This window comes from Dermacentor variabilis, chromosome 6 (genome assembly GCF_050947875.1).
Source record: "Dermacentor variabilis isolate Ectoservices chromosome 6, ASM5094787v1, whole genome shotgun sequence".
Taxonomy (NCBI): Eukaryota; Metazoa; Arthropoda; class Arachnida; order Ixodida; family Ixodidae; genus Dermacentor; species Dermacentor variabilis.
The window spans coordinates 119,494,559-119,626,852 of NC_134573.1; the positions used below are offsets into that span (position 1 = coordinate 119,494,559).

Below are 132,294 nucleotides of genomic sequence, written 5' to 3' on the forward strand. Positions count from 1 at the left end.
GCACCGTGCCAGAGAGTATTGTGGCGTCGTGCAAACGAGAACTCACGTCATGCCGAAACTCGGATAAAAAAAAGACACCGGGTGCTTAGCATAGAAGAAACATTAGACATTGTTCGTGCTATCGAACATGACGCGAAAAGTCGGCGCTGGCACGCGACGTGGGTCTACTGTTGACTACGGTGTGTGGCATTTGGAATGCGAAGAAGTTGCCTCTATTGTTGAAGTGTCGCCTAGCAACAGTGATAAGGTAGACACGGAAAGCGACAGCACGGGCGATTCAGGCCCGAAAGTGGCACAAGCTGCGCATTACGTCTGCCTCATGAATGCAATCATCACGATGAGAACAGTACCCCGCATTGAAAAGGTGCCCTGTGACTTCTGCAACGCTACCGCGCCTATGCACGGAGAGTATGCAACGCCAACGAGGAATCTGCCATGCAAGTGTTTGCTGCGAAAAGGGGGCCGGCTGAAAAGCTGGCTCACAGCTTCAGCAAGTTTGAGGCTGCTGTTGTTGCTGCTAGGCCGCCGCGGCATCAAATGAAAATAACACGTTTGTCAAGAGATGTAAATAAATACTGCATGTTTTTTCCCCCTTTCATCGCACTCTCTCCGAGTTCCGTTTTTGACAGGAAAGTGGGCGACCTCAAGCTATGTCGGTTAAGCAGTACTACCGTTTAGTACACACTTTTTCCGAGCTACGGCCAACTACGGTTTAACGAGGTTTCACTGTACTTGGTCATAACGTGCTGTCGCGATTCGCCGTTCTTCAAAGCCTGCAAAATTTCCACCTTAGTTGCCAAGTTCTTGGCTTCATACTTCTGCCGCTTTTCCGGTGTTTCCATCACTGTAGTGCACGATGGTGGTGGCATGCGAAACACGGTGACAACGAAAAAATAGAACTCTGCAAGAAGAGATGATGCCAACGTGCCAAACAAGGCGCAGTGGAGCGAAGAAAGAAGACACCGATGTACGGTGACACTGCGATCGCCCCCCCCCCCCCCCTAATTAATGACGATGCCTCTCAGGTTTTGATTTCACTCCAGTGGTGCCAGCGCTGGTTTACAACACTTTCGTGTAGCGACAGCCGTCAGCATTCGTCGGAAGTAAGCGGAGCGGGGCCGAATTCTGGAGAATTAACAAAGGTTTGGTCCCATTGACTAACATGCACTTTGGCCGGGACCAATAGAGCCATCCGAATTATCCGAATTCCCAAGTTAACGGGTGTCGAATTAACGAGCTTTTACTGTATCTTCAAAATAAGACCCTCTCAACAATTACTAGCAGAACAAATTGTAACTGAAGGTACTGTGTTTATCAGATTCTAATATGCACAGAGTTCTTTTGTTCAAAGCAAGAGAATGCGCACCCAAGTCTAATGCACATTCAATTTTACAGCAGAAAACGATTGCAAAGCAATATCGGGCTGCAGAATTTATCCTTTAGAATGTAAATTTATTCACACCTAATGTCCACAGCTGTAACTGTCAGCTCTTTATCGTTGTCAATGGGCTGCAACATGCCGATCACCGTGTGGCCCAATGTGTTCAATGTCCCACATTCCTTAAAGAGTTCCACAACAATCACAAATAGGTTGGTGGCCCAGGCCTCGACTAGCCGCTTCACCAGTTCGTCCTGCAACACATGCAAGCTGTGCAGCACCACAATCACGTGACACAGCTTGGCTGCTGCTAGCTTAGCATGTAAAATAACATCTTTTGAATGCGATTTTGTAGAAAAAGATGCGTAGTTGACGCCAACCGATAAAAAAATTCATTCTATCAACATGGTCTCATGACACTGGCTGTTACCATCTCTTGCCAACACTGCAAATGTGGTTTCGTATCCCAGTGTAATGCAAAGGAAACTTTCGGATCCACTTTTTTGTCGGAAAAGAACACATTAAAATCAGGTAAATACAACATCCTGAACACTGGATGTGACTATGTCATTTCAATATGTCCAACAGCAATCCTGCTTATCTGTGCTGGTATAATAAAACTAAGTAGTGGCAGGGATGTCAAGAACTTCAAGAAAAAGACAGGCGAAATTGTAGGCTGCGTGCTGCATGTACAGAAATATTTCATACAGGTATTCACAGCAACAGTGTACGGCAAGTGGGCAGTTTATTTGCATCATGTTCAAAACAAGCTGCAGGGTTTCCATAGCCAAGCTTTACAAACTAGATCCATTGCAGCTTGTAGGCCTGTATAGAAGACCTTTAGTAGCAAGTGCCGCAAAAAAAGCAGGCAAGAAAGATGACAAAATGTTATATACATGAAAAAAATATAGCATACCGCTTCAGTTTATCATAAAAGCTCTTACAGGCCATGAAGAGACAACAACACACCTAAAATGCGGAAAGATCCAAAGAAAAATTGCTGCGGCTGCGATATTATCCGAGCTTGCGCATTACTAAGTGCAGCATATGGCCTAATTTCGGCACAGTCCGCAGCATGACGCCACACTTTCAGCGACTTCAACTGCACCCAGCTCAGTGACCAGGGAAGCCGCATCCAGTTAAACATGCTGGAGGAACGAACTTGATGTATATTTTATGTAGGTAATGACATTGCAGCATTACTGTAATTACTCGATTTAACAGGCCCTCGATTGTAATGCGCACCTTTTCCGTGACCAAAAAAAAATAATAATAAAACCTCGATTGTAGCGTGCACCCGTTTTGCATGACCAAGAAAAAAAAAAAAGAGTTCAATACCGTGCACCTCGTGCTTTCATATAGAAATACCATTTTCTCTCATTTGGAAAAGACAGATTTATTCCCAATACACTAAAGTTGTGATGAATAAAAATGGCATACCTTGCCACCATGATTTTCACTGTGCCGGTACAAGCCGCGTGGGGCAATAGGTATCACTCGGTCGCTATCAGACAACTTCTTATCGCTATCAACAAACCAAAGCATTTCATCCTCGGTGCCATCCATGGCATTCAAAATCCCACACTTCTTAAAGGCCTTGTTAACCATGGCAGACAGTATCGTGCACCATGCATTTTTCACCCATTCAGTAAAGTCCTGCAGCGAGGCACACTTCATTTTATTGGTGGGCGTGAATTCGTGGCAGCCACTGACAAGCCATTTGGCATAGAGCGCCTGAATTCTATCTTTCACTGGCTTGTTCAAACAGACATCGAGTGGCTGGAACTGCGATGTCATGCTGCCGGGTATCACGACAAGGTCGGTGTTGCATGCAGCCAGTTTGTCCTTGATGCACTGGTCAAGGTTGGCACCCGAACGCGTTGAGCACACGCATCCCATGCAGACCTAAACTGCCGCTGGGTCTCTTCCGCCAAACGTTATCAATCCAGTCAGTGACCAAGACCCTGGTCATCCAACCTTTTTCATTTGCGCACACAATCACGCCACTCGGAAACATGATTCCTTTCGGGAGAATTTTCCATCTGAAGATAAGATACAGGGGCAGCTTGTGCCCATCCGCAGTGCAACAAAGCACTGCGGTGACTCTAGCTTTTTTGTGGCCAGAAGACAAAATGCACACTTGCTTCGCCCCCTTCCTTTCAACGATTGTGGTGGCAGGCATGTCAAAGTATAGCGGTATCTGATCGGCATTTCCAATTTGTTCGAAGTGGTAGCCATTTCTATGGCGCAACTTCAAAACTTACGGCTGAAAACTGTGCAATTTCTCTTCGTATTCATCGGGCCATTTTTGGCATATCCCTGTCTGCCTTCGAAGAGAAAAGCCTTTTCTTTTCATAAAATTTCATAGCCAGCACCTGCTTGCTTTGAAGTCACTCCGCATTAGTCCTTTTTGTAGGGCTAACTGCATCGCCTGTAGTTTCAGCAGATCAGTTGTCACAGGCCGCTGTGCTGCTTGCTGTTCTTGCACGTATTCCGTGAGCAGCTCTTCTATTTCAGCGAAGCGGCCCTGCTTCTTTCCACTGAAACCCTTCCTTGTTGCTTTGCTGGCGAAAATATCCTTCTGTTTGCGCCAGTACCGCACACGTTTCGGGAACTCCGAACACGCGTAATGCGGCCCGATTTCTGTCTGGCTCAGCGCTCATAACTTTCCTTTTAAATGCGGCATCATGGTGGACTCGGCGTGTCTTCGCAGTCGGTGCTTCCATGCTGATTGAATAAATGCAGAAAACGGGAAGACAGGCGGCAGATTAGGTTAAACCAGTGCCCGGTTACATGTACAACATGGAGGCATATGGAGGCATGCACATGAATAATAATAATAATATTTGGGGTTTTACGTGCCAAAACCACTTTCTGATTATGAGGCACGCCGTAGTGGAGGACTCCGGAAATTTTGACCACCTGGGGTTCTTTAACATGCACCTAAATCTAAGCACACGGGTGTTTTCGCATTTTGCCCCCATCGAAATGCGGCCGCCGTGGCCGGGATTCGATCCCGCGACCTCGTGCTCAGCAGCCCAGCGCCATAGCCACTGAGCAGGCATGCACATGAAGGAAGCTATGGCAGCTAGGCTAGAAACGCGTACGAGGCAGCCATTTTTCGAATGCCGATGATGATATGGTAACATAGATTTAGGGTCGTACTCGATTCTAACGAATGCACATGCAATTTTAAGATTCGTATTATTGGAAAAAAGGTGCGCGTTAGATTCGAGTAAATGCGGTAGTACATCTTATAGAGGAAGAATGTTCTCCAAGTGTTCCGCCCTATCAAGTTCCAATTTTAAATGTCTGTTCCAAAACAAAGAAGCTGTACAAATGAGTGGCCTGTTAAGATACTCCAGTTTTCCTACACTTTCTCAGTTTCGATAACTGCTTGCCTCTTCAGTAGTATGTTCCACAACATCACTTCTTATAAATGTCACTAAATTTGTCAATTCCAGCAATGGTCCATTTATTTCACCACTGAAATGTTACACTGTGACTGCAAAAAAGGACGGGACTGGCATTGTTATCATTCTTTCTTGTGGTCACTATTTTGTTCACGCTGTTTCAATGTGAACAAATGCCAACTCACCCAGACTTCCGCTCAATCAGAAAATATTACTCAGCCGCATTAGAACATCCATAAAAAAACTATCAGCAGCGTAGAGGAACGTTATGCTATTTTAAACACCTTCAGCTCAGTTCTTAGCACTAGTGCACGCGTGATGACATGAATGAGAATGTTATGCATCAAGTGGTACTGCATGCTATGTTTCTATGAAGACTTTAAGCTTTTCATTCAATTTGATTAACCCCACAAAGCACCAACACCATTGCATACAACTTTATTTCTGGCCAAGGAGAGTATGTTTGTGCCAGAAGAAAATGTTGTTTTAAATGAATTAGTACAGTGAGTAATTAATTAGTAATTGGTTTGCTTAGCTAGTGACAGCTGAAACTTCACTCCAGCACGTCAAAGACACTACTGTGGGTTTTGCATAAAGTTTCCTGTGCTCAAATCGGCATTCTGTTACAAATTCAGTGCATCCAGGATGAGATGTTGGGCACTGTGGGTTTAAACGTTTCACTCATAACCAGGGGGAGCTAACACCTAGAACACAACCCGTTCGCACCTTCCCTTCATAATGGACACAATTAAAATTAAATTCTAGCGGTCTACGTGCTAAAACCATGATCTGATTATATGAGGCACACCGTAGTAGGGGACTCCGGGCTAATTTTGGCCACCTGAGCTCCTTCAACGTGCACCCGATACACACTACATGAGCGTTTTTGCATTTTGCCCCCCTTGAAATGCGGCCGCCATGGCCGGGATTTGACCTCATGCTTAGCAGCTTAACGTCAGAGCCACTAAGCAACCACAGCGGATGATGGACACAATTTTCGCCACTTCTTACAAAAACAAGTACCAGGCAACTCTTGTCCAACAATGTCAACAATTGCATTTGCAAGAAGCACTTTTAACTTACTGAAAGCGATGAGGAACTTTCCGTAACCCTTGCGCTGGTATGGTGGCATGGTAAGGATGCAGGCCACGTTGTTCCCATCCGGGGATTCTTTCTCCTTGGAGAAGTAGCCCACCAGATGTGCACCGTGCTTGTCAACCTCACACAGCACATAGAAGATGAACGGCTCCACATCAAAGTATAGCGTCTTGTGGTCCAGGAAAAGTTTGGCCAGGAGGCACAGGTTCTGGCAGTAGATCTGTGCCCCAAGAAACCAATGAACATAACCGGAGTTGAGAGCGTTAAAATAAGATAGTGCTGATATTTTTGACATGTCATTCTCTTGTGTTAAAGGAAAGTCCAAGGCTTCTAAACTCTACAAAGAACACTGGCCAGCATCAGTACACCCTAAATAATTTACTGTAATAGTATTTGTTTCTAAGGACCTGCTTTCAGAGTCAGTAACCTGAGCGTGACTACACAATGAGGTCATGATTCAATGGCTTGCTCCGCTCCAGCAATTGCTATGGCTACCACTTGCAAGCACAGCCAGAAGCATGCATAGCATTCTTGTTTATTTTCTTCTGTTCAATGTCATTGTATGTAGCTGTATTGGCACACAACATCAGCAAATTTCCCTCTGTGCCATGACACCATGACCATGTTGGTGATACCAAGTCCAGCATTCCAAGACAAACTTCAGTATCAAACAACTGTATGTTTCTCAACCTTCATATGTGCAAGTTTCATGTTTACTTGCAAGAAGAGAGTGGTATAGATTCAAAAACTGAAAGTCATGCGTCAGCACTCCTTCAGCACCACATAACATTGCTGCATTTTTTATTAGTCACCTTTGGCAGTGATCTTATGTTCCAAACCAAATGCAATGCTCCAATGTTGAAACAGGCACTTGCTAATGTGTTTTTGGTCTTACCTGCTGCCCGTGCTGTTAAGGCACTTGACTACAATGCAGCACGAAAAGAATGGTGAGGGGAGGTATGCACGGCTAGAACTTTCATCTGTCATGTTTTCCCTTAATCATTAGAACAATTTGATAATTTGGACTTGCCATCCAGTCCCGCTTATACCATGTGCCTTACTCTATGCGAGCAAGCACTTTATAATTTGGAGATATATGGCCGCGCACTGGTTATTTCAGACAACTACTGGAGTGAAGCAACGACAGAGTACTACATATACGCAACGTAAACAAATGGTAGCATACAAATAAAATGCAGCAGCACAGTACAAGCACTATAAGTATTTCAAAATGAGTGATAGGAACCAGCGTGAAGGTTTTACATCACAGAGGTCAGGCTTGATCAGCTCTACTTTACTCCAAGGAAGTTGGCCCTGAAGGCTGCAATGTAGTTCCCATCCATATTACATGGGGTGGTATATCTCAAGCTTGAAGGTAGGTAAGCACAGATAAGGTCAACAGTGTCGATTGCTGACAACACTGTCTTTAACCAGTGGAAGTAGTCATCATGCACCCAGTTACAGTCAACTTCTCTAACCCAGCACATTTTACTTTGGCAGAAATAGCTGAATGAATTCTAAAACCTTGCCATTTCATAGCAATTTTTTCACAATAGTCATATGCTTTTTGCATCACACAAGCATGAATACAGCTTTGGGAATCCAGGCTATGGAGCTGCACGGAAGACGTGAAGAGCTTGAAACTGTGTTTGCAGACTCTTCAAGCCTTTAAAACAAGGTACAAAGTGTCTTTAAGCAACGTCTCCAAAAGCTGGTTTTACCTACCACTTTCACACACACTGCATAAGGTACAACCAGCAGAATTATTCATGATGTACATGTAACTGTCCATAAAATACACAACTGCCAAAGTCCACAAACAAGAATTAGGGAGACTTGTCAAGCGGGCGAAGGGTTAGTGTGATCCTCTAACAAGACTTAGGAAGACTTGTCAAGTGGGCGAAAGGTTAGTGTGATTCTGTAAAGTAAGGGTTCCCAAACTAATTTTCGTGGAACCCAGGGGTTCCACGAACAGCTCTAATACTAATCCAATCCCATTCTTACTTCACACAATGAGACTTGTTGTTGTTCTTATATATATGATTCAATAACTTGCACACTTTCGCTCTCATTTTATAGCCGTTGAACTCATTAATGGCGACATTCATAGCGAGGCCATAAATATGAGCATATCGGTGGGCAAAATAAGCGGGCAGGGAAGGGAGGGTTCTGTGGCACGCTCGGAAGGCAGGAGGGGTTCTCCAGGGCCAGAGAGTTTGGGAACATCTGCCATAAAGCAAGCAAGCAGGCAAGCAAAAAAAGCAGCAAACTGGACACACCTATTCATTTGAATAACCTAATTACATTTATTGAATATTTGTCACTGTTTCTGAAACTTTTCTCAGTGCTGCCACTGCAAATAGTTATAGCTTAAGATTGTAAACATCCAAAATAATTCAACAGGTGAGAAAGGTTGATGTCATCATCAAACTGAGTGGTGCCACAACTGGTGCAGTAGAGAGCACACTAACAGTGAAGGCACTAAACATGGATGGCACTTAGGTATTCCAGGGTATCTACTAAGCTGACATTTCCAAATTCCCTGAGTGACACGGAACTCTATGTTATGTCAAGACGGGCTGACACCATGCTGCCCGATGCTGTCACTCTCTAGTAAGCATGTTAAACATTTAAAAAGAAAAGCGACTTATTCCAGTTTCAATAGGGAAGAGCAGTGTTTATTTTATTAAAAAAAAAAAGAAAACAGAAGGAAGGCATTAGTAAAATACATAGTACATAGTAGCACATAGTCCGATTTCCAGGATAGACTTTTCTCAGCCAAACAATATAGTAAAAATCCACACACTGTACAGCTAATATGGGGTAGCTGGTACCGTATTTACACGAGTGTAAGTCAACCTCTTTTTTAAAATCTGAAAATATGAAATGGGGGGGTCAACTTACAATCGAAACCAAAACACGGCACCGAAAAAAAAAAAGCGAGACCAACGGGATATCAGGGGAGCTACAATGTAGTTCCAATTTTATGTTTTCTCTACGGCCCCACCCGTAGCTTTTCACTTTTGGGGAAGTTTTGGAAGGGTTTTTCAACATTTTTGAGAGTTTTACAGTGCACGCAGCAGCCATGTGGGGGTGTCGATAGTTCATGGAAGTGCAGACACCGCTCGTGGCTCACGTGTTTCTGTTTCCCTGTAGCTCTTTAGTTTCTCATGCATTCGATTTGACTGCCTGCCACATGCTACTTCCATGCTTCCTCAGTCGTGATGAGTGCTCTGAGTCCACTAAACATTCGGCGCTAGTTCACAGCGGCGTTGAAGAGGGCTGCCAATCCTTTACACTGAAGAAACAAATAACTGTGCAACGGGCCACAAGTTTGGTGTTTCTTAATGGATGGTGCAAGAGTGGCGACGGCAGCGAAGCAAAAGTTTCACCTGTGACAGCTAGCAAAGGGGGTTCTGCAGTCCGAAGTCGGGCTGCTTTCTGGAGCTGAAGGCCAAGCTTGTGGCGTACGTCGCTGAAATGCATGATCGGTCCCTGCCAGTGAGGTGCGACATGGTCATGAGACAAGCCTGGATCTTCGCTTTTTAAAGACCTGCTCTGCCGTTAGTACGAGTGGCTCATGGCAGAAGACCGTGAACTTACGCCAACCGGACATGTCACAAGAGTCTCCCTGATGGCTCTGTGTGGTTGGGTGCTTTCGGCGTGGACTTATGTATGTATGCAAATGCACTTGTGTATGCAAATGCGGAATTTCGCTGGACAGCGATGTGCTTCGGGACCGTGACAGCAATGGCGATGGCAGCACTAGTGAGGAGTAGTAGTACAGTGACTATGCCAGCTACTAATACATTTTCATTATGGAATGCGCCTGCAGGTATGCTCTATATTTTTTTTCCCTTTCACATGCGATATGGGGGGGAGGGGGGGGGTTGACTTACATTAGAGTCGACTTACAATCATGTAAATAAGGTAGGTATATGCATACAGTGAGTTTATTTTCACAAATAGCATCTCACTAAAAGCAGGGGCCTTCATCCTGGGCAGTAAACATAAAAATAGGCTGCTGTTGATGATGAAAGGCAGGAGCAATTTTTGGGAAATTTTGAGTCGCATTTGTCCAATCGGGAGGAGTGGTAAAAATTCATACCTTTTTTTGGAAGGTAGATAGCAAAGCTAGCTAAGATGCTTGAATACACATCACTCAGGTAAATTTCATGAAACTGCACTGGTATTTAATGTGAAAAATGCCTGGAAAGGCTTCGATTACATACCTTGTGATCTCTGCCATCCACCTCCCACAGGGAGATGGTGCCTTTCCTGTATATCTCTTTGCCAGGTGGCTGTCTCCATATGCACTCACTCTGAAAAGGGCAACATTAAATGGGACTATCATCACAACAATGAGAACACAACAGGTTTGCTGAAATGCACATTTCAAGCATCACTGTCTCCTCCACACAGCAGTGTAAGGAGAGAAGAAAAACTGAGAGGAGTGTGCATACCGTGCAGCATGCGCATAAGATAGATAATTAAGCTGAACATGATCTGACATGCTGTCTCCCTTGTTTGAAAGCCTTGTCGACTTCCTATGATGAAGCCTGCTCCTGCAATTAATACATGCTACAGGCAAGTCTCACTAGCCCAGGCGTATCCTCCAATATATGCCAACGAAGAGCCTCACTTGCCCAGGGATTTTGTTTCGTCTAATAAGCGCCACCAACAAATGGCAGTCATTTTAGTATTTTTGGTTTGAATGCTGCCCTGCTAAGTGGCACAAACTTTCCAGAAAATGTATGATTATGGGTGCAGTTGGCATAAATGCAGCATAGGTCTGGTTCCCCTGGGTTTTAATAACGGTGGCGCGGAGGCAGCTGTGGTGACGACGGCCACCGTCTTCAATACCAGAAACATGGTATAGCACAAAAGTAGAACATCTGGAAAACTCTAGTGAGTCATGTTTAGCGCTTTAACATAGTACTGATAACTGTGAGGAACAGTTCGAGTCTTCGACAGCCTCCCTTATGTAGACGCTGCTCAGCGAAAATGCTATGCCACCTGTGCCTGTTTTTTTCTTTTCTCACAATGCCATGAATAAAGTATAAACCCTGTGTAAGCTATTTTGCATGTGATGACGACAAGCAACGCATTGCAGATCCCTGTCGCCGAAGTCTGTCGCTTGACGGTGAAATCCCATACGAGCGACAGCTGCAGGTGACAAGGAGTTGGCAGTGCGATACGCATGGTCATCTGCTTCAATTAGTAAAGACTTTGGGCTGCAATTTGCCCATGAGTTTGGACCCTACTGCTGACAGCTGTGCCCCGACATCTTTTGTGTCTATTTCCGAAACAGCCACATTTCAAGAATCGTGTGACTGAAGAACATCGCAGCAAAAAGAATTGTCCGTTGCACAACTAACCACACAAAGTCTTCTAATATTAGCACCCCCTGAGACACCGAACTGAAAATGCTTTGGTGACTTTCCAACAGTGCATACAACCAATGCCTAAATGGTAGAACCTATGGAAACAGTTATTTCGTCTTGAGATGCAGTGGCAATGAGCATGCAAAACAAACCGAGCAACACCTATCAAGGAGAAGATGTGTGCCACAACAACACATGGAGAAGCGGCGACGTAGGAAAGCATCTATCTGGCCTGCGGATGTATAACTGGCTATTTGCTCAAGGTGCTCTCACACGGTCCATGTGATGAATTCTAGACTTCCAGGACCAAGCAATTAAGCGGCAAGAACGAGCGATTTGGTCATGCAACGGCCTATTTTGTCGCGCCTTGCTGTCACACACAAAATCACTCACACAGAGTTTGCTCTTAATACATCACATCGAGGATGTGTTCCAAAAAGTGACAAGTCTCGCACAGACTTATTGTGGCCACGCCTATCTGCGACTTTAAAACAAAAAAATTACAGTAATAGACAGAATAAAATAACAAATTAACTGCTGATATTGATACTATAACAAAAGCTCTTCACAATAAATCAGTCATGAAATAATTTGAGAAATTTTGGACATTTCCCATTAAAAAATATTGCACAATAAAGGTTAGAATGCTTTTGTTTTTGGAAGGCTCTGAAGGACTGTGTGGTTCTTCATAATTTACTAGTTTAATTATGCAGCACACACTACAGTGAACACAGGCACACACTAAGTAAGGATAGATGTGAAGGGCTGAACTGCAATTTCAAATTTATCATTAAAAGACATGCTTAGGCAAAATGCAGGACTGTGTAGGGTCTGTGTAAATGCATAGTCCTGATAGAGAAATCAATATGGTTGCCAACATATTCTGCGATACTACGACTTCATGTGCTCATGCTAATTCTCTACCTTCAGATTTCTGTCAGATGCAAACACAAATGGCAGTACTAATATAGGGCATCCCAGCAATCACGCACCAAGTATTCAAGAGAAAGGCAGACTATTCAACTTGTATAAGACAAAGTTCATGTTTAGAGTTTTGTTGATAAACTGGTGGCAATTTCTCTAGTCCCTGATAGCCAATTAGTTAAATAAAAGTAGTTAGCTGACCTTTCATTGGTTGTTCTAATTATCAAGGTGTTGATTAGGGGGTAGTAGAGAGCCATAATAGATGTCAAAATCAGGTCTTTGACATGTTTCAATGTCACTGTCAATGTCAATGTCACTGTCAATGTTTGACAGTGAGACAAGAACACAAATACACAAGGACAAAATTTGTGTTCTTGAATCGCTGTCACTTGTTCTGCTCTTTCACACAAGAGGTGTTTTCAGCAAGGTACACTTGCGTGTCTACTTTTTCCAGCAAAGAAAGAAAGCCCGCAATATACGAAAAATACCATGCGACTGCGCGCACGGGATTGGCAGGGTCATCAAACAGACTCAGTGGAGAAGCAAGCTGCTCATGTGTTACTGAGCCAAGTGGCGATAGTAACAGTATGTATGTTCTTTCTGCAACACGCCAACAGCTCCCGTTGATTACAGTGTATCAACATGATGGAAACATTCTGCTCTATGATGCTGAGATAACAGCTTGCATCTACACGATGCAGGGCCTAGCAGCTGAAATGGTTACTATTTTTCTAACTACCTTAACCTAGACTTACACAGCACTGCTACAATTACCTGGTGGTAACGGTAAGATTTCTCGAGCCTCATGTACTTCAGACAGAACTCGCAAATCCAGAGCTTTGGCACTTTTCCATAGTCCTCGGGGAAGGGTGAGAAGTACCACGCATCAATTTCATATTTTCCAAATTGTATCCTATCTACATATTTAACTTTTGTGATCTGTTGGGAAAAAAAGGAACGAAAGTTAGCGTGATACTAGTTTAAAGACGAAGAAATACACTACGTCGTTGCACTTACCGCCTCGTGCTCTTTCTCAAGCGCGGCCGTCGTCGGATCCATTTCGGCGTATGTCTGAAAAGCAGCAGCAATATGAATACCAGCATCGCCTTACAAAGTGTAAATAAGCATTGACATTGTAAAAATCACCTTCTGAATGTGATTGATCTCATCATGTCTCCGCTTTTGGTTGCGTGTAATTTTTCGGTCTGACTGCTCTATGCAGTCTGTTTGCGCCATCGGGTTCTTCAGCTCCTCTTTTTGCGACGACGACAAGTTGAACCGGTCACGGTCAACCCATTCGTCCAGACGACGGTTATCTGCATCGACAAACACACGGCAAAAGCCACAAGATACGTAAATAGTGCCAGTTCACACCACGGGCCGAGGCAATACACTTTTCCGGCGTATTACGACTTGTCACTTACATCCCTCGTAGTGAACGTAGTACTCCCACTTTCCTACGTCGTGATCGCACGGGCGAACTTGAATAATCTCTGCAGGATCTGTACAACAACAAATAAGGCATCAATGTACAGCCTAAAACGAATTCTCAGAGGCGCAAGGACAGCTGACACAAACTTTTGCGACGTAAATATCAACTTACGCCAAGTGTCATCGGAACGACGGACCATGTAGTGATCTCCTATCTCAAGCGCTCCTTCCATGATAGGTTCTTTACTTTGTCGGTTACGGCTTCTTTCCGAACCTCCGAATGTCTTGCCTGAAATCGTGTTTTCAGCTTGAGCAGGCCCATCTTTCGCTTGAGTCAAAGAAGTGCGATTCTCCTCCGACATTACACGAAAAGTACAGATGCTTGGCTTGACTCGATGTGCTTGGCTTGCCTCGAGTAGCCTGCAAATAAATCTACAACACTAAACTTATAATCCACATACGAACTCTAATTCATAAATTGTTTATTTTGAACTGCATTTTATGGAAGTTTATGACGTCAAAAAAAAAAACACGTCAAAAAATACAATTTACATGCTGGCTGCCGTTGGCTAAATGACTGGCTCGTGGCTAAGGCAGGAGGAAGGCTCGATGAGTTGCGACGCGAAAATGCGGAAAATGAATGTGTCCTTGCAGTGCCTAGTCCTTGTGTTGAGTTCTGCGCCTGAAGTTTTTGTCCTGTGAACGGATGCCTTAAGTTGTGTGACAGCTGCCCGAATTTTTGTCCAAATGTCGCGATTTAAACCCGCGCTTCAGCCCGAGATTTTGCGGGCTCACCAGAAAGACGAGCAACATATCTTGTCGCTGCAAAAAGATGTGTCAGAAATTGCCCGTGCTGTGCTCGGAATGCGACCATGGATGCGGTGGCGTTTAGAGGTGGATGCATTAGCCAGCCTCATATACTACTGCGCAACGACGCTGAGTGGCTTCCAGACTTTGGGCGAGGAATACGTGCACATTCTGCAACTCGGCCGGTCCCTCAAGACGGTCCCCACCCTTGCTCAGAGGCTCACATTCGTAGTCTTGCAGTCATTCGGAAGTAACTTGATCCGCGGGACGTTAAAGCTCATCAAGAAAGAACAAAAAGTTGACGGTGAAGCGCTGAGCACGCTCGTTACGCGAGCTTTGCAAGTGCACACGATATTGTTCTATCTTCTCGGCGGATACTACAGTCCTGCCAAGAGGTTGTCAGGAATCAGATATGTGCTAATAAGAAACTGGCTTTCTACGCCAGATGTTGCGCGCTACTACAAAGTGTTAGGTTGGCTGTCGCTCATTGAGTTCGGGGTGTCACTTCAATCAGCTTTTAGGTCGCTCAAAACATCGGGAACCAGTGATAATATTCACTCTGAGTTATCGAAGTATAGCTGTTGCATGTGCGTCGACTCTGCGAAGAATGCTTCTGTGATACCTTGTGGCCACGTCTACTGCTGGTATTGCATCACCGGCTGGTTGAGAACTAACAAACAGTGCCCCTTGTGCAGAATGCCTTGTGAACCACAACAAACAGTGCTGCTTCAGAATGTATGGTGACTTTGTGTGCAGCACATGATGCGAACACATCTCTTCTGATTGAAACCACTTACTGAAAAGGAAAAGTCAAAACTTCTGTAGAGACTCGCAAGTCCTAAAAATGTTAACTTGGTACTGAAGCATTCGGACTGAAGATTTATCATGAGATTTTGATGCCGAGGTGACCTCGCAGTTCCTCTTTCATTTACGTGTTGGTGACGGCAGTTACTTGTTAAAAGCCAGCTAACCCGCACTATGTAGCTTATTTTGGAGATTTTCTGGCTGGCCAGCTTCAAGAAGTGCCGCATTGATGAAATGACAAAATTATGTGCAAGATTTTCTGACATATTTGTTGAATATTCTTAATCGTGGTGTCAGCCTAATGCACTGTAGGTCACATGAACAATAAGGCAAGAAAGTCTGGTTTGGCATAGCACCTGCCTTCCCAGCATACAAAATGAAGTTATTTTAAGCAGATGATATATATATATATATATATATATATATATATATATATATATATATATATATATATATATATCAAAACGATTATTTAAAAGAAAAAAAAATGCAGAAAGCGAGTGGGTGGAGCCCCTAGTCCAGGGCCCCACTGGCTTGAGCGGTCCGCCGTGCTTGGTCGAGGAGCGCTAGTTGCATCTCCTGATCCTCGCTGGCGAGCCAAGTCTCCCGCTGCTCCCTTCCGGAAAGTTTGCCGGCTATTTTTGGTGTATTAATTTTGGTTGGCCTGTTCTGGCAGTCCCACATAATGTGGGTGAGAGTTGGCCTGATATTGCTATTTCTGTGGCGTTAACCCAGTAGTACTGTCACTGCTGCTGTTAGTACGCACCAGGGCATACACAGTGCAGTTGGTCAATCAGTACATTGTTCTTCTGCTGGGAGCGATGTTGCAGGTTTGATTCCCAGTCATGGTGGGTACATTTTGATCGGGGTGGAATGCAGGAACGCTTATGTACTTAGGTATAGGTCTGAGTGGAAAAACCCAAGCTTGTAATAAACACTGTAACCAATCAATCCAAGGACATCAGAATTAACCCTGATGTATCTGCTACAGCCTACTTCCAAGCCACAGTGCTGCTTTGGGCTGTTAAACCGAGTGAATAAGTAATGCATGCATATTAAATGGTCGTTCAAAATGGTGATCCAAGGACCACTTGCAAATATCTAGCATTATTCGAACTTATAGAAGACTAAAATTTTCTCAAACACATTTACCCTGGACAGTGTTCACTGTAGCTACAGTACTTGGGTGTCAAAGCCAATGCAGCGATAGGTACCAGGCAAGACTATTTCTTTTTGTTTGTTTACATTGGGCAGAGGTGTTGTTCGTCTATATATATATTTTTTAGCCTCTAGCAACAAATGTGGCCAGCACTTTCTTTCTCAGGAGATGTAAAACCGCGAGTCTGTTGTGTGGTTCATTCACTGATTAGTTCACAATTTCCTGGTAGTACTAGTGTTAAAAATGTCCTGTAGGTTCATGTGCTATGCAGTTTTGATCAAACATACCATTTCTTTTTAGGATGGTGCTACTCTGACGGGCCACATTTCTTTAAATGCTTAGGCAATGCACACACTGCATGCATGTACCGGTCAAGCTACAATGAACTGACCACACTGAATGGCACCAGTAAGGAAGCTGTAACACGTGCACAACCACCACCCATATTACAAGTGTGCAATGCAAGGTGGCTCGTGTCATGATAGATCAGTAATTTCTTGGGCCACCATGGCTCTCTTAATTCTTTTCATGGTGGTTCTGTTTCTAATGAAAACGAGGTTGTAGATTTTAATACTTGCCTCAAGGCAGCCACATCTTGGTTGTGGTAGAATGGGAAAACATTCTTTTATGTAACTTTAGGTGCACATAGAAGAACCTCAGCCAATCAAAGTGAATCCATATCTTTACTATGTGGCTTGGGGTGGGGAGGGGGGTAACATATGTTTGGTGTGCAGCTCCTCCCTGGCTACTTCTGTGACTTTCAGCATTTTGTAACTCAGTGAAGCATTGAGATATTGAAGCCACTCAATAAATGCTTCTTTTACCGAACTAACAGCTGAACTGGGCAGGTTTTGGGCCATCTACGACTGTGCTAGTTCATAAAAGTGACAGAATGGAAAAGGTGTACTGTATATTTTTAGTACACAATCAAAGCTTGTGCTTGCACCATAGGTATTAGTGTTATACGCCTAGTGGGAGACTGGCATCTTGAATAGCAGCACTTTGTAGAAGCTCGAGATAGGGGGAATTCAACTTGCCACACCAAATCGGGGCTGGATGGCTGACTATGAATAAGATATGTTACCTATGATGAATTAGTGATTGTGACTATTTGTCTTCCACCAGTTGCACAGGTAAAGCCAGATGAAATAAAAAAGCAAGACAGCCATGCCGTCTTGATATATCTTGGGAACTTTGAAGAAGTTTGTGGGCTAATGTCCCCTGTAACACAGAAGTGTCTTGTGTCTTCGCTCTGTATGCTTTTGTAAAATATGTTGAATATTTTATATGTGATGTGGCTAGTAAACGAAGTTGTGAAGCCACAAGAAAATGGAAAGGTGGGCAAGTTGGAATGCATTCATGGCTGATACTTGGTAGCACATCAACACACTAGCGAAGAAGGAACAAGATGTCATGCACTGTCTTGTAAATTAATTTTTTATTGAATATTAAACTTAAATACTGCTAGAACCGGCATCAGCAAAATTGGCAAAACTATGATTGATTCAGGAATGCTTGCTAAAAATGGGGTGATAGTGGCAAACTTGCATAGCAAAAGAAGATTCACACAGCACACTGATTACAAGTAATCCTGTCATCAATGCGGTGATTTTTTTTTTTTTTGCTCAATATTCGTTACTCCCAGTTTTGCGTGTATGTGATGGCGATAGCTTTTTTTGCATGTCATAAGAAGACACATTGAAAGCTTCAAAAAAACTGTCGCAACTGTCTCTGTAAGAAAAGGATTTAAAAAAATATGACAAAATCTATGAGAGCTTTAAAGGGGCCCAGAAATGCGTCGCCGATCTGTTAACGCTTCTCTGAACATGTGAGCCAAATGATATGCAGCAGGAAATTACAATCTCGTGCCAAAAGCTGTGAAAAATCGCTTGCTCTCACTTCCGAAATGTTGTCATGCAGCTTCATCGCTGGATAGATGGATGTTATGAGCGTCCCCTTTGGAACGGGGCAGTGGGTTGCGCCATCAAGCTCTTGCTATTATACTGCCTAATGTCCTACCTAGATTAAAAAAGAAATAGAGGTAAAAACCAATATGAACTCCCACAATCAAATTTTCTGACCACCTATTGCAAACTTTGCTTCTGTACATCTCTGTTTTCTGTTGTTTCCCTACTTCCATCAAACTTCCAATCGCCTCTTACTGATCTCTATTGCCGGCATGTTTACTTTTCCCCTGCTCTCGCTGAACCCAAGGGCTTCAAGGAGGCCAGTGGTGCCTAAATCGACCGCTGGGTAGACGTCTTCACATTCTAATAAAACATGCTTCATCGTTTCCCTAGATTTACCGCAGCAAGCACATGCTTCTTCTTCCTTCTTATATGTCGCGTTTAGGTGTGTGTTCTAAGGTATCCCGATCTCACTTCGAAAAGTAAAGAGCTTCCCTTTGAGTTATCATAAATTGTTTCTTTCCCAATTTCGTTTTTTCCTCTTAAGTAGTTTCTCATGGCAGGTTTCTTTTTCATTGCCACCACCCATGAGCTCAATTCAACCCCTCTGACCTTCCGCTTGACGTTCCTTGTTGCTGTGTTGCCCACCCTACAAGCCGCATACTTGCTGGTAAGCTTCCTGGTTCTTTTCCTCCACTGTGAATCAACGTTTTTCCTGTACAGATACCTCAAAACCCTTCCAGTCCATTTACTTTCTTCCATATTTCTCAGCCGTTCTTCATACTCAATTTTACTGCGAGCTTCCCTCACTTCAAAACTAGTCCACCCCATATCACGCTGCACAGCTTCATTTGTAGTCTTCCCGTGAGCGCCCAATGCGAGGTGACCCACTGAACTTTGGTTCACATAGAGTCCTGATTGTACCCCTGATTTAAAGCAAACAGCTGCATTTCCAAAAGTAAGTCCTGGAACCATTACACCTTTCCAGATACCTCGGAGCACCTCGTACCTATTGTATCCCCATAGCGCTCTGTGCTTCATTATGGCTGCATTTCTCTTCCCCTTTACTGTTATGATTTTTTCCTGTGTTTCCATAAATCCATTGCCTTCGTTTATCCATATACCAAGGTATTTATATTCTGTTCCCCGAGTTATTTCTTGGCCCTGTATATCCACTGTCTGTTCACTGTTTTCATTGAATACCATAACACCTGATTTTCTAACACTAAATTTCAAACCTAAATTGTTGCCTTCCTGTCCACAGATATTAGCCAGACGTTGCAAATCACTTTGCTTGTTAGCTAGCAACACAATGTCGTCCGCATAAAATAAACCTGGGAGCTGCTGCTCTATTACTGTACCCGCCTGTTTGTATGAGAGATTAAACCTGATATTACTTCCTTCTAGCGCCCTCTCCATCCTCACCATGTACATCATTAACAGCAATGGGGATAAAGGGCCTCAGTCCCTTGTTGATATCTTCTTTCTCGTCGCTCCTAATCCCTTCCCATTCAACACAAGCAGTATTTTCTAGGTAAATCTCTCTCAAAAGCTGCAGGCAATTGTCACCTAAGCCTTCCCCTTCCAGAATATCCCACAAAATGTTGCGGTCTACGTTGTCATAGGCTCTTGTAATGTCTGAAAAGGCCACATATAACTGTCTGCTTTCTACTTTTGATTTTTCAATACACTGAGTAAGAACAAATAAGTTATCATCTTAACGCCTACCGATTCTGAAGCCATTCTGAAGTTCTCCCAAAATGCCATTATTCTCTGCCCATGCTTGAAGCTTTAACTTGATTGCCTGCATTGCTACCCTGTATATTACCGATGTAATGGTCAACGGTCTATACGAGTGAATTCTTTCTCCCCCTTACCTTTATTAATTAAATTCATTCTACTTTGTCACCAACTGTCTGTTATTCGTCTATCTTTTAAAGTTTTTTCCACTGTTTTCACCAGAGCTTCCTTACTTCTTGGTCATAGTTCATTAATCAGCCTAACGGCAACCTCGTCTAGCCCTGTGGCTGTGCGCTTAGGAATTTTCTCTTCGACTTTCTTCTAGTTGAAATTTGTCAGCACCAGCTCCTTTCCCATGTGGTTCTCTTTCATGCTCTTGTTTTCTTCGAATACAACCTCATCATTGCATTGGAAAGATTCGGCTGTTATTTTTCGTATGTAATATAAAGCCACTTCCCCTTCCAGTTTGTTTCCATCTTCCTCTAGGATATGTTGTTGTACTGTTGTTGACTTTCTGCCTAATAATCCTATGTAGTTCCAAAATATTCTAGGTGCGGCCTTCTTTTTCTCACGTATTTCTGACAACCAACGTTCACTTTCACCTTTTAATTTTGCTTGCACCAGTATTTGAAGCATAGACTTTTTCTCCCGGTATATTTCCCATTTACTGGTTACTTCATCTTGAGGAAACTGTGCGTTCTTTGCCTGCCTGTGCTCTCGAGATGCTTCCTGTTGTTCGGCGATCGCTTCTCTTACCTCCCTGTTCCACCAGCTTTTCGTTTCTTTCTTCCTTTCCAACGAACATGTTGTTTCTCTTACCGTATTTCTGTCGTTATTACACTTAGAGCTCACCATATTCCCACTCTTGGCCATTTGCCAAGTTCTTTCTCAACTCTAGTGACTATATTTGCTATTTGTTCAGCGTTCAAACTTGGACTGGTCATTTTTTCGCTCCTTGCTCTCTTTCCCAACTACATATCCCATTTCCAAAATGACGCATTTATGGTCACTGCCTATGCTGCTATACCCTTCCTCATTAATGACCATTTCTCTCAACTTATCATGAATTCCTTCTGTCATCAGACAGTAATCAATGGTTGATTGCCGGTTTCCCACTTCCCACATGATCTGCCCTTCACACTTAAGCCCTGTATTCACGATAACGAGGTTATGTTGCTAGCAACGGTCTAGCATTGACTTCCCCTTGCTATCGGTATAGCCATCTAAATCCTGTATGTGGGCATTCACGTCACCTAATAGGATAATTTCAGCATCATTCTCGAAATCCTTAATATCGCCACTTATGCATTCCACTAACTCTTTATTCCTCTCTGTGCAATTATTTCCAGTTCACAAATACGTAATGCTCAGCCAAGTTTTTGCCCACTCATTGTATATGATAACCAAAGATGCTCTTGACATTTTAAATTTACTCTTTTCCATTTGGCTCCCTGATGGATGAGCATTCCCACTCCCCCTCCCTTTCTTTCTGAGTTAGTTCTGTTGCAACCTTCCCAAACGTAATTCTCAATCACTGGCAGCTCTTTCGAGTCTCTAAGGTGCGTTTCTGTAACCACATACACCCCTGTTTGTTCTCTATTGAACTGCTTCTCAATCTCTGCCCACTTTTCCTTTCTTCTGCCACCCTGCATGTTTATGTAGCCTATTGCATGGTGAGCTCTCTTTCTTGCTTTCCTCCTTTCTCTGTTATTGACGGCGATGCCATTCTGAGGTTTCCCTAGGGGACCTTCTTCATTACTACCTACCCCGGCCTCCTGAGTGACCGTGGGCTCTAAAAAACCAACAGCGCGACCACCAAGTCGCCAGCCCACTTCTCGTGCCAGCCTGTAATTGAAGTGGATCCCGTCTCGTTTAAAACCACCACACCTTCTCACTTCCCTGCTGTTTACTTCGACAACCTCGAAGCCTTTCTCTCAGCTCATTTTTCGTATCGCCTCATTAGCAGCCACTACGGCTCTTCGTTCGTGACTGTCACGTACAGGCACCTCTGGCATCGTGCACACTATGACCTGCACCTGAGGGGATAGCTCACGCAAGTCGTCCACCCCTTTCGCCAAGCGCTGGGCTAGTCCTGTCCCTTTCCTATTTAGAATGTCGTTTAGCCCACCTGCTACTATGACAAGGGTGCACACGAACATTTTCCGTGAGCTTTTCTTTTGCTTGCTCCATGACAGAACCCAGTGTCTGCACAGGAAATGTTCCTACCGCCACTCTTTTATCGCCTATCACCCTCTCCAAAATTGCTTCTGAGCACCTAGCCAGGTTTGAGTCGCCGGCGATAATCACCATTTCACTCTCTCCCACCTATCCTTGCTTCCCTTTGTCCTTTTCCGCTTGTTTCGGACTCCACAAGGGGCATTCTCCCCTGTGCTCCTGCTTTTGCCGCGTGGCGGCCTCAAGGTAGGTGCCACTCTTTCCAGCTAACCCTTCACCACGTTGCACGCATTCCACGTACTTTGCTAGCACTCCCTCCTGTCATGTCGGGGGACTGCGTTACATTGTCACTATCATTCTCGTTCACAATGGCGGCCCCGTTCAGCTTTTCCTCAGCTGCTTCAAGTCTTTTTTTCAACGACCTTCCGTGCATCGTGCTCCCTCTTTAGCTCATTTTTGAGCTCTCCCACCTGTTTGACCAGCTCTTCCTGGAAAGCCTCCATTTTCTGCAGCATAGTATCGACATCACAGTGTGCGCCGGTTGACTCGATTTCCTCTCCATTCTCATCCGGCCCCTCATCTATATTGAGGGACCCCCCGCACCCTGCCCGCTTTTCCGGCTTTCTTGCCATGCATTGCACGGCTTCTTTCCTGATGCAAATACTATAGTACTATAATAATGCAGAGCACGTACCTTTCAGCAAAAACTGATGCGCACAGGGTCCAAATCCTCAAAATGTCGCAAAGCAACTCTCACCAATTCTTCAAAAGCAATCAATGGCGTGGAGACCTAAGGTATGACACGTTCTCGCAGGCGCTCAACCACGCGGCCACGCTGTGAACACACACAGTAAAACCACTAATAGCCATTAGTCTTGCCGCTTCCGAGCTACCATTTAAAGGCTACAAACAACGTCCCACTCGGCTGCACATGTTGAAGCACGTGGCGCGGAAGGACGCTCTAACCGTCATGCAAAACGAAATGTACACGAAACACACCCGCGCACACGAAATAAAATAGAGACAAAAAAGGATAAAACCACCCAATTACTATTTAAAGGCTAAGAAATCAGTAAATCAAAAACAGACGCAAGCTCAATGCATGCACAAAAACTTATGATTTCGTCGCCGCCATGGAGCCCCGAAAAGCACGTCCGTTCGCCGCAAAATCTGAAGCCGCATTTGTCGTCAATGCAGTAATTTTTTTCTCAATGTTCATCATTCCCAGTGTTGTGCGTACGTGATGGTGATAGCTTTTTTCGCATGTCGTAAGAAGACACATAGAAAGCTTCTATGACATTTTGTGGCGAACGTCCGTTCGCCACAAAATCTGAAGCCGCATTTGTCGTCAATGCAGTAATTTTTTTCTCAATATTCATCAATCCCAGTTTTTTGCGTACGTGATGGTGATAGCTTTTTTTGCATGTCGTAAGAAGACACATAGAAAACTTAAAAAAAAAACTGTCGCAGCAGTAGCTGTAAGAAAAGGATAAAAAATACATGACAAAATCTATGAGAGCTATAAAGGGGCCCGGAAATACGTCGCCGATCTGTTAGCGACGCTCCTCTGAACATGTGAGCCAAATGATAGGCAGCAGGGAATTACAATCTCATGCCAAAAGTTGTGAAAAATCGCTTGCGCTCGATTCCGCAATGTTTTCATGCAGCTTATCGCAAGCAGCTGGACCCGCGACATCTATAGGCCGAGTTCTTGCTCCGCACTAACTTTCTCAATAATACAATTATTGCTTTTTGAGTTCATTAAATGAAAACTATATTTGTCTGCGATCTCAAAAAGACAAAAAAAAATATTTCATCTTTGCACTACCGGTCTACATGACAGTCGCGCGGTTCCGCGACCGCTGCGCCTGGCGTCAGACAGGCTTCAGAGAGTAAAAAGTGTAGCGTAGGTACTGCGGCCGTCACGGGGTGGCGCCACGAGCAGGCTCGTATTCAACCATTGGGCGCTGCCAGCTGGGCATTTCACCCTTGCTCCCCCTTGTCGCCTTCCCTGTATAGCTTTCATCGCTCTTGTGCAAATGAGAGAGAAAGCCGCTGATCGGCCCTGACAACTACGTTGACTTCGCTTGTGCTTGAAGGGTGAAAAAGAAATTTCCAGCAGGATATTCATGAGGCGACCTAATAGTGCTGTCATACCATGACTAGTTAGAAAATTGTATCAGGGCCCCTTTAACCTGCCATGTCCACAATTTTCGAATGCACTAGTATGTCTCAGCGTCGGAGAAAGCACCACTGAGGTGCCAGAGACAATCAACGAAAGCCGAGAGGTCATAACATTTTCGAGGTGTGGCGAGGCGGTTGTGAAGGATGCAGTGGACGAGGAGTACTGCACCTCCAGCTCCACGTGATAGGGCATATGCTGTCCGAAACCCGTTAATTAGCTCCTTTTGGGACCACGAGATTTAGACGAATTATTTGAAATTTCGAATTGATAAACGGCGTCAAAATTAACGAATTCAGATGTACTTTATTCCTTGAAGTAGTCAGTCGCCGTCGGAAACTAATTCAATACTGTATTACAATGCATGACTATACGTATCGTCGTCGGTCAGTGGCCCACGGGCCTCAACAATGTTGCCAGCTCTGGCTGAAATTCTCAAAAGCGGCATCGCCACGGCACAGCTAAAGTTACCATGACCATTGCGGGATAGGTTGCTGCGGTTACCGCCGTCGCCTGGGGTAGCAGTAGCGCCGTCTCACAAATTTCTTGTGCTTCTTAGCTTTTAGTTACCGCTGTGCGCATGAGGGGGCGCCGATGGTAGTCAAATTAACCGAAACGGCATGCTATTGCATTCGAACTAAACGAGTTTTCTGTCCATAGCAATGGATGGTTACCCGCCACCGCTTTCCGTTGCGTTTGAATTAAGCGAAAAGCCGTATTAACCGAGCACTAATTAGCGGGAGTCGACAAACTCGCTTACAGGGTCATTTGTGCTACTTTCAATATGGGCGGGTAAGTGACCCTGTCCTCTGCAGAGTTACGCAATGGGGAACGGTACCTAAATATCCCCACTGCAGCAAATATACGCTTTCAAACGCATAATTCCTTTACCGCTTTCATGAAAGCAAAGCTTTCTCTGCCGTCCTCCCCGAGTATTTGCGCATCTTCTGGGTCGGTTCCTCGCTGACTAAAGTGGGCCGGTCCCGGAGACAGTGACATAGTAAACAGCCGATTCCGCGGAGACGATGTAATGCAATGAAGATGAAGTGGGCCGTTATCCGATACAAATAAATTATAGGGAATGTGGTGGGGGGTTGGGAACACGTGAGAGGAGCAGTGTGGCGAGAGGTGGAGGGTGAGGGGAGGTTGCGCGCTGAAGCCGCAACTCATCGGGATTTTAGCGGATTTCAACGAAGTTTAAGCCGTCATTAACACTCATTATAGGTGGTTTCTGCTGTAATGCTGTTGCAAACATTAACGAGATGAGTGAAAGCAAGAGCTAGCAGGCAGCTGCTCCTGGAAGGGGCGCTATGCCAACTTGCCTGCAAAAGAAAGGGGAAGAAAAGACATAATCAGGGGAAGGAGCGAGAAAAAAAACAATGGTGCTGCCGAGCAGCGCTCGGCGTATCCACAGAGAGGCGTAAGAGCAGGCATGCCTCTGACTAAAATATATATTCTCTCTCTTTCCCCGCGAAGCTTGCCTTTAGATCACACAGAGATGTGTCAATAAATTTAGAGAAAGTAAAAACAAAAATAATCAAAAGAAGGTACCTGAGGAGTCACTTCCAACGAACATATAGTGTTCTGATTGTGCGCAGCAGTCGTGCAGTCATTACTTTTATCATTTATTTGCGTTAAAGAGAGTTATAGACCTTAAAAAAAATGAAATGATCCAGCGCGTTCCAACCTAAAACACAAGGAGGACACAGTAATGTTTGGAGTCGGGCATGAAATAGATGGTAGCTGGCCCATGCCGTCGTCCAACTTATCCACGCTGAGGGCGTTGTTGAAGGGAGAGACTTGTTCTCATCGAGAACGAGGAATATGAACATGTTTGAAAGAGGAATGCACTTTGAGTAGCCGCCAACGGCTCGTTAAATACATTCTGTCCTCCCTAGATCCCTAGGTGAGGGTTGAACGGCCGTTCAACCTGTTACCAATTTGGAGCGTTCAAAGCCATCGTAGCCAAACCGCCCTTGAGGGGGGGGGGGTGTTACACACACATTCCGCACAGGTTTCACTGACCACGCCGAGGTGAGTGGGTTCTCGGAGACACGGTGCTTTTCCCCGAGCAGGCGCCTCTTCATCCCAGGGCAGTGTTGACTCTCCAGTCAATGACCGTAATGTCATTATTGTCCATGACTGTCCATGACTTCTAAGCTGCGTGAGACGGCAGCGAAAAATATCTTCCAGGAGCTCCCCGGATTTCCACCGCTTATAACAACCCGTGGCGGCCACGGTGAATCCGCGAACAATACTTGGCCCGCCGACCGCGTTTAGTCATAGCGGCGGCGCTCGCTTGGGGGCGAGGCGTATTGTTGTTTTCCCAGAACGAGTCATCGCAGCGGGCCGGGCGCGTTCCACGGTCTGGTTCTCCGAAAATCGCCACTCCCACCGCTGCGGCTGGCTGGGAATATCTTGTGGGTCGGTACCCTTGCAGGCCGTTCGTAAGAACACAAATAACTTAGTGCTGATAGAAGTGCATTTGCATTTTACAATAGGAGTTAGGTGGAGAAGCAAGTCCCAAAACTCTAGTGGGTTAAGGGCAACTTCGGCGTATTTTTAATCATATTACTTTTAATCAAGGCTGTACCATGTATTGAACTGTTATTTTGCTGTCGACAGGCTGTCCGGTTGCGCACGCACTCAGGGCTACCGATCCGGCTATCAGGGAACACGCATCGACGCGTGTTGGCTGCCTGGTTCACCGATTCTTGCATCAAGATACCAAAGGACCAACATCGGCTTCGTTCCCTGTCGCCCTACGTCGCTCCCATCGCCTTGGTCACCTGATCTCGGCAGCCCAATCAAGTCTGACTACCGTCTACAAAAGGACTGCTCTCGCTGACTCCCATCGCAGTCGGCGGCAAGGCTGTACCATGTATTGAACTGTTATTTTGCTGTCGACAGGTGAGTTCAAACGACCACCTACCCACGTTCGTTTTTCTATTTTGCTCTCTGCCGCCGACTGCACCACAATGCCTGATTGTACCGCTTGTGCTGAGCCATTGCCGCGAGACGATAAGTTTCTGACGTGCTCTGTTTGTAATGAAGCTTTCCACCTGGGTAAAAACTGCTCGACGGTCACTGAATCAACCTTTTCGAAAATGTCGGCAGCAAAACGGGGATCTTGGGTATGCCTTGCATGCAAGACGCAAGCCGTCAAGCAACCTGCAATGGGCAATAAATCGGATGGAGTACTAGAACAGCAACTTTTGACTGTAAACGATAAACTGGACCGGCTGACGACTACAGTCGAAATGTTGGCTAGTCGAGTGGAAGAACTACTGACCTTCAAAGCTATCGGAGAAAAAACTGCAGAAACTGTTCTGCTGATACAGGGGTCGCTCGATTCCCTTGCTGTTAAATATGAATCGGTGTCATCCACTGTAACTGCGAACCAGATAGCAGTCGGCGAGCTTGGCACGCCAGTAGATACACTCTCCTCTAAGATTGTTGCCCAGGCTGAGCTGCTTGAGAAGGTTGGCTCTGAACTTAGCGAATTAGAGCAATACAGCCGGCGCTGCAATTTTGAGATTCATGGCCTGCAATATAACCCCAACGAGGATTTGCCGTCCTTCTTGTCAGGACTGGCGGCGAAGCTAAACATTTCTGATTTCAAACTGACCGATGTTTCTGCCGTTCACCGACTTCCCGCACGCAGCAATGCCATTCCTGTAGTCCTTGTGCAAATGCACACTGTTTCAGCCAAACAGCAATGGCTCTCTGCACGAGGAATTCTGCGTGAACTTGCTCAAGATAGTACCTTTCCGCGGCTTTACTTCAACGATAATCTTTCGCGTGCCCAACGGGAGCTGTATCGGCTGGCAAGGCAGAAGGGCAAAGAAACAAAATTTAAATTCGTTTGGACCAAAAACGGCAGGATACTGGCTAAGAGGGATGAAGATGCACCTATTCTGTATATCAATAAGGCATCTGATCTCAAGAGTATTGCATGAACATGAACAAAGTTGCCTTCAAGACATGTACTAATCTAAACGAGGTTCTTAGTTTCTTTCCAAATCCTAATTGTTGCGCCTTCCGTGCTGTTCACGTCAACATTCGCAGTATTAGAAAACATTGGGACCATTTTCAGGCCTTAATTACTCCTTTGAACTCCTATTTCGATGTGATCGTGCTTACCGAGATTAACATTCCGTCCGACTGCATCAATCAGTATCAGATTATTGGATACCAAGTTTTTTCATACACTCGGCCAATTAAAAGGGGAGGAGGCGTGGCAGTTTTCATCCGGGACACATGGGCGACAACTGAGCTGACTTTCTCGTTTTCCCAAGCTGAAATTGTGGCAGTGCGTCTTTGCGCACCTTCCTTACCACTAATTCTGCTTGCGGTTTATCGCCCACCGTGTTGCAACGGTCGTATATTCCTGGATGAACTTGATGTTGCCCTGGCCTCGATGTCGTCAATGGACCATGTTTGCCTAATTGGGGATGTCAACATAGATACGCTACGCCCTTCAGCAACGACAGTTGGCAATTATTTGGACGTCATTTCCAAATGGGGCTTGCAAAACACGATCTGTGAACCTACACGCGAAGAATTCCTTGCTGGTCATCTTGTCACATCTTGCATAGATCATATAAATATACGTGCACATAACTTAAGTGTCAAATCTGCCGTTATTACAACGAAACTCGCTGATCATTACATGGTCTGCTGCTCTCTAACAGATGACACTACCAACTTGGTCGCTCCAGACGAAATCAAACAAATCTCAATTGTTGACCCCTTGGCTTTCGAAAAATTTGTAATAAATCACGACTGGCATAACTTTTTGATGACTGTTCCTCCAGGCGACGCCTATCACAACTTTGTAACACTGTTCACCGATTTCCGGCTTGCAGCTACACGGGTCTGCAAAATAAAACAACGTAAATTGGACCAAAAATGGATGTCGACAGAAATACTCGCGGCAATACAGGCAAAAGACTTGTTATGGGTTCAAACAAAGAGAAGTCCTAATTGTACTGTTTTGCGACTTCGGTTGAAAGAGCTTCGAAATAAGGTCAATGCTATGATACGTCTTGCAAAACGTAATAACTTACGAGCGAAATTCACGGACGCTCGTTGTGACCGCAGGAAAACATGGTCCCTAATTAACAATCTTAGAGGTGGTGATATAAACGCTAATCGTCATGTTGATCTGATGTCTCGTTTTTCTTCAAATGGTACTGCCACCGCTAATGATTTTAACTCATTTTTTTCAAAGGTGTCTGGTGTAGCGAGACCTCATCCAGATATTTGCACATTGCAGACTAGTATTTCAGAATCCGCCCTTCTTCCCATGTTTTCGGAACATGACCTCAAATCAATCCTTTTCAGTCTAAAACCAAATAAGTCTCCAGGAATTGATGGCATTTCAATATTAGAGCTGCGCAGAACTTTCGAAGCAATAAAAGATGTGCTACTACTCATTTTAAACAATATTATTACCACTGGTATCATTCCCGATAATCTGAAAAATGCGCTGGTCATTCCTCTTTTTAAAACTGGCGCACGTAACAATATCGAAAACTACCGGCCTATTTCAATCCTTTCATGCATTGGGCAGATATTGGAAAAACATCTGCTCACGACAATGAGCAGCTTTTTAAGCAATCATGGCGTGTTATCTCCTAGCCAGTATGGTTTTGTGAAGAATCGGGGTACGCAGTTGCTGCTTGAAGATTTTTCCGATACACTAAACTCTGCGTTTGAACACAATCAGATTGCTTGTGCATTGTTTCTGGACGTCCGCAAAGCGTTTGACAGCGTCTGCCATAGTATACTGCTAACCAAACTTTCTTTGCTAGGCTTTCGGGGTGCGTTTTTGCGGCTTCTGAAAAACTTCTTATCTCATAGGCACCAACTTGTGTCTATTGAAAATTTCGTAGCAACCTGACCAAAATTAAAGCTGGCGTCCCCCAAGGTTCAATTTTAAGTCCGTTATTATTTAATTTATATTTTAACGATTTGTCTAATGTTGTGAACGTCAAATTATATCAGTATGCTGATGACACTGTCCTTGTTTCACACGCTCGAAGTTACACTGACGCCATCTCTTCTTTACAAATGGCAACAACAAAAGTGATGGACTGGTTTCAGAATAATGTAGTCCATATCAATGCGTCCAAAACTCAACTAATCTGTTTCCACAACCCTGTCAAGAAAGTTACCCTATCGTCCCCATTATATTTGCACACATCACATTGCAATCACTGTTCGTGTGCCCCAGTGCAATACGCTTGTTCAATTAAATACCTTGGCGTGTTTTTTGACAGTGATTTATCCTGGAACTCTCATTTCGCATATATTTGTCAAAAACTTCGCGCAGTGTCTTGTGTTTTGTATAATATAAAATTTTACATGCCATTGTCTGTCCGAAAGCTTGTAGCACATGCCTTATGCTACAGTGTGATCCGGTACGGGATATCTACATATGGTCATGGCGCTCAACATTTGGTAAACCGGGTCAACTCCGTCCTTCGTGGCATTCTGAAGCATGTTGCTTATGATGTCTCCCCCAAATCTGATGTGTTCAAAACTTTGTCCTTACCTGATTTCAATTCTTTGCTGCTAGAAACTGTTGTCTTAAAGCATTTTTGGATAAGTCAGTATAAAATTCCTTATGTGCCTGTTCGTTCCCTGAGACCAAAGAATCCTTACGTTACACCCCGCTGTAAGACGAGATATGGTCGAAGACTCCGTAACTATTATGTCCCAGCAATGTTTAATTTACTCCCTCAAAGCATACAAGATGTGAAAACGAAATATGGTCTTAGAAAGGCTCTTAGACACTTTAATGCGTGATGGGAAGCCTGTCATTTGTGTTTTTTTTCTCACTGTTGTCTAATGTGTTTCTGATGGCTCTGTCGCTGTCTGCCAGGCACTGCCGTTCAAGCCCACTGTGGCTTTGGCAGGCCCGATTTCTTCCACTGTAATGATTCTCAAGTCATCAATAAAGTATTATTATTATGTTATCATTTTCAAAGACGGGCTTGGACAAGCGGCTGTGACAGTGATGTCACATACCATGCAAGAGTGACGGACTGTAACTGACGATGTGTGTGCTGTGCTATGTGCTCTCTCTCTCCCCATCTTTCATCCTCCCATCCCGCTCCCATGTGCAGGGTAGCAAACCGGTTGAGCTATACTGGTTAACCTCCCTGTCTTTCCTGCCCCACTTTTTCCTTCCTTCCTTCCTTTTCATATGGTATTGACGGCCCTGTCACCTGTAGGGTGGTTCAGTTTGCTTAGAACTTCATCAATAATTTTAAATAACCTATAGACGAGATACCGAAACCAAAACGGGTTGCTGCTTTGTGTGACGTCACGAGGAGTAAATTACGTCTGGTCCTACACTACCATAATGTAAACACACAGAACGCGTATTAAACACGCAGTAGACGTGGCGCTAACACCAAAGAAGCGAAGCTGATGATGTCTGCTGACGGCACAGGGAGCTTTTACAAAGCTTCCGAACTAGACAGCACCCGCCGTGGTTGCTCAGTAGCTATGGTGTTGGGCTGCTGAGCACGAGGTCGCGGGATCGAATCCCGGCCACGGCGGCCGTATTTCGATGGCGGCGAAATGCGAAAACGCCCGTGTGCTTAGATTTAGGTGCACGTTAAAGAACCCCAGGTGGTCAAAATTTCCGGAGTCCTCCACTACGGCGTGCTTCATAATCAGAAAGTGGTTTTGGCACGTAAAACCCCAAATATTAACTAGACAGCGGCGATTTAAAGGGAAGCTGAAGAGTCTGTCGAATTCAATAAGAAGCTCATCTACGGATGCGGGAACCTTATAAACCATGTAGGTAAAATTTGGTTTTTTTTTCAATTAGGAGCGACGTAATCGTCGGTTAAAATTGCGCTGTAGCTCCGCCCCCCGTCGAATGCCGCGCGCTGCTGCTGACGCTGACGATGCGAGCGGAGACCGGAAACCGCGGTGTTGTGACGTCAACTCTAGTGTTTTGCACTTCGCAGCCTGCGCGACCGTGCCTGACCGTGCTTGTTTCTGCGCGCGTACCATCGTAATCTGCTTCGATCGACCCTGCATTCCTTTGTTGGTGCGTCTGCGTGTATGTAGAGTGGTAGTATACGGCCAGCCCTGCAATTCGGCCTGCGCAGTTGCTGCATATGGCCACAGAATGAGAGAGGACTACTTGCCACTAGCATGCTTTCTAAACGCAGCGCGAAAAGATCGGAGCAACGAAAACAAAGACGGCACGAGTGCGGACTGACTGATGATAACTGGTGTTGGAAGGCCTTATGAATACACGAAGTCGCCCAAACCTGGATTTTGATTTACTGCGAGCTCCTTCGTGTTAGCACGCTGAACGGAAGGTGCATGTTTATCTGCCGTCCTTGACGCAGGTTTCGTCGCAAAGCGCTGCGAATTTTCTATTTGCACGTGTGTTGTAAAAAAGCCTGCATGCAGCTACCATAACGCAGTGCAAATGTAGAGTTTGCATGTGCTGGAAAGCCGGCGCGCGCCAGGACGCTACGCTCGCCCCTTCTCTCGCGCACAGCGAGAAACCGACCGTCTCACGTAGCCGACGGAATTCGCCGCCTTTACGACTTCGGTTACGAGTAGTGTGCGGATGGCGCACAGATGAAGGTCACTACACGTACTGCATGAACCGGGAAGCTTTTCACGCGTTTAAACCGTCTTTGTAGATTGCCGACAGCTTTGGACAGCGCACAAATGCCGACGATCGCATCCCCGCTTACGTTCCACGAGGAGGCATGCAGGAACACAACACTGCAGTTGTTTGACCGGAAACGAGCTCACTAGGTCGGCGAAAGATCGGCGAGATCACTAGTTGGCTTTGCAAAAAACATACTCACCAAAGAGCATTTCCAACACGAGGAGATCCCAAGACTTCACTTTCGTTCGCGTCGAAAGCACTGCTCGCACCAGCATCGTTTGCTTCTTCGAGACGCCGGCTCTTCGCAATCGGCTCGTACATGTAGGGAGTAACGCCGAACTCCTCAGAAAAACGCAGTCTCTCTAAATTTTCCATTACCTCTTAATTTTCTATTACAGCACCGAACTACCTGGCACCGCGCTTCATGTGTAGCGGCAGCGGCCGGTCGCTAGAGTAGACGTCACGAGGCGCCCGACCAATCACAGGCGGAAACGAGACGCGCGAGCTGGGCGTGTCCGCTGCTGCACTTTTCATTGAAATAACATATATTTGCGCTTCCTTTCGCTCAATTTCGATACGATATTCAAATTCGGAGGGTTGAAAACCATTATGTACTCATGTTCACTCATTTTTTCTGGAAAACCTTTCAGCTTCCCTTTAATGTCACAGAAGCTGAATCTCCTGAACAAGCTTACAACTTATTTTCTAGTCTGATAACAAATTGTATAAAACACCGCTCTTAGAAGCAAGTTAACGCTCTCCTGGGCCGACAAGGTTCGAGGGGGACGTGAGGGTACAAGAGGTGACGACCCGCCTCGCGATTCGCACCACGCACACGAGCTCGAGGAGTTGCGACGAGTTAACGAGCAGTTGAGGAAAGAAAACGCGCAGGTTAGACAAGAAATGTGCAGGCTAGCTGCGGAGATGGCGGAGATTAGGAAACTCGCGCTTTCACCCTCCTCGCCGCAACCCCCTTTGGCCCCGGTCGCCATGGATACATCCGAGACATCCCACGCGGCGCGCGCGCCCAAGCGTCGAGCGGTAGAGAACAGAGAGGAAGCCGAGACTACAAAATTGCTCTCAGAAATCAAGAATGCTTTCGCCAGCATGCAGGCTAGCTTAGCAAAGGTCCAGGAAGCTATATCGCACCCAAAAATGGGCTTAGGTGCACTCAGTGAACGGATAAGCAAATTAGAGGAGGTCGATGCCAGGAGAGAACCCAGCCCCGCTCCTTCGCAAGTCGCAGCACGACGTCATGTACTAGCACCACCGACGGAGGGCGCGATTCTCAGGGCCGTTCAAGCCTCCTCTCAGCCTAGCCATGGATAGTGCGGACGAGAACTTTAGTATTTGGCAATGGAACTGCGGAGGGTTTCCCAACAAGAAGCCGCTTCTGCAGCAATATTTAAGAACTCTCGCGGTTAAGCCCCAAATCATCGCTATTCAGGAAGTTCCAACTAGTACTCCTATCAAACTCGCAGGTTATCTGGTAGTATCCTCACATTCAGGAGGTAGGGGAGTTGCTACCCTTGTCAGCAAAAGGTACAATTGCCTCTCTCGCGACCTCGGCCCAGTTGGTGATGGCATCGAGTACGTCATGACTGAAATCCTCATGAACCCACCCAGAAAGGGCCTCAGAAGAAACAGCCTTTATATCCTCAACGTATACTGCAGCCCCAGCTACCGCAGGGCGAGGGCGAACTCTCTCCTCAAGAGGGCCGTCAGCCTGGCCGGTGGGCACCCCCTTGTCATCGTCGGGGATTTCAACGCTCCACATAGGGTGTGGGGGTACACCCATGACACGCCCAAGGGACGCGAACTGTGGCAGACTGCGATGGAACTTGACTTGACCCTTATCACCGATAAGGACTTCCCCACTAGGAGAGGCAACTCCGCATGCCGGGACACTACCCCAGACCTCTCTTTTGTCAAGAACGTAGGGGAGGTCAAGTGAGTCAACACGGCTCTCGACCTCGGAAGTGACCACTACGTCATCGAAGTCTCCCTCCCGATAGCCCGCTATAAGACGAGGAAATTCAAGCTGATCGACTGGGACGTTTTCCGCAAGATCAGAGCCGAGCGCGCGCCGATGGCGGAGACAGATTTTGAAGGTTGGTGCAAAGGGATCAGGGATGACGCCGCGGCGGCAACCAAGGAGGTCGTCACTGAGCTCGACGTTGACAAGATGGATAGCAGATTGGCGCACCTGCTGGAAGCCAAGCAAGCCCTCCTCACGAGATGGAAGGGGCAGAAGCATAACAGGCGGCTCCGCAAGAAGGTTTCGGAAGTTAACAGGCAGATCGAACATCACTGCAAGAACCTGTGTAAGCAACAATGGGATGAGTTCTGCGAATCCGTCGAGGGTCAGCTCAGATCAGGCAAGAGCTGGGGTCTGCTCAAACACCTTCTCGATGAGGGCAGCACCAGATCCAGCCAGAGACGATCCCTCGCGCGAGCTATCCACCTCGCTACGGACTCTACCCCGGACGTGTCGATTGTCGACAGGCTCATAGACAAGTACCTGCCGGTCGCGGATAGCTCTGCCCCTACCCAGTTCCCGGACTACGCGGGGTGTGCGGTGCCGGAGTTGGACCAGGACTTTACCGCGGCCGAGATCCGAGATGTCCTCTTCTCACTCAACGTCAAATCTGCCCCTGGTCCAGATGGCGTCACTAACAGGATGCTGAGGAATCTCGATGATGAGTCGATCGACTTCCTCACTGAAAGAATTAATGAAGTCTGGCGCAGTGGACAGGTCCCCACACAGTGGAAGGCGGCCTGCACGGTACTCATCCCCAAACCCGGTAAAGCACCAGGAATAGAGAATCTAAGACCAATTTCCCTGACGTCCTGCGTTGGTAAGGTTGCAGAGCATGCCCTGCTCAACCGGCTCAAGGTGCACATCGGGGTCGATTGAGGGTTCTCCCTCTAACCCTAACGAGGGCGCACACGAGGCCGCGCGAGGACTCACTGACCGCGCCGCCTCAGCAGTCCCTCAGCCCCGCGGGGAACCCTTGCTTACGTTTAATGAGATCACTACGCACTACTATCTGTCAAGACGGGTCTTCCCCCTCCCGCACCCCGCCTTATGTAGGGCGCGGGCGGTTACCCTTCGACTTTTATAAGCCCGTGCGTACCCTAACCTCGCGGTTTTTCATGCCATATACCCCGAAAGATATCCCAGTGCGGACTGCCCTGCCTGTGGACTAAGGGCAACATTGGACCATGTGTTGTGGGAGTGTGAAGCCATCGGCTCCTCCTTCAGCGAGGATAGGTGGGCTGCGCTCTTGGGCAGCCCCGAACTCAACGACCAAACCCTGGCCGTCCAGAGTGCCCGCGATCGGGCCGTCAAGCTCGGCTTGGCGGTCCCTACGTGGGACTAGCCGGGTGGCGCGGGATCTCCCCTGCGTCTTCTCTGGACCAAAATAAAGTTACTTCATTCATTCAATGACTCTTTGGTTTAGTGAGCAAAGAAATCAGTCGATCACAAATGGGTTGTTGCGGTCAATTTCTAAAGAAAGACATAATGCACAAAAAAGTAAAATCTCAACCATTCAACAGAGTGCTACTAATTCGAATACACTTGGGGCACTTTTGAAACGTGCAAAGCGGGACTAGCTTCAAAAGCGCATATTACTCAATGGAGGTAACACTAAACGAAACTGGGAGCTTAATAAAGAGTTTTTGAGCAAAAACATTTCCCACGCGTGATTAACTAAATTGCCAATTGCATGGAACACTGAACTAAATGATATTGCTAACGATTTTAATGATCATTTTACTTACAGCGAAAGCACTCAATGCCCTTTGTGGTGAAAAACGACGACGATGGCAACTACACATGCGGCACGATGCGGGAAATAAGAGAGCACGAGGCTTGGTGGCAGAAAGAAAAAGAAAGAGGAAAACACGAGCGAACGGGCTGCTTGTTATTATTAATGATTTTTATGCACCTAATTTAACCACCCGGTTCATCGCCAATTCCCCACTGTGGGTGTGTGCTACGGCCACTCAGGACAACAACAACAGCTGTGGACTGGAGGGCCGATCAACCGAGGGCCGAGCGAGGTTCGTGCAAGGAGTCCCGAGAGGGCTACCCGGTTGTACCGCTGTGCAGCTTCGGACGGCTTGCGAGCCACCGAACTGAGGTCCTGCCTGTGTCTCGCGCGTGGCCGGGTCATGAGATCTTACAATTTCTGTGCACTCGGGAGTCTGGTGCTCCCGCAGTCCCGGCGTCAGAGTCATGAGCCACCAACCAAGCTGCTGTCGCCGCGTCCCTGCCACTGCCTACCCAAGCCGCCTCCGATGCATCCGGCGTGTCATCGAAAGTTCCCACCACACGTGAGCGACCACTACTCGGGGGGGGGGAGGAGCATGTGCCGTGACGCCCGGACTTTCGTTATTGGGTGAGTAAGTGAACGCTGTAGTATGCCGCGTCGTAAGACTTTATACGCCAGAAGAAAATCTGTGCCAGAGGATCTTACTTGTTTATGTGTAAGAGAATAGTGGGAATAATATGTCCGCCTATGTAACCCGTCCCTTTGCCGCCTTCGAGTCGTTTCTCACCGCACCACACGTCAACAAACGTGACGGTCCACGTGATTACATTGTCTGGTGTATGCCACAGGGCTAAACTCTCGTAACAGCTTTGAGAGTATCACTCTGCTCTCGCGTGCGGTGGTTGAGGTTGGATTGCGAAAAATAATAGGTCTCGGTAAAGAGTTGGGACTGACAAGCAGGGCACTCCAGCAGAAGATGGACGAGGAGCATAGCAGAGGAAGAGAACACCATTCACAAGAGCCTGAGGCTGCCAAAGAGGACCATGCACGAGAATTAGAGCGGCAAGCTGGAGAACACCAGTTGCTGGAACAACGGCTGCGCGTGCATGAATGGCAACAGACAAGTCAAGCAGTCACAGCCGACTCAAATGATCGGGAAGTTAATAATCAAGGTTTCTGAAGCCCGCGCAAATTAATTCCAGCGTTCAATGAAACTCTGGATGAGCACGACGCATACATTCAAACGTGTGAGCGAGTGGCCAGAGACCAAGGGTGGCCTAGAGACAAGTGGACCCTGTCTCTTACTTTGTGACTGACGGGGGAGGCTCTGTCGTCAGGCGCATGTCCATTGAAGACGCGACTGATTTTGCTAAGCTTAAGGCAACATTGCTCGAGAGGTTTCGATTTACGGAAGAGGGCTAACGAACCAAGTTTCGATAGGCTAAGCCAGACCAATGCCTCCTTTAGGCATTGGCCAGACAATGGCGAAACAGGTCGCCACTTTTCAGGCAGGTTGCTTGGGTATTTTGATCACAGGCAAGAGTTGGCCAAAACTAAAAAGACGTATCACGTCTTGAGGAACAAGGTTGTCTTGGAACAATTCTTGCGATGTGACCAGAACCTTGCCATCTTTCTGAAGGAGCCAGGTTGCAAAGGTCTGGACAGGCTGACAGAAACAGCGGATCACTATCTCGAAGCGCAAGGCCTGACAAATCTGGCTAGACGTCGAGAAGAAAATCTGTATGTGAAAAGTGAGACGTAAGCTTATGGGCCATCAAAGGGTCAAGAGAAGCCCCATTACTTCATATGCAACAAGCGAGTACACAAGCCGTCAGCCTGCTGGTCTAGGACTAGCGGATCTAACGCTGCGACCGGTTGGATAGGGAAGAAGCATGGGAATGGATCGGAAGGCTTTACCAAAAACCCCAAGGACCGCAACGAGGCTTTGTGTTCTCTTTCTGAACCCGGTCAACCAACCGAAGAAGGTAGGCGACAAGAGCAGCGCACACATGATGCAAACACTGAAAGCAGCAGTTCTGAAAAGGTTGGGTCAAGTGCGGAAAGCACCATTGGACCAAAACTACGAACAGAAGGAATGCCGACACCAAAAGGACGTCTAGAAGGACAACCTGTAACTGTGTTTAGAGATACCGGTAGCGACACTGTCGTAGTAAAGCGGGCTCTTGTGCCAGCCAACAAGTTTACTGGGGAGACGCGCATTCTCTATTTATTAGATAGTTGCGCAGAATACCTTCCTGAAGGTGAAGTCCAACTTGACGGTCCATTCTTTAGAAGCACTGTACGTGCCATATGCACGGGGCGCCCATTGTATGATGTTGTTCTGGGTTCTGGTGCTCTGGTTCTGGTGTTCTGGTTAACGGTGCTTGCCCCTCTCTCGAGTTACCTGGACACATAGATGCGATGATGGAACCTACCGCGATATATTGCAGAGAAAGTACTGAGGGTGGGCCGCATCACCAGGAGAAAATCTACCAGTTCTAGATACTACTATAGTTGCTGCGTCACATTCTCTCACAAAAAGGCTGCCAGTAACCCTTGTGAACCCGCTAGACATCACTCCCGATGCATTAGCAAAGTTGCAGAAGGATGATCGAAATCTCAGTGGTTGCTTCGCGGATGTGGGCAAGACCACATTCATTTGGGCTAGATGGTGCATACTTGAATCAGGAAGGAACAGCGCCAACTAAGACGATCAAGAGAGGGAGAACGCCACTGGGCAAGACCAAAACCACGCGATCTGCCACTGCCACATTTATACTACTGAATGATATCTTCTTCCGGCGTTATAAATCTGCGACAAAAAGGGAAATCGAGCAGCTTGTTGTTCGAAGAGATATTCGGTGTTCCGTCCTGAAGATAGCGCATGAAGGGATCCTCTCTGGTCATAGAGGGACAAAGAGAACGGCCGACAGGGTCTCTGAAGAATTCTACCGGCATGGCGTCCAAGCAGATGTTACCCGGTTCATGAAATCATGAGACATTTGTCAGAGGACTGTCCAAAACACCAAGTAGGACGTGTACCTCTTGGAAACATGCCAATAATCAATACGCCTTTCCAGCGAGTCGCTATTAATGCTACCAGACCACATCCTCTAATTTCCCCATTTGTCGCGCTGCCTCTATTCTTTTTACTTGCACACAGCTTCTAGTGCAGAAGTTGATTCTGTCATATCATCACTTACAGCAGCAGGGGCGGGTTTATATTCCCTTCACCTTTCAAGAATAAAATTATTTAACGATAGAGTTTCACCTGTTCTTGCTAACATCATCAATAAAATGTTTAAGACTAGTACGTTTCCAACGTCCCTAAAAACGGGAGGATAACTTCCGCTTTCAAGAAAGGCGACCGCGAATGTATAAATAACTACTGCCCAATCTGCATTCTTTCATTTTTTAGCAAAGTAATTGAAAAGCTTCTGTACCAATGCCTAATGTCATACTTATAAATGTTCGACTTACTCTCGCCCCTTAAGTTTGGCTTCCGTCCAGGGTTGTCAACTGAACTGGCACTCATTGATTTCACGGACCAAATTAAACTTCTATTGATGGTGGAATCCTATTTGGACCAGTTTTTGTTGACCTTACTAAGCTTTTGACACTGTTAATCACACCATTATCTTTCATAAGCTCAAGACTTACGGAGTTACTGGTCCAGCTTTGAATCTTATAAAAAATTACCTAAATACAGGTTGCATGTTCTCGTTGTCGATAATAGCGTTTCCAGTGCCAAGATTACTAACTAAGGGGTACCTCAGAGATCTATTCTAGGCCCTCTGCTTTTTCTATTATTTGTCAATGACTTGCGACTAGCACTTCGCCACACTTACTGCTTACTATATGCTGATGATACAACTATATACTCATCTCACAAAAATATCACGGTATTGCAAGAAAAGCTCAATGCTGATTTAAATAATTTCAGTGTTTGGTGCAAGAATAACTATCTGCGTATTAACCCATCAAAAACTACATTTGTAATATTTCATGCACAATTAATAAAAGTGGCTCCCGTGGCGCTCACGATAGGACAAGAATACCGACTACTAACAGCACCAAGTATTTAGGCGTTATACTTTAGACGAGCATTTAAGATATAATCTGCACGCTCCTTCACGAATACAGAAAGATTCTTTGGACATTCATGTAATCAGTAAACACCGTAACTATTTTCAGAGACACATTATTCCTTCACTATATTACTCCTACATTTATAGCCATCGCTGTTATGTATATCGTTTTTGGGTAACACTTATTACTGTCAAATAGACGCCGTTCAGCGCCTTTAAAAACAAGCACTCTAGCTAATATCTTTTGATAATGTTTTACGCACCCTAAATCCTTGTACGGAACCTGAATATTCCGTCACCAACAGTATTGTTGAAACAAACGCTATCATTAATCTTAACGTTATGCTTAACAGCAAGCTTAACGTTATGACAACTTAACCTCGGCTTTTCCAAATTATTTCCTCAAAAATACTAGCATTACCAGGTTTTCTGCAAGCGATAATTTACTACTTCCTCATGTTTGAGCAAACTACGGAAAATTATATGCTGCGTTCCCTGGGACATCGTTTTGCCATTCAATACCATACGAAATAAATCATCATTCTATACCTCCACAAGAAGTATCTATTAGGAATGTTATACAAAGAATTGCACTAAGTATTTACTCTGACATTCATGTTTTCTTTATATTACCTGTTTCTTCCGTATAAATGTGTAAATCGTGTAAAATGTATGTGTTTCTGTTGTTCCTGGAATCATCAATCTAGCTTTCACTTTTTGCAGCACCGCTTTATTCAATGAGTTTGTTCTTCAGTTTTTGAATTTGTTATTTTAAATAATTTCATGCTCTGCACTATTCTTCAGTTGCATATGTTCTCCAGCTTAAATTAATTGTTCTATATGTATAGTATTAGGTGGTCCCCATGACAGTTTCACGACTAAGGAACCACCGATTATAATAACATCTCTAATGCTGTTATCATGCACGCAAGAAAATGCGAATGAACTTGAACTTGAATGCCCACGCAGGAGAACTGCCCATAGCATTTTCTTCTATCATATTAATGCGCAATCTGTGAACAGCATTTGAACTTAGACTTCTTTAACAAATGACCCATTTTCTTGTTCAAGTAAGAGAAGGTTCCACAAGAATACAAGAACGTGAAGCCATCAACAGCGGCATGAATATAAACAGCGCTCAACTTTTCACAATTCTGCACCTGGTTATCGTATTACCTGTCCCACTTTTTTTTTCACAAGCTGTTCTTCACTGTTCTATGGTCATACACAGTACAATTTCGATGTTCTTATTTTGTAAGATTTGGTCAGTATATTTTTTCTTCATCGGATTTGAACAAAATGTGTATTTATAAGGAGCCTTTGTTTATAATTTCCACTGAGCTTAACCAGATGCATCATGATCCGAAATTCATTTTCCTTAATTCTTCGTTGCTTTTTCGAAACGTGCAAACAGTTAACCTTAATTCCTATTTTAAATTCCGGGAAGACTATGTCTACTGGATTATTGATTGCTTCCATGTGTACATCGTTTTCTGTTTTGGTAACCCTTACTCTTTGCAAGATCTGGCAGCAGTGACCCTACCCGCTCCATCACGATCACGACTGCTAAGCACCCCCTTCCTGCCTTTAGCGCTTCGGCTTCTCTTGAACTATTATATCTACCAGCTTCAGCCCAATGAGGGTGGGGGCCAGTAAGCTAAGCGCAAAAAAAGGCTGCCAAGGGCTGCTACCCTGTTGACAAGCACTTTTGTTGAAATGTTACAAAATCCTTTGTTCCAAAAATGTTGGCCTATGCACATGTTTTCTAACACATAAGTTACTGCTTTGTTGTGTTCGGTTATTATCCTTTTTTGCTGCTTTCTTTTAGAATGGAAATTCACGAGTACTATTTGTTTCTTCTAACAGCAGCAAGTTTATCCTTGCAAGGCGTTTGGGGTCAAGAACAACTTTCACCAGGAAAGAGTGCAAGACGAGTGATTAAAAAAAATAAAGTTTCTTCTGTGATCTAAACAACTTGAGAACTCAAATATTGCACCTGTTTGTATATATGCTATGCATTGTATTCATATCACAAAGTGCAAGATGTTTTATCTTTTCAGCAATGTCAGTGTGCTGGCAAGACCATTTTCTCAGTGGTGACCTACTGCTTCGGCTATGAGCTGCATTCATGACATTTGCATTAACGATTGTGTACTATCGAGGACAAAAGTACCCTGGAAGTGCGATCATCGACCAAATTTCATCTCTGCATTCAAGACCGCAGGAAACAGTGGGTCACGTTCGCACATTCCAAACGTAGATGATAGCGCGGCTGATCCCAGCAGATAGCACACCAACAAAATTCCGTCGACGCTCGCGCGTCCTGGGCAATTTTGTCCCCGATAGCACATTCTTCAAACAATGAATATGCGCTGTAAGACGAAATACAAGAAGCAGCTGTACTTTAATGGTTATTGTACACATTTAGCATACAGCGTCTTCTTTTTTCTAGATACGGAATCACTCGTATTTTGTATTACGGTCTCTTTAGGGCTGTCCGTTCTATCGAAATGATCATTCTTCATTTACAGAAAAGCGTTCGGTCACACATTACCAGCAGATTTGCCGTAAAACTAGAAAAAAATATTTTTCCAGTGTGTATGTAGGTGACAATGCATTCTCCGCGGGGAACAGAGCATGTTTGAGGTATGGCTTCAGACAGTCCGCATGCCATTAAATGTAGGTGAAACACAATCTTACGAGTGCATATTCACGCATCCCATTTCCGTTTCTATATATTATAAGCAAGAACCCATTCCACAGGTGGCACCTCTAAAACATTTGAGAATCACATGTGATAGAAAACTCAACTGGAGTCCACACATAGAAAGTGTAGCGTGTAAGGCACAACGTGCTTTAGATATTCTGTGCAGGATGAGTAACCGACAATATGGACTATGTAGGGATTCCTTGCAAATGAATATTGAAATGTGCATGCGCCCAATATCCGAATTCGGGTCTGTATTGTTCTCAGGCGGCCCTGCTTATAAAACAAAGCCTGTGGTTGTTTTGGAGCGTGAAGCCCTGCGCCTGTATTTGGGACTCCCCAGGTTTGTTGTGGCTATTAATGTTATCAAGAAGTGCGCCCACCAACGTTGCCCTGCAGATTTCGCATCTTAACAATTGAAACATTTCCGAAATTTTACAGCTTGCCGCTGAGACGATCTGAACATACCTTTCTTTAATTATTCAAATTCCTTCTTTCTTACTCATTGGCCTTGTTTTCACACCCCACAGATTGTATTGTACGAAAACAATTAGATTGTCTGAATTCCATCAGCTGAATCAAATCAGAATATTAGGATAGAATTCGATAACATTTTACACTTAAACCGTAAGTTTCCGTAAGTCGCGTTTTTAATAACCTGTTGCAAGATTACCTTGCACACATACAAACAAATAACATAATAGCTACAGACACTTCAGTGAACAACGAAAAGGCGGGTGTAGGCATTTTCTCGCTTGCGCTTGGCTGGTCATTCTCCTGGAGACTGCCAGATTTCACTCACGTTTTTGAAGCTGAGGTTTTAGCGATGACTTTAGCGCTTCGGAAACTCCCTTCGTGTGCAATAAGTGCGGTTAATATAACAGATTCCCTTTCTGCCTGTACTTCACTTACAGCTTCACCCAATTTGCCAACACTAAAGATGTTTCTAACATTAGTTCCTTCACAGTTGAATTTTCTAAAGGCATTAAGGGTAGCAGGTCACTGTGAATTGCATTTAAATAAAATGGCAGACTGAGTGCGAGCATCCTTGAGTGGACCAATAATGCCGGTTCTTCCAGTAGTGGCGCAATTAAGAGCAATTAGGTATCGAAAATATTTTATTCATAGAGATGTCATTTATTCAATAACATGAACAGAATTTCAACACCTAAGGTTTCCGCGGAATGTCCAGTGGTGTCTATTAAGATAACGAGAAGCAGTGACCACGAGATTACGCAGCCCTGACATTATGTTTACACAGGACTGGTCTAACGCTGTCGCCTCTGTGTCCGTACTGCCAAAAAACAGAGTGTATGTGAATATTTTAGAGCGCAGCTCTTTGGCGTCCGTTCCTGGGTTTCGCGTCGTCGTCGGCGTTGTCGTCGACCTCGTAACCAGCTCCGCCCCCCTTTCATCCCCCCAGCGCTAGCAGCGACCGACTGGTACCGCTGGATGCCGCTGACGCCGCTAGAGAGTCAAGATAACGTGACTGCATAGAACACCGTCGCCGCCATGCAGAAAGAGGAGGAAAGGGTCCCCCCCCCCCTGTTCTTGTGTGGCGGATAGGGTGCTCTTCAGTTGCCGACGCGCCGGTTATTTCACGTAGGCCCCGGCACGTCGACGAATACGTGACCACCTTCCCACGGCTAGACCTGGTTCTTAGCGCTGCGGAAGCGAGGGTATCATATTGTTTGTGTCGGCATCGGCGGCGTTGTCCCTGAAACCAACTCCGCAGCTGGGGTTGACTCACTATCGGCGTCAGCGGCATCAGTCAGTCGCTGCTATCTCTTCCCTCCTCCCTTTATCGTGTTGTCCGCTTGCTGCGCGCGCTTCTGCCCCCATCGTTTGCCGCTGGGTGTACACGCCGCCCCCCTCCCCCCTCTTCCTGCGAGTCTCCGGTTGTCAAAGCGCCGGCTCGAACTTAATTCCTTTCTTCGCTCCTCCTCCAATGCAACCCCTGTGCGGTGGCAATCAGAGAGCCAGATCGGTGGCGGCGGATCTGTATATGTGCACCGCCCGAGCCGAAATTGCCGCTGCCGTTCGCCCTGTGCGGTGGCAATCAGAGAGCCAGATCGGTGGCGGCGGATCTGTATATGTGCACCGCCCGAGCCGAAATTGCCGCTGCCATTCGCCACTGCGAAATTATCTGCCAGTTCTTTCTGAGCCATGAGCGAGACGACCGATGGAAGTCCTCCGTCTGCTGCTGCTGCTGCTGCTGCTGCTAAACGAGCTGCCAGAGCAGAGGCCCAGCGCCGTCGCCGTCAGAATCCAGAGGTGCGTGCCGCCGAAGCAGAAGCTTACCTAGTGGAGTCTTTGTTAAAGGAATACGTGTGAAAAATAAAAAAAAAATTCTGTGATAGCGCATACATGTGTTGCTCCATTTCTTTGCCTCAATCTATCGAAAAGGTGAAACAGCTTATTTGCTGCGCTCAAATTTCGCATTAGGAAGTAACGTAATCGTCGGTAATTTTTTTTTCGTCATCTCGCTGATACAAATTCTTAATAAAAAGACATGTAGAAATTCCGCGTGTTAAATTATGGTTAATCTTATCATCAGAAATAATACCATCTTTCGGTGCGTCAATTATAGGCGCCAGCCACAGGGACCTGTTTCATGCAATTTCCGGTTACATGAAATCAACTAAACGAATAACTTTTTGAAAGTTATTTCAGAATTTGTTTCTTTTTTGTATGTTTGCTTTTTTTTCTTTTTTGTTTTAATCGAATACATAACACTTCAAAACACAAAATAAACGTTTCAGCAGACAATTCTTGGCCAATCCCCCAGTGTGGGTATCAGCCATAGTATGAGCCCATCATCATCACTTCACCTCCCCCTCCAAGGCAGCAAACCAGTAAGTCGACCTGCTCTTCCTTTCTCTAGTTCATGCTTATTACAGCGAGGCTGTATTTAGCTAGGCTTCCATTTTTTTCTGCGTGCGCAGAAGAGGTTCACGTAGACCAAGAAATCGATATAGCTGAGTACAGCACTCCGACGCGCCCGGCGTCAAGCGACGCTCGCCTGTGCGCCGACACCGTAAGCCTATAAACGCTGAAGGCGCGTTTGTAGTCCGACGTTATGTGCCCGCCTGTTTACTGTGACGTCAACATCGCCTAGCGACGCTATGAGCAGCTGCGTTCTCGGCGTGCTAAGCGTAGGACGTGTGCCCTTCGTGTCGCAGAAAATCTGGCGTCCACGTCCGGCGTCGCTTCGGGAAAAATAATACCGAACCTTAACCCGAACTACCCATACCTAACCACTTTTCTACCAACAAAGTTGCTCGTACCTTGTCTCTCAGTCTTTACAAAGTTATTCCTCGGAATCTTGAGAACAGCAGCCCACAAACAAATGTATTGAAGAAAAATACACCTACAGCGCCCACCTTTTATGTTATATCTTCCCAGACTGAAATAATAGAAGTGCGAAACAATAGCAAAAGATGGACTCCCGCAAGAGGCAGTGTTTCTATCAAAAATATTGCCTTCCTGCATAACGCTCACCGCCAGCGTTTCCCTGTAAACGTTACTATTACATAAGCTGCAGTTGCCGGGAAGTTTGAAAAGCAGTAGGGGACCTAAATGCTATGGTGTTCCCCTCTTAAATGTGAAGCTTAAGCGGCCTCCAAATTTTGTGATAGAAACCCAAACAGGTTCCGGGCTGTTGTGCGCATCGAAGAAGGGCAGCGTGCCCTTCAAGAGCGATGGCGTCAGCAGAAGCGGGAATGGGCGCGAAGGTGGTGGGAAGCCGCTAAGGCCGAGCGCGCGTCAGTCGACTGGCCTAAGGGACGCTAGGGGGCGCGATGTAGAGAAGTCGCCTTCACACGGAGCTCCGACGTAAATGTCCATATCTTGGGAAGTTTAAGCCCTAAAGTGAAAATTCAAGAACGAGAAGAACCGCGAACACCAGGCGGTCACGGAACTACCGCCGTCACCACGGTAGGAGCACTTCTCTACTCTCTGCAAGAGTTTGAATTTTCGAGGCGGCGACGCCGCCAGCTAAGCCTAACGCCTAGGGAACGCAACGGCGCAGCAACTCGCATAGCTGCTGCGCCGGCCCAAGCACGATGCAACCACGGGCAGCGGCTGCAGCGTCGGCGGAGACGCCGGCAGAAGAGAAAAACGCTGAGGGAACGCAACGGCATAGCAGCTCGCACAGTTGCTGCTCCGGCCCAAGCATGACGCAGCCACGGGTAGCGGTTGCAGCGTCGGCGGGGACGCCGGCAGAAGAGCGAAGAAACGGAGTCGCAACAGCTGCGGAAACTGCCGGAAGGGGCATCCAGCCAACGTCCTCGGATGGAAATCATGCAGAAAGAAGACCTCTCCACGCAGGTGAGGAGGAAGGAGAGAAAATGGACGTCGGCGCTTTCGCCGATAAAGAAGAAACCCAAGAGGGATGGTGCCGCTCTATAGGCGGCAGATACGTCCCGGAGGAGAAGGTGGAAGAAGTATTAGCAAGAAGAAGGGAACGAAAACCCCTAAACCTGAAGAAAAACAAGGCCATGGCAGAGAGGACGGTAGACAAGCTTCAAGTTCGCCTGCCATCGGGCACAGAGAAGATTGTCCTACGACCAGCAGGAGGAATCGACAGCCTAAAGAAGAAGCTGGGGGTTCTCGCCGGAAACGCCATCCTGGAGGCGGCCGGGCTACTCCCCATGGCAGAAGAGGACATTGTCTTCAACAAGAACAACCAAACAATCTTAATATCAACCCCGAACAAGGAAAGGGCAGAGGCTTTCGCCAAAATCAAGAACATCCGAGCCGGAAAAGAAGATATCGAAATGACTGCCCATCCGGCGATGCCCGAGGGGGGCAAAGGCGTCATCTACGGAATTAACCTAGAGCTGACGGAAGAACAAATACACAGGGCGTTGGACAACCCACGGAACCCAACGTATACGGCAGTAAGAAGACTAGGAAGAACATCCGAGTCGGTCATCATTAACTTCAAAGATCTGGAAGTACCGAGGGCCGTAAAATTTTTCAGTCAGTGGATTCCATGTCACCTATATAAGAAAAAGTACGACGTGTGCTACGCATGCGGCAAGATTGGACATAGGCAAGACGTCTGTCCAGATCCAACAACCACCCGCTGCAGGGGCTGCGGGCTAAGAAATCAGCCGGAGGATCACGCCTGCGAGCCGAAGTGCCTCCTCTGCGGGAAGAAGCATCAGTTAGGGGATCCGACATGCAGGGAACTCTACAGGAAGCCCCACTGGGTTAAACAACGCGACGCGGCCCGGGCCGAGGCCAAGGCCGAACAAGAAAAGGGAGGAGCGACCGCGGGCAGAATCAGGCCGACAACGAGGGTCACGCTACCGCCTGCGGCGAAAAAGCAACGATCCGAGTCCAGGGACAGAAGTGCATCCAGACCGCCACCCAGGGACGACCAGACCCACTGGCCAGGCCTCCAGAAACCAGGGGACAAGAGGACCCACTCTGGTATGCCTGTCAGCTTCGCAAGCGTGGTCTCCCAAGGTAGGACACCAGAATTAGAGGCACAGGCCAGTTTATTTAAGAAAGAAATAGAAAAGAGAGATGAGGAAAATCGCCAATTAAGAGAAATAATCAAAACCCTAACCGAAACAGTAAACCAACTCAAAGAGCAAGTTGGGCAGCTAACGAACCCAACAGTGCGAGCTACGCAGGCGGCGCCAACAAGGCCGCTTACCCCAGTCCAGAGAGTAGCCGTCCCCGAGACTCAGGACGAGGGTAGCATGGTGGTAGATACGGTAGGCACCGCAAAAAGGAAGGCAGAGGGGCACGAGACGCCTCCACCCGAGAGAAGAAAAAAGATGAACAGAAAGATTAACGAATATGAACTAGAGGCGCGCCTCAAGGAACACGAGGAAAGCATGCTAACCAAATTAAGCGTTATCATAGATAAGAAAATACAGGCTATATCAAATCATATGGACGCACTTCTGACCGTGCTAGGAGGCGAAAAACGAGCTCATCCTGATCCCGAGCCTCCCTCGAGCCCGGAAGCCCCGTTCTCTTCCTCATCATGGCCAGGACAGGAACTATAATTTGGCAGTGGAACTGCAGGGGTTTCAAAAAGAAAAAGGCGTTGCTGCAACAGCACATTCTAAATCAAGGAGAGCCTCCGCTTGCCGTGGCGTTACAAGAAACGGGCAAACCTCCAGTCAAAATTTCAGGGTACCGCACATTCGACAACGGAAGAGGGGAAAGATCTAGAGTAGCCACCCTAGTTAAGAATAACATAGCGGTAATTGAACACGATGCGAGTACGGACGAAGTGGAGGCCGTGCTCGTAGAAATCCTTACCGGCCAAAAGGATAGGGGAAGCATATTTGTCCTGAACGCATACAGCCCCCCTCGTCACAACAAGGCACAGTTCGAGGCCACATTTAAGAAAGCGCTCAGGGCAGCAAAATCGTGCCCCTTACTCGTATTAGGGGACTTTAATGCAAAGCATCACGAATGGGGCTACACCAAAATCGACAGGAAAGGTAGAATGCTGTGGGAAGCAATTCAGAACCCAGGACTCTCGCTACTAACGGCCCCGAACGAGCCTACCAGAACGGGTAACAGCATCTGCTGTGACACAACACCAGACCTAACACTAGGCCACAGGACGGGCAAAACATCTTGGAAGAACACGGGCAAAAACCTCGGCAGCGATCACTTTATAATCGAAATACAGATTGATAGGAAACTAGGGGTTCCCGTACATAAGCCAAAGCAGGCCACCGCAACTGACTGGGATAAATTCAGGGCTATCAGATCAACAGCAGACTTAGGCGTTATCGGAGACATAACAGAGTGGACCTCAACCGTCGTCTCACACGTAAAACAGGCCACCGAAACGGTAGAAGGAGATGAGCTCCCATTCAGATTAGACAACAAGCTTAGAAATATGTGGAATCGAAAAACAACCCTCGAGAATAAGCTAAAGCGCCAGAAATGGAACCGGAACCTAAGGAAGAAAATAGCCGAGCACAATGAAGAAATAGAGAGCTACGCCTTCAAAGTAGAAGAGAAAAGGTGGGATCAAAAATGCGACGAGCTAGAGAAGAATATGAGCCGTCCCAACACTTGGCAGATGCTGCGCCACCTCATAGACCCCACCAACACCAAAACCCACGCCAACATAGAACAAATCAAGGCGAGATACAAATTTGACGGAACTGATGAAGAGCTCATCGACCGACTTAAAGAAATCTATATAGGCCCCGCATGCCCGTCAGCGGATAAAGAATATCGGGGAACGGAGAATCCGCTATTGGACGAACCGATTCTAGTTGCAGAGGTCAGAGCCGCGCTCTTTGATTTAAAAAGGAACACAGCCCCTGGCCCAGACAAAATCACCTACGGTATGCTAAGGAACTTAGACGACGACTCTATAGTTCACCTGACAGCTTATCTGAACAAAGTGTGGGAATCAGGGGAAGTCCCTAAAGACTGGAAACACGCCAACATCATTTTAATCCACAAGAAGGGCAAAATTCCGGGTATTGAAAATCTCAGGCCAATTTCACTGACCTCGTGTCTAGGCAAATTAATGGAGAAGGTAATTCAGACGCGACTAACTCGATTCGCGGAAGAAAACAGCATCTGGCCTCACGAGATGGTAGGTTTCAGACCGCAGCTTAGCGCTCAAGATACCATGCTAAGGCTCCAACACGATATTATAGACAAACGAAAGACCAAAGATACGAGAGCAATATTGGGCATAGACTTAACCAAAGCGTTTGATAATGTCAGCCACTCGGCCATCCTCGACAGCCTGTCAGATCTTAACGTAGGGAAGAGGACCTTCGCCTACGTAAAATCTTTTCTCAAGGACAGAACAGCGACCCTGCACATGCAGAGCCTCAGCTCAGAAGAGATCAAATTAGGAAACAGGGGCACCCCGCAAGGAGCCATCCTATCCCCCTTCCTATTTAATTTAGTAATGAAAGACCTCCCGGGCAAGTTAGGAAGGATCGAAGGACTAAAGACGAGCGTCTACGCAGACGACGTCAACGTTTGGCTCAATGAGGGCAGCGATGCGTCTATCGAAGAAAGGCTCCAGCGGGCAGCCGACATCATAGACTTACATGCCAAAAGTAAAGGGCTGAGCTGCTCCCCGACGAAGTCGGAACTACTAATCATCAGGCCCAGGACGAGGACAAACAACGTATCTCCTCCCAAAATCTCGATAGACTTAGACGGGAAAGAAATTCCACAAGTAGATGAGATCCGAATTCTGGGCATGCTCATAAGCAAAACAGGAAACAATCACACGACTATAGCTAAGCTAGACACGCACGCGAACCAAGTGGTAAGCATCATTAGAAGAATCTCGGCCAGAGGCAGAGGGCTAAAGGAGAAGAACAAGCTAAGGCTCGTCCAGGCCTTCATCTTCAGTCGGATCTGTTACTCAACCCCATTCCTTAACATCAAAAAAGTAGAAAGAAACAAGTTAGACGTCATAATAAGGAAATGCACGAAACGGGCACTGGGACTACCAATCTCGACCTCAACTGAAGCACTAGAGGGAATGGGAGTGCATAACACATGGCAGGAGTTAGCGGAAGCGACGAGAACGGCACAACTCGAACGCCTGAGTCTAACCGAGACAGGACAGCAGATTCTAAACTGGGTAGGGCTACAAGCAAACAGAGGAACGAAATACCAGACGTTCCACATTGAGTCGAAAATTAGGAAAGCCCTCACGGTCGCACCGATACCTAAGAACATGCACCCACAACACGATCAGGAAAGACGCCAGCACAGAGCCAAACACTTGGCAACAAAGCTAAGCAGAATGCCACCCGAGACGGTTGCCTTCACAGACGCCGCCCTTGGCGGAGATGGAAGCTCCGTCTCAGTGGTAGTCGACGGGTCCGGCGCAGAACAGGGCGCGATATATACGAGCGGAGTAGACGCCATGGCAGCGGAGGAAGCAGCCATCGCCCTAGCGTGCGTTAGTACGGACGCGAGGGTGATCGTTAGCGACAGCAAATCGGCAGTAAGGAATTTCTGCAAAGGCAAAATATCAGACTACGCGTACAGCATACTATCGAAAGGTAACATAGACAGAGGGATCACCATAACCTGGGCCCCCGCTCACTCCAACATACCAGGAAACGAAGCCGCCAACGCCCTCGCCCGAGCGCTCATTATCCGGGGGGGATGGCAGCCTCAACCTAACTTTAAGGTCGAGACGCTCGCGACCTACCACGAGGTCACAGAGCACTACAGATTAGGACGTCGGAAATATCCACTCCCGGATAGGTCCCTCACGTCCGCAGAGGCAGTCACCTGGCGCCGCCTGCAAGCCAAAAACCACATGTCTCCCAGATGGAGATATCTCACGCAAACGGGAAACCCGGAGGACCAATTCTGCAGATTCTGCGATAAAATAGGAACCCTAAGACATATCCTATGGGAGTGCAGCTACTCCCCAGGATATAATTTATTCAAGGACGAAGAAGCATGGGAGACCGCGCTTCATAGCGAAGACCCGGCGGTACAGGCCAACATTGTCCGTCTGGCAGCCGAAGCGGCAAACCGCTTCGTCTACTAACACCTGCCCCTTAGGGTGACATCGGGCTCCCTGGACGCCTACGAGCGGTACCGGAGCTCCGGTGTCACCCATTACAGACAATAAAAGTTTTCTCACCTCACCTCAGTCGACTGGCCTGGATCGTCGGATAGCCATAGGGATAGCCGCCTTCTGCCCCGCGAGGAACAGCAGCGTGGCTGTGAAGATCACTTTTCCGAACAGAAACGGGAGTCATCATGGCGGCGGCAAAAGGAAACCACCGAAGACGAGCGGGCCATTAACGCCAAGCGTATGCGTGATGCCCGTCCGTACCCCAAATACCGCAAGAAGGATAGGGTCGCCATTTAATGCTGTACACATGTCAATGTACCAATTACGCGTCATCGGTCATGTATAGACGTTTGCTGACAAATTTTCCAGCATCGTCTTTCAGCCCATCGCTGAACGACAATGTATCACTATGTCACCTGTATGTTTCTTTATACAATCAATATTGTAATCACCATAATTAAATCAATACGTCATCGCTATACGCAGCTTTGTTGGTCATCCGCCTTCAGAGAGTGGCATGGCACTGAACTTCTTTTTTAATTCATAAGCATTTCTATGGTTACCCAACGAGAAAACTGTCAGTGCGTCCGTCCGTCCCACCTTCCCGTCGCTTTCAAGATAGCGCCAGCCAACTGTAGAAGACGACGAACGCACGAGCAGTGGCAGGAAGTTTTTGTGTGGGCCAACCTCAAATCTGGGTGTAGTCCAGGTTCAATGAGGAAGTAGGCCAAGTTAAATTTGGGGATAGACCAACTTAAAATTTGGAGGCGGTCCAGCTTAAATCTTGGGGTGGGCTAACCTGAAATTTGTGGATGGGCGAATTTAAATTTGAATGAGGGCCATCTTGAAATTTTGGTGTGGCCCGTTGTCCAACGGAACGCTGCTGAGCGCCCTTCGAGTTTTGAACACCTCGCGGGCAAGCGAGCGCGTTGACATGCTTGGCTCGTTTCGTTGGGCCTTACCCAGGCACAGTCCGAACGCAGGCGAAACAGGCGAGAGCTTACGTGGAAAAAGAACGCGCGCAATACAGACATGGGAGAGTGACAGCAAGGGTAGTATTGCGGCAATGCACTCTCCCGTCAGGCAAAGCCTAACGCGCTACTGCTTTGGACCGTTCTGCTCCGTCTAGGCGCGTTCCTGCCTGGCGTGCCGGCTCAATTTGTACGATCGCATTAAAGGGGTCGGATGCGGCAAAAACATCTGATAATTGTCTACTAAAGCCCAAGAATTCTTTGCCACCAGAAATGCCAAGGCTAGATGTGCGTAAGCTAGTAAATGCAAGTAAGCAACACTATAAGCAAAAAACTCAGTGCCCTTCTACTCTGTGAAGAAGGATGCCCAGCGAAGGTCTGTGCATGTGGACCCCTTAGTGGCGAACTGCAACTCCGTCACGGTTTGGCTCGGTGTTGCAATATCTTCGGGATCGGCCAACGTATGAGGAGTGCTTGCTTTACCTCCGCCACGCGTTTGCCCGGCATTGCACTATCTTTGGGTTAGGGCCAAGTCTTAAAAACTGTTGGACTTCGCGTGGACGCGATCCGCCAGATCCTAGCCATATACAACTTCGCTGTAAAAACATAGTCACAGCCGAGTCAAACAATGCTTATGCTTTAGTAGACGATTCTTAAAATTTCAGCTGTAGTTTTCTTTTTTTTTATACGCAACGCGCACTGATTCAGGCTGACCAGTAGGTCCTGCAGTAGGTCTATATCTGCTGTGCCGAGCATAGCAGTTCCCAGGCAGCACACCAGCATTGGACCAACCATGGCCCAATGCTGGCAAAAATTGGTGCCAATGTTGGCCCAATCTTGGCATCTTGGCAAAGTGCAACCCGATCCAAGGTCCAGCCAATGTTCAAGCCAACATTGGCCCTACATTTTGCCATTGTAGTATCCAATGTATTTCCAGCATAGAGCCAGTGCTCAGCCATTTTGTACCCAATGTCTTTCCAGCATAGCCGGTGCTCGGCCATGTTGTATCCAATGTTTTACCAGCATAGCCAGTGCTCAGCCATTTTGTACCCAATGTTTTTCCAGCATAGCCAGTGCTCAGCCATTTTGTACCCAATGTTTTTCCAGCATAGCCATTGCTCAGCCATTTTGTACCCAATGTTTTTCCAGCATAGCCGGTGCTCAGCCGTCTTGTATCCAATGTTTTTCCAGCATAGCCGGTGCTCAGCCATCTTGTATCCAATGTTTTACCAGCATAGCCAGTGTTTAGCCATTTTGTACCCAATGTTCTTCCAGCATAGCCGGTGCTCAGCCATTTTGTACCCAATGTTTTTCCAGCATAGCCGGTGCTCAGCCATTTTGTATCCAATGTTTTTCCAGCATAACCGGTGCTCAGCCATTTTGTATCCAATGTTTTTCCAGCATAGCCAGTGCTCAGCCATTTTGTTACTTGTGTGCGGGCTTACTGCCTATACTATTAGCTAAACGGCCATGCTATAGCATGCTTCCAAACGCAATTTTTTTCTGGACGTGACCAGTGCATGTAGTCTCAACACTTGTGCTGTGCTTGCGATTGTGTGTACCGCGAGTCTTCATTGCCCCGGAATATGGAGTGCCGTGCTAAGGTATGCCTAATAAGTGCCGCGTGCCCAATTGCCGGAGCAATTGCATGTACAAATCGGGGCAGAAAAATAATGTCTTCAAGTTTCTGCTATATGAAGCCCAGAGTGCCTGGATTAGGCCACTACCACGTGCAGACTTCATTGTATTAGCGCACTCAAGGGTAATATGTTCCGAACTTCTTTACATAGTTACTTTTGAAAAATATGGAAAGGTTAATTGCTCAATTACAGCAAGTGCCTTTACAGAAAGTGATGATTCCTCAGAGTTCGACGCCTGCGAGGATAGACATAAATATGAATTTGTGTTAAGGCACCTTTTGTGGTGTAGCACGAATATTTTATTGAAGAACTACTGCTGCAAGATGAATGACAAAATATTGGATGCCAATGTTAAGGCAAGGAAGAGAAAAGCTGAAACTCTGCGCAATAAGGCAGCTGTTTCCGTGGAAATAGCTGCACAAATGTTTTATATCCCATTTGTAAACTCATTTGAGTTGTTGTAAATTTGTGGACTGCGGTAATTAGTGCGTCGAAAGCGAAATTATTCGTTTGACCATAATCTAGATTGGAATAAATACATGTGTCCCCAATAAAATTGTTCATACGCAATTGTGAAGCTAATCGAGTGCTTTACATTCATCATTGCCGTGCCATAAAAACCATAAGTACAAAACACAGAAGGAGAGGTTTTTATCGATTCAATTTATTTGAAGTAATAGGTATGAAGTATGGGGTATAATAAATAATAATAATAATTCACAAGAAACGTACATTACACAGACGACAAAGCGCGACGCTATAAAAGCTCCTGGCATCAATACCTGCACAAGCTTTACATAGCTGCTTTGTATCTGTGCCTCTAAAATACTTTGTAAGGTGTCTGGTGCTCATTCCGCAGTTCAGACTGAAGAAAAAATGTGGAGTGGTCAATGGAAGCATACTGCTGCTAGGTGAACAAGCCGCGATCCCTTCATTCAACCCGCATCCCCAATTGCGCCGCTGGCCTCTTCTCCGTGACGTCACTCGCCGAGCACTCAGCCCTTCTAGTCTAGGAGGTGTCGGCTGGGGTCGGACGGGCCAGGGCTCCGAGGGCAAGGGTGGTCAGGGCAGCAGTGGACCCTAGGGCAGCAGTGGTCAAGCAATGATCCCTGTCCCGAGGGCAGGGATCATTGGACTCCTCTGCTGCAAACATTTCGGCGAAACGCCTCTTCCTGCCGCCACCCCTGTCCACATACCCCGGCAATCACTTCTTTAGGAAGCTCTGGGCCTCCACGACGTCGACGTGGCCCTTCTCACAGACAACATCTGCACACAAACATAAAGACCACAAATAGTACATACAGTGTGCTTGAGACGTTCAAAATCCTTCATCCTAAGTAACTTCACTGCAAATATCATGCACCATAAAGATCACCCAGAATAGAGCAGGGCAGACGTATTAAACGAAAACCTTCATTATGAACTCAAGAGACTTAGTGATAACTTGTTAAGTCTTTAGCGCACACTTCGTGCGAGAGAATGAGCAACTGCAGCGAACCTTATTGAATTGAGGTTCACAGCATGTTCAGCGCCAAAATGCAGGAGCTATGCAAAGTGAAGCTGCAGACCATGAAATGCTGCTAGCACCTTCCTCGCCATCAAAATTCTTGATCCATTTACAGGATATTCATCCCTGTTGCCTTTGTTGGCATTCATTCTTTTCCACCCTAACATAGCATTGATGTCATCAGTGATCATTATACCATGTTTTTACCAACCGAGACATATTCATCAACCGTCTCGCCCGCTGATGTATTACAACAGAGCGTACTAGTTTAGCAATCGATCGGCGTGCTTGTCAAGCAATTTGCCTACGCTGCCATTGGCACTAGCACCAGAGCACATCTTGGTTACATCTGCGATGGCCGTGGTGGATGCGCTATGTGGATTTCATAGTAAATAATGAAACCAGCTGACAGGGACGCCTAAATTCGTTCACTGTAGAGGTTCACAATTCAGATGAAATATAGGATTTTGGCCAGGATATAATCTTTTGCTATGCAAGTCATTCAATGGAAAGTTCAGCTGTATACACAAGACTTCAACAATGCAAGAAGATGGCCAAGGAAACCTTACCCGTGACTATGCGGCAAAGCTTCAAGTTAATGAAGGCTCGTTTGCCTTTTCTGCCATGAAGGCTGTAAAGCACTTGCACCGGATGTGCCATTACAGCCTTCATGGCATTCGATGCCACCTCGCGCAGAGACGTCCCTCCTATCTGTAGGAGGTGCTTGCGCTGGAAAAAAAAAGTCAGAAATGTGGAAATGAGCACTTATGCGGCAGTGTCTTCATGTTGAAAAAAGCCCACTACTGCTAGAATATAATTTTTAGCCGAGTGCAAAGCAAGACATTTTTGCTACAAGAGGGTTGCGAGGCAGTGCTCTTTAATTGTAAATGTGCTCCACAACACCTGTGTTACTGGAAGACAAACGCGAAGTGTATCAGATCTGTCTGTTCAGTACATTTCATGTTTGCATTTGATCATCCTTAGTACTGTAACCATGTTTCATAGTAACTACCTTGCCAAGCTTTCACCATCATTAAAATTACTGTAAGCGCACCAATTCTATTCGCATGCAAATTTGCAGTGCAAAATGAGGAGATGCAATATCAGTGTGCAGGAAAGACAAATACACACACATTTATGGCACAAAACAGCTACTGACATACCAACATATTTCCAGATATTCATATTTTTGTTAAATGGACTGACAATCTATTTTAGGGACTTAATTTCTTTAAACTGTAACGAAACGCTCACTCTCAGCAATGTTACTGTGGATATTTTGTAAAGAATATTTCTATTTGAGCAGCCTCTAAAAAAAAAGAGCCCCTCCTCTAGCAACACAACACCGAGAAGTGAGAGCAATCCAGATAGCCCACTTTGCAAATTATGAAAGCAGCCCATTTATTCCACTTTCACAGGAGTGAGCGCAACTGTGATCAACCATCTACATTTTGACCTTGTCAACCACTTTGGAAAACAAAAAGCTGGTACAGTAAGTTAGCGTTGTCAAACCTTACACCTGCCTCATGGCTGGCTGGCTCCCGTTGTCGTTATTTTGTTGATAGACTTGCCAAGCCAACTACCGCATTTACTCGCATAATGACTGCACTTTCTTGTCAAAAAAGGTGTAGCAAATTCAGGGGTGCAATCATTATGCGGGTTAAATTTCTCACGAAAATAATTTTGCTGCGGGATTACAACAGGTCAAAAAGCAGGCGGCTGCCGCTGTAACAGTGTGGGACACCAAAACAAATATGGCGGCCGGCGGAGCAAGCCGAACGCACCGAATGAGATTTTTGTTCTTTTTGCGAGTCTATTACGTGCATTGAAACAGTTTCTGCTCTATCAGTAATGAATAGCATCGTTAATATCTGCAAGTCTGCGACAATAACATAGCCATGTTTACTTTGAGGACACAGAAACAGATGGGTGCGCGTAGCCGTCAGTGATATAAAAACACATGGCAGGCATGCTGCGGAAACTTCTGCATTTGTCTTCACTATCCTAATACGGCATGTTTCCGTTAAGGGTAGGCGAATATCTTAGCTATATTACAAGCGTCGGCGTGTGAATAGGGTACACTTCTAATGTATTAGTGTAAACATGGCCACTATAGTTGCCGCTCGAGACTAGTTGCGGTTGCCTGCCCACGAGTAAACGAGAAGAATCGAAAGGCGCCTTTTTTGTTGTTGGTAAACCATAATGAAGTCTACAAATAATAAAGGCAAGGCAAGTTTGGTTGTAGCTTTTCTTTTCATGGAAGTGCGGAAAGTGATGAAAAGAATGGTATGGGGCATCTGCTTAAGGATGTTTGGTGTGTGCAGACCGCTTGGTATGTCTTCAAGAGTCGTTTGCAGAGCATTTGACAGCATTCGACAGATGGTAAGCACGATAATCATTAGCTAGACAAAACAATCTAATTTTGACGACAAAATTCATATGTGCGATCATTACGCGAGCGCGATCATTATGCGAGTAAATATGGTAACTCATCTAAAATAAAGGCAGCGCCACTTTTATACTCACGACTAACAAAGGCTTGTCTGCACATTCTAAATGAAAGCAATAACAGAAAAAGTGGACTGCACTTCAGTACTAATAAACATATTATGAACCATGTACACTAATGGAAAGTCACGGGAAAGTTCTCCGATTAATGGTAAATAAGGAACAGCGCACTGAAAACGAAGGGAGACATAAACACATCACGAACTCGAAAATTCAAGTGGAAAATTAATTGAACAAGTAGGTTAATACACACTTGAATTGGACATGTGCCTGCAAGGCAGTGAACAATTCGTGACGTGCATTAGGGGTTCGCTTACATGATACCAAACAATAATGAATTAACAAAAATCAAAACCAGCATGCTGCTCTGCTATCAACGATTTGCTTGGTCTAAAAAGGAACTTTTTTTTTCTTTTCACCAAAGGAAAAGGAAGAAGGTAGCCATTATGCCATACTTCCACCAGCTTTTGCAAAGGTTGAAAAAGGTGGGATCTTGGCATGGCCTAGATGTGGTCTTTTATAGCAAAAAAAAGTGGGTAGTGTCTGCGCAGTGTAAGAAAACATGTGGAAATAGGTGCAAATGCAAAAGATGTCTGCCCTGTTAGGCAAACTGATATGTTTATGCCCTGCACCATTGCAATCATGTACAGCATCCCCCTCAGATGTGGCCAAGTGTACGTGGGACAATTAGTGCAGTGTGTAAACGTCCCCATGAGGGAGCACCAAAATGGATTGAAAGGCCCTGTTTGCTCCTCGCACTTGGCAATGCATTGCCGTGACTATGGGTGCACTGCAGAATTCACCATGACCTAGATTCTTTTTCGCCACCCAGACCAATTGACATGTCAAATTTGTGAGGCTTATAGAATACAGAAAGCAAGACCAGAATGCATTAGCCAGCCTTCAATAGCACTCCAACAAAAAGCAATTTCCGCTGTAGACCACGCAAATTGTTGATAGCCAAGCAGCAAACTGGCTTTTTGTTAATTCAATATTGTTTAGTGTCACCTAATCTAACCACAAATGCATGTCATGAATTGTTCAGTGCCTTGCAGGTGAATATGCAGTTCAAGAGTATATTAACTCGTTCATTCAATAAATGTTCCAGTTGAAAGTGAAGTTGTGGTGTGTCTACGTTTCCTTTCATCTTCTGTTTTCAGTGCGCTGTTCCTCATTTATCATAAATTAATACTAACACGACCCGAGTTTTCCATCTTCTTCAGGGCTGGTATGAATATGTTCTTGCTGCATGAGGAGTCAAAGGTCATTTTCCACGACTTTTTGCAAAGGACGAAGAATATAAATACATGTTTAATGAGGAAAAGATGGCTCGTTTTACCCAGTAGGATAGGAAATATTTTCATAAGTGTGGCTTTCTCAATTCATGTTCTGAGCAGTTGTCTATCCCTTTCAGTAAAAGTGCGGGGCTCTAAAACCCCAGAATTATACAGGCAAACCCCAGAGCGCGCTAAATAATTTATTACAATAGATGTTCTACAGCCAGGTTTGGCTCAGCTTTCTCCCCCATCACATCATGGCACAGAAGGTAGCCACTTACGACATTGGAAGGTTTGACACTTGCTTTGACTTGCTTGTCGAAAGGATTAGGCGTTTCGGCTTCTACACAGAAGCCAGAACATCTAACCCCTTCGACAACATTATTCTGGTCAACGTTACATTTACTGCAGGTCTAACATGATCAGGAAGGAGCATGGTGAAAAGCAACAGATGGCAACCAAGGTGAAAAAATACTTAGAACAATGTTTTGACCCCTTTGTGGGAGCCTTGTTCACTATGGTTGGCATTTGTTTTCACCATGAATGTTCATATGCAATGGTTCGCGCTGTTCGCAAGTTGACTGACTTTCCCACCTAACCTTTGGCAATCAGGCATAGAAAATAAGCCCATAATAAATACTCATACATAATGTAGCATAGAAGCAGATAAAACAAGGTGCTGAAAAATACAAGTAGCGGAATAAAAAGTAACAGTGGCTGCAGTGTATGTGTGTTTACATCCCTAAAGTAATTGCTAGTGTTTTGGAAAATGCTTTGAATCACTGCATGAAACTACATAGTTGAGGAGTTTGTTTCATGGACTTGTAGCAGAAGAAAAAAATGTGATAGTGCTGGTTAGTATGCAAGCAATGGGGCAATTCAACAGCCTGTACAGTAGACTCTGCAAATGCTGCTTTGATCACATATTCAATTGTAATGCAATTTTCAAACTATTTTTTTTTCAGGAAACTGCACATTGAAATGATTTCAATACAGTTACCACCCCTCTTTTTCTGTACCGTGTCCCACTTGTTTGTACTGATATTTATCATTCACAATAGATCAACGAGTCCAACGAAAATAATTTATTCACAAGTGTTCTGCATTGCGTCCTTTTACAGAAAGCTGGCACAGTTTGCCCTTTGTGTCAGCAATGCTTTTTATCATCTCAACCACCTATTCTTTAGTCATAAATGTATCTCTACAGAGAGAGCAAGCCACTAAGGTAGCTTAGTGGCTATGGCGTTGGTGAGCTCACACATTTGATCCTGGCAGCCACTGGCACACTGCTATACTGGTGTACACTTACATTTAGATGGATGCTAATGAATGTAGGCGCAGTCCAGATATGCCATTAGAAGCTATACAGCAGGGAAAAAGAATTATTTCTATAAAATATTCAGTGTGTGCGACGCTTGATAGGTAGTTAACATAGAACCCACAGCATGGTTCATGAAACAGCACAGAACATCTACATGTTACATAGCCTTACAATTAAAAATAAATGGGCAGTACAAACCAAGGTGGCAGCCACAGTCTCGTCGCCTACCGCTGCCTCGGCTGCCTCTAGTTCCTCCAAGCTGTTGGCAGGCAGCCGAGGAAGACTTACAGGCACCGTACGCTGAGCAGGTTGAGGCATGGTACGGGTCCTGTCAAGAGACTCAATTTCATGTAGCCTCTCAGACATGACCCGTACCTCATGCCTCAGCTGCTGCAGCTCATGATGCAGCTCTCTGTTTTGCTGCCTCACCTCTAGCTGCACCCGCAACACCCGCAGCATCACCGCTGAAACACAAGAAGATTTATTTCATAGCAGAAGGAATGCATTTGTGGCGCATTTGATTCATTGTTCCAGAGCACTCTGGTAAATGTAAAAGTGCCAGGATTCGTACAGGTCTCGGCGACAAAAGATCACAGGTATTCAAAGACTTTCAAGGCCAAGCCAAAGCCTTTTCAGGTTGCAGAACAGCATCACATGTGCCACTTTTTATTATAACACTTCCAAAACACTTTAGGTAGCTTTACTGCACCATAAATACAAAAAGTTATATTCAGAATGTCCAGCCTTGATCACTCGCAAGTTCCTTACTTCTAGCTTCTAACGAGGCGTGGTAAAAGCACCGTACACATGGGATGGGAGCCAACACCAAGTGCCGGTGTCTTGCTCTTGCCCAGTGTGGGGTTTTCCAGTTCTATGCAAGTCATACGAAACGAAATGCCCGAGCACTCGCGGCGGTGTCAGCTTTTTATGCTATTGTTTTTAACGTGGGAAGTTTGCCAGGTCCACATTGATTCACCATAGAAAGCGAGTCGCATAATGGATTTTAGATTGTATCACTCATGAAATTCAAAGGCTTTTCAAGGGCCTTGAAAACACATTTCAATTTCAAAGGCTTCAAGGACCTGTGCAAATGCTAAACTGTAGGTGTGAATCTGTTTAAAGATGTCATAAAAATAGGTAGGACCAGTAGGAATAAGGCTTTGTTCTTGCTTTTCATGAGAACAGTGAAGTAGTTGCTATTTTCCACAAGTTACATTATTAAAGTGCTTTGAAACAACGAGTTCTATGTGCTTGACCTACATTCAAAAATTCCATTGTTATAAACTGAAGGTATGAAGGAAGAAAATTTAGATATAAAGTAGTAAAGCAACAGAGCAAAGCACTGAGACAGCTGGTGAACTAAAGCACAAGTAAACATACTAACAAGATGCATACACAAGACTAAGCGAGCAGCTGTATGCATCATAGTATGCCGAGTTAAACTGCTACGTGTTTAGATGCGCCAGGTTGTTTCTTTTTTATGCTAAAATTTCTTGCCTGTTGCATAAAGTAACGACATCTCAAAGGCCGTGAACCACATTTTATTGCATTCAAAAAATGCGTTTGAAGTTAAAATAAACTATTTCAGAAATACTTTGCCGTAAGAAGTACAATACATTCAGCAGAAGCATTCAAAGATCGCCCTGATCCCCTCCGCGGGGCTCCTGGTCCTTCAATGCCTTTGCACTGCGAAAGCTACGGCAGAGCGGGGCATACCTACAAACCTCCACGTATTAAATGTCACCATGATGGGCAGTTTAAATTTGAATTTGTGTGCTCACAAAGATACCACTACTTCCGATTTTGGCACCTACAATGCACCAAAACTCTGAGGCTGTTCCTAAACTTACAGTGGAGTACAGTGTCGCATACCTTTGCTCTCCTAGTCTACCAGATAGCTACATGCAGCTTTGAGACACAAAGCAACAAGCCACATTTTTTTCACACTTATTATGGCAATGGTACAATTTCTGACAAGTGAACGAAACATTGTATTTATGTTCACTCATAAAGAGCTCCGGCCATGATCGTGGCACACCTCAATGCAACTTCGGAAGCAGACGACCTGTTCGAGTAGGATATTTGCATTTAGGCAGGCATTTGTGCAATGTGCGGGCATTTGCGCCTTGAATATCTCGCTGCCTAGGCACTAAGGAGAAGTTTCTTTGCTTGTGTTGTATGCATCTGTCCCTGGGCGTGCCTGCATTGTCGAGTGGGGTCAAGTTTACGCCCGGATGCTGGCGCGGTGAAACAGGTGACGCAGTGGGTACCGATGCCCAATTTGAAGATCACTGTGCCGGACAACTCTCTTGTGCTTGCATTGCTCATGCTGAGTCAGTCGTGCTGGATGATATCTTCCTCGCGCCATACTTCAATATAACATCACCGATTTTCCCAGGGGTGAAGTAGGGGCCATGTAGTAGAGGCCGGGCCGCATATAATGTGGCCCGGCCTCATAAAATTTAGAAGGAACAGTGCCTAATCCTCACGGCATGACATCAAAGCGTCGCCTGTGGTGTTTCAGGCAATAGCGTCCATCCGCAGTTGCTAAGGTGCCGTGTGCTTATTTCACTCAAAGAGGATCATTCAAAAATGCTGCTGAAATGTCACGGAGAGCAGCATATGAAAAGCCTGCAAGAGCAAAGATAGTGCTCCAGGAGAGCATGCCTAGCCTCTACTACAGCCCCTACTGCTCCCCAAGAAAAATCAGTTTTGTTTTTGTTTTTTAGCATAGAGCACCGCAAGGCGCCAAAAAGGTATAATCCAGCATGACTGACTTGGCACCAACGCTGCATCCGCGAGAAAAGTGTCTGATGTACCTTTAGACACAGTGATCACCAAATAGGGCATCCGTTCCCACTGCATACCTGCTTTACAATGCTGGCAGCCAGTGTCGGAGCTTAACCTCAACTCCACTCCACAATGCCGGCACACCTAGGGACAAATGCGTACAAGGCGAGCATAGAAACTTCTCTGTAGTACCTAAGCAAAGTGACATATTCAAGGAGAAAAAGTCCCAAGATTTTCTCTCTTGCTCCTGCTCTTACTCGCAACTGCACAGAAACGTCAGGTGCCTCAGGAAGTGCCACACCCTGCTGTGGTTACTAGCGATTGTAAAGACACTACCCGGAAACCACTCAGAGCACCTCAGCGAGCCACAATGAGCTCAGCGAGCAGGCTTATCGCAGTGAGTGCGGTATCAATGTTCCATAGCAGATACAGCTACATGCAACTGTATTGCTTTTGCTCTGGCGCACGACAGGACTGGAATGTGCGCTTATGCTCAATTCTGGCCATGCTATGTGGTCTGGATCGGCTTTGCATTGCACCAACTTGTCCTACGGATATAGTAGCCACATCCAAATTCTGCATTTAGAGGCACTGTCAACAGTTTAATAAGTCTAAATTCATCTTACAGGAGCAGCCAGGAGTGAGAGTGAGCTAGCAAGTGAACATGTGGTCTCACCTTAAGTCGAGTGTGGTTCAAGGCTAGTCAAATGTTCTTGAAACGAATCGAAATTAGCGAGACCTGACGGATACAATACCAATAAACAGTGTGGCTAGACAATACTTGGGTTTCTTCTAGATGTAATCACATTTTATAAAAATTGTAAATGCAGATTTCATTTAAGCACACCACAGGCTTAGTGAAAAACGCCTTCTGCAGATAGCACACGCTACTGTACCTCAGCCAAATTTTGCACTTGTGTGCAGCACGTACAGCTCAGAAGTGGAGTGCGGAGTCATCTTTTTTTCAAACCTTCTTTTCAACAGAGGCCTTCTCCTCAACCTCTTGGGGCGGCTGGCAGCTGCCCCTTGACGTCAATGCGCACATTCCCAGACAGCGCTGCCATTGGCCCATAGCCAACACCAATTAAAAATATTGTTCATTTCTTCCTGGCTGTTACTGGGTATACTTATAGACACAGTTTACTAAACAGGCTCAAGTAAGTGAAAATCTGCACTTCCAGGAGAAACCAAATATTGTCTGCTGATGCTCAGCTGCACCCACCCACATAGAAATGAAATTTTGGCCACTGCTTATCACTGTTGTAGCAGTAGGGCCTAGCTAATTTCGATCAGTTTTGAACACTAAACTAGCCTCGAACCACACAATTCGAACACAGCCTTGAACCACACATACACAAGCCACACTTCGCATGGAATGGCAGTTAGCATCTACAGTGGACACACACCACTGCACACCTAGGCCGGGCTAACATTGCTTCCAGCCAGTCCTGGCTAGACACCTTGACAGATATCGCTTCGTAATGAACTTTTGCTAAAGCTTTTTAAATGCACAGTTTGGATCACTGCAGTACAGCAAGTCCGCGCCACATAGCATGGTCAGACTGGAGCGCAAGAGTGAATGTGCAATCCAATCCTGCCATGCATATAGCAAGTGAACTACACTTGCATGTGGTTGTGTCTGTTGCCTAGTGTACAAACTGTGAGAAAACTCTCCCTGCTAGCTACATGTAGCACCATGCAACTTTTTCTGTTCCCCATATGCAAACTGGTGCTCAGGAGTTTCGGGGACAGGACTACAATTCAAAAGGAAAGGACATTGCTGCTGGAGGGCTTAACTGAAGGACTTCCAAGAGGGCTTCCAGCAATAGGAAGAGAGGTGGAACCAACCTATTGTGTCTAATGGGGAGTACTTTGAAGGTTAGCGAAATTATTTCTTTAAAACATACGTCATCATTTTTGCTTAAGCATCAAAGTGCTGGAAAACATCTGCCTGTAGAAACTTTGCACCATACCTATGGCGCTTATTTAAGATAGCCATTGAACACATTGTGCTCTTCTTAAAATACGATGCAGGAGAGACATTTCTAATAACATCGCGATTTCAAAGCCCAAAGCATTCTGCTGCAGAAAGATATAGATAACATTTGGCCAATAATATCTGAATTGACCCCCTCCTTCGCTCCTCCCCCTCCCCTGATGGATCCACTTTCTGGGGGCAGCAACTTTTTATGGTAAATGTTTTAACAACAACATTTGTGTCATACCTTAAGGTGCGAAGAATGCATTGTCGGATAACAGCAACCTCGAAATTAATCAACTTTCATAGGCCATGTAGAGATGTAAGGAGAGTCACGCATCATCTCCTCAGGGCCTCCGTATGCAACTGGCTCCAAGGATGTGCCTGTGATGCTCTCATGAGCTGGTGCTGCTAGGGAAGAGGAGCAACAATTCACAATTAGTGCCAGAATAACAGAGCAACAAACTGCTATTTTTCATAACCATTATATAAACAAGAAGACCCCAGCCCATGATTCGCTGCAAGAAACCTTGTGGGCACACATTTCCTTCATTTCTATATTGCCTAAATATTGTACAATTACAGACATTCTGCTTAGTTCTGGCATAATGTGTGCATAGCGTAGCAGCCCTTGCATCCCTAGTGTAGTAATCATTGTAACCAGCTTGAAGTATACCAATAGAAGTGCTATTTCCATCCTTGAAAGTCTTGCGTAAGCATCGCAGTGACAGAGTGCAGACAGGAAACGCCATGCACACATAGGAAAGAGGGCATACACAGTGGTGCTTTCATGAAGTTCTTGAATTGATGTGTCCAAATTTTCCACGAAATGGAACATTGAGAACGCCAACTGCCCTAGATATAGCATTGCACACGATATGGTGCAATACCAAAAAAAGTTGCTCGATAACTTCCGAGTTTCGTATAGCGATCTGGTGGAGTTACAAAAACGGGACTCAAGATAGGCCATCATCAGCACAATGTTAAATAAAGCCGAAAAGGCATACAAAGAAGTTTGTTTTTGGGGACGCTGTTTTTAAATGCACTATTAAAATCACTTTTCAAACTTGCCTGTGACAAAGGATGAGGGCTTAGCATGCAATGGGCCATTTTATAGATTAGAGAGATTTTAAGAAGTTCCTACAAACTTCTTGCGAACATTTGAAGGTTGCCTTCCTGGAAGAGCTCTAGGCATTTGCAAGCACATAGCCCGTTTGATAGCTACATTTAAAGGGGCCCTGGAGAACCTTTTTCGAGATCTGAGAAACAAATTCTGCTGATGAGTGCAGCATTTTTCAAGGAATACAACTCAAGAATTTTTTTTAAAAAGGCCTCGTATAAGCAAAGGAATTAGGAGCATAATATATACGTTCCTTATTACCGCTCAATTCAATGGTTCTCTCCAGCAGGGGCAGTGCCAGTGACAATGACAGGTCTATCACACACCTTTACTTTTCCAAAGCAAATTTATGGTAACTTCTTAAAATGGGCCTCAGAGAAAACATTTTGAGTGATAAAGGAGTGGTGATGCATTAACAGTTGTCGGTTTTGACTTCCTAATAATCTGTAATGAATCTGGCAGGGTGTGAACACAAGTAATTCACCAAAAAATTTCCCAATGACCATTCGCTATGGGCTGGTGCCATATAATGTCAACTGGAAGCTGGCCACCACTTAAAAAAATGGAGAGCAGAAGCCTACTGGAAAGTTGACGGTACAAACTGCTTGTTAGCTCCATCTGCTACATTCAGAATGTTTGCTTGGTAAGATCAACAGGTGGTTCAGTGCTGCTTTAGAGCAATAAAATAGCAAAAGACTTTCAGTGTCATCTGCTTTTATATTTGTCGCTCAGATAAGCCAAAACAAATGCCGACATGTGCATATTGGTCTGCACAGCAACACAGCGACAAGCTTTGGAGCCACAGGCAAAATGAAGGTGCTACTACAGCAGACTTGCATTAAGTCAACTCCAGTGTATTAGATCCCAACCAAAGGCTGTGGCTGAAGCCCATACACTTCCATGGGACGAAGTTTTTTTGTTATTCATATCTTAAAATTCAACTTTGTCAGGGAATTCATACTTGGCTGGTCATCACACACGTGTTAGACCCTAATGGTGACTGCAGTTTTAAGAACCCTAATAAAAGACCAGAGTTGTTCAATTAAACACATTGCATAGGTATTTTATAAAAAGCTTACAGGGCGATGCAGGCAGGTCCAGTCGAGGTGAAGCTGCATCGTCGTCGTCATCACCATGGCAAGCATCATTGCCTGAAGATTTATGCATGTACATTTATTTTTGAGGCACTATACAGGGTGTGTCACATAACCTCAGCCAAACTTTGAAAATATGCGGAACTTTTAAATATGCCATCGCTAGGAGCTGCTCAGATTATTTTTAATAATATTTGGGGTTTTACGTGCCAAAACCACTTTCTGATTATGAGGCACGCCGTAGTGGAGGACTCCGGAAATTTTGACCACCTGGGGTTCTTTAACGTGCACCTAAATCTAAGCACACGGGTGTTTTCGCATTTCGCCCCCATCGAAATGTGGCCGCCGTGGCCGGGATTCGATCCCGCGACCTCGTGCCAGATTATTTTTGCATTCTGCTAAAACACATAGTCTTAATTAACTTTCCAATATTACAACTAAATGAAAAGTATCAAGGAGGAAATTGTAGAGCAACATCAGAAACTCCTGATACAGCTTTCTGTTGCTCAATACATGCTACATAAAAGTGTTTTTCCGAGAGTGAAACAAGCCCGCTAATACATGCAAAATTGGCACACGACTGGCTGCTCAAGGCACTTTGCGTGTATTCACAGGCTTCATTCATACTTGGAAAAACAATTTTGTGTAGCACGTATTGAGCAACAGGAAGCAGTATCGGGAATTTTTCATGTTCTACAATGTTGTCATTGGCACTTTTCATCTACTTTGAGATTATTAATTACGACTAATTATGTATTTAGAGAGAATGTCAAAAAATCTCAGTATCACCAAGTGACGGCAAAAAACATTAGCTTGGTTTGGTCCAGCTACATGGCATTTGCATATTTAATGTTTGGCTCAAGTTACGTGATACACTGTATACTAAATTAACAATTCAGAACTTTTCAAGGCAAAGGTAGTCGTGAAAGAAAAAGTGGGCTCCTTAAATAGGATGAAGCTAAAAGAAAAAGGGGGGGGGGACAGAAAATCCATACAGCTTCCTTGAAGAAAAAGAAAGTACTGCAGTAAAAGAAAGATCATTTTGGTTCATGTACCCAACAATACACCACCATTTTTCGGGACAATTATAGAGCTACCGAGGAGGCAAGCACATGGCAACACAAGGTTAAATGAATCTGGAAGTTGCTGTACTGTATCCTGCTAACATTTATTGCATGCACTTGACTTGCCAGCTCTGCCTGATGCCCCCCACATCTGCTAGCTTCCTGGTCAGCCCAGTCAGCAAAGCGACTGCTCTGTAACTGTAACCCTGATCTAAATTTGTCTTCCCCTCTCCCATAAGCACAAGCATTAAAAAAACAAGAAGAAAACAAGCAATTACCCGACTGCTCTGTGGTATCCACACCAGACAGAAACTCTGCCTTCTTAACCTCCTTGAGGCCTTGTCATAAGTGCCTTTGAACGAAGAACAAGTATTTCAATACAGATTATAACAGACACTAGAACAAGCAAGCTGCTAAGCTGTGCAGCCAACATTCTGCAACAGACAAATGTCATGAACAAGAAATTTCTGACCGCTGAAAATGCCCACAGCAAACTGCATAGACATTGTGCACAAGTTTGCACAGCTATGATGACATCAAAGTATCGGTGGTACAAATTAACATAACTCAAGAACTGAAGAAAGACACTAAAGGATTAGTTTGCCTTTTTTTTTATTCGTTGTAAGTTTTCAGTTACACAGTGCCCACATCCAATGTTATGACACATCAGACTGTCATGCCGCTGAGAATATCTTAATAAAGAAAGAGCCAGTTATTACAGGTCCCTTTCACAATGCAATAATGCAGATTGCATTTGCTATAACTTAGAACGGAAACATTCAAATGGCAAAGAGGTCCAAGCCTCTAGGTGCGCTGTTTATAAATTTAGATGTTAAACAAGCTATTGAAATTTCTAAGGTAGTTTTACACCTGAAAGCTATTGGTCAAAAAATGACAAGAGTGAGTGGACTGCACAAAAAGTGCGCTGTTAATATTCAAGCCACAGCTAACTATAAAGCTACAGGCACTGCAAGCTAGGCAGGAGAAAATTGTTCATAAGAAGACACCACAAAGGCTTGTTTAATTTTCTGGACATGCAACAATGGCGCTCGCTAACAATAATTACGACTATTTTATTTATTATATATTTATTATTTATATGACTTCATCATGCATAAACCTTACAAACAAATTTTAAGGTGGGCACGACAGAACTGTGTTCGTCCCAACCACCGTGGTCTTAAAGGGACACCGAAGAGAAAAATTATTTCTTCTGCATCAGTAAATTACTCATCAGCATACACAAAGAAAAGTAAGTACATGTCAGTTGAACTAGTATTCATAACGCCCAACATCCAAGTAGCAAAGCTAAGCAACGAGACATTGTTTTATTTGTTCTAATTGTCCAGATGTCAATTTGGTAAATGCCATCAGAACAGGCTGTTTCCAGCAAGGAACGCATTATGCGCTTATTATTTCTAGCAATGAACGCCCCCCCTCCCCCATAATATATGAAAAAGGTAATGTGCATGCATTTGCAGGGCCATGAAACTGTCTTGAGTAAGCAAGCTGTCAATTTTCTCCCTTCTGTTGCTTCCAAGCTCGGATATTTATTTATAACACAAATATTCTTTCCACAATGCACGAACAGCTCCCCGATATTATTAAATACCAATACAAAAGAAATCCACAACTCTGAGTGGTGGGCCTGCGACGAAGAGTTTACTGTTCTGCTGAGACTGTTGGATGGCACTGCAACCTTTTGAACATGGGTGCGCAGACACATGGTATGAACTGGGGAGGAAGCGTAAACTTGTGACACAGGCGCGGATGGTAATGTAAATGATAAAAAAGCACTGTGCGATATATTTTGCAACGACCAGCAAGAGACGGTAAAGTACAAACAGTATCGTTCTATATTATTTTAATTGCATGCTATGAACTTTCCTCAAATGAATCCCATATTGATGCAGCACATTCAAGCTTTGATCTAATTAATTAGTTATATAAGAGATGCTTCAATTAAGAACGATATGGAAAAACTGCGACGAACATATCCAAGCAAACGGTTTGTCATTTCCAATGTATGCTATGAGCACATCACAAGTTAAGTTAGGGGTGATATGTGCGCCAAGATGTTTATACGAAGATGTATGTCCCTGTAATAAGTTATTTAGAAGATAAACAGGCATTGTGTTAGTAGATCTAGACACACACAAATTTACACTTAGTAAGGTCTAATTCCAGTATGTCAAAAATTTAGAACTGTGTCACCTATTACAAGATCATTTAGCTCTTATATTTAATCTCACGTGTACAAAGTAATACCAAAAAATACTAAAGCAAGCAAAAGGCAGATTATGTTATCAATGTAGTCACTTACTGCACCTCGCCATGACAACAACGGGATATGTTCCCCAATCTTGTTGTGGCGCAACTTGGTTTTGTATCATGCTCTTTACTTCTGACCCCTTGACACATTGGGCCCAGAAGCAAAGGTCTTCATTTTGAGCCAGCCACGATGTTGGCACGACTGCCAAGTCGGGGAATTTCACCACCCTATATGGTTTCGGCATCCTGTATAGACAAAGCAGTTGAATAGGTGGCCAGAAGGTTGTACCGATTTCATTAACTCATAAAGCACTGTGCGAGTCAAAATACAGGCCAAGAATGCTGCTGCGTTAACACTCGGGCTAGAAATTTTCAGTAAGAATTCAATGAGATGAAGAATCGAGGGGACCAATCTTTTGTTACAACTATATGAAGCCAACAGACAATAAAGGAAAGAAATGAAAAGAAAGGAAGAAAGCATAAATGTAATTGTGAATTTTAATTTAAATGTAGAAATTATAAGGAAAAGGGAAATGAGCATGGACAAGAAGGCAACTGGGCAATGTTGCAAACAAACCCACCAACTCCCACATACACTGCTGTAACATTTGCGCTGTGGCAATTATCCTCCCATCCACGTATTTTGGTGTTTGCCCTTGTGTACAAAATCTGGCAATGGAGTTTTAACCAGCACCATTTCAGGTCATGGCAGCAGAAAAACATATGCTGTTTTAACCACAGGAACCATGTAGTAAAAAAAAACTTAGGAGCAGGCATCTGGTAATGCAGATGTGGTTTTGGCTGCCATCAGCTGCAAGTTGCCTTTTCATCAACATTAATTTCTCATTATATTTCTTCATCTAAATTAAAACAAGAGCAATTTGTCTGTTGGCTTCATTATGTTCTGCGAGGAAACAGACCATGTAGGTATCAGTCATGGGAGCAATATTTGTAAAATAGGTGCTTCGTAATCCCTCGCTGGAGAAATAGTGAATTGGCATCTCTATATATCAACCCATGAGTCCCTAGAGAAATCCCCTGTACTGCGGATCCCTTACCCCGAGCGAGTCCTCAAAGCAGACATAACACACTCCCAACTTCATATACATTAAAGTTGATAATAAGTACCATCACAGCAGCAGAAAATTACTGGGCAACGATAGAATGCAAACCAGGCTTGCCTCGGGCTAGAAGGTGGTGCGACACCTTATCCTGAACACAATAGGCAATTTGAATCGGAAGGCAGCTACACTAAAATGCTGTTCTCAGAACAAATTAAACCTCTTAACTGACCCATCTCTGCATTTCTTTTATGAAAGAAAGACAGAATGCACCATTGTCTGCATAAGCAGATCCCTCTATTGAACTGTGACTTATTCAAGATCTGAAATGCTTTGTTATGCAGGTTAACAAGCCATAGTATGACAGATAATCCTTGTCACTCTGCCAGGCAAGTGCAGCCAAGCTAGGTCTGCAACAGAATCCAATTTCTGAATTAGACTGTGGCAAAAAGTAAATTAAATCCAGAAGTCAGGCTCCAATTGCAGAACAATGGCCAGCACCTCATTTGAACACCCCAGACACTTGGTGCAGAAATCTATTGCGCTAATGAGCTTTTGGTGGTGAAAGCTTTTGTTTTGCAGGAAAGCGAAGTTGCCAGTTTTGCAAAGTGTTCATGGTGTATTATTCACATTCCGCGAACTGGTCTTTCAAATGGATTTCCACTGTATGTCCCATACTTGTAGTGAAATGTAACAGAGAATGCAATGAAAAGACATGTCGGGTTTGTAAAGGACGAAAATCGCCTGTGGGGAAGCGCGATTGTCCCGAAGAAGAAATTGGTGTGCAAGTTGCGTATAGAACCACTTCTACTGATGTAAGCCACCTTATAAACTTGGTGCGAACCGGGTTGACACTACTGCAAATTATCTCGCAATTTCTGCCTAAGGATGCTGGCAAGACATCAGCACCTTGTCTAGCGTGCCAGTGTTCGCATACAATTGCCACGAGTATAAGGAGCCATTCTACGCCTGGTCTCCGTGTAGAGTACGGGGCACGCTGAAATTTTGAGAATTCTTTTTTCCTATGCAGTGAATCTGTTTTAGAGGTTTTGCTAAAGGGTCCATTGGATTCCACAAACCGTCCGCTATTTTCAAGCGCCGTTTGATTAACATAATCGAACCACGGCATAAGGCCGGAGGTTTCTGTGCAAGCATGCGAAATCGGCCGTTTTATTAGGCACGTATCCTTTTGCACGACGTACATTCTCGTCTCCCATGAAGAATAAAGCTAGCGGAAGCTGGTGAACACCTTCGCTCTAAGTTGTGAACAACACGTGGCTGAAACATGTGTCTGAAGCGAAATGGTACATTCTGACCTCATTTTGTGGCACTAAACCATACCACTCGTACGGGACGGACAAGGATCACTAAAGAAGACTTTTAGATTATTTTTCAGCTGCATTATTGTTCGCATAGAATTCACGTGGCTTATTTTTTTTTACCAGCACCGCAGAAGCAGCGTCGGAATTTTTCGTGATACGACTCATTTATTTCCTGACCGGCATGGTTGCGTGTGGACTCTGCTGCCCTAAAAGATGCCAGAGACGACATGTGGCTGGGTGACACTCGCAGATCCCTGACAGACCTCATTCAAGGTCTGGTGCAACTATTTTGCGCAAGTTGTGCATGAATTATACGCTTAGTGTCTTTCTGCGCTTCAAAAGAGCGCTCTACTCAATGCCATTCCGGAGTATAGCACATGTGCGCATAATCAGAGCTCATCTCGATATCACATAGTACGCGACCGATCACCTGGCCACACGTGCGCTCGCTGCATATTGGGCACGTGCCGTTAACTACGCACATACTCGCACACGACGTTGACCCGTAGATGAGAATGAATATAAGGTACAATCCCGACAAGAAAAACCTTGTACGAAAAAAATAAAAATAAAAAGAAATGCGTACTCACGTGCACGTTGGGAACACGGAAGGCTACGGCAAGACTGTCGATGGCGATGGCGCGACGAAGAACGTATCCGGGACGATAGACGATAGAAGAGAGAAAAGCGAGGAACCGACGGTCTTTTATAACCCCGAAATTCCTTGGCTTCACTATGCGCCACCTCTCGAATTGCCAGTGCAAAAGTACATTATTACTTCATGAATTACGGCTCGTGATACGCAATGCAAACAAGCGCACCGGGAAGTGTGTTCGAGTCGCGCGGGTCGCACCAGAATCAGAGAATGACAAAAACAAAAAAAGTGTAATAATCATTGTTTTAATCCGATCCACAATCCAGCTTGCCGTGGCGGCTTCGCTGCGGTTCGTATGTGATGTCGGTGAATCGAACGCACCTAAGGTACGTTCGATTTACCTGCACCAGTTCGCAAAGTGCTGCACCTCGCCATTCGTATCAAAAGGTGCAGAAAAAGCGCAGAGCTGATTCGCGATTATTTTGCGCCCTCTCTACGCTCTCTATTGTCGGCGCCGGCTTCGTGCAGACCACAGCCTATTCTTACACCGTGGTGCAGACGCACACGTGGTGGTATACGAACTTAATTTAGCAGACGTACAGGTGCGAAGCAGCGGTGCAGCAGACGACATGGCCCATATGCGCAAGCGCCGTTAAAAGCCCGCATACGTGCATCTGCCGTGTCTACACCAGCGCGGGTGTATGAACGCCTCAGAAGCTGATCATACCAGAATTTCAGGATCTTTCAAACTTACGCACTCTGTACACATTAGTCGGACAGAACGCCTGCACCGCGTCTGCACCGCGTCTGCACCTTGTCATTCCTTACGAGTGTCGCGCTGTGCCTGCACCGCAGAAATGAAGCTCCGAACTTCTCGCGAATCGATGTGACCTGGTTCACAGTGGTGCGGGCGAATCAAACGGACCTTTAACACGAACGGACGAAGCTCCGTTCGATTCTATTTGGCTCATGTGCTAGCTGCTCGGCTGTTCCTTGTTGTGACTGACTGACTGCCCCACAGCGCTGCTGCTGTGCACGCCTTCGCCTCGCTGTCGTTTTGCGTTTTTTGGCACGGGTTGCAGCGTTGCGGCTTGGGCTTCTGACTCGTCTCTTTCGCACACCATGACTTCCAAGTGGAGAAAATGTAGAGTCGTAAGAAAGGAATACGACAATATATTGAATGATCTAGGACTCGCGCGGCTTGTTGCTGGGCCTTCATCGGTTTCCCTGTCCAACGACAGAGCTGCAAGCACCACCTTTACGGACAGTGTTCGCGTAGCGCCACTTTCGCCTCCGAAGCTGGGAAGCAGCAGGCAATCAGGAAGTTCAATTTCGACGGACGACGGGGGTGAGCCTCCACTTAAACTGTTGATCGAGCAGTCGGGAAGCGAAGCCTTAGTCAACAGCGTCTGCGGACAAGGTGCACCTTTTGTTGAAGAGTTCCGATCAGAAATTGTGGATATGTCTTCACGTGAGCACAGCGACTCTGATAGTAGCTCAAGTGACAAAGGTAGTCTCCAACGTAGCAAATCTTGGGATGAGTCTGATGACTTTGTTGCTTCAGACAGCTGCACGGGGCCAGATGAGAGAATAGCGCTCACTTGTAGCTCAGTGCTGTCTCGTGTATCTCCTGAACAAATGACAGCAACTGAAGAGTTTGCTGTCATTTCTTCCAAACATAATATGACTCATGCATACATTAACGATGTCCTCGATTTCTGCCGTCGAAGAGGCTTCTCTGACCTTTCAAAGGATGCTAGGACAGTTTTGAGAACTGAGCGCAAAGCTCAGGTGGGGCAAAATGGGTCTTTTGTGCACTTTGGCCTTGCAGCAGGAATTCGTCAAGTGTTGCCGCCGGGGCAAGTAGTTCCAAGTGAACTGAAGCTACAGGGAAACATCGATGGAGTCCCTCTTTACAGAAGTAGCCAGCTGCCTTTTGGCCCATTTTGTGCCGCATTACAAATGTGGAGGCATCACCACCATTTGTTGTAAGTGTGTATTGTGGTGCAGGGAAGCCACCATCTCTGCAGGATTATCTAGAGCCATTTGTGCGAGAGGTCTCGGAGCTTGCGTCTGAAGGGTTAAGCATAGGAGATGTTCGAGTACAGGTGAGCATTAAAGCCATGGTGTGCGATGCTCCAGCAAGGAGCTACGTGAAATGTATTGTTGGCCACACTGGCTATTATGCGTGTGAGCGATGCAACGAAAAAGGGCGGCACATTGAAAACAGGGTCACATTTCCCAAACTGCACGCACCAACACGAAAGAATGCATCATTTCGATCTCAAGAGAACAAGCGCCACCATTATGGTTTTTGACTATTCCTATCGCTTGATGTCGACATGATTGCATTTTTCCCATCTGAATACATGCACCTCGTTTGCCTGGGATTCATGCGACGACTTTTAAAAAATTGGGTATGCCAAGGCCACAGTAATAGATTGAGCAGACTGTATCGTTGCCAACTAAATGAACGCCTGCGAGAGGCATCCAAAGCATTTCCAACATATTTCCAGCGAAAGCCAAGGAGTACAGAAAAACTTGATCGCTGGAAATCAACAGAGTTTCGGACATTCCTCCTTTATGTGGGGCTTGTTGTCCTGAAGCCTCTTCTGCCTCCAACACACTACAAACATTTTCTAATGATTCATGTAGCTATCAGAATTTTAGCATCACCTCAGTACTACTGTGAATACAATGATTTCGCCAAAGATGTGCTGAGGTACTTTGTTCAAGAGTTTAGTGAGCTATACGGAAAAAAACAGCTTGTGTACAATGTGCACTCACAAATTCATCTTGCTGACCAGTGCCGGGACCATGGCCCATTGGATCAGTTTAGTGCATTCCCTTTTGAAAGCTATCTTGGACGAATGAAGAAGTTGCTGCGATCCTCCAACAAGCCACTTTCACAGCAAAGTAGGAGAATCTGCGAACTGAGGCACTCGTCCAAGAACCAAGTCGAGCAGAAACTGCAACATGTGAAGCCTGGAGACTGCTTCCTGATTGACAGTGCTCCTGTGGTTGTTCTGGAAATAATGGGCGACCACTTTGAGGGTGGGATTTTACCACATGCCAGGGACTTTTTCAAACTTCCACTCAAGTCGTCTCAGTTGAATATTTGGCGCTGCAACACCTTAAGTAATAGAAGTAAGGTCTGGCCTCTTGATGACCTCCGGAATACTGCTCAGTGCCTGAGGCTTAACTACAAGCAAGGACATGTTGTTGTTCCTCTTTTGCACTTTCACTGAAGCTGTCAGTGGTTGATTGACTTATATTAACCCAAACTGTCATAGTCAGTCATCTGACTGCCATATTGCTATGCCTCCAATGGCCACAATGTCTGTTCTGTATGAGGCCGACGGTTGGGCTAGTTGGAATTCAAAGACAAAGACATTTTCAAAGAAAAGTTATCCTTTTGTCTCTGCACCTCTTCTCATTTTTCTTACGTGCTGGACCGTGTCCTTGTTTGTTCTATTGTCATTGTCGCGAATCACCTATTCAAGCCATGTTCAAGCTATCTGCTTCAAGCATCTTGTCACTAATACAGACATTAGCACTATTGTCCACAGTGCTTGAATGGCATCCTTTGACCTGCACAGGTGGCATTTGGTGGTAACACTGGATTCGGGGTAGCTTACAACGGTGTATGGACTGCTGCACTGATGGTACTTCCCTAATCTTTCTCCTCACAGGCCTTTGTGTCTTCCGCAGCTGCAATTTCCTGAAGGCACTGCATTGCCACTGAGCAAAAGTAAAGATAACACATGGTAACTTTCATCAGCACACGCCAGGATGTGTTGTCTTGACTTTTGTTACATGGCACCTTCACACGCTACAGTCACCAAAGCCACAGTGGCCAGTAAAGTGAAAAAAGATAAAGGCAGCAGTGATCAGTGCAGTAGTGCAAGACCCAGTCCAATGACAGAGCTGCAAGCTCCCGCTTTGAGGACTGCACTTGCATACGAGCAGCAGACGATCAGAAAGTCCATCATATCAGTGCAGCAGCGTGTTCTCAGATGTAAGGTATCTAGAGCCAGGTGTTATCGGTAAATGTCGCCCAAGCAGGCTTAAGCATGCCATTCAAGCGTTTAAGCATGCTGATAACTGTAACCCGGACAAATTGCATTTCAAGCCACCAAGGTTCAGCCCCAGCTTTCATTTTTGCTTCTGATGTGTTTTCACCACATCAGGCTCATACTGCCATGTTTCTTGAGAAGTCACTGCTCTCACTTGGGCACATCACAACCTCCACGACTTGGGTTTTGATTCACCCAGCAGAGCATCTGAGCCATCCAGTTCTGCAACACAGAATCCAGCTGAGCCTGCACCTAACTTGCTGAAACTGTACTTGTGCTTTGGTACCTCCAGTTTCTACGTGTTGAAGAGCACTTCACCTGTGACAAGCTGCAGCATGGAACACTAAACGGCCCTTTTCAGGGCCACCCAAACTATATGACTGGTGGGGACGTGGCAGCTCCTACTCTGCACTCCATGACCCTCTAGAAAATTAGTGTGTATTTATGTATGTGTGTGTGCGAATAGAATATCATTTGGAATCTTGGGAAGTGCTTCTTGAAAAAATATATATAGAGAACAGCCTTTCTTTTCTAGAATAAACAGAAGGAAAGAGCAAGAGAATCAACAAACCATCTCTTTAGTAATCACAGAAAATACTGCTATGGAATGAAAGGAAATTAAAAATAACATAAGTAGGCAAGGTGAAGTGAACACGAAACCAAAGGTTTCCAGATTTGTGTTATCATGACAGTAACAGAGCGAAATGACAATGTAATGCCATTTGAGACTTCATCTGCGCAACTGTTGAGTGTCTTTTAAATGCTGTTGCAGTCAGGTTAAGCTTTCTAGTGCTAGGCACCCTATTCTTGCAATCTTATACTCTCAAAACTCTGGGATGAACTTTTGCAACCAGCATGTTTTGAGTACAGCCGCCTTCTTTTAGAAAACAAACCACCATAAAATTCAGGAAGTTGCAAGCAAAGTAAGTGACAGAACAGAAGCTAGACTTACAAATGTTAGCTTATCTTCACAATGCCCAGCATGTAATTTTTGATATGCAGAGTTTGGTACCTCAAAATGCCAATTTAAGTGTGGGAAGGCTTATGTGAAATTCACTGTAGTGTCTTTGACACACCGAACCTAAGGTTTCATTATGGGTAGCTCAGATGACCAATAATAATTACTAAGTTGTAAATAGGGTGTGTCTGCACTCACCTACACAAGATTCAAACATTATTCTAAATGCATTCTTTCTCGGTGAGCATAACTGATTGAATGCTTGCACATCTAGAGCGGTGTTTCTTAAGTATGTTTCCAAAAGCTCAATTTCAAGAGTTGTGCATGCTTTTCCTATCTGATACACACAATTAAAACTGGAGGTAGAGCCACATTCACAACAAATAAAGAATGCAGGTAAGTGGTCACCTGTGTGCCCATAGGCAGCAAAGAGTAATGTTCACGCATTCTATCATTAATGCGCTTACCAATCTGGAGGATGTGAACCATGCCATATGTCACAAATGAATTTTGTGGCATGTGAACTCTGTGGCATATTTTGACATGCAGACACCCTTGAATTGGTTACCAAATGGCTACAGAAGCCATCAAGCATGCTCTGTGCAGAAAACAGCACATTCACATTATGCCTCTTCTCTACTTTCTTATGCGAAAATGCACAAACATGAGATAATTTTCTGCTTAGTGTCTGCTCTGTCATGATCACCTTGTTACGTATATATTGCTTCCTATCTCACTTCTTTTACATTCACTGTGACACCACAGCAGTTGCACTACTGATGCTCATCAGCTTCCAGGCAACAAATTTCTTGCTGACAGCTCAATTCATTTGAGTGAATGCAGCACTCTTTCCAAGCATTAATAACAACATGCCTAGCACTACAAAAATGAACTGCAACAAGGCACAGCAACTGAGTTTACTAGAGCCTGCCTAGATTGCAACATGTGCAGTCCCCATCAGGCTTAGCCCAAGCAGTAGAGCAGGTTAGTGATTTTCAGCACCTCGCCTATCTAATCCTTACACCTTAACTGCAGCAGTTCTAGCTGCTTCCACACATGCAAAAAGATAGCACCAACACAGTATATACATCTGCATCTATGCATGCAGCATGCACATCATCACTGGAGCAGCCTTTTGGTGTGCTGCTAGCCTAATGGAAGCAAGACATTATTCCACACTCAATTTTACATTATCTTCAGCTGTGCCGTGGAAGCCGAGACACGGCACCATTACGGTATCCATGATTCCTTGTGACATGTTCTTATATTTGTCATGCACGTGTTGTTTTCGACATGATGCCAATTACGAATAGAGCTTATAAGTTTAACCACTGCCTCCCACCACATCAAAGGTACACTAAAAAGCAAAAATAAATCATCTTACACTCATAAACTATTCTTTCATACTTTTTTCATTCATTTGCCAGGAACAGATTGAGTTTTACTTCAGAATGTAAGAGCCAAATGTTTTTTTCTTCTTTATTTTAATGTCGTACTGGCACATCAATATGTATGAAAGACGTCAGTGTTCTCTCATATTCGGGATATGTTAAGAGAGGGGAAGTACGAAAAGGTTTCTAAGCTTATTCTTTGGCTCCTGTAGAATGAAGTCATTTTTACCAGTTAAACCAGCATACTCATTTAGATCTTGTCAAAATTCAAAACGTCGCATTGAGCTGGTGCCGGAACTTTACTGCAGCACCACCACTCATCTTTCACTTGTGTCTGACTTCTAAGCTGCCTCCTAACAGTGGCCGTTTTGCTATTGCTGTGCATAATTTACTAATACAGCATAAATTGGTAACCCTGTCTAGCACATCTTTAACGTGAAATGTAACATTGCTGTTACAGTTGTGCCTAACTTGAGGTGACCGCGCGGTTATGAAAACAGATACAAGAACCGTGAGAATTTTTGTTTGCGGAATGCCATGGGACATAATGACAATTTGGTTTGAGTGAAAGCACTAGCCACTCAGGCTTGCACTGTGTCATGCTAAACATACTCTGCTTCTCAGGTCGTGGTATATAATCTATGGTATACTATGTTAGCAGCAGTGCATTAAGACAGGCTTCCTTGTAGGAGCATGCAGAAACAATAAACAACATACAAATTTTGTGTACATGTGACTTTTTGAAGCTTAGCACCATTTTATATGCCCTATATAGAGAGACAGATTAGAGACATGTAAGTATTTGTTTAGTATTCAGGAAACAGCATGCAAACAAAGAAGACTGATAAAGAAGCAAGGGGAAGTGCTGCTTTGCAACTGAGGTTTTATAGATGCTTTGTGCAGTGAGATATACAACAAAAATAAAAGCATAACAGCCTACTAACTTGAAAATAAAAAGTGCAACTATCTATGCACTAAAGAACATCTTTATAATTCAGGGAAACGGAAGGATAACTGCTGTGTGTTCCATCCATTCTGGTGTTGTACATATGTGTAATATTCTGCATGGTCAAGCTGCGTATTGCTGTGATAGATGATTCTTTAAACAAGTATGTGGCTGCACTGTTGATAACTGACCACAATGTGGTTGTTTGTTGGCTTTTATGCTCCTGCAATATTACATCAACGCAACTTCGTGTTTCTCCTATATAACCGAGTCCATATAATAAATTTTGCCTCCAGCTCTTCAAATGGCTGGACCTGTTTCAAGCACCACTGCCCCTATTTTTAATGAAGCATTACTTGTTTATAGCAGCGTAAAATTTGTAAGCTCATATTTGATTGCGTGACAGGATTATGACTTGGAACTTGCACTGGGCATCCGCTTCATCCTGTAATATGGCATGTGCCTATGGGGCTGTGGTGTCTCCATGTTCATTTCTTCCCCATACATATGCTTCCTGCCAGTTCGAGCTTTCCTGGAAAATCATCTTCTGGAACATGCATTTGCTAAGAGGAAGTTTCTCATCATCAGTGTGTTACCTGGAGAAAGCCTCATTGCATCAATAACTCAAACACAAAAATAAGGGCCTAAGGACAGCTGGAAATGCTCATTTTTTAAACAATATAAACATCACATGCCACCCATATGAAATAATTGAAAACAGCATGTTGGTGTAGTTCTCAAAGATGTTCCAAAAGTGAAATCTCCTTGCGACAGTGCCATCAGCACACAGTTTCTAGGGAACACCTGCAAACTGGAGCACGTAAACAAGTTTCTTAAAAGCAAGAACATTCACTCCGGCATTACACTTTTATGAGGCTATACATAGGCAGGCTAAACTTAAATGCACATCACTGAAAGGCTCAGGGAAGAACATTGTACATGCAAACAAACTGACAACACACCCAAAGAAAGCTGACCATACATTGTGGGATGTGTACCTACATATCAAAGCACAGTGACGCAACTAGAATGCATTGAAATGATAAATGTAAACGCATGCTATTGGCCGCTCTACTGAAGAAAAAAGTATTGCATGTGCCGAAGAGAGAGACTGCACATGTGTATGAATAAAGGTGACATCTTCATTGTTTTGACAGAAAAAGAAATGGTATACAAAAATGAACAGATGTGAGTTCGGAACTCATTTCATCTGTCGCTGTATCTTCTAATTACATGTCTGCATTAATAAGTGCCACTAGCAGCATGCATTGCCATGAAGTGTTGTCAACTAACCATGCTTGTGCATTGCTACTCTCTGGTTCCAAAATAGTGCTATCAGTTCAAAACTATACATTTAAATGCTTTTGCTTGCTACCACAAAGTGTATGTTACTTGCAAGCACCTACTACAAGCACCTACGGCCCGACCTGACGTGCCGCCTGGGTTGTAGATGTTTTCTTTCTCTCTTGCGCCGTTCCCGCACTCTTGATCGCTTGTTGTAATTGCTCGTTTTCGTGTTCTCCACTCCTTTGAACTCACAGTTCTCAAGAACCACCCACTGCCGGAAGCAGGTATCTGCGTAGTGGTGACAAGTCAGCTGGACCAGGAGACGCTGAGTGATGTGGGTGTATCTCCGCCAGATCGCCCTGTTTGCGTGGCGTGTGCAGCTGGACATGTTTCTTGTTCCAGTCATCAGCATCCTCGCGGTATTGCATTTTCTGGGTGCTGCCGTGATGTATTCAACGGCAGTGGTCACAAGTGTTGTAGCGGGACTGACTCTATTCCTCATGACTACAATAATGCCACTGATAGTGACTTGTGCCACTCTGGCCGGCATCATAGGACCTGAAATTCTAGGACACCAGATGATCACAACGTCGCAGTTCGCCCAGAAAGCATTTGCTCTGACGACAAAGCTGCTCAACCTGAGTGCAGAGTTTGCTGATAACGGCCTTCAGTTCCTGGATTTCGCTGCAGAGGCCCTTCTGACAACATGGCACACAATTCGTCCGCCAACGACTGACAACGACAATGCGGCGGCGGAATAAAACTGAAATGTGATCTTCCTAGATGATACAATTCTTTTGTTGCTGTTTAGCGTAAGAACATGTTGCTGTTATTACGCAACGGCGATGCTCATACACGAATTGTCTGAATTACTACAAAAAAATTTCCGGTTTTACGTGCGAACACCAAGATCTGAGTACGAGGGATTCCGTAAGGGATGTGCATGATATTTTGTTTACAATCTGGGGTTGGTCAACGTGCGCCTAAATCTAAGTACCCGAGCGTTTTTGCATTTCGCTGCCATAGTAGAACCCACAACTCCGAGCTCAGCAGTGCACTGCGCAACAGTCGACCTCATTAGAGCAGTTACGCATACACAGACAGACTCAAAGTACACAACAGCAGTGAACGAAGAATCCTGCAAATACAACAATACGCAACTGTAGACGTATGACGGGCATGAGGAAAAGAATTTAACTTCAAGATGTGCGCAAGCCGTTGGATCACCGTTTGTACTAAGAGGGACAGCCGCTTTAAAGTACCCATCTCGATTTTATCTTTTTAGCTTGGTTGACATTTCGTGTATAGCTGTTTGCAGCAAAAAATATTAGTAATAACAAAGCGCAAATATCGCGTAGGCTTTCACATCTTCGCTGAAAAAACGCAGCGCTGAGTATTTCCTGTACGACTCCTTAACGACTCAGGAAGCAAAAGTAGACTACAAGTGTTCCAGACTCGTCTTGACCCAGCTTGGCTCGGCTAGCGCTAAATTAAGCACAAATATAGACGTATTCTGTGCAGCTTATAGTAAATGTCTTCAAGCCTTCTGCTATAAGATCTGATGGAGACGTGAAGGCTCTAGTACGTTTTTAAAGTCGATCTCCAAGCCTTAAAGTAAAATTCACGTGGAGTTTACCTCGAGCTTGCGACCATTCGTTCGACGACACCATGAGCGGAATGATTAGGCAGCACCCTCTCAATAATTTTCAAGTCCTCTCCACCGGTAACATGACATCACGTTAAGTGACCGTGCCGGCACTGCGCTTCGCTATTTTAAAGCATTGCACCCGTTTGCACTGCAGTTAGGGTACTGCCGCACATAGCTGCCAAATTTTCAAACTGTCTGATGCAGTAATTTGTTCATTTGTCTTTCGTGGTTGCCGCAAAAAATGAAATGGAGTAGTTTGTGCCTGCCTAATACTGTTCTTTATCTGCTTTATTTATAATTGGTTTCTTTATTACAGGATATTACTGACGGGGGGACAAGAGTGGAAGAGTAGGAGCGCGGGAAGTAAAGAAAAAAGAAAGGCAGAGAGAAAAAAAAAGGGGGGGGGCGAAGCCAGGGCGACGCCAAGACATAAAAAGAGAGAGAAAAAAAAAGAAAGAGGAAAAAATTTAAGAAAGACGGGGGCCTGGGAGTTCGTTCGGGATGCGGGAGGATAGGAAGCATATAAGGGTATCGTTGACGGCATGTTTTTGTGGCATTAGAAGAGACGATCAGGCGGTCAGTGCGTGACTAACACCAAAGAAAAAAAACATGAGTTGAAAGAGTGACATGTACCATAGCAGCAATACGTCGAGTAGTTTTGAAGTAGTTAAGATGGCGACGAGGAGTCTGCGGTGCAATGTATGGGGTGACTGAAAGGCAGCGGCATGGTCTTTCAAGGGGCAGCGCCCCAGTCGCTCAGCGTAGGTGTCGCTACGGCGGCATCCAGAAATTGCGATACCCTGGGTTGAGGCGCCGAAAAAGGCATATTGACTTCGGAATGTGTTGGTGAGGGGGTTTCAAAAACTATATAAAGAAAAAAGAAGGGAAAAGAGAGGGGGGACCGAAACCGGAATAACAAACGGGAGGGTGACGTGCGCAGAAGCGGGCGGGGGCAAGTGTACATAGGATAAGGGGTTCGTGCAGTTGATATAGTAGGCGTAAAAACCTGGAAGAGTATATTAAATCGAGTAGTAGGCAGGAAAATTTTTTTTCCAAATAGAAGAGTAGGTGAGGTTAAGAATTAAAGTTAGCTGGTAGCATAATGTATTTTGTGTTTTGGTTGATGATATTAGAATTTCAGATTTAAGTTACCGCTTTTAAAGATTCTAAGTGAAGCATTGTGTAGCTAGTTCAACCACTGTAATAAGAAACCATTATACGCCAGCAGTGAAGCGTTCGCAAGAGCATTTTTATTGCGTTGGAAGGAACTTGCATCCACATTTATTGCGTTTACTTTTTCTTCAGATTTGCTGCTTTCCGGGCTGCCGCCTTCTGCTGCGCACTGTCTTGTATTGTGTCATTTCTTACTTTGCAAAAATTGCTTAAAACTACATTGGTTGCAACACGAACTACCAAACGCAAGAGAGTTTGTGCAGAATGACGATTCTCGCATGTCTCAATGTCTGGTTCTTCCAGGAGAGAAATCGTCTGCGAAAACGCAACACCACGCTGATTACCACAGTAGAGAAAATCTTTCGCGTTGGCTCCATAAGACAATTTCTTTGCAACTAATTTCGTCATCAGTACCATATGCACTGTGCATGGCTTCTGAAACTTCAGCCTTCCTCTTGATAGGTTATCTATCATTGCTGTGTTTGCCGCTTCAATCTCACGGTTTTCAATAACCAGTGTGCTGAAGCAAATGGAACATGAAAGCTTCTTTAAAGCAGCATAAGCAGCGTATCCTGCAATGTAAACAATGGCATTCATATCGCTCTTCTAGCGCGTCCGTCTGAAGCTTTCCCAGCAAGACGTACTTAACGTGAAGTACCTCTAAGCAGTACCACGAGAGCTCAACCAGGCAATAGCACGTCAGTCGCAAAGCACTGTGCGTCTTTTTCGTAAGCGAGCCACTGCTGGCGCCAATTCGTGTCCAAGCGTCCAGCCAGTCGACAACTGCACACAGGAATGTTAACTGTGTGTCGTCAACAGACCTTACAGGATACTGCATGCTTTCCCTAAGCCTCTGGCCTTTGCAAGGGTTTCTTACATTGACTATCTGCCACCATGTGAGGATAACGTCAGTGAAAAAGAGCGGTCGACTCAGCTTGTGCAATCTTGAACGGGGAACCATGTGTTCTAAGTGCATTTGACACGAACTCATTCATGACACCCAGGACGAGCTTCACATTTTTCCGTTCCAGAGGGGTTGGATTCACGGCTTTTGCATTCAATCTGTAGTCAGCCTTCACAAGCCATGATTTATCTGCAGAATAAAGCTGCCGCACAGCTGCAAAAGAAGCAGCTTTCATACAAGGTGGTTTTTCTGGTTGATCCAATTGTTCCGGACGCACTTCAAGAGATGCGCAGGATATACAACGTAGAAAAGAGGACGAGCTTCGTCTGCTGGATGGGGATAGACAATGCTCACTTGAGCGCTTGCAGCAAATTAGGACATCTTGCGGTTCAGAGTACTGTTGTCTGTTACTACAGCGATAACGTTAAGGCCCATTTCCTCAACATTTAGGATTATGTTCTTCGCATGTTCATGCAAAATTTCTGCGCTCATTTTCCTCACAGGCAGCATGTGAATTATGTCCTTATTTGCAGAAAGGAGCGACTGTAACACGAACACATCAGCTGTTGTGGCGGGTTCCGGGGAATGAACCGATGATCCTACTATTGTGCCCCCTTTGTAGTCGAAGTATGGTTTTAGGTGGATCTCACCAATCATCAGGGTGACGGTCTTTTCATGGTCCTGCATTGACTTCACTCGTTCTCGCATGTAGGAAAGGTAGCCTGTTTGGTTTTGCACTAGAAGAGGGTCAGCTTTGTAATTTGAGCAAACACGCCGGAGTGTGGAAGGATGGGGCAAGATCATTCTTGATGCAGCTCTTGTGAAGTGATAGGTGTGAGGAGAAATTCATAATACATGTGAATACCAACAGTTCTGGACTATACACACGCTGCTTCGCAAGAGGTTCTATCTGCTCACCCAGAAATTTCAACAAAGCAGAGTGTTCTTCCGGCGTATCACTGTACTCAATGACGTCTGCAAGAAGTGAACCGACTAAGTGGAATACTTTAGTTTCCTTCGACTCTTTCGTCACTCCAGGTATACCATGGAAGTGTTTCTCGATCTCCTCTAGCAACAAGGACAGACTGGAGGTGTCACATACTTGAATTGGCACTGTGCTGCCCCAAGCAAGCGACTGAAGCTTCACTCCGTTCTGGAAAACGGAAAGTAATAGATCTGCGAGAACTAGCAAGGCGCATTTCACATTAGGTGAAGGATCGTTCTCAATGAGGAGAAACCTAACGCACTGTTCATCGACAGAAACAGTCCAAAATGTTGTGTTGCAAATTCCAGACAGCTTAGCTTTTAGTTTCTCGTATGATGAAACTTTCTTTTCTGTTCAAGTTCATTAGATACAGGGTATCTTTTCATAACCTCCTGTAGCGCAGCGTTTTCTCTTCTTGCTTTTTTGGTGTCTGGCGATTCACTGCGTGCTGGCACTGAGGAAAAGTATTTTGGACAGTTTGGGAACAGAGAAGGCACAACACCCTTCTTCAACTGCAACCTATCACGCTTCACCTCTATTGTTCCTGTCCAACTTGATGAGACAACGTCATGATGAAGTCATCTCCATGGAAGTGCAGTTCACGTACCTGCGTGAGAAAATGAAATGAGGCAAGGCCATTCGTCAAAACTGTATATTGCCTAAAACGCTAAGTAAAAAGCATCTTAAGAGTGTGGGCGTTTTCCACATTTGCCATGCAAACAGACAAGCATTGTGGCAGGCAGAAGAGGCGCAATTTGTACTAAGGATGATCATCAAGGTATACGAGCTAAAATGCGAGAATGAAGATCGTTTGGGCGTCCGTAAAGTTATTATTCGTGTACAGATGTACGCAGTCTAGTGCTCATCCGCGGAAATAAATGCCTGCTGTCCAATCCGTACATTATTTAAAATGCTCTCACTGCGTACGAAGGGTGCTCTCCATTCTTGTAGTCATAGCCCAAAACAATCGCAACAGCTCACGACAAAAAAAAAAAAAAAATCCGTGAAGCAAAGCTTCAGTGCCTTACCCTCGAATGCGCTGTAGGTGTGAAATCTTTCCGTGGAATGGCTCACAACCATGCTTTCTGCAGTGCTTCGTCTCTTGGAAAGCAGTAAACACGCACTTTTGGGCCATTGTCATAGTTTACACGGCACCGGGGAACACAGCACCGGCGCATATTTCACGAAGTTACACTCACCGCAGCAAGGCAGGCATTCAGCGATGAACTACGGGTGAGCTTCCCATTCCTACGGTACTATACAGTTTACACGTATGCACGCCACAAAAGAAACAGCCACACGGACAAGATACTGTAGACGTTGCAGAGGTTGTCTTTAAGTAAACACAAGTAAACACAATAAAACACTGGTCTACAAAGACAGGAACTTGTATTGCATTAGAACCATTGCAAGGTGAACAGGTGGCAACGACTGACTGACGCCGCTGATACTGCTTGCGATACAACTGAACTAGACGCCGGATGAGACGACCGGCTGCGCTCAAGTTCACTGCGCGCGCTTCACGCTAGATCGTGGCGAACGCGGCAACAGGGACGGCGTCGGCATTGGCGTTTTTGCTGTCTCTTGCGGGAATGGTCATGCCGCTCGAGCAGCCGGACACATGGTGTGACGTAGCGCGTGTGGAATGGAGAGGCCAGGAGGGGCCTGAAGAATATTGAGAGGGTGTTGGATTACGTCGGTATATTATCGTCATATCAAAGCGAATGCTTCTTGCTTCCGTCGTCTGCTGCATACAGGCCGTCGTCTGCTTGATTAGACAGTTTTAGTTACACGTACGTAGAGGCTTTGCGTACGTAGAGCTTCTACGGGTGAGCAGTGCGCATGCGTAGAACGTAGCGGGCACGCGCGCGTCTCACGGACGTACGTGAGATTCAATTCTTTGCGTGCGTTTGTTGCGCACGTAGACAGCTTCGCGCGAGAGTTCCACAAGATCACGAACAAACGATAGCGGGCCGCGCGCGCGCAGACGGCTCGCATCGAAACACGGCGACAGGATTGAATTGGCTTCCGCCGTGTTCACATTTCCCGATAGATGGAGCTACGGGGTCCCTCTTGGCGCGCGTCGCGTACGTGTAGCTAAAAGCGTTTCAGATGGCGTGCACGTAAGGTGCGTAGGGTTTTCACGTTTGCGTACGTGAAGCCTCTACGTACGTGTAACTAAAACTGTCTATTATCTAGAATGCGTGTACCCGGGAAACGCAATAAGTCATCGTACGTTGGCGCCAACGTGCTTGCTTTAACGCGACAGCGTTAAGGAGCTCGTGTCGCAGAAAAGCCGGTGTCGTCGGCGTCGGTGTCGGCGTCGGCGGCGTTGGCCGTGAGCGATAAATCCCAGCAGGCACTTCATGAATAAAAAACAACTTGCAAGATGGGCTGGGTGGGAATCGAACCAGGGTCTCCGGAGTGCGAGACGGAGACGCTACCACTCAGCCACGAGTTCTTTTTTTTTCTTTCTTTCATGGTATTTATTACAGTAGCAGCAACCCGATATTCACCAGTTGTGCATAGTCAGAGTATGGAGAGCACAATCATAGTCACTCAGAGAAAAGGCATCGTTCGTACTGTGGGTAGAAATGTGGCTTCACTTTAGAAGGGTGGTAAGGATAGGCACCTCACCAAAATGGGGTACCAGTCCGGCTGGGTATCAAGTCCATCATAAACCTGCTTTAGGTGTAGTGTCATTTGGATGAAATTCACCCTTGTAGGTACAACCGTTTCGGCGTTTCGGTCCATCATTCGCGTTTTCCACAAACTGTACATTCCGATGAGAAAAAACATATCGAAAGGTGCACTATTATCAGCGGTCGGCAGCAGGTATCGCACAGTATGAGCGTTGATGTCAAAGTCTTTTTTTAAGGTCCGTTGGAGGACATCCCAAAATAGTATGGCGTCGGTGCAGCTAATAAAACAGTGTTCAATCGTCTTCAGTAAACAGTGTTCAATCGGCATCTCGCCGGGTAAGGTGGGCCGCTCCTAGAGATCGTGCATTTGTAAAACAGGGGTGATCCCGGAGATGGCGTGATGCTGATCTCTGAGACAGCGTATTCCGCGGTCACTTGCATCATGTGGGTGGTGCGGTTGCAGCTTCCGTATCTTGCTGATTTGTCGAACCGGACCGGAATAACAATAACCACCGCGGTGGCACGGTGGCACGGTGGTTATTGACCCTTTTCACGCGGATCCCGTGGACGCTGTCATGTTTGATCACGCGCTTATGCGTTCATTGGCTGCCTCAGCTGTCTCCGTTGCCTTTGTGTTTACAACGGGTGTACATGACTCCTCTGCAAACATCTGCTTCGGCGGATATTGTAGACGTTGACAGGGTAGTAGACACGCGAAGCTTTGGATGCAGCTGCTAAGGACATGCAAACGCTTTTGGAGCTCAACACGTTTTGTTCAAACGGTGGGAGAAGCGTATACGGGGCTTGTAATAAAAGCAGGGATAAAAATGTATTCCATTCTATCCTAACATTCCGCTTATGAATTAAATCAGTATCAGGGTGTTAAGCTCTTTCTTCGTTATTTAGCAAATACTTTTAAGCGACGGCCTGCCATGTTTCTAACTCAGTAAAGCTCCCCGGGCGTTCATTTACCGATTGTTTGTTTTCTGCCTGATCGCTCGCGGGGGCGCTCAGTTGGGATAGGTTTGTTCTTGCTGGACACAAGGCTGGTAACGTCGATGTTCTGTACGCTGTAATAGCTTGTAGCAAATACGTATTATCGCTAGTCACTAGCTTACTGCGTGGTCCGTTACGAAAGGTTCAGCTTCGAATATTCGTGTGCTGTCGGTGTAGCCGCCGTTACCCATGCATGCTTCGGCGCACTGATACGAGTATGCACCCGTTGACTTATTCTTGATAGATTGGCGATAGAGTGGGTGTTTGCGTGTGAGTTGGGGTGAGTGTGTGTAGATAACGAGCGGGAAACTTACTATATGCCAAGAAGCGGAGCTACTCCCTTTGTCAACGTATAACTAGCGGTACTCACCAGTGAGGACATTCCGCGGATGAAGCCCTTTCCTTGGAGGTTAGCGCTGCAACGCTGGCGCATGCATAGACTTTTTCGTATCCTCGAGGAAAGCCGTGCTTCTCGAAGAGCCTGCAACACAACCAGTCCTTATGTACAGCAACGCTTCGCGAACTTGGAGGCACGGTTTCATGCTGAGCCTGAATATGCCACTCGCAATTTTTGCAGCTTACTGTGCATGCCTTCACTCCATGCACCGCTCCATATTTTGCACCGTGAGTGGAGAACAGTGCGTTAGCGAAAGCCAGGTTGCATTTCCGACGGCTGATCGCACAGAAGCAGTGCAGAAGAGGTAACAGTTTCGTAATCGTGCGCTTTCGCCGAAACAACGTCTGGCGCCTACTGGCGCCCTGCCGAAAGCGCCATCCCGCCCCACTGGAGCAGACTGCTTCGCGAAAAGGGTCAGTAGTGTATTGTGTTATTCTACTGAGTACGAGGTTGCAGGTTCGATTTCGGCCTCGGCAACAGCATTTCAACGAAGCCGGAATGCAGAAGCGCTCCTCTACCATACTCTAGGTGGTCAAAATTAATTCCGAGTTGGTCATTGCCGGAACATTCTTCCAGCATAATGAGCGCAGGTCTGTCAGATTTGGCAACCCATTGCCCACCATGTGCTTGCACGTCCGCATTTGACTGCACACCCACAAACTCTGGAGAAATAAAGATGAAAAAAGCCACCTCATGTCAGAGACCTTTGATTGGTAAATGTGGTGACAGGTTTGTAAGCAAGCTGTCACTTGTGCTACGCAGCAAAGAAAAGACCTTTCTGGATGTATTTAACATTAGTAGTATTTAACTGATGTATGTAACTGTAGTATACTCAATATCTTGAGTATACCGGTATTCTTTCATAGTTGGCGTTGTGGTTGAAGGTAATGGCTGGCGTACGGGTGTACGCGTGCGCGAGTTTTTCTGTTTATGGGTTGTTTGTAAGAAAAAAAAAACTTTTAGTCGCAAATAGGGCTCGTGTTACGTCTTTCTTCTTTTTACTTGTTGGTTTGTTCGCGCTCTAATAAAGGTGCAGTTGTACCGACACGCCTTGCCAGCTGCCGTTCTTTAATTCAGAGTCCCCAGCAACGGCGTGCTTCATCATAGATCGTCGTTTTGGCACTTGTAAAACCCCAGAACTTATTTTACGTAATCACTACGGCACAGAACTTGTACAGAAGTTGTAGTGTAGAAGTTGTAACGTAGAAATAGTGTAGCGTAGCCCTGTAGAACACTTTTATAAAGTTTAATTTAATGATTCGTGGAAGTTTCTCTGGGCATAGGTGCCACGATGTGATATTATACTTGATAGACTTATAGCGAGGTTACATTAACAAATACAGTAGTGCTTGTGTAGATTAGTGCAGATTCATCCGTGTGGTTCCTGTGGCTACCGGAATTGTGATAGAAAATTTCAAACAACTTTAGCTTTGTTAATTTTTAACGCTTAGCGCAAAGTCAAAGTGAATGCAATGCGCGGGGTTGCTTTGCGCAGGTGGTCTACGCGGGACAGAGCTACCCGGTTGGCGCCGTTAAGCTGAAGACAGCTGAGCAGCCAGATGCTCACGTCGGTATCACCGCTGGCTCAACGATGGCTGCCGTTCTCGCAGCGGTGGCCACAGGCGTGGGGTTTCTCTTGCACCACCGACGACGTCAACGAGTCGAAGGCACCTGGCAGACCAGCTACGTCGTTCGCTTCGGCCAGCGTCACAACAAGAGCGACTCTCTGGCTAACGCATCCAATCGTGAGGGAGCTTGAGTTCTTCCTATTCTATAGGCAAAACGAGGTTCTCAATTAACCCAGCTATCTTCATACATTCGAAAACTCAGAAGGCAACTTTCGACGAGAAAAAAACAAAAGACACCAGTGTTGTGGTGTAGTCAGACTCAAAAAAAATATCAAATTAGAACATGACAGGAGCCGGTGTCATATTTTGGCAGTTTGTCTGTTGGGAATCACAAAACCCGCACACTTGAACTAACACATAAAATGGATTTGCGTCGGCAACTACAACTTCCATACGCAACAGATCCTATTCGCCTGGCCAAACGAAGCCTTAACGCATCCAGAAAATGGCTTGCACCTTTGGACAGCGCTTCTCCCTTGTCAAAGCAATATATCAGGTACTGCGCGTGGTATATTGCAGAAGCTAAACATCTGCTATTATTATAAGAAGAGAAATCACGGCCTACTATAAAGGAAAGTAATATATCATTACTTGTTACTGGGTTAGTTGGTTCAAATTATTCTTGCGCAATAGGTCGCGAAACAATACGAAGTAAGAACAGCACAGGAAAGAGCGTCCTATTACACCACCACAGGCATGAATCATCTATAGACTAACAACAACTAATGGTGAGAGAAAAAAAGAAACGTTGTTTGCTAGTTCCTTTTAGTGATACGAATTTAACGGAGAGGCTGCGCAAAATAATACTGCTGGTGGAAATTTTCCACACCAGAATTGTGTTAACGCGAACATTTATTTAGGTAAAATCATGTTAACGCATGCACACAAAGAAAGGAATTCTTCCTGTAAAGTCTACTTCTAAATGTCGTTTCACTCACTGAGAAATGTTACTCATCCAACTGTTATTTTTATGCTTCAGTGCTGCTTATATACAACACGTTTACGGTTGATGTGACATTGAACAACGGCCTTTCTATATCTGCACCAAAAAAGGGAAGAAAGGGCGGGGAGTTTAAGTGGAAGAGAAACATTTGGTTTGCTACCCTTCACTTAAGTAAGGATAAGGGGAGACAAAAAGATGGAAAGAAAACTACGAAAACAAACGACATGTTCGAAAGAAAAAATGTCTCGCTTTTACGTCCCATCCAGTCGCAACGCTAAGTATCATCATGTTTTTCTGATGTTTTTTGTGCAGACCACTTTCGAGAAGGCAACGTTGACGCCCAACAAGCACTGATGGCCACCCCGTTTGACGTTGATGAAGAAACCAGAATGATGCTTCAAAGAAAAAACTTACTCATCGATCGAAGGTGGCTTCACTTGGGTCGTGTCATCGGGCAAGGTATCTAGTCGTGACTGTCTGAGTGACCTTTCTTGTTTCAAAAAACGTCAAGCCATTTCTGGAACCGTAGCTCTGCCATTCTGTGGAGGCAGCCGACTGAACTATCAGAAGAAAAGACTAGTGAAAGGTGAAAGTGTATTTTTCTATAGATAAATATAATGCTTTGTAGATGGAGAAATTATGAATTAAGGTGTTTTATATCATACAGGTGGGCCTATTCTTTCACCAGATGAACTTATCTTTGTCGGAAACTAGGTCGAAACGCCATCGAAGGGCCATACCATCTGGCGTTCTTCACAGTGACCTATCTTTTTGTAATTGGAAAGACAATTTAGACAGCATGCTTTGCTGGAACTCGGAGATGCGAATGAAATTTGCACAGTTCACTTTCCACTACATGCTCATAATCACAAATTGATTTCTATTACGTAATGAATGGGTACATGATATAATATGCAAGAGGAGATACCGAAATAAAGTGAAAAATATAATGGAATCACGTTGCCCCATTTAACCTTTTGTCATCGTAAATACCCTCCTCTCGCCTTGTTATGCACCCACAATCAACGATCCGCATAGGATCTCTGGATGATTTGTTATTGAGTAGTAGTCACTCGGAGCGCAAGCTAACGGCAATGGACTCATTACGTTCTCCACTGCATGAAACCAATTTTACGGCGACGTTCACAGAAACTTGTATACATTCTGCAACAGGTTTGCTATCAATGAAGTTAAATAATTTAGGTGGACCTGAATAATTGTAAACTAGGCCCATTTTACGAAATAACACAACAGCCGTTGCCACACACAGCTGTTTATAAAGTCAAGGTGGTCTGTTGTTGTCTGCTTGTGTGTTTTGTATTTATTGCAATAGTAGAAAATATGCCGACACTTCAGGCGAATTTTTGCCGTTGCTCTGACGCTACGTATAAAGTTCAAGTGCGATAAGAACGACTGTCCCGCGCACCATGTGCTGTTGGTGCGAGGGCAAGCGTGCGAGGGTACGTTGAGAAAGGATGGATCTCTAATGTTGGAGATCACGTGATCGAGCGCGCGTCTGATGAGGAGAGCGTACGTATGTTCCTACTGGCCGGTCGTGGCTGCGCATGGCTGTGCGCGCGGCTGAGCGCGTACGCGGCCCGCACGCCATATATCTGTAATCTGCGACACGCGCAAATGCCAAGGTCGAGACGAAATAGCTGGTGGCTTGACGCGCTCTGTCTCCCGCGCACCTAGTCTTGAGGGTCGTGTAACCTCATAATTTCGGAGACATGCTAAAGTGAGAGGCATCAACAGGCGGTAGCTCCTCGCTGCAGGCGCTCTTCCGCACGCCAGCGTTGTGACAACCAGTATTTGCGGTCATCGAGTGATATCTTTTCATGTTTGCCCGTGCCCGCGGGAATAACCACGCTCGTAATTTAGTTAAGCGAATGTTTACTTGTACTTACATGGCCGATAACACTACGAACATTACTTCATGTAATTGTCTACTACTTGGCTATCGCTATCAATGTTTTGCCTTTCTGGCGAAACTAGGGCATTTTTATTTTGTTGTATTATTACATTCGCCGCTTCTCACAAGGGCCCGCTGGAAGTTTATCGGGCATACCCCATATCGGATTTTGAAGCGCTGGTGCTTGCAGCATGTTCCCATTTAGCAACAATACTTCACGCTGCTTCTAAGCTTTATTAATGCAACATATGTTGGTAAGGAAAGCTTGCAACATCTACACTTCCGAATTAGGTCAAAAAAGTGCGTAGGGCTGGATACTTTTGTGTCAGAAAACAAATTTCATTGGGAGATTTTATTGAATGCCGGAAGATAACTTGTCATAAAAAGCGTATATTCATTTTCTTTCCACCAAAAGGTCATTTCGGTTGTGTCTACCTCGGGACAATCAAACAAGAAGACAAAGGTCAAGTTCAAGAGGTGGCAGTTAAAACTCTGCATAACCGTATGTATTCCTGCGGTTTCACTTTTCATTCTGAGCATTTTCTTTTTACATTCTGGCGGCGTTTCAAATAGACATAACTTTTAAAGCATATTTGAAGGGCAGTTGTTACACGCAGCAAACTAGTGATCGAAAATGGTGTATGATGTTTTGGTAAGTTGTGCGGCTAAGGAGCACATAGGTGAAATTTTATATTCCAGTTCTCTTCATAATTTATTTTTGCTATTGTATGGGTTTATATGTAAGCCACGGCGCACCAAGCTAGACTAAGAAATAAAACGAGCTATTCAGTTTTAGAGAAGTGCGGCATCAAAATATTTCCACTCGGAGGACACCCTGCCTTCCAAAAAATACAAATACTTTGACCCAATTAATGCGCCTTGTAACTTTAGCAGTAAGAACTGCCGACTGAGAAATACAACCGCTTTTTGCAATAGCTAATGCATGACATGCGTACATATACATACTTCAGATTTGCTCCTCCAAATTATATTTTCGCTCTGCTAACGTTCGAAAAGATTTAGTGAAACAGATTGTTCGAGTTTCTAAACTGGTGTTAAATTAAGACTATCATATCAGTTTCATCTTTTCGCTTGAGAATAAAAATAGAACTTTATTTCACCTCTTTATTTATTCTAAACTGCTTTAATTTGCAGGTCCTCGTGTGTTTCTCCCTTCGAAAAAAAAATAGTTTGTACTTTGCCTCTTGTGTTAACTGTAACTGTCATAACATTAAATAGGCTTTGCAAAACACATTCGACACCTTAAAGCAGCGTCAGTTTTTAAAACAATTAAAGTCCAATGATTAAGCAACGTCGGTCAGTTGCAGTGCTTACTGCGCTGATGGTGTGCTGAATTTAGAAAGCAAGAGCGTACGTGGGCCGTGATTTCTGCTCCTGCTTTGCAAAGTGCTGTTTGTGAAGGAAGTCCTACTTTTGTCATTCAACACAAAGTATAGTCGATTCCTTTCGACTGACGGGTATGCTCTCTGACGCGACGCTGCAGACTCTCGCGGTGGTGAAGTTGACAGCACGGCCTTCTTGGAGGAAGCACTCATCATGAAGGACTTTCACCACGTGAATGTGCTTCCGCTCATCGGGCTGAGCATCGACAAGGTGGACGGCCTCATGGTTATCACACCCTTCATGAAACACGGTGACCTGCTGTCCTACATACGAGACGACAGAAACGTGAGGGCTGCTTCATTGCTCGTCATTCATCTGGCGGTAGTGTCTGCACGCCAATAGAGAATGCTGACAACTGCTTTCGATGCATAGCGTTTCCTGTAAAGATCACTGCAGGGAACTCTGGCGCTGTGATCGATCAGAAACCATGCGAGTTGTCAACACGCATGCATTTGTTTCATATTTGCGTTTGTGGCTTCAGACGCTCTTGTAGTATTATTTATTATACTTTATTTTTCAAATATCCGAGCCATCCTAGTTTTCTGAGTACAGCAATGCGACATGACTCTGTGCGCACACATAATCATCGCGAACTGTTACAAATATAGCGGAATATCTTCTTTAAGATAATCCGTTTGCAAAGCCACGAAGTCGTTCGAAGCCAGAACGGCGAAGTTTAAGGAAATACATGTACTAATAATCGTTTCCATGCTGGCTGGACCGCCATGTTTCTAGCTCCCGTAGACACTTGCAGAAGAGTGACCTCTGGTGACTTTTGTCGAAGACTCTGTTTTGTGGGTTCAACGCTTCGGCGTTTAGCTCCATTCTCGTAGGTTATCATACTCCGAATGAAATTAAGTTCATGTTATTGATGGATGACGTTCTCATTGCCTAGGTAATTTAAATACCCGCCTACTCCACTGCAGATTACAAAAAAAGCATGAGGCAGAGTTATATAAGAGAGAAGAAGTTATTCCCACAAAAAGAGCTTTCTTTCACGAACCGCTCTTCGGGCCTCGAAGATTAAAATGCTTACAGGTGAAAGTTATGCCGTGTTCTATATGTAGTCGTACTGCTGGTGTAGTTTATATATATATATATATATATATATATATATATATATATATATATATATATATATATATATATATATTGCCGCTGTAATGTAGCTAACATAACAGATCAAGGGCAGGACAAATTAAAATTCCGTCCCTGCGCTGTTGCTCTATTTAGCTATAATGGGGAGGAGCCTGCTCAGATTGGCACTGGCTTGCCTGGGTGAAGTACATGTCCCAAGTAAAGAAAAATTAATTCTAGGGTTTCACGTGCCAAAACCACTTTCTGATTTTGAGGCACGCCGTAGTAGGGGACTCCGGAAATTAAGACCACTTGGGGTTCTTTGACGTGCACCTACATCTAAGTACATGGGTTTTTTCGCATTTTGCCCCATCGAAATGCTGCCTCCATGGCCGGGATTCGATCCCACGACCTCGTGCTTAGCAGCCATGCCACGTGTAAGAATGTGTTCGTTCGTTTCAAATAACACGGGACGCTCTTTACGACACTGTACGCACAGCTACTCACAGAAGTTTGCAGAACGTAGAGAAAGTTAAAAAAAGAAAGTAATTGTTCTTCAACCAGCCTTTGCAGCTTCGAATTGAAAATCACACTGTCTGAACGCCTGCCCATTGCTTGCTTTCCGCCTCCAAGAAGCTAACTTTTAGTATGACCGCCTTTTGAATGTTCCGGAAAATTCTGTCGCTTTCCATGAGTAAATTACAGTGTAGGTACCAAGGTATCATTATTAATACTAAAGGCTCTTCGCATAAAGGTTCAACAGAAAGAACTTGCGATGATAAGTTTAGGTCTCTCTCGCGTACGGTGCCGCGGTTGTATGTGGCTCTCGCTCATAAATCGCTGTTTCATGCGCACACTTATTAGCTAGCATTAGCAAAGCCCAGATTATAGGACCCTTAGGGAAACGCCTGTGTTTGCTGCGGCGCTGTGCCTATGAGTGATCTAGTATATGCACTCGCTGAATAATGGCTGCTGCTACCGAGGTATCAATCCACACTGCATCTTCTCCCAGCTTTATTGCTTTCTGCGTGAATATACAGTAGCCTACAAAAAGATAGGATATATTGCACTTTGGTTCTTCCAAGCTAAAACTACTCAAAAGATTGGTGAAGGCTTATGCCAGCCTCTCACAACAGTCTCTTGAACACTCACTGCTGCGTTATTAGCACCGCGTAGCGACTTGCATGTATAAGTACCAAGAACGTACCAGAGAACTGTACACATATATGATTAAACGAATATAGTCAAAACTACAGACTTGCTAGTGAGAGGAAGTTTAACGATGTGAATAACTGAAACGGTTAGCCATGCGCAAAGGTTCGGCATGCTACTGGGGGTTTATTATGTGATAAAAGATGCAAGTAACAGGCAGGGAAAAAATACACGCGCTCCAACGCGTACTCGGAAATGTAGGAAACAGTGAGAAATGAACAAAGTGGGCCATGGAATTGCATGGCATCATTAATAAACGAAATTTAATTCATCTCTGTCCCCCTGGCGGCAGCAGTGCACATACCCTGTTTGACAATATTGAAAAAATAGCAATTGATAGCTTAAAAGAGTTGGTGATAACTTTTTTGCACCGACAACCACAATAATAAATCTTATTATACATGGCACACACTAGGTTTCAGACAGGATTACGCGAACCCGTGAAAACACAATCTTTACCTTGCTATTGTTACGAGCGCACAACTTAGAGGCCCATATGGCACACAACAGCTTTCAGGCAGCAAGCTCCACAAGTCAGCCTATTAGCTAAGTATATAAAGATCGCTATGGTAAATAGAAAACACAAATTTATATGCACGTAGCAGTTTGAGGACCTTTCTTTTTGCGATGAAGTTCAACTAGTATTCACTCATCCTTTCTGAAATTCTTCTTTTTTCTGCTCGCGTACTTCTAGACACCTACAGCAAAACAACTGATAACATTTGGACTCCATGTGGCCGAAGGTATGAAGTACTTGGCTTGCACAAAGTTCGTTCACAGGGACCTCGCAGCTCGGAACTGCATGTGAGTAAGAACTCTAAACTGCGCCATGTGGTATAGCTTTATTGTAGCCATGGCGACGAGGGAGAAAAAAATATACTGGAGGCACTAGCCATAGTTATTTTTCTACCCTCCTCGTCTGTCGGCTTGGTTGTTCTTTGACTTATTGCTCAGTACGACTCCTGCGAAGAGTTCAGATTTCTCCGTGGCATTTTTGTTTTTGACGGAGAAAAACAGGCGTTTTCAGTAGCGCTTCCACTGCAGGCTGAGCGAAGACTTTATTGTCCGTGTTGCTGACTTCGGCCTCTCCCGCGATGTTTACGAGAAGGACTACTACAGCGGGGATAATAAAAAGACTAAGCTGCCCGTGAAGTGGATGGCACCAGAGAGCTTGGAGAAAGGAGTCTACACTCACAAGACCGACGTGGTAGGTGCCCGCCGTATACAAGTGCAGTGTACAATGAGTCGTTCGGTTTTGACCCGATCTTGCGTAAGCCATACTGAAAAAAGTTGCAGACATACCACGCGTTCTTTCTGTTGCAGTGGTCGTACGGAGTGCTTTTATGGGAGCTGATAACTCGCGGAGTGACACCTTATCCTGAAGTGGACAACTGGGACATCGTACGCTTCCTCAAACAAGGACGCCGGATGAAGCAACCAAGCTTCTGCCCCTATGAGCTGTAAACTCATTTACATGACTTTAATTGCAGTTTAACTATAGGAATGTTCATAGATAGTAAGCAACACGGATGACGTGTTGTCCCGCCTTTTTTGTGCTATGTACTTCTATACTGTCCGTCGATGATGCTGCTCAAACTACGGCGATTAGTACCTTAGTGGGCCAAATCTAAGTTATTTGCATGCATGTCGTTTCGAACAGGGCTCTTTCTTGAGTAGCATCCGTATACTTATATGTTGCCCGCAGTTGTTTCAATAATTTTCTTTTCAATATACCCAGGTACGACATTATGCTCAGGTGCTGGCAGGAGGACCCTAAAAAGAGACCTTCGTTTGCAAACCTCGTCACAGAGATCCAGAACCTTGTCACCCGCCTCGAGAAGAAGAAGAGAAATGAGCGACTCGGTTTGAACGTGATTTACATCAACTGCCCACGCCCCGAGCCTGCCGATGAGACCGGGTCATCGACAGAATTTAGCCCTGTTTAGACCATGCGTTCTGTTGACGGGGTTTCCTCCACCGCACGTCAATGTACGAAACAGCGTTTACGTTCAAAGCGGAAATTTTCAGCGCACTGGATTACAACACTGCAACAACGCGATTACGTCAGGAGGGCAGTGCATATTTGGGAAGGGGACTAAACAAGAGTTCAAAAGCGATAAGCTCCGCTCCCTGTATCTTGTCGTTCTACTTCCTGTGTCTACGCTGCTCTAGGCTATATATTCACCTAGAACGCATCCTTCACGAAGGGCGCTATCCATTATACGCAGGCTGAGGTAAAAATCCCTTTCACGACCAATACAAGGACATACTTCGTTTATCTGGTCGTCTGACCAAGCTTGTCTATTTCGTTCACTGCAATCTCTTCAACACCGTGCAACACATCAGATAACATATAACAGACACAACAGCGTTACACAAACGTTGTCTTATCATGATTGCTATCTCCGTTAGAATCTCGTATAAATGTTTCGCTTCTCTGTTCGTTTGACGGTACGTCGTCTAGCGCGGACTTCTCTGGACAGCATCAAGCCAGCTGTACTGAAAACCGTTTTCAGAAACGAAAATACTTGACCATCGCGGTGCGCCTCCTTGGTGGCGTGAAAAGCAAAGGAAGTATTAGTACAGTTTCTCCAGTCGACAGGTCTGTACAGCCATTTCGAGACTCGTTGTTCACGATCACGTGTGTGCGCAACGGATTCTCTTTATTTCGCCTTCCTTCTCTTTTTGGTCCCTCTAACCCTTTCACTCAGTACAGGGTAACAAACCAGACGTGCGTCTGGTGCACGTTTCCTTACTTCTTTGCGCTCCGCGAAATAACAAACAGCCAAAAACGATTTGCTCTTCCTTTCTCTAAACCATGTCCCCACCTCACGCGACCTGCAACTCATGAAGCATGTTGGAAGCATGTCGGCTACCAAGAAATTTCAGGCCACACGAGAAATAACAATTCACCGGCACTGTCTCGCGCCGTAATGCTTTGTAACGGTATCCCTGAAAACATCCTTAGCATTCACGAAGTTAGAGCCTTTCGAAGAGAACTCACAGCCTACTTTTCATCCAAAGACTTAATTTATAAGTCATGTATTTCTGTGCGCATGGCTCATTTCATCTTGTATTATACTTGTTTAACCCGGTTCTTGCGGTATGCATTCACACAAAACCTTTGTTTTTCTTCAATGTATAAACTTACAATATCGTTCATAACATCTACGTTAGAGTACTAATTATGGTCTAACACAAAATTGACTGCGTTCTACTCTCTTCCCCTCAAAAAATTTATAGCTTTTGCCATTATTGTCGGACACAATGCAAATTTATTACGCAAAACACTCACTTTGATACAAATTCTAGGGATAGATAGCTTTCTGTATACGACTGACACAAGCTTGTTATTTTCGGCGCATACCAATATCCATCCAGCCACGGACCTTTTTTTCACCTACTTAGATTGGAATTGGCGTGCACAGGAAGGTATTCCTTTATCTGATAATTTGCCTTAAAATATAGTCATTTATGGGAGCATCCTCATGACTCGTCCTCTTTACGATTGCTAGAAGAGTGCTTTGAGATCAATGCTCAGCGGTCTTGATACCCGTTCTTTTAAACAAGAAGTACTTGGACCACGGAATGATTCACAAGTGCAAATAACAGTTCTGAAAGCTGCACTGCGTTTCTTCGCGAACGGTGCATTTGTTTATCTATTCATGTAATTTTGGTCTGCACTTTTAACAATCAAATGTCAAAAATCTGGCCATAAAAGTTACGAACATTTTCATTGTCGCCAAGTAAATGAACCTCATGAAAATAAATGAATCAATCAATTGTTTCGTACGGTGCGAGGGCGTGCAAGCGATCACTTTGTTTTTTTGTGCTCTTTCAGTTGGTCCACCACAGACAAGAAGACAACCCCACCAATAGGAAGTCGCGCGGAACGACCCACGCGAAGAGTGATCAAGTATAATAAAAAAGGGTAACACCGAGGCCATGGCCATGAAAAACCACCCTAGCAACGACACAGTGCTGCAGCACATGCATGCCAGTTGGATTCCTGAAGGGGGCTGTCATGACAGGTGCAAGGTGGAACCATTCACCGCTGTAGTTTGTCACGCTTGCAGATCGAAAACTGCCCACTCCAGACGCCTCGTGAAATCCAGTATAAATTGAGCACTGGCATGATTTAAGGAACTAATATAAGTTTTTTCCAGGTCAACTTGGGCATTTGGAGCGAAGCTGACAAGGGCCTTCATAAAACAAAATGCACTACAGAATTTAGGTCTAGAATGACGATGCGCCAGAAAAACACCTTTCTTTTATTCAGTCTGTCACAGACAGCTGTACAGTTCATATCACACATTTTATTTGGCATTGGTTTCTACTATCACAGAATGACATTCGAACACACAACACTCGCATCAATAAAATGTGACATACATTAATCTCACGAGCTTAATAAGAAAAATCTGCTGAACTTCACAATGCTGTATATTTTTTTTTAAAATTCCAGAGAAATTAAGACAACACACAGTTTATATATTCTGTGTATTGTAGCATACACATTCGTGAAAACAGCACATATCATTTTCACTTATGGTAATCAACTTTCCCTTTTCTCATTATTCTTTTCTTTGTTTATCTTGTCGTTTTTGTAGGCTGCGTATTTCTTCAGCAGAGTGTTCACAGCTAGATTAAGGATGTTCTTTAACATTGACTCTTGACTGTGACCAGTTGCACAAATGTCAATGTCTTCACTGCCACAGAGCAAATACTTCATCACACTTAGAAGTGCTGCTCTCTGATTAGTCTCTGCAAGAAACATATTCTCATATTATTTGCGTGTAATATGTTCTAGCACAATCTTGGTGCACAACACCACATGAACGACACATGACTGGAAATTTCAAGCCGCCTCTGCTCATATTATCAATCAGCACATGCTCCCTGCGTTCAAGCTCCCTCTCAGCAATTGTGAATAAATCACAGCCGTCAATGCAAGGCTGGTGCTTCAAAGCAGCATAGGCACAGTATTTAGCGATGTACACCAATGTCGGCATGTCTTCCCGGAGATGTTTTAGGTCACAGCTTCTTAGCTTTATCTCATATTTGTCAATCAGCATTTCAGCACACGGCTCTTTGCAAGTGTCAGTGGATGCTGGCATATCTGACAAGATCAGTGTGTCCTGGAGGCGGCTGTCTGCCTCAGCTTCAAATACCTGTGTGATCGACACATTGTAATGGGACCCACACAGCTTCCCGTACTTTGCAAACCGAGCTTCGAGCTTCCAAACATTATCTTGACACCTTGATCAAGGCGTATGCGGAAAGCCGGAGAACTGAGTGGGTCTCCTTTGTCAACGAACCTGTATGCGTGCACCTACTTTTCAAGTCGTCGAGCCAGGTAACAAATGTGTCGAGGAACTGCAGCTGCTCACCATTGATTTCACGTAGTGGCTGTTGCCACAGATCTCTCACTCTGTGTCCCTTATGGGGAGTCGTGACGTTGACGGTGCTCCACCATCGCACAATTACGTCAATGGAATCTGCAGAACCATCTGCAAGCGTCAGATGCAGGGTTTCGCCGCTTATCCTCAAAGCAGATGAAACAACAGAGTTAAAAATTTGCAGAGCAAGTTTCACGTTCTGCGTCTCAATATTTGTTGGATTTAATGCTTTATAGGTTAGCCCGAAAGCCACTTTCACAGTATTCGTTCAGCCCCATGAAGCTTTCTGAGTGATGTGAATGAAGCACCCTTCATTTTCTTATTTTCTGTGGCTCCACAGGGAAAAGGTGGGTAATATAGACATTTGTCAGAATGTTTTGGGGTTATCCTATTGTTTCTAATACATTTCAGCAAATGCACAGATTCAACAATATAAAAGTGTGGCTGCTGCGGATTAGCTGGATGGGGGTAAACAATTTCGCGCTTCTCGGCCTCACTGAACATGGCCATTACTTTCCGGTTAATGGAATTATTGTCTGTGATGACTACAACGATATGAAGGTTCCCTTCTTCAAGTCTCCAAGACAATTTTTTTTAATTTCATGCAGTTCCTCCGCAGTAATGTTAGAGACTGGAAGGATGTGTGCAACATCTTTGAACGGTGACAGGAGAGACAGGAGAGCGCATAAATACATGCGCTGTCTTAGCAGGTTCAGAACAGTTCGCAGCAGCCTCTGCTATGCTGCCACCCTTGTATTCAAAGGTGTTACACAACACCAAAAGTTCCACAGAGTCGCGAACAGCATTATTCCTCTTCATGAGGAGATGACGCTGCTCTTTGAGGAACATAACAGCGCCCACCTTTTCTTCCTCCAGAAGGTCTCCACTTGAAATGTCATGAAGAAGTGAGATCACCAGTTTCAGTGCAGCTTTTCATTTGTCCACTTGTTGTGGTTATCCTTTAGTGCAGTGGTCCTCGACATTATCCAAGAGCTGAACAAGCACGCGGAAATCGTAGATATGATCCGGGATCTCAAAACACTTGTCAGATGTAAGACGAGCACCTCTCCAAAACACACGCACAGACATATCCGACGACACAGTCACTGACACAAAAATCTCGAGAGCATCTGTTGTCACTTTGATGTGAGCAAAGATCACGCAGCTGTCGCAAGGTACCACTGTGCAAAACCTTTTCTCTCCTATCCTGTGCAGGCGTGAAATGATGTCTTGGGGGCTGCTAACTTTGATTTCTCGTTCCTCGTTCTTGTGCGCTAAAGCTGACTGCTTTAAGACCCTTGAAGCTGTTGGTTCTCCACACGTGTTTTTTTACATCAGTATCTTCTCTCGACTGGCGAGAATCCGAAAAATATTGCGGCCAGTCGGGAAAGATCGTTGGAATGGCATCTGGCGTAAGCCGGGTGAGCTTCGTTTGAACCTCGATGGTCCGTCCGTCGCAGCCCATGTATTTTGAGGCTGTACGTAGGGGCTCGGGATTGAAATGCCGTTCACAAACCTGCCAAACAACCAGCGCCATCACATTATGAACACACCATGGCGCTTGCAAAGCTGTGACATACGCTAACAAGTCTAAGCGTGAGATCTGTGAAACGCACATTTTAGTGCATACACACACCATCGCAAACACACGTGAACCCACGTGGTTGACACACGTAGATAAATGGTCACTTGAAAACGTATTTATATAACAATGGAATATCGTAGTTGGCACTAACACGCTTTCATTGTACATTATTCATATAAATGATCACTGCACGAATTGAAAAGTGAGACAACACTTACCAGTGGATGTTTCAGTTTTCCAACGTCGGCATCGTCCCGTCGCACTGCCCGCTGCCATTCTTTCCTTCGTTCGCGATCAATTGGGAACCCAACAGCCTGACATTTGGCCCGTTGTCGTAGTTTCCTCTACAGTTTGGCAACAACATCGGCCCATGACATCGAACAGACCACACGTGTCCACAGAGGAATAAATACAAAAAGGCGAACCACGTGCAGGGACGTTCTCCTGCGGTGTCTCAACGGCGCCGGATATGCACGTCACGTGCGTCGCGTTGCACCTAGCGCCATCTGGTGCTCAAGGGCGACACCACGCGCAGCGGAACAGCTAGGGCAGAGTGGAGTGACGTCAGAGGATAGGTGCGGGCGAGTGCGGAGGCCTCCTCCTAGTCTAGGTGGTTCTGGGCTGGTGCCCGGCAGCTGTTGCTTATCCGTGGGTGTTCTCGTCGCCACTGTTACGATGGTTTACGGACGGAGCCAACGCGCATTCCGTAGTGAACGAGACAGTCGTACCAGCCGAAGAACGCCGAGTTTATTCACGCTCGGAAATATAAAGAAATCGTAAGGGGAGAAGGAAGGTGTTATAGAAAGAGTGCGCACATGCGCACTAGAGGAAATAGCTTGCTTGTCAAGTTCATGGGTTACCGCAGTGACGAAGCCGAACTGGAACAGGCGACGATAGGGCTGACAAAGGCAGAGATAGTGGGCGCGAGCAGAGATACCTCGTAATCGTGCACAGGTGTCACGTGTGCCACTGTCACGTTACCGGGAAGAACATGTGCAACAGGCCGAAAGGTGAGAACGGGAAGCCAAGTAGAATTATCGACAATGGTGACAAGGGAACTTGGGAGCGCCACGCCATGCTGTAGAATAACGTCGACAAGCGTAGAGACGATGTAGTCGCCATCAGGAACATGTGGTCGAACGTTAAGAGGTACAGTAGTAGGGGCTTGAGGCGGCAACCGAGTGAATTCGGCAGAATACAGGGACAGATGATGTGCATCACAGACAAAGTAGCTGTCACACGGAAGGTCCAGCCGCACGATACCTGTAGCGCAATCTATTAGGTCATAATGAGTTTAAAGAAAGTCCAGCCTCAAAATCTGGTCATGCGGACAGTGCTCTAAGCCAATAAGTAAGAGGGGGGTTTGATGGCCAGCAATTGTTACTCGTGCTGTACACATGCCGACAACCGGTGGCGTACTGCCGTCGGCAACGCGTATTGTGCGCGGTACGGCAGGCATGAGGACCTTTCTGAGTTTTTACGGCACTCATTACAAACATATGCGCACCGATGTCGACGCGAGACTTCACTGGGACTCCATCCACCTCAACGTCTTATATACATCAAAGGGTAGGCCAATGTGATCAGAGGATTTGCAGACCGCGTCGGTGATGCAGCGTCACCTCCGGGAGCTACACCGACTAGTTTTCGTGTGGCACGAACGCGGGGGAACAAGGACGGCGGGCCTGCAACGAACGACACCGACGACTTAGGGGCGACGGTGACCGGCCAGTTCGGAAGGTCGTAAGTACGTGGTCGATATTCGTAGATGAAAGACGCACAGAGAAACGGGCAGCATCTTGATCGGGACGGTCAGATGGGATGCTTCACCTAGGGGCGATGACCAACGACTGCGGCAATGACGAGCGATATTTCCAACACGCGAGCCATTAAACAAATCGGCCTATCACCCGGTGTTCTCCAGTCGGCCGGGTTACGACGGCGAGTTGGAACCGCTGAAAACGGGGAAGCAGTGGTTGGGCGGAGCCGGTCCTGACTGACAGCGGAATCACGAATGGGGCGGAGAGAAAGGAGGCCTAAATTCCTTGTCTGACAACCGCCTGTATAAGTGATACAGAACATTCGTTGTCTGGGCAATGCTGACGAGGAACGGCGGGAGACATGGCTTCGAGCTCGCGACGAATTAACCGCGTCAAATTTTCTTGTCCAGATAAAGGAGGTACACGTGGCTGTTCATCACTTGAAGACGCCGAAGCTGTATTTGATAGCCTGTTGAACTGCTGCGTAATGCGGAGTTTGAACTTGCGGCAGTCTTTGATGATCGCGTCCACCGAGTCACAGTTCTTGCAGATAAGCAGGTTGAATGCGTTATCTGCTATGCTCTTCAGTATGTAGCCAATGTTGTTGGCCTCGTTCATGTCTTTGTCAGCTTTATGACAGAGCGCGAGGACATCTTGAATATATCCCACGTAAGATCCTGTTGACGTTTGAGCACAGGTCGATAGCTCCTTCTTCGCTGCCAGCTGACGGCCAAAGGGCTTCCCAAAGAGGTCTAGAAGCTTCTGCCTGCAGACGTCCCAACTCGTTAGGTCGTTTTCCTGGGTCTCGTAGCATGCTAGCGCAGTGTCTCAGAGGTAGAATATCACACTCGCTAGCTTTAGCGTCGGGTCCCACCGATAATTTCCCTTACTAATCATACCAGGAAATTCAGTCTTCAATTCCGTGCCATCGATGCCGTTGAAGGTCGCTCGGTCTCGCGGCTGGGCCAACACGATGGAGGTAAGAATCTGCGGCACCAGAGCTGGGCGCTTGGTCATTGTGGCGCTTTGGCTGTGGGTCATCGTGTCAGGGTGCACGCGGCAACCGCTCCGGAGCTCCGTGTACGTATCCCGCACCTCCACCGAAATGTTGCGAGGCGGAGACAAGGCCGAATGTTGTTTATGCAAGGCGAATGCTGAAGCACCAGCTCCTATTGAAACCATTTCTCTTCCATCGAAATACGTCCGCTGTTTACGGGATTCGATCCCGCAACCTCGTGCTTAGCAGCCCAACTCCGCAGCCACTAAGCAACTACGGTGGTTGGCTCGTATATCTGTATAACAATTTCGTTTTCGCAACCGATGCATCGCCTTTAGGGTGAAACTGGGACTTTTTCGGATGTCAGAGCCGCCGTGCACTACTGAAGTCCCTTGGGACAGGCTCCAATGTTGCAACTAACATTGAGCGCGATAGCAGGTATGGTGTGAAGTGGTCGCTGTAATGTGGATAATTACGTTTATTCTGTGTGTAATAATTAAAGGTGAAGACAAAAGACAAAAAGAAAACTAATGTTCTGTCCACAAAACCACATCTTGGCTTCCGTGTGCGTCCCTGCTCGTTAAAACACAGTTGCCTTGACACGCCGATATTGAAGGAAGTTCAGCTCTACTGTGACGTCCCAGGAAAATGGGCGAACGTGATGGCCGGGTGCGGCTATATAAGTTATAGGAATTTGGATGCTCTTTATATTCCACTGCAGGTCCTAGATTTTCCCCGTTTGTGCAGTGTACAAACACGCGCATTAGATAATATGTCAGACTTACGGAATGATTTTTCTTACTATCCAATTATTCAACATTGATGCATCTTCCACAGGCTAGAAGAATAGCAAATGAATGTCTCTAAGTCGCTTCTTCGCTTCTTCGTCCTTTTCTTCTTTTCTTCAGAATGCCTATATATCGCCCATATACAGGCATTACAAAATAAAGGGGGGGGGGATTACATAGTTATGAGACACGAAGTATACGTCACATGCATGAATGAGCGTTAGAAATAAAGATAAGTGCACAATTAGCACAGTCGACACAATCATCATGTCAAAGAAAACGCAAGAAATATTCTATTCAGTGACGGGTAAAGAGAAGGGAATGTGAAACCTACCATCTAGGCACGCAGCCAAACAAAACTAGAGCAAAATGACAGTACCAGTAAGTTCTTTAAGATAAAACGCAATATACACTGATTATATGTCAAAATGGCATTGATTGGCATAGGCAGTAGGAGAAAAAAAATATTTAATGGAAATCAAGTAACTGTATAGCACCAGGCGAGAACAGATATACCTGGATCGAAACAGCGCGTGACCTTTAGCTTACACGTCTTGCGGGGCAAAAGATGCGAACACAAGCAAGGAAACGACTGAACATGAGAGAAAGTCACTCGTAACTAACTGTATCAAGAGGAGAGGTGAGCGATCGAAAGGGGAAAGTCAGAGCGCGTGGCCGCCGACGCCTTTTTTGCGCCACCTCTATGCACTCTTGACCCATAGTTGATTAACTGAGGTGTACGATAAAAGGCGAGAGCCTTCATAGCGCATTGTGACTGTATTTCGTCCCCCAGCGATCACCCAATGCTCTCCGGTGACGCGAAAAGCACCGGCCGCCATGCATGCGGTCCGAGTTTTGCGTTTCAATCGCGGGGATTGAGCATTTTTATAAGGAAGGTAATAGCGCGGTGTATATAACCTGTGCGCTAATAGTACGGGGAACGCCGTGTGGAGGGCTTCATAGGAGAAACGTGGACCACTTCGGTAGAGCGGAAACGGCGGTCACTTGTGGGAACAACAGGGGTCACACGATAATTAGCGGGAGAAGTCATTTCCAGGACAGTGTATGGGCCTCAAGAACGGGACTGAAACTTCTCACACAAGCCAGGAGTGTGAACTGGTGTCCATAGAAGCACCCCATGGCCGGGCTCATAGCAAACTACGCGATGAGATCCGTCACAAGGATCCTTGCGGTCCTGTTGACTGGCTTCGGTGTTGAAGCGGGCACGCTGGCGACAATGGTCAAGGCAGGAAACATGTTCTTCGTAGGAAGATGAAGATGGACTGACAGGGGCAGGAAAGAAAGAAACGTCGAGAAAGGAACTGGGCGAACGGCCATGAACAAGGTAGAATGGCGAGTAACCGGTTGTGCGTTGAACGGCGGTGTTATACAAGAAGGTGACGAATGACAAAAATGCTTGCCCATTTCTGTGATCTGGTTGAATATAGGCGGCTATCACGTCAGAGAGCGTACGATGAAACCGCTCAGTCAGGCCGTTGGTCTGAGGATGATAACCTGAAGTAGTCTTGTGAGTTGGGCCAGAGGCTCGAGGGGGCGGGGAGGCAGCGGAAGGAGCACTTCGCCTACCAGTTCTGAAAGAAATGTCTTTCCGCGGTCACTCAGAAGGACACGAGGGGCGCCGTGACGCAGGAACATGGCTTGAAGAATGAAGGTAGCAACTTCGGAAGCAGATGCAGAACTGACACAGGCTGTTTCGGCATAGCGCGTGAGGTGGTCCATGGCTGTAACTATCCATCGACTGCCGGCTGGAGTCATGGGAACCGGCCCATAGAGATCAATGCCAACAACCTCGAACGGTTCCGCAGGATACGAGACCGGTAGCAGCTGCCCGGCAGGAGCTGATTTTCGCCGCTTTCCACGCTCACAAATGGCACAGGAAGAGACGTATCTTGCCACAATGGTAGACTGGCCGGGCCAGTAGAAGCGACTTCTTATGCGGTCGTAAGTTTTCTGGATGCCAAGGTTGCCAGTAATGAAATCGTCATGAGACGCCTGAAGGACACGAGCACGAAGGCAAACGAGGCAGTACGGGCAACCAGCGTCGTCCGTCAAGATGATGGAAATGGCGATATAGCACGGAGTTTTGTAGCTTGAATTGTGTCAGCTGTTGACGGAGCCTAGTCTAAGGTGGGCGCGATGCTCCATGAAGGTGGTCTGTAATACGTCGACAATACGAATCGGCGAGTTGTTGAGCCGAAAATGATTCATGATCGTCCTAAGTAAAATGGTCAAGAGTGGCGAAGGACAAAATCGCCGTAGAAGAGACGACAGAGATTGCGTCACTGGATGTGGTTGCGGAGTCATTGATGAGTGCGGCTGTAGGAAGCGGGCAGCGAGAGAGAGAGTCTGCGTCTTGGTGCTTATTACGAGACTGGTAGATTATCTCAAATTCATGTTCTTGCAGACGAAGAACCAAGCAACCAAGACGTCCTGACAAGTTCTTGAGTGTGAAGAGCCAACATAAGGCGTGATGGTCCGTAACGATGGTAAAATGGCAGCCGGGGAGGTAAGGGCGAACCTTCTGGACGGACCAAACGACAGTTAAGTATTCCTGCTCGGTGATGGTATAGTTCTTCTCGGCAGGTGTGAGTACGCGGCTTGCATATGCAACAACTCTCTCACGCAAAGAGGTGTCTCGCTAGATTACAAAAGCACCAATTCCACGGCCGCTAACGTCCGTGTGCAAGATTGTGGGTGCAGCCTCCCCAAAATGACACAGGTCAGTTTCAGATGTTAGGGCACCCTTCAGCTGGTCAAAGGTAAATTCACATTCCAGTGAACACATGAAGGGGGCACCAAAATGAAGTCGCTTGTGTAAAGGAGCAGCTATAGAGGCGAAGTCGCGTACAAATAGGCGCAAATAGGAAGCTATGCCAAGGAAACAGCGTAGTTCTTTGGCCTTTTCTGGTCATGGAAAGCAAAGCACCGCCGAAATTTTGTCAGGATCAGGTGGAATACCATCCTTGCTCACAATGTGACCTAACACCTTGATCGTCCTGCTTGCAAAACGGCACTTTTTGCTGTTGAGGTGATGATCAGCCTTTGCGAGGCATGTGAGAACCTCGTCCACACGTTGCAGGTGCTGGCAAATTACGATGAGAAAATAACGATATCATCCAGATAGCACAAGCATGTTTTCCACTTCAGGCCGCGCAGAACAGTGTCAATCATGCGTTCAAAAGTTGCGGGAGCATTGCAGAGGCCGAAGGGCATGACGGTCAAGTCATAAAGTCCATCTGGGGTACTCAAACCCAGTTCCTTCTTTGTGGTCTTCGTGCATCGGAATTTGCTAGCAACATGAACGGAGATCTAGGCTGGAGAAGTACTAGTCACTTTGCAGAGAATCGAGGGCATCGTCAATGTGGAGCATAGCGCATACATCCTTGCGCGTAATCTTGTTGAGCGCTTGGTAATCGACATCAAAACGCACGGAGCCATCTTTCTTTCGGACCAAAACGATGGGAGACGACCAAGGGCTAGCAGAGGGGCGGATTTTATCACGTTGCAGCGTGTCGGCGATGTTTTCCTCAACAATCTTGCGCTCGGCTAGAGACACCCGATACGGCCGTCGACGTACGATGGATCTGCCGTCTGTCTGAATGCTATGCGTTGTGACGGAAGTCTGGCCCAATGTCGAAGAATGGGCGTCAAATGAAGTTTCATGTCTCTTTAACAAACTAAGTAACTGTTGCGTCTGCGAAGGGGTCAAGTCGGTGCTGATTACGACTGCAAGAACGGAGGTAGAGGGAGAATGTAGAGCATAAGTGATTTCAGGGGTAGCCGCCATCTGGGGAACGACACAGAGAGGCTCGGAATCAACAACGCAGGCCAAAGTGGCGCCTTTAAAAAGGAGGATTTTCTCGGGTGTTGTGTTCCTTGCGGCGAGAAGCGCAGACCTATTGTCAAATCTAACTAGGCCTGCCACAGTGGCAATCCCCGTGAAACAACTCGCAGAAGGTAATAGTAACCCATCTCCATGGTCGGTTACGTCAGACGTGATGGCCACAATTTGCTGACAGCCTGGAGTTAGCCCGGTATCTTCTGCAGCGAACAGACGAAGTGGCTTGTACTTTTCATCACCAAGCGAATAATCGGTATCGGTCATATGTACGATACGTTGCCCACAACATATAGCAGCAGAAGCAGAGGCAAGGAAATTCCATCCTAAAATGTGCTGGTGGGAACATGGCCACAGCACAGCAAACTGTATATGGTGGATAATGCCATCGATCATTACACGCACGCTACAAAACGCAGAAGGGCGGATAGAGTCCCCTTGAGCTGCAACCAGCAGGGGCCTATCGTAAGGAGTTATAACTTTCCTGAAACGCTTACACAAATCAACGTGCATAACAGATAAAGTCGCACCAGTGTCCACCAAAGCTTCAACTTGCACACCCTCAACGAACACAGATATCATATTACAAGGGCGCGCTTGAGGACTTGTAGTACTATCGGTAAATGCAGTTTTTCCTCCGAAAACTGAATTACTTAGTTTTCCGGGCGACAGTCGGAGGTGAACGCGGCAGGCCGCAACGGTGACGAGGAGCGGCGGAAGGGCGAAGGTGAGCGGCGTCTGGTGATGCGGTAACCATTCGGTGTCTCGGTTGTTGCGGGCGGAGATGTGGAACGGCGCGGAGGGGACGCGTAACGCCAACATTGAGGAGTGGCCCCACTAGAATACGCATCGCGTTCACTCATGTCGTACTCGCGAAGTTCGTCTTGTTGGCACTTGCGACAAAAACGTGACATGTGGCCGCGATAACTCAGTAATAGCATATAGAACGATATGGTCGCCAAGGCGGGTAGTAAGCACCTCTCGATACGCTGGGAGATAGTGCAGGCAGATGGGGCGATAGAGGCTCAAATGGTATTGAGGGGACATTGGCCGGAGGAGTGACACCAACCTGCGCGTATATGCGTAGAGACAACGTTGAACGGACGCCGGTTGGAGGCCCGGTAGCAACCTGGGCGTATGTTGGTAGGGGGCGAGGAGCAGGAGTGTCAAGATGCGCAGAGGAAGTCATGGACGCGAGCTCGTCCTCGATTACGTCGCACAACGCTGCACCAGAAGGCTGAGGGGGAAGGACCAAAGCAGATGAAAAGCCAAGTGATTGAAGTTCCTGCCGGATAATCGCCCGAATCATTACACGCAGGTCAGGGTCCGCCGAAGAAAGGTGTTCGCAGTACAGCTGCAAGCGCACGGACTCAAGCTCGTCGAGGTGCTGGCACGTCAAGACGATGTCAGTGATGGTAGCCGCGTTCCTCACGGCGAGCGTGTTGAAAGCCACAGACCCAATAGCTTTAAGAATATGCCATACCCTGTCCGACTCAGCCATAGCATCATTGACACGGCGAGAGAGTGCAAGCACATCCTCGATGTACGATGTGTCGTCACGGGAGTGTTTGCGAGCATTAAGAGTTTTCTTCGCAAGGGCGGAGCGAACTGCTGGCATTCCCAATACTTGTCTAAGCTGCATCTTGAAGCTGGTCTATTCGGAGAGATCAATCTCATGGTTGAAAAAACAGGTCTTCGCCGCAACCGTTAGACAGAACGAGGCATAGCGGAGCTTGAGTAGGTGATCGCACCGATTAGCAGAGCTTACGCGCTCGTAATCGTCTAGCCAGTCCTCAACATCTTCACCGCGAAGACCAGCGAACTCATGGGGATCACGCTGCTGGCCACTGATGCTCAAAGAAAGTGCGGCTTACGGTGTCGAGATGTTTACGGTAGAAGCGCCAGGCTGCTCGTCCTTCGACATGCTGGCGGACAGATGGCACAAGCGGCGACCTGAACGAAGCTCCAGGGAGTATGCCAGGCGTGCAGAGGACGGGTGATGAAGCAGCTCCTTCACCGCTTGTGACATCAGAGTAAGGGCCGACCTTTATTGAGCCGGAGAGACGCGGCGAAGCACCCTCGGCACAGTCCACTATGATAATGCGAGTACCCGTGCGATGAAGACGGGCACACACATGATGATGATAATTCACAGATGATTAAGTGCACAATACATGTCCATTATATATATATATATATATATATATATATATATATATATATATATATATATATATATATGTGTGTGTGTGTGTGTGTGCTTTAATAACAGCTGATGCAGCTGAGCTCCTCTATGGTGGCTAGAGGTAGACGGGGCGTCAACGCCCGTATGTTCGGGCAAAATCGCGCTCCTTCGATTCATGCCGCGACCACAATGGCCATGGTGGTGCTGCGGTCAGCATTCCCATGTCTCTCCAAACCTCTCGGCTAGAGTGTAATCTGTGCATGAGCACGTGTGATTGTTGTCTTCTCGGTTCGAGGTTGCGCGCACCTGATTTTCGCGGTGCTTTCCACGTGGTGAAAGATTGCTCGTTAGCATGTAGGCTTGAGTTTCGTGCCCTGTTCCAGCCAAATGGTTCCTCGCGTAAAGAAAGCGAAGCAAATGTACTCTTTCGATCCTCACATGCAGCACACCCGGTGACGTATCGTCAAGGAAGACGGGAAGCATGTCACTTTGTTTTCTGTGCCAAAGGATGCCGTGCGTTTTGAAACGTGGTGTTCGGACTGGGCGGACAAATTTCTCGACGAGAAATCAGCCCTCTGTGAGCTTCACTTTCACGAACAATAGATTGTGCTGCAGTTCGCACATGTGGTCAACGGCTAAACAGTCAAGATTCCCCGTGATCGACCCGTGCTTACACAAGTGACGCAGTGCCAACAATTTACCCAAATGCTCCATCGCACCTCTCTAAGATAGCAAACCTCACCACTGCTGTTGACAGATGAGGACTCTTACATCCGCCAGATCAGCTGGATGCACTGCTGACGTCATTGGAAAACATTTTCACCCACCGCTTCAATGTGAAGCAATTAAGAAGCGACAGCCTTATGGATCTGGTATCTTTTCTCCAGCTTACCAAGTTGGACCACGTTGGCGGCCCTGAGCACATAACAGCACTTACGAATAGAATCATAAAGTTCCACGTGTTCACAAGGCTCAACTTCTATGTCAAGTCTCAAAACGCGAAACGGGACGAAATGCGGGGGCGAATGAAGGTGCTAAAACTGTGTCGAGCGCTCTGGATTGTGCCTTGAGAATCTTGCTACTCGCCCTTTTTTTTATCAGTGACTTTTAGTTCCAGTTATATGTGGAATTTCTCGGTGGTTTGTGTTGAGAAGAAGCCATATTTCCTGAATGCCGTGTGCAATGAATGTCGCTTTGCCAACTGGATTTGGTTGCTGAGATTCGTGACTGTTTCTGCTGTGCTCCTTCATTATAGTCGGAGCAGGCTGTCGTGAGCCCCGACATAGCATGAGAATCCCGAGTTTCCTCTCTATCGAGTGCGGTTCGATAATCAATCGCTGTCAAGAGCTCAAACTGCATGCGGAACTTTATTCACTAAAGGCATTTAGGTCCTCACTTGCGCTTTTAACTTATCGCGCTGAAACACGCGCCGACAAGTTAAAAGCGCAAGTGAGCCCATAAAAGCCTATAGTGAATAAAGTTCTACATGCAGTTTCAGCTCCTAGACAGGCTTAGCTTTTATTATGAGTTTCAATCAGTGACACCTCGCCCTCGGTTAAAACGCGGTCGCTGCGCAGCTAAAATAAACTCTCCGACGCCGAAAATAATGCGGGAGTCCGTTGCATGTGGTTTCCGCCTATCCAAGAACATGAGGTGCCTTATACGTGTCATGCGGAATACGGTACGTGTTCATATTGTCTCGCCACGCCACAGGCCGATGGGCTCTCGGACAACGCTGCGTCAGAGCTGAGTGCCACATACCTCGGACCGTTATTCACTCGCCGACAGCCGTCATGCTGAAGATGACATGCGTTAAATTTCCATTGTGCGCGCATTTCCGGCGGCTTCAGTTCAATGGGAGAAAAACGTCGCCTGCTTTATAACATTGTCGACAACAGAGCTTGCTGGATCGAGCCTTGACCTGCCTGCGTCCATAGCACGGGCTCTGCCGGGCAGGAAGGGTGCTGTAGTGTGAGGTTAGCGCGTCGTATCTGGAATCTCTGAGACGATAGGAACCCGCGTTCCGCTCAGTGCGCAACATCCGCTCGAAGCTCGTCGTCAGGAGCGGCGCCTCACTTCCCCAGCAGTGGTTCCTGGGAACCCGGAACTGAGCGCCGCCTCGAGCAACTCGATCGTTGCCGTGGTCGGCCAACAATAGTGCCAGCGATCAGTGCTTCACACTGGAGGGCTAGCATTTATATTGACCCTGTAGCGTTTCACCATGTTTCACTGTCTGTTGCCAACGGAGTGGTATCGCAGCCGTCGCCGTTAAAGCGGCTGCACCAGTCAACGCTCGTTCGCTGACAACCGATGTGCTCTGTCTCTCAATCGGGTGAGTAAACAATGCCACGCCCTCAGGTGCGAGACGCTTGCCTCGCCCTCACATATTCTCAAGGTCGTGCTTTTTCCGACGCAGAGAACTGCTCCGCTCCACTGCCATTTCCCGTCCTTGGTGCACAGTACTCTGTCTTTTCTGTCTTTTTCTGCCCAACACTTCCCGTGCTGGGGCTGCGTTCATCATTTTATCTGTTCCTGCACTTTTCTTTCAGTAATAATTATTTGATAGATTTGACGTTCTTATTTATGGCTATGTTATTCTTTAATTTGAGTTTTTCTTCTTTTTCAAGACAAAGAAAGGAGCGAGAGAGAAGAAAGGACATGCAGGAATGCTAATTCTGGGTGTATACATTTGTTTGACTACCCTGGCAACGCGCAAGGGGATAGAATGCGAAAGTGAGATGAGCACAAAACGAAGTGAAACCACGTACGCAATCCAGCGACACAGACAGCGTTCTCAAAGTTGTGAAGGTCTCTTGTGTAGCCCCGAAGACACAACAACTTGAGCACACAGCGTTGCTTCGGGAGCGCCGACGGGCGCCCCGACCTGAAACTTCCTGTTCTGTCATGGCAGACGCTTGTTCGGTGTATCAAACACTGCGCACCTTATTTGTCTATCGGTACTATAGCACGGTTACACACAGAGATGTTCGAATGTCTTGTCACAGCTTCATGCGTTGCACGCTGGGCTGTCAGCCATCCAATAAAAAACCCGTAATAGTTCGTGAATGCCACGCCGAGCTACAAACGTTGCAAGATGATCTGTTTGCGTCCTGCTTCAGTCTTTGCGAACTTTTCATTTGGCAGAAGTCCTCCTTATATTAAATTGGCTTCGCACGTTGTACTTGATATATCTCCGGGTATGCTTTTATTTCTTTCTCTGTCCTTTCTCTCTCTTTCGGCACTACAACACATTATAAATTTGTCTGCCGTCAACAACAACAAAAAAAAAATTCTGGGGTTTTACGTGCCAAAACCACCATTTGATTATGAGGCACGCCGTATAGTGGGGGCACTCCAGTTTAGTTTTGACCGCCAGGAGATCTTTAAAGTGCCCCCATTGCACGGGACACGGGAGTTCTTTTGTTTCTTTTTTTGCATTTAGCCCCCATCGTCGTCAATAGATAGCATGTACCGACACTTCTTGGTTCGGAAAAAGCGTTCTTCAGGGCTAATTGATAAGAGCGATCCGCTTCTGAGTGCTGCCGCCCCGCATCCTGTTGTCTGGGAAAGCGGAACTAGCTGACACAATGCAACAGATCGAGCCTCCAAATGTATTGCATGACTTATTTCATAGCTGTCGGCAACACCGTTGTCATTTTGTCAACGAAGTCGCTCTCTGTGTATACCGTTAGTGTGTGTGTGTGTGTGCGTGCGTGCGTGCGTGCGTGTGTGTGTGTGCGTGTGTGTGTGTGTGTGCGTGTGTGTGTGTGTGTGTGTGTGTGTGTGTGTGTGTGTGTGTGTGTGTGTGTGTGTGTGTGTGTGTGTGTGTGTGTGTGTGTGTGTGTGTGTGTGTGTGTGTGTGTGTGTGTGTGTGTGTGTGTGTGTGTGTGTGTGTGTGTGTGTGTGTGTGTGTGTGTGTGTGTGTGTGTGTGTGTGTGTGTGTGTTGGCACATACCTCCGTTACGCGTGCACGTGTTCTATATTTTGTGCTTATTCTCTTCGATGGCATACATGGCGTTCTGTTTCTGGGAACATGGTCGCGTGCTCAATTTTGATAGGATCGCAAAACTCGCTATACAAGAATAGCTATGTCAGCTCTCGATGCTCCTCAGTCTTTAACGCAAGATGATTGAAATTAACGAGATTACCTCCAATACAATGTTCCCCAAATCGCGGGTATAGCTTTGGGACATGAAACTCGATGAATTATGATTATTCACGGCACATATACTGGCTATAGCAGGCCTGCGGTTCTGCAAGCATATCCACATATCACTTACATTACTCGCTTCCTCTTGGCATTTAGGGATACGTCCACGTTGAAAAAATAGCATTACGAGAATAAAATTCAAATGTGAGTCTGGAACCTTTCCTCTTTGCACCGTCCCAATAACGAGGATGCGAACGGGCAACTATATATACTGCGACGTCTTTACAAAAACTAAAACGCGCACTATCGGTTTGCTGTGTCTCACAGCAAGGGTCATGTTATCTATCTGCTGGAACGATTTTGTATTCCGGTAAAAATAGCCCATATAAGGCCTCTTCGCGACGGCAGGCACTTGAGGAGCAAAATGTGCGCCGAAAGCACCACTGTATACATTGGAATCAGAAGTTGGTGCTGTAAGGACGCGTCCGCATGCATCGTGCTTCCGACAAAGTTCCACGTCCTGACAGAGTCTTTCCCTTCCGCGCGGTCCCGAAGCGGCGATCAGAGCTCAGAATTTCTTTCTCTATGGTTCAGATGCTTTCAGAGTGGCTGGCACTGTGAGTTAATACCTTGTTTACCTCATTTCAAAGCGCCGATGGCGTGTGGTGTGGAATGATAGCTCCGCCGTTGTGCCAAAAAAAAAATAAATAAACGTGGCGTCCGTGTTGTTTCTGCTTAAGCGTAATCTTGATACACGCGTAACGCTGTCACCGCCGGTGAGTGGCGCGTGCTGGCTATTTGTAAGTATCCTAATTTACCGTTCAGCTTCAGTAAGTCGCGTCTCGTGCAACTGTGGTCCACGTGCAATCTAAGTGGTATAACTGTAATCTGGATAAGTCGCGAACGTCTTCCGGTTTCGGCGTCGCCCAGTTGTCCAGCTGAAATGAGTGGTTTTCAGAGAGATACCCTATACCTGGTTTAGTTTTCCTGGCCATCAGTACGTAACGGCGACGAAGGCATAAAAGAAATTATGAGCAAATTGACACGGGAAGGTTTATGGCCCAATACTTTATAACCGCAGTGTATGTAATATGTTATGAACTTTTAAGTGCGTGCGCGTCTGTTCAGTGTGTTTGTGTTTGTTAGTCAAAAATATACTGAAATTGAATGACTTCTCACAGAGTTTGTTTCAATTCTATAGTAACAGTCAATGTCAAGGTAGATGCAGCCAGACGTAAATCTGCTATATTTCTTCGCGAGTTACACATTTATTACGATGAAATGAAAAAAAAAGGAAGTAGAACATCGTGTCTGGTATCCTAGTATTTCATATCATTCTAACTACTTTCTACTTTGTGGTTGCCTTCTGCAGGAGCGGCCGATACACATATCGGCTGGTTACCAACAACCAGAAACAAGGCAGACACGTGACAATCTAAACAGACTGATGGATCAAGGAAAAAATTATGCTGAAAAATTGCCGGCGGTCGTGTTGCTGACGCTGACGATTGGTACGGTGGCGGTAGCTCAAGCTGCCCTCTCCATCAAGACCTTTCAGCTACCCAGAGGACCCGCACAAAAGCTCCTGTACGTCAATCTGTCGCGAGGCGACGGTGTCGTGGTCGTGGGCGGAAGAAACGCCCTCTACGCGCTGTCGCCTGACTTATCGCTCAGAGCGCTTTACAGAACGGGCCCTGAGAACGACAGCGCGCTATGCCCACCTCATCCTCTCCCGTGCGAACACAGCCGAAATGTGACGGATAACTATAACCGTATCCTGCTGCAAATCGGCACCGAACCCCTCATTCTCGCCTGCGGGGTTACGTCGCAGGGAATGTGCTCGATTCACGACCCTTTGCTCAGCCCGAATGTCACGACGCTCATGGACAAAAACCTGACGGACAACTACGTTGCTTCGAAGAAGAGCACCGTGGCCTTCTTCGGCACCGCGGATGACGGGAGAAAGGTCCTCTTTTCCGCATCGGCACCGGATGGCCGGCCTGCGGAGTACCGTCTTTTCACCGTGGCTGCCAGAGTGCTCAGCACGTCGGGTTCCTTCAGACTGCTTTCTCACACACGGGCTACCTCTGCGGACGAGAGCGATAGGCTAAAGGCGGCCCAAACGCTTCGCATTGTCTACGGCTTCAGCCACAACGGCTTCGCTTACTTCGTCGTTGTGCAGAAGGTGCAGAAGGTGTTTCGATTATCAATCGAGACGCGGCTGGTGCGCGTATGCGAGAACGACGAGTCATCCTTCCGCACGTACGTGGAGGTACCCATCATGTGCCCCCCGGCAGACGGTGCGCTGTCGGCGGCCACCAGTGCCTACTTGTGGCCGTCGAAGTCTGCAAGCGGTGGTGGAAGTGGTGGGAACGGCAGCACCGACTTTCTTGCAGTGGCTTTCGGAGGGGTTCGCGCCGGCAGGTTGAACACAAGCTACCGGAGACTGAGTTCGTCGAGTTCGGTGGTCTGCTTTTTCGATATGAAAAGCCTCGAGGACACATTCAGGAAGACTGTCGAAAACTGCGACAATGGATGGGGGAGCGCGAGACTGTCGCCCCTCTACCACGACGATGGCGACGACCTCAAGTGTTCCCATCACGTGAGTATATAGGTCTTTGCTGACTGTTCTTTCGCATTCGTATATACGTTAATGCGGCTTCTCGCTGTGGGGTCGAAGAGGCGGAACAATCACCGTGGATGTCCCACCCCTTGCCGCATGCACATTTCCGTGGGCAGAAAGTCGTTCGAGTGTGTCGATTTCGTGGGTAGGCCTCGCGTAAGGAGCTCAATATGCAGCATAATAGACGGCAGTAACACTGCGCGATCTTTTCTGCAACTTCAGGCCTGAAGTCCTTCCGTCATTTTCAAAACGATGTCTGTGAAAGGCGAAGGCATTTCTCCTTTGCACATATTTTTCCTGTAGCGTGAACTCGCTAGAAGATTTAACAAATGTCCCCTCTACGGAGGGCACGTGTAAGCAAAACATAATTGTGGGTAGGCTCGATCCGCTGACCATTCCGTCATCGGGTGTGACTGGTCGTGGCCTCTGAGTCCAGGCATGGCCTCCGAAATGCGTTGCGCATTGGTGCGCGCGAACACTGTGAATTAATTACCCCCCCCCCCTCTCCCCGCGCGATTCATGGGGAAGATCGCTAAAGCATAGGGTTGCTGTGCTTGAGGAACGTATTTGATGTGGGTTTTATTCCGCCTAGCATCGGATAAACATTAAAGTATGTATGGCTTCACTCCCTTCGTTACCAGCCCGCATTTTTAGGCTGCGCTGTCTTCAGAATCGGCCTTCAAGATGGTTCCACAAGTTAGATAGCCAGAAAGAAAAGTGGTTTGACAGTCCCAAGAAGGCTGTTATCATTAAACAATTTCATCAGATCCCGCGCACTGTGGGAATCTGGGGCCCCATAACGTAAAACTATTTCAATATGTTTTTATTCCATTCTCCTGACGTCAAACTTTCGTAACCGCCGACGCAAGCACCGGCGATCACCCGCAGGGTTGTCTGAACAGACCAATCAAACGCTCTCCTTGTTCATAAGCGGTCACTTTTTTTTGCTGGAAAAACAAATAACATTGCCTGCACTGAGCAGCTTGTCTTATCTAATTGGCTGACAAGGGGCGAGGAGCATGCTCAAGTGGAGAGGGATTCGATAGGGCCGAGCCACGGCACTGGGAGTCGATAACCGGATGAAGAGGATGGTGCCAGCGTCTGCGATTGGCCCGCTTTCCCTTACTTAGTTTGCGGTGGCTGGTCTAAAATCGCGATGGCATGCAACGGAAGGTTAAGAATTCCGCTAAAACGGATCCTCGGCAATGAAGAGTTAGCAGAATGAGGTAGTAAACGTGCCGAAAGGGCTCGAAAACGTTACACGGCCACGCAAGAAGTTTTATTATACGCAAATAAGCCCATGCTTTCCGGGAGGTGCGAGTACCCAGTATCTGAGCGATTGGCGGCAGCCATCTTTTATTCCTTTCGGAACGAGACAGCCTGCGCCTATTCCGAAGGAAATTCAGTTTTGTGCGGCATATTCATCATCATCATCATCAGCCTAGTTACGCCCACTACAGGGCAAAGGCCTCTCCCATACTTCTCCAACTACCCCGGTCATGTACTAATAGTGACCATGTTGTCCCTGCAAACGTCTTAATGTCATCCGCCCACCTAACTTTCTGCCGCCCCATGCTACGCTTCCCTTCCCTTGGAATCCAGTCCGTAACCCTTAATGACCATCGGTTATCTTCCCTCCTCATTACATGTCCGGCCCATGCCCATTTCTTTTTCTTGATTTCAAATGAGATGTCATTTACCCGCGTTTGTTGCCTCACCCAATCTGCTCTTTGCTTATCCCTTAACGTTACACCCATCATTCTTCTTTCCATAGCTCGTTGCGTCGTCCTCAATTTCAGCAGAACCCTTTTCGTAAGCCTCCAGGTTTCTGCACCATATGTGAGTACTGGTAACACACAGCTGTTATACACTTTCCTTTTGAGGGATAGTGGCAACCTGCTGTTCATGATTTGAGAATGCCTGCCAAACGCCCCCCAACCCATTCTTATTCTTCTGGTTATTTCAGTCTCATGATCCGGATCCGTGGTCACTACCTGCCCTAAGTAGATGTATTCCCTTACCACTTCCAGTGCCTCGCTACCTATCGTAAACTGCTGTTCTCTTCCGAGACTGTTAAACATTACTTTAGTTTTCTGCAGATTAATTTTCAGACCCACCCTTCTGCTTTGCCTCTCCAGGTCAGTGAGCATGCATTGCAATTGGTCTCTTGAGTTACTAAGCAAGGCAATATCATCAGCGAATCGCAAGTTGCTAAGGTATTCTCCATCAACTTTTATCCCCAATTCTTCCCACTCCAGGTCTCTGAATACCTCCTGTAAACATGCTGTGAATAGCAATGGAGAGATCGTATCTCCCTGTCTGACGCCTTTCTTTATTGGGATTTTGTTGCTTTCCGTGCGGCATATTAATGCATCTTTAATGCGTACACGTTACTTTGACGCGGTAAGTTTTTGCGGTTTTGTGACGTCTTGTGACAGGCCGGTGAAGTGGGTGCAGCCCTAAAACTTTTGACCAATAGCTGGGGGCTAATGGCGAAAAGGCGTCGAATCAGAAATAACTATTTTTCTGTTGTTCGGTCAAATCATGCTTAATCAGTGTGCAAATGTCAATTCAGATGGGGAGATATCGTGGTTGCCGTGACGTCGCGTGACTGACAGGTGAAGTGGGGGTGGTACAAAAACGTTTTTCACCAATCGCGGAGGTCTGATTTCAGAATTCGTATAGAAAAGTTCGGAATAGTTTTACGTTATAGCGCCCCTGCTATACGAAGCGTTTTGCAGGTACCTGGCCTCCTAGCATTGATTAGGCTTCAGCAAACCGTTACCAGGTGGACCAACGTGTTTCTGTAAATCGAGCAATTATGTGTGTGACCTGACCTTACGTGTGTCTGAAGACAGAAGCATGGCAACGACTACAGTCAGAGCGATCGTATGTCGACAATGGCATGACTCCTACTGCGGCTGTTCGGCGCGAATTCTTACGTGACGATTGTTGCACGGTATATAAGTGTTATACAATAAAAGTGCTGTGCAATAGCGCGCACCTATAGCTATGTCATGCGGTGCATGTTAAGATGATGATGGTATTCATTCTCCAGTGAAAGGCCAATAAAGCGCTCAATCGTGTTAAAACATGACTAACATGGGTTGATTGTGAAGTTCGTACAACGTCGCACAGTTTCCACGTAGCGTTACCTGCTACGAGGAAATCACTGGAGAATGTGTACTGATCTCGAAAATTGTGGAACTTAACAGAGCGTCTCAGAGCGCGAACTGCCGCGAACAAAGGAGAGGAAGCGGAACGGGAGCGCACGCGCCACATGTATGAAAGAGCTCGCATCAGGGTCCCTTGTGAGTAATTACGCACTCCTGCTCGGAGTTTAGAGACTGAATGATTGACTTTAATAAATGTACTCCTGCGCAGACTCTAGAGGCTAATTGGTGATCATGAGAGAAAGAGAGAGAGAGAGAGAGAGAGAGAGACTAAGAAAAACAGAGAATTTTGCCGGCGCGTATACAACCGCTGGCATGTTACTCTATGTAGGTATGGGGAAATTGATTAAAAAATGCCAGAGGAGAGTGGAAGAAAAAGAGAATAAAAATATATATGAAATATATATTTTTATTGATACTAATATTTACAAGTGACATGCCGGGTAAATTTAGGCTTTTGTTTTAGGCCTGGTGAACATGGATTTTCGTTCCCTTTCCAGGTCATTGAGCATTACTTTTCCTTTCTACATATTAATATTCAATTATACTCTTACACTTTCTCAGTTAAGGTCCTCAATAATCTGTTGCAGTAATCCTTGATTACGGAATGCCTCCATGCCTGCCGGTATCTCTACTTGATAGAATTGCTTTTCATAACCTATGACCGTCATATTAGAGAAGTTGGTTGTACTCCGCAGATTTCTCAGTTACCTGACTGATAACATGTATGTAATCCGTTGTATAATAACATTTCTTGAAGCCACCCAGTTCTCTTCGGTGATTGAAGTCAAGTGTTGCCCTGATTATATTGCAGATTATATTAGTGAATATTTTACACAATACTGAAAGCAAGCTAATGAGCCTTTAAGTCTTCCATTCTTGAATGTCCCCTTTGTTATGGATTAGTATAATATTGGCATTCTTCCAGCTCTTTAGTACACTTGAGGTCGTCAGGCGTTGCGTATACCAAAGGCCGCATGCTTTTCAAGCACCCTGCCTGTTTAATTAAATCTACTGTTATTCCATCTTCTCCAGCAGGTTTTCGCCGAGACATGTCTTGCAAGGCCTTCCTAACTTCATTGCTAGATATAGAAGGAGTCTCTGTGTCGTATTCATCACTACTTTCAATGAAGGTTGTGCGGCCTCCTGTACTCCATGATTACGCAAGGCCTCCATGTCTGCCGGTATCTCTACTGAATCAAATACATTTTCATAATCTATGAAAGTCATGTTAGAGACTTTGATTGTACTCTCAGATTTCTCGGTTACCTGATTGATGACACCTACGTATATATACCTTCCCGCCAAGTGCCTAGAATGACGCAAGGAATGCTTCGCATTAAAACTGTGAAATGTCAGTAGCATCAAAGCGTTAACGGTACTGCGGGCATATTTTTACTTGCCGCTACTTAATTTAAACACCGGGGCACTTTCCAGTCTCTATTGTGTACTCGTCCTGACTTTGGTTACCTCTAGGCTCATTTCGAACAGCGAAGGGCCTCGAAAGAGAGAGGTGGAAGGTTCCTCTCCGTACGTTAGTATTCAGGCATAGTTCCTCGTTGGTTTTCCGCGGTCCGATGACACATTCGTGCAATATACATATATATATATATGTGTGTGTGTGTGTGTGTGTGTGTGTCTGTGTGTGTGTGTGTGTCTGTGTGTGTGTGTGTTGTCATGCTTTAATATGCTTGGTTTAAAAAAAATGCGTCATCATTCTGTGTTTATCTCTCAGGAAACAGAAGGCAAGGATGTTTGCACACCAGGACGAAATGACTACGTAGAAAGTATGATCCCGTTCGTTGGGCAAGCACCTATAACGCTTAAAAATAGCCTCGCAACTTCCGTCACCGTTATGGAACAAAACGGCTCCACTGTTGTGTGGGTTGGCGACGACAATGGGTTTCTCCGCAAGGTATGTGAAAAAAATGAAAACCTATTAGTGACATTTGCATAGCAAGGCATACATACAGCACTGTATGGCATACAGTGCTTCGACCTCTTTGCTCTCGGTGCCTTTTATAACCGCTAGTGGCGTTTCCTGAGAATTCGCACCGACAAATGCACAAAGCTTCTTTTAAGATTGCTATATGGCGCTCCAGTAGCACGACCGCAGGGATAAATAAATACGTCGCACGCTTATAAATGCGAAGTGTTCTGTGAGTGCAGCCACTTTCTTTGCAGGCGAGCGTAATTCGCCGTTTTCGTTGTCCTATCACGGTGATAGTGCAGTCGAAAATTATATGCCACAAGGTAGCTGCCATTTGGGTTTGTGCCACCGGGGCCACTGAATACATGCCACTGGCTGAGTGTAAGTTTGATTTCAATCTTATATCTTGTCATTGCAAACATTATTTTTTACTTGTTTTAAATATAAACACCTACAGCCTATAACCCCTACATAAGTCTTCGCTACACAACAGTTACACTATAGCTACAACCATTCTTTATAAATATTAGGTGCTTGGCATTACGTAGAAGTCAACAGCAGTTGAGTCTGGCGAACTCTTCGCCCTCAATTTGATACGTCATCGTTTCGAATGGTCATTCCGAATTGTGTTATTATTCTTATTGCTTCAGTTATGTTGCATAGTTTGCTCTGAGTGTTTTCGTCACAGTGCCATGTGTTTTACTTCAAGGAAACAGCTTTTTCACTTAATTTAAGACAGATTGAGACACAGATTTAGCACTCTAGTGCATTCCGTCGCCAGATCTAGACTTTGCCTGTGCGGTAAAAATATAAGCTTTGGTATTTTTGATACTGGAAAAGCTTGTTTGCAATTTCGTTAAATCAACTAGTTTGCGAGGACAGATGAGCTCGAAGAAGCTTAGTATAAGCAATCACTGAAAGGTCGTTCGTGGCCAAAAAGACCAACTTTTAGACATGCACCTACATATATGTATGCTGCTTGCATTCACAGGCTGAGTTAATTACCCGCAATATTGGCGGTACCCGCAGGCGCCTGTGCCAGATGTCCGTCTAGATATTTTTTTTTTTAAATTAGATGCATGTTTAGTGAGGAATGGCGTCAAGTGTAAAGCCTTCTAGTCCTTCTGTCTTCGGCAAACACTGCCTAGCACACACAAAAAAAAAAGAAGGCTCAGACAAGCAAGCAAACAAGGCAGTATACCGAAAAAAGGTAAATAAAAGTAGAAGCATGGCATCACACAGCTCACTTACAGTTGAAGTTAGCACGTTCCATACAACAAACACAATATGCCCAGCAAGTAATGTAAGATTGTATGAAAAATAGAGTACCGGTTATATATAACGCAGTTGACTTGCAGTTGGCTTACGGTTGACATGCAGTTGACTCGCAGTTGACTTGTAGTTCACATGTAGTTCGCAGTACGATTTATAGAGTGGTTGCAAGAGTTACGAAGCAACCATTCTTGTAGTGAATTCTGTGCTGGCATCCTTTGCACTACCAGCGGGCGCCAGTGATAGCTTTCATGGGCCTGTACAGTTGATGGGAGGAAAAAGTCCGTTTCTTGCGGGGCCCGCTCCAATGAGCAAGTTTTAACATTCTTGTTCGGACATTAATATGTATAACTACAAATTCCCTATTATTGTAACTCCAGATAATCCTCTGCCACTTCACCCCCCCCCCCCCTCAATCTTCCAATTGTTTGAAGATGCAACTGACTGCCATAAACGGTATCAATAATTCTCTCAAGCCATCAAGGAACCTCTTGTCTCCTTGACCCCTCTCGCTGCGTAACTGTTTTGCATAGCAAATCAAATGAAATGGTTATACATAATTGTTTGTTTGCCCTGACGCGCATGTTGGTATAACAAGGAAGCACCGGTTATTACTTTTATAGATGCGCAAGAACTTAATAAGGTGCTTCTATTTAGACACGTTGTGCGAGTGTGACCAGGTCTTGACTGAAAGCATTCTTGTCCGTTTGCCGCAGCTGCTGCTGCAGGATGACTCAACACGGTTGCTCGCGTCATTGGACTTGTCGAAGGTGGGCCGCATGATTTACAGGAGCACAGCTTTAGACAGCAACGGAACGTATGGTTATTTCATCATCGACAACAAGGTGCGCCACATCCTCCCGTCCTATTTTAGGCCCTTGGTCAGACGTTAAATCGAGCTTTGAGGCCGTGGCCTTACTTGACTTTTTAAGAAGTACGGGATTGGACTGCAGTATTTGAGTAGACCAAATTGCTTGCTACATGTTTTACATCCTCCTCCTTTCGCCATCGTCACCCATCATGTGCATCTTCATTCCCTCTTTATTTTCCTCTTCCCCTTCGCCGAGCACAGAGTAGCTGGTTAGAGTAATGTACCTAAGCCCGACCTCTATGCATTTCTTATCATTAAACTTTTCTCTCCTTCTCATTTTACTTAAACTGCATTACTTCAAAAGGAACGCTATTCTGCGTAATAAGGCGCATCATATTTGTAATCCCAAATTCAAAGTAGAGGTGATTCATAAAATATTGGGATTGTGAAGGACACTGGGCCTGTCATCACAA

The 132,294-nt window shown here is 45.7% G+C and overlaps 4 protein-coding genes, 1 long non-coding RNA gene and 1 pseudogene across 5 annotated transcripts in view; 5 read left to right on the forward strand and 1 right to left on the reverse strand.

Annotated features, from left to right (window-relative positions):
• Positions 1-14,018, reverse strand: part of LOC142585115 (histone acetyltransferase KAT8-like) — a 20,525-nt gene extending 6,507 nt beyond the window's left edge. The window contains exons 1-7 of the mRNA XM_075695634.1: positions 13,801-14,018; positions 13,622-13,699; positions 13,344-13,513; positions 13,215-13,268; positions 12,972-13,136; positions 10,122-10,211; positions 5,875-6,109 (exon numbers count right to left, since the gene is read on the reverse strand). Of these exons, the coding sequence (XP_075551749.1) occupies positions 5,875-6,109; positions 10,122-10,211; positions 12,972-13,136; positions 13,215-13,268; positions 13,344-13,513; positions 13,622-13,699; positions 13,801-13,990 (982 nt within the window). The 5' untranslated portion in view covers positions 13,991-14,018. The remainder of the gene's footprint in view (positions 1-5,874; positions 6,110-10,121; positions 10,212-12,971; positions 13,137-13,214; positions 13,269-13,343; positions 13,514-13,621; positions 13,700-13,800) is intronic.
• Positions 14,019-14,226: 208 nt separating this feature from the next.
• LOC142585117 (peroxisome assembly protein 10-B-like) lies at positions 14,227-19,711 on the forward strand. The gene has a single exon (XM_075695635.1). It carries the CDS (start codon positions 14,376-14,378, stop codon positions 15,177-15,179), a length of 804 nt encoding a protein of 267 aa, XP_075551750.1. The 5' UTR covers positions 14,227-14,375; the 3' UTR covers positions 15,180-19,711.
• A 26,707-nt stretch (positions 19,712-46,418) lies between these two features.
• LOC142585119 (hepatocyte growth factor receptor-like) lies at positions 46,419-105,705 on the forward strand. The gene is made up of 10 exons (XM_075695636.1): positions 46,419-46,484; positions 94,609-94,858; positions 95,997-96,143; positions 98,012-98,098; positions 99,101-99,285; positions 101,984-102,093; positions 102,334-102,496; positions 102,613-102,749; positions 103,028-103,160; positions 105,131-105,705. The coding sequence occupies exons 1-10, from the start codon at positions 46,437-46,439 to the stop codon at positions 105,209-105,211; spliced, it is 1,341 nt and encodes a 446-aa protein (XP_075551751.1). The 5' UTR covers positions 46,419-46,436; the 3' UTR covers positions 105,212-105,705.
• LOC142585120 (uncharacterized) lies at positions 65,483-85,150 on the forward strand. Its single transcript, XR_012829033.1, has 2 exons — positions 65,483-65,602; positions 84,623-85,150. It is a non-coding gene; the product is annotated as an uncharacterized LOC142585120 (long non-coding RNA).
• On the forward strand, positions 77,172-78,958 carry LOC142584512 (uncharacterized; annotated as a pseudogene).
• Positions 105,706-123,394: 17,689 nt separating the features above from the next.
• The window catches only part of LOC142586275 (hepatocyte growth factor receptor-like), a 57,172-nt gene continuing 48,272 nt past the window's right edge, over positions 123,395-132,294 (forward strand). Inside the window, exons 1-3 of the mRNA XM_075697523.1 lie at positions 123,395-124,614; positions 129,544-129,723; positions 131,727-131,855. Coding sequence (XP_075553638.1) covers positions 123,460-124,614; positions 129,544-129,723; positions 131,727-131,855 — 1,464 coding nt within the window. The 5' untranslated portion in view covers positions 123,395-123,459. The remainder of the gene's footprint in view (positions 124,615-129,543; positions 129,724-131,726; positions 131,856-132,294) is intronic.

Coding starts and splice junctions, on each gene's coding strand:
- LOC142585119 (XM_075695636.1), top strand. CDS start 46,437: ATGAGCCCATCATCATCACTTCACCTCCCCCTCCAAGGCAGCAAACCA. Junction 102,497..102,612: donor ACACTCACAAGACCGACGTG/GTAGGTGCCCGC, acceptor TTTCTGTTGCAG/TGGTCGTACGGAGTGCTTTT. Junction 103,161..105,130: donor ATGAGCGACTCGGTTTGAAC/GTGATTTACATC, acceptor GTGCTCTTTCAG/TTGGTCCACCACAGACAAGA.
- LOC142585117 (XM_075695635.1), top strand. CDS start 14,376: ATGTCGCGATTTAAACCCGCGCTTCAGCCCGAGATTTTGCGGGCTCAC.